Raw genomic sequence first — 144179 nt, 5'->3', positions numbered from 1 at the left:
GACAACTTTTGCGTAGCAAGAGACTAAGATCTTGCAATAGTTTCAATATTAAACGGGTAATACAGATACTTGTATACTTGTTATTCAACAAACTGAAAACACAAATATTTTTATACACTTTAAAAAAAAAAAAATACTACATACTAATACAATAAAGACATACATATACATACATATTATATAATCGTAGATAAAGGATAGTTAAGGCAGCGATAGGTACATAATGTTATTTGAAAATATTTTTAATACTGGGAAGGGATTTAGCACATCTGATGCCTAACGGCAAAGCATTCCACAACCAAACAGCACAAAAAGTACGACTAGTACGAGTAAGTTGTTATAACACTTTAATAAGAAAGATGGCGGAGCAAGGAGATGCTTATCCGCGCATCGGACCGAAGAAAAAGGTTTTACTTCTATAACTTAATATCTCTATCTCTATAATCTTAATTTTTGACATTTGTTCTAAGTACAATGCCCATAAAAATTATTTCTACGCATTCTAATATATAACTTACAGTTAGCATATGTAAATAAAAAAAAATATATATATTATATTATATTATGCCGCACTCGGTACCCGGGTACTTGGATTCAATAGATATTACGAATTACGTACAAGACCGTTCAAGATACTTAAAGTTTGCATATAGTAAACACCCCTATAATGGAACAGGCACCAGTAATGGAATGGTATAGACAAATCCTGTAAAACAAGTATTTACCATCAGTTTTTAACATTGATATTTGTTATTTTGAAAATGAATGGCGCCAAAAAAACACAGTTTTAATTGGTTAATAATACAGGACGAATTGGACATTCAACTTTTAAAGCGAAAAGCGGTAGAAATTTTACAGGCGTCGGTGAAATTAAATGTTCCATGAGTGGTGCTGTTAACATATACTCTTATTTTAACAATATTAGCTATCGATATATCCAATAAGTTACAATCAAAAATATGATCTTATTTTTAAGGTAAAATTGGCATCACATTGGACGCATTTTGGGCTAAGCCGAAAAACAGCAGTAATCCAGATGACATCGAAGCCGCTGAAAGATATCTTCAGATGCACGTAGGTGTAACAACCTCGTATAAGTCATATCTGAGAATAGATCGATTACATTCTACTACACCAATAATAATATACATATACCAAGGCTGTAAACAGGGCGAGCTTAAGCGAAGCCTTTTAATAATCCGAGGAAGGCAAATCCATATATAGCCATTCCCAACTTGCTTATAATATTACAATGTTATCCATAAAATAGCGATATTATCCAAAAAATGTGCGGATATTAAATGTAAGAACCAATAATAACCTAAAAGTTTACCAATAATATACTCCCCCACGCTTTATTAAAAATATGAAAACTATTTTTCATCGCATGAGAAATGTACCTTTTTTTATCGCATGAGAAATGTACATTTATACAATGTATATAGGATACATGAGAATATCATGTATCATTTGAATAACATTTAACGTTTGGATTCGATTTACCAAAATCTTATTCTTTTTAACAGCTAGGTACCTTTGCGCACCCAATCTTCTCTAAGCAGGGTGATTATCCGGAGTTCGTACGCAACAGAGTAGATACATTGAGTCTGCATCAAGGCTACACAAGATCTCGATTGCCGTATTTTACACCTGAAGAGGTATTTTATGAAATTTTTATTTTATATTTGCTAACGTAAATGGTGCATGGAAAAGAAAAATACGACCCTCAAACATGAAATTCCCTCTACATACTAAGTTAAGTGGTAAAGACAGAATCAACAGTAGCTGAAGAAACAACGCGCCAAAAGTATCTCCCTAGAGTATATATTTTTAATAGAAATATATTTAGACAGACCGCGATCAAAAGTAATTGTTACAGTGTAATTAATCTACATGTCTATTTTTGTTAAGTTATTACAGAACTGTAAAGTGAGTAAATAATTTTGACGCGTAGTCTGATCTAGAAATAAATAAATATGCGAAGTGATGAATTCATTGAATTGACGAAATATATTTTTGTATTTATGTAAGTAAATCTGATTTTGCTCGATATCAAAATTAATTACATTCATTGAAAATGAATTTTCATAGAGGCAAGTGGTCCTTTCTAATTTATTTTAACGATCAGTACTTAACAAGGTAAAGTGTCTGGGTTTGACACACATTTCTCAATTTTACAGTCCGTAGGCGTTGTTAAAATGGTAGCGTTTATCGTGCACGACATGACGTACTTATTTATTTTACTTATGTACGCAGTGTCATATGCATGTCTTGGCATATACCTACGCGATTAGCGCGACCATAGTACCCCTCATGTACAGATGTACAAATGTAGTGAATAATCCTTTACCATCGTATTTTCACGCAAACGCACGAGCGTGTTATGCTTCCAGTCAATCTCAGTAAAAGTACTGAGGTTTCACTGAAGTAAGATGACAAATACGAACTTTTCCAAGAAAATACGATGGCAAAGGATTGTTCACTACATCTGTCCAGGATGTGTTGCCAACGTGCCAATCATTAACGCTCCGTAGCGAACGAAACGCAACTGTCACTGTCATATATAGAAGAGTGATAGAGATGAATAACGTGGCGACGTTACAGAGCGTTAACGATTGGCACGTTGACTAAGCACCCTGTATGGTTGTTCTTTTATCAATTAATTATGACATATATTGTGTCGTAAGTCATTTATCGCTGCGTGTATTTTTGCGCGTAAGCAACATGCACAACAGCGCCTACTAAACTTGTGGCGATCGATGGCTCACACTGTTAACATTTCAAAACAGGTTTATGGTCACATAGTATCACGTGTACATAATTAAGATAAATATATTTTGGTAATTTATCGACGCTAAACGTGTTCATTGCTTTTCGTGTTCTTCTCTCACTTTCACTTAGCGTAAGCGTGAGCGAGATGGATATGCGTGCTCGAGACAGCGGATATCATGTTTTTGAATTTGAATTTAACATAATAATCGATGAGTTCCTTCAAAAAAAAAATTGCGCATACTTAAAAGCAATCTCCATATTTTTAAGCTTTTGTGCATAAATTATTACAACCTTTCAAAGTGCGTTTTAGGCCTATGTTTGCCCTTTTTTTCGATCATTCGATTTCGAACTCCGCTCTCTGATACTAGTCTGCTTATTTGTTTCTCACAAAATATACGTCTTGTAAAAAAATAAAATAAAATATATTCACACTGTTTTTAGGTAATTTCATTAAGAGGCAGCTCCGATTTCTTTGGGCTGAATCACTACACGACTTTCCTCATGTCTTCGTCCAATTCAGAGGAGAGCTGGGCAGTTCCTTCAATGGACTATGACACGGGTGTCAAATTAGATCAAGATCCAAAATGGCTGAAACCTGGATCTGATTGGTTCTCGGTAAGTATAAATCGAAACGTAAGCACCTATCACCTGTGTATATAGTATCACCTGTCTATAAAGGAAAACGAAAGCTTACGCTCAATATTTATACTTCCGTTAAACCAGTTCTATAAAGGGCGCTTCTCAAGTGTTGTTGTACTCATAACATATACTTAAACAATTCAATAGAACATTTTTCCTCCCTTCTTTTTTGTCATCTCTTCCACTTAATTGTTGTATTGTTGTGAACATCTGTTATTGGCTATGTTTTCTATTTATGCATTACTTTTATATCGCTGTTGATGCCCCAAATAAATAAAATAAAATACATAAATAACGTAAGATTAAGGCAATATTCATAATTAATAAAGGCTATTTGTATGGCCGACATGGGTCGGTTAGTACAAGTGACGTCATATACTATTTAATACTAAACGAATTTCCTATTTATTCGGATATTTTGGACATTCCGTTTTGGTATAAGTATTGTGTACACCAAATTAAGTTTAATGTATCTAATGTAGTTGTTGGTAATGATAATATATCATAAATATTGGGTAGGTACGCATATAGTACTAGTATTAGGTAGGTATAAATTATGATTTAGCAACGAAAAACTGTAGCTGTTGCTTTTTACAATACAAATCTTAGTTAGCTAGAGTCAGACCAAGCTAAGTTGGCAACTATTTTGATAGCGCAGCCTGTGCAAGTGTTAAGTAAACGTCATAATTTCATAGAAATTTCACGTTTAAAATAACACGCACTGTTTGGGCTTCCAAAATCGCTGCCAACGTAGCTTGGTTTGACTCAATGCGAACAGCAAGATTATACATATCAAAACTATAATCATATTTATTTACAATAACAATATACATAATAGATATATATAGAGGATCACTATAACTAGCTTAAATCTAAAATAGGCCCTTTCAAAATTATATACTTAGTTCGATAGTTGGTAATGTTTATAAAAATAACAATTAAAATAATCTGATAGATAATGCCTCATGGCATAAAGTCTGCCTGTTGAAAATTAAGGTTTTTTAGTGCATTAAAGTTATACCGTATAAGTCATTATGGTACTAATTTCCAAATCAATTAGATAAGCCAGTTAAGTAACAGTCAATTGTCAGTGAATTAGTCTCTGTTTACATTATTAACTAACGAAAAGTGTTCACTATTTTGCCTGCATCTAGAAACATGCAGAAGTTACATTTTTTACTTTTTTGCCTGCATATAGAAACATGCAGATGTTACATTTTTCACTATTTTGCCTGCATCAAGAAACATGCAGAAGTTACATTTTTCACTATTTTGCCTGCATCAAGAAACATGCAGAAGTTACATTTTTCACTATTTTGCCTGCATCAAGAAACATGCAGAAGTTACATTTTTCACTATTTTGCCTGCATCTCGAAACGAAAAGAAGTTTAGTTACATAGATAGTTACCGTGTACAAATATTTGTCTATCATAAAGTCAAACTTAAGTTTAATCTTAGTGTTTACAATCGTTAAGTATGGAAATTTCGTTATTTATGTTGGCAAGTTCTGGCTTCAAGGCGAACAACTTGTGCAAATTTATTATCAAAAATGTTTTCTTCGCTCATTACCATAATTTTGATAAGTAAAGTATTTTCAGAGGATGGACGGAAGGTGGTGAATATTTGAAAGTTAAATACTGTATTATATTATCGCATACGTAAGTAGGTAACATAATTAAGTAACATAAGTAGTAATATATATATTTTTTTACTTGAATAAACATTAATGCTTAAAACGATCGTTTTATCGGTAATACGAGCCCCGATGCATATGTTTTCATCTGCCCCTAGTTAGATCATTTTTTGAGAATCTCCCGTTTGTATTACATAGATAAAGAACATAATGTTTAATGCTAATACTTATGTAGTTAAATTTTAAATGGAAATATTTTACAAAAGCTAAATTAAAATACAAGAAAGTCCATTTATACTGAAAGAAAAAAAAATCGTTTTAATTTTTCATTTTTTCGGGTAGGAATCAACAGATGTAGAAAAGGCTATTACCAAAAAAGAAACATGGCTCTGCTAATGTACTGACAACTTTGCTTCAGAAATGCTGCAGGAGAGGACAAAATAATTTGGACAGCTTTTTTTAAAAGTTCTTTTTCAACAATAGAAGTCTCGTGTAATTTTTGTATACCATCAAAATAAACTAGATTAAACATTACTATTATGGTTCCTATTACCAAGTCGTTTGATCTACATATTGTGTAGAATTTATTAGAATAAACAAAATATTTGTATAACTAGATGAACTCTACTGCGCCGGCCCTCGTAATGTTTATGAATATCATAAAAGTTCACCCGTATGCACATGTATATTGTATAATCGTTAAGCAGACTTCCTCATTCTTGGACGCGTTTTATTAACACGTTATTATCACGATTAACTAATTATCTCCAGTTTATGACTACAACAGGCACTCCTACGGCCTTATCAAACTTTCGTTTTCTGAGTGGGTCGGTGGCGTGTTCGGAACCAGTTTACAAAGCGCAAGCACATGCTGGTCACTTGTACAAACAAAGTAGTTGTACGATGTACGGGTCCGTGCCCGAAGGAACTCTTAAGGAAAACCCTACAACTAAGTTTTCACTCTTGTTCATCAGTTGGTCTGTCCGGCTGAATCTCGAGAAACGTAGAAAATAGGAAAAAAGTTTTAATAAGTATTCTCATTATTATTTTAATTTTTTGCACTCTTAGAAAAAGTACAATGCCTAAGAAAACAAAATGAGAAATGATTGAATGTGAATTCGTAATTAGCCCCATAGTTGGTCAGTTTGACATACACGTTCATCTCTCAGAGTGCCTATTTAAGGTTGGTGTTTAGAAAATGAGTCAGTCTTAATGAAAATAACCAACATCAACACAATACCTACGTAAAAAAATATAGATCGTGTCATTCACGATGACGCGTGCCTTGACTCGTAATGTCATGTTATTAAAGGTTAGATTTGACAAATCTGCGCGTCAGCGTAACAGTAGGTCGGATGATAAAATATATTTTTCTTGGCATTTAATAATGGTTATAACACGATAAATGTAGGGAACATTTATCAGGTAACTTCAAATACAATGTAATATTTTAATGGCATAGCAATTATTACCTACACTAGGATCATAATATAGATTATTAGATTACACCTACTGACTTAATCTGTAAACTGATGTCACTATGATAATGGTTTGCGGTTTGTCGTTTTCCGTACCAATTAAGTCTTTTTCCACTTGGCATCGTAATGCTATCTTTACATTGTACAAGATTTTATTTAAAAAAAAACCTTAAGTGGAGCTCAATAGAAATAGCAAATAATGTACACAAATATGATAGATTTTGTTAGCATTTGACATATAAACCTAAAATTCTCACGAAGGTTGTTTTCATCAAAACTACATGTTACTTTACTTGGATATTGTGAAACACAACCTTATTATATTTAACATATACTTATGTTTATTAAAGGTATATCCTCCTGGTTTTCGGAAACTTATTAACTGGATAACCAATAAGTACGGAAAAGAAATTCCGATCATCATCACCGAAAATGGTTTGAGCGACTTCGGAGGCATCAACGACTACGCGAGAGTCGACTATTATAACGAATACTTAGCCCAAATGTTGCAAGCAATGTACGTTGATGGCTGTAACATACAAGGATATTTCGCGTGGACATTAATGGATGACTTCGAATGGAAAGATGGTTACACGTACGTATTTTTTTTAAATGTATACTATTGTATTGCGATTTAGCTAGAGTTAGACCAATTTAAGTCTGCAACGATTTTGATATCATACGAAGTGCAAGTGTTATGTATACGTCATACATTTACAGAAGTTTGACATTTAAAACAACACTTGCGCTACGGGTGCTATCAAATCGTTGCAGACTTGTCTCACGGCCTGATTCGAAGAATGATTAAGACACGTTTAAGATCTTTAAATGATCGATAGCTAAACGACATGTCAAAATAGACGATTCCGCTGTGAACCCAATAAGACCTATCTACGATGTTTCCAACGTCAAAGTGACATTGGTTGCCCGAATCGAGCTGCTTCTGTCTAAATATCTAAATTATCTTAACCAGAACTTATCGTTATCTGATCTTTCTCGTACCTATCTCATTCTTCGAATGGGGCCGTCAGTCTGAGTCTAATATACACGACTTGAAAAATAGCTCCATGTACTCAAGAAATATCGCTGTTTCTATTATAAGATCAGATGGGTTTTAAAGTGGAAGGGTATGAACGATTACATTACCTTAGTTTATTATGTATCGCTTATCTGATTATATCAGGCATCTGAGATAATAAAACAAAACAATAATGTTAATACATGCGTGCTATGTGTATAATTGGCATCACGATTAAACCTGTTTCTTGTTTCACTTCTCACGTTTGTTTAAAAATATATTTATTTTTTATTTTATTGCTAATAGCGTCGACTTGTGGCTTACATCCGTTTAGTTTTAATTATCTTTAAAGGTAGTGTTCTAATATTTTAAAATAAATAAATAAATAAATAAATATTATACGACATTATTACACAAATCGACTAAGTCCCACAGTAAGCTCAATAAGGCTTGTGTTGAGGGTACTTAGACAACGATATATATAATATATAAATATTTATAAATACTTAAATACATAGAAAACACCCATGACTCAGGAACAAATATCCATGCTCATCACACGAATAAATGCCCTTACCAGGATTTGAACCCGGGACCATCAGCTTCGTAGGCAGGGTCACTACCCACTAGGCCAAACCGGTCGTCAAAAATAATGTCCTACTAATAAAAGAACCCTCCCTTTGCTTTGCTATAGTCGGGTAATAAATGCGCCCAAAACATGGCGAACAGATTTTTGTGATATTTGATGCACATATTGCACATATAGCTTATGATCTGGATTATTAACATATAAGCTAAGGGTTTTAATGCGATTACGACATTTGAAATCACAGACACAGGTTAGTTGTTAATTAGTAAAAATGTATTTAACGTTTATAACCATATTCAATTAAACGTAAGGATTAAAAACTCTACAAACTGTATCAAAAAACTAATGTATTACAATATTTTTTCAGATCAAAATTTGGCTTGTACCACGTAGACTTCAACAGTACAAAGAGAACCCGGACACCAAAATTGTCTGCCATTAACTATCGGGAAATAGTGCGAACCAAAAAAATCAATTTCGATTTCATAGAAAAACCATCATCGTCTGCCCAGTCCAATAGAATAAAGGATTAATATTTACAAAACATGTTGCTTTCATGTTATATTGTACATATTAAATAGTTAATTAATATTACGTTACGGCTTGTATTTTTTAAATATTGAGTTTAGGTATTCATTATTAATTGCAAACATTTGGCCATTCATTTAATAATTATTTTATACTAGGATTGCTATTAGTTTCATATTTAATGTTAGCTCATACCTTATTAGTGAAGCATCACTACCTATAAAGAGATGTCAACCAAAATCACTTAAAGTGGAGTTCAATAGAAAAGACATATAATGTAAAAAAAAATTTAGAGTCAGACCAGGATAAGTCGGAAGCGTTTTTGATAGCCCAGACCGTGCACGTGTTATTATACACGTCAAAGTTCTATGAATTTATGACGTTTACTTAGCCCTTGCACCGTCTGGGCTAACAAAATCGCTGCCAACTTATCTTGGTCTGTCTCTACCTTCATTTTTTCTAGTCCTAGCAGTACGCCCAAAACCGCTGTAAATTATGTTAAAAGCATAATAGCAATCGGTACGATTTATCTTTAGTCCATTTTAATAAATTTGACCCGTAGAACCAAAAAAATGGAGGAATTATGACGTCATCTTTTTTTTCTACGGGATAAAAAAAAAATGTTGTTGAGAAACTTATCGTGTGTGGTATTAAATGGGAAAAAAAAATCAAGCAGATTATAAATAATACGAGTATATCTCATCATTACATTTCAGGCACTTTTTTAATAAGAATAAAATAATTTTCAAAACATACCAAGTGTGGACTCCTCCAGATATAATACCGTAATTTTTTTTGTAATATATTCCTCACATTATACCTAATCATTTCTAACCCTAAGAAAGCAATTAGAAAATATTTACTTCAAGGATTTTTTTATTATTATTACACAGTGTGATCTATCAATCTATTAATTCATCATTATCTCAGGCCTTATTGCAGACGATTTAAGCATTGCTGTTAAGACGACGAGTTTGGTGACTGTTGAGGCCGATGCGTGAGCGGCACGACCTCCCACATTTTTGGCAGATAAATCTCATGCCAGCTCATGCTCATAAGGTTTCAGTCCCGGTTTGCTTTCTGCGACACTTTCTTCTATAGCAGAGTCTATCAATTAAATATTAAATGAAAAAACATAAAATATTTATTTAGCAAAACTGGATGGCTAGCTTCTTCTCCGCCAACGTGGTGCGGTAGTGTCTATGTAAGAATTGAAGTGAGTGGATGAACATGCTATGTTACAAACACATAATTTTGAGTAAATCGCAGCAATCAGCTGTAAAAAATGTTTACCAATTGATAAGACGATGTTTTTTTGTGAAAATGCAAGATATACACTGATAGAAGTTTAGAAGTATACATATTACTTTTTTTTTTATGAAAAAAGGTACATAAAACCGTCATTCACGTTCATAATTCACTCATGAAGTAAATCAATTCAGTGCATGAAGGTGCAATTGCTTAAGTATCCTCTTGTTTTCGCTTAAGAATCCGAAATTCCATTACTTCGAAACTTGTTTTCGAAATAGTTATATAGCTATTTCGAGTTCAATAAACAGATACTCTTTTAATAACAGAATGACTTCACTAGACTTAAACCGATCGGGATATAAACCGTGATTAACTTTTATATTGTTTTTGAAAATATCGGGAGCTCAAAAACAATGGTAATCACGGTTTATATCCCGGTTGATTTAAGTCTAGTGAAACTAACCATTCAAAACTGAGAATGACTTCATCTCATTACTGACACTTTTTACTCTTATATTATGCGAAATTAATATTAATAAATTCAAATCTTCGAGCACACCGGCTTCCAACACATCGGAAGGGAGGAGCCTAAGCGATATCTTACCGTACAAATCTTTCTTTTTTGCGGGGGAAACGTGCACACAGTCGCACTTCTCACACACGTACATACAAAATCCAATCTGTAATGACGACAAAAAAAAATAGAAAATGACACACTACATAGACAAATTTGCACACCTCGATTTGTTTTTGTGTACAGACGAGTCACAACACGCACACTAAAACATTTTAGCCAAAGAATTTTATTGTTTTCTAAATGATGTGCTTATGTCGACACAGCAATATTGAATTACTATCGATAAGTTAGGGTATTTATTACTAGAACTCTCATAAAACATAAAACAGTGAAATGCTAGTTTCACAGAATACTTATAGGATGTTTTGAGGTCGCATTAGCAGGCTGAGACACATGCAGAGTAAAAATTAATATCCCGAATCCAATTTTTAGTCGTTGGTTATTTTATTATTAATTTTAGACTAAGTCCTTGTTTTTTTTTTTCTTAATTCATAGCTATTACTGCTTTCATAGCTAGAATCCCTGTACTGTGTATTTGCTCAAAATAATAATTGTCGATACTAACGTAAGCAAGATGAGTGTAAAAAGAGTGTGGAGAACAACAACCGAGTTTGAACTAGTCACTGATCTGAAACAAGGTCTTTCGCCAATGCTGTTCAACTTGGTACTCGAATACATGTTGTCTGAAATTTGTTTATGTGTGATGGGGGTATAAAATTGAACGGAAAATATAAGATCCGTAGAAAGTATAGGAAATATAGAGATTCATAGGCTCAAAACAAAAGCGACCTGGAGGCCATGGCTAGGATAGAAGAGTAGGAAGGAGAGAAGATTTGTCTCAGAATCAACCACCAGAAAACAATATCACCTAATGAAAAGGTATCAGGACATCAGAGTGAAAAGTAAAGACCTAGTAGTCGGAGCAACAACCTACAAATCGTGTTAGATACCTTGAATCATGTCTGGGTACTTTGGTTGCACAGTGCCATAAAAACCATAATAAGATTTTGTCTAACCCGAATCATTAGGTACAAGTAGACGACCTACATTCAAATTTATCGACACACGTTATTTTGTAGAGGTAACAACACTATCGCGATGGGAAGTCGGATTTGTCGCTCGACCGATCCAAAATTTGTACTGGACTAGCTGGAGGGCGCAAAATTGATAAATACAGCAATTACGTGAGACTAAAATATAATAATTTGGTCTTTCAATGTTAGAAACGTAATAATATGTAACATAACTACTAAAATGTGAAATGTAACACCATCTTTTAGTAAATTTGATGTCGCCTCTTTTTACAACAAAAAACCGAGCAACTAGGCATTTTTTCTGCTGCAGTGTTCACTTGCGCGACTGGACTCGGTCTAGTTTAAAATCCGCGCGCAACTAGTTTTATTCCCCGCGCTAGATCATTTGTTCTTGTGCTTCGGCAGAGGGGAAACAGTGAAAATGGCGACTCCTTTCCCAGTGTTGCTCGAAGATTCAAATACAAAAATGACATGTTCTTTTCCATGTCAACGGATAGATATGAGGTACATTTGAGGAACAAATTACAAAAAAAAAATTACGGTATTATATCTGGTGGAGCCCAAACTTGGTATCTTTTGAAAATTATTTTTATTCTCATTTAAAAAAAGTGACTGAAATGTTGAGCAGCTTCACGTCACCGAGATGAAGATGTTGCGATGGTTGTGTGGCGTTACGCGATTAGATCGCATACGTAACGAACACATCCGTGGCAACCTCGAAATCCGTGACGTAGCGAATAAGCTGCAAGTAAGTCGCCTCCGATGGTATGGCCATATAAGCCGCAGACCAGTAGACTACGTCGGAAATAGATGACTCAACCTTACGTAGTAGGCCTAAGAAGCGCTGCGCTGGCTGCACGTCGTGACAGCGGACATGCAAGAGGATAAGCTCACACCTAAGGATGCCGAAGACATGGCAAAGTGGAGAAGATTAAGTAGGAAAGCGGACCCTGGCGCTAGGCCGGGAAAACGCTAGGTTTAAGAATTTATTATTTAATTTTGATGCTGTTTCTTAAGAACTATTGAATTCAGACCCTAGGGTCCCTAGGGCCCTAGGGCTTTTTCTAATTTTTACGCAGCTTTATGTATCGTGAATTCAATGGATATAATTAGTTATATGTATTGGTAAAATTGTTGTTTTAATGTTTTACTTACGTAGGCAAAGTTGGACAACAACGGAGAAGTTAAGGTTGCCTACAGTACAGTAAATAGTTTTGCCAACCCTAATTGTCAATAAATTGCAACTTTGATAACGGGGTTAGTTGATAAGTATAATTTGACACAAAATCTAGTATTGCCATACTATATGTATATTGTCAAAAATATTGAGACAGACTTAGTAGGTATATCCAGCTAACAAAAACGCAACAATGTTCAATCATACATACAAAACAAACTACTTTAGTAAAAGTTACAATAACAGATGGGCTGGCAAGAACACGAATAACAAGTCATCCGTCATTATTAGTAAACAAAGATTAATTAAGCCAAAGCTTAAATGTATTCTGCAATGCCAGAGTTGATAAATCACTCGTTTCATTTCTGAACCTCTAGAAGTGTTAGATTTTTGCGGTTATTACTAATTTACAGCTCCTTTCCTAAATGATGTAAGGAATTTTTGGCATATATAATGTTTTTTTTTTGGCATATAGCGTAGGAGATTTCTTGAATCGTTTATTTAATAGTTATTTAATTATCGTATTGGATTTACCTATGCCACTTGACATACGGAGACACCGACTACTCGACACTTCGCAAGTAAAATTTTGCGCATTTAAGTACATACAATAATGTACAGTCAGCGTCAAATACTTTGAAATACCATATATTTAGTATGGTGTACCGAACTATTTGGCCACTTTGACTGCTACAAAGTATTTGACGCTGACTGTACTACCGTCATGCAAGGGATCGCTATAGTGTATTTCTTTATGAACTCATTCAACAAAATGTAAACAAACCACAATGAGGTATTTTTTGGACAAAAATATTCAATATGAGGAACAAATCCAGGCAATTTCGTATTTAGTTGGTTAACTAATAAATGTTGTAAGAAACCGAAAAATTAAAAAAATATTGTTTACATTTGTTTAACTATAGTCCGTTTTATAGAATTAGAAAGAAGGTTAGCGATTTTGACGTGTTTTTTTTATTAAAAAGCACTTTTGGAAGTAAACCATTTCATAAGTAAAAGTTACAGATTTTTTAAAATCGGTTGTCAATAAAAAAAACATGTCAAGATTGTTGACCTTTTTCCAATGCTAAAAAAAACGAACTATATCTACAGAAAATACATTTCAGGCATCGCTCAGGCGCGGAGCGCGATTTGCTGCGCTCTGTGTGGTTGGACTTGATATCGCACATGATCAGGCAAATATTATATCCCCCTTCCTAAGTTAGCGAAGCCAAATTGTAACATGAAATTAGTTTATATTCGGGTAACGGTTATCCGTTGCTGATGTATCAAATTAATTTGCCTTGTGTAATATAGGGTGTATTTTCTTAATACCTACTTAGGCGGTATGGATTACCACGTTTTGCTTGTGTCGAAGCTAAGGCCACATTTCCCACAATGGCGTTTGTTTTTTTATATAAAATATATAAGTATATTAAAAATGTTTTTTTTTTTTCGCAATGAATTTGGGGATATCCATCTATCAGTATATTTTATAAGGATGAAAACATCGAACAGGCGTTGAAAAATGAAACAGCGGTTATGGTTACCCTTGAAAGTGCGGAACTAGGAACAACATACTCGTATACGTACGCAGTTACGACTTAGCGCATAACAATAAAAATAAAGTGTTGGAAAACTCTTTCACTTAGCCATTAAGCACTTGATTGACTTGCTCGTACTTATTTTATTTATTTAAAAAACCAGTTAAGTGCGTCATAATATATGAAAAAGTAATAAAATTCATACCAGCAAAAAGGCGTAATTTTGTGTCGTAGAGAAGACGGACATTGTGAACTCCAAAAATAGATGTACGCAATAAAATTAAGTAAATTACCATTGATTGCTAAAAGTGAATGTGATATTTTTTACCCACAGTATGAAGAAAAATAAATAATTAACCTTGTGTTCTTACACACAAAAGTGGTAAGTCTATTATACCTAAATTCTCGAGACTATCGATCGAAAATTCATTAAATTATTTTCATACTCTCTACATAAGGAGACGAGACGGTATAGGTCAGTATGCATTTCGGACGGACGGCCTCTCTACTACTTTGATTGTTGTGTTTGAGTATTTGTGCATCGGTACTTACAAATAAAATGTTTCCAATTATCCTCAAAACGGATCCAACCAATTATATAATTAATTATAGTTGCGGTTTTCTGTAGAATGATTCAGATATACAAGCAATAGTTCTCTGATAGGTCTCAACGTTTATCGGAGTTATGAATTAAGAATTATCTTACTTTCTACTTCAAAACACTGATAAACAGTGAAACCTAGCTCAAAATCAACCTCTCAGAAATCTCTCATTTCTAAATTTCATCACAAAATCTCTTGAGACTGATCTAAGCAACTATACCAACGTATTAATTCACATAAAATAGTTATTCCTAGACTGAATGCAACCTAATTAGACAAAATATTCATCTTCATACGTCCAAATGTAGATAAGTTTCCTGGAAAATGTTATAGCCGTTTAGAGAACTGATTTACAAAGAGTAAAGCCGGGTAAGCATGACCAAACTGCCCTTAGCGAAAAAAAATATTTCCTTTTACTGGATTATTAACTATATGTAACCATTTTACCAAAACTTAAGCCTCAAATGCTTCAGGTTTTAAAAAAATGCAAAAAAGAAAAAATCATGGATGTTACAAATTATACCGTATGTTTACTTACATTTCTGCTAAATAAAATTCGTCGCGGACCGGAAGCAGTAGAAGTAATTTTTCAACTTCTCTCTCATAAAATTCACAGATCAAAATGACTTCATTAAAACCTTGAACCGACCTAATTCCAGGCAGTAATAAAAAGAGATTTAAAATCGTCACACCATTTCCGTTCACATGGGTTCTAATCCGTTCATTATCTAACCACAGCCCCTTGTTACTGCAGCACAAAAAGGCCTCATTTCATAAGCAAGTTGGCATTCCATTTAAGTCCTTACCCTTCCTAACAAAAAGCTCAGTATTGGAGATAAGAAACTTAGGGTAGCCCAGTAATTACTTTACTAGTTAGAAACAGACTGTGTACTCTGAGCTATTGTTGCTTAATTATCACCTTTTAATGAACTTTGGTTCATTTTAACGAACGGTGAATGATTATTACATTATGGTATTAAGTATAATTAACTTAAGCATTTGATTGATGGTTCTAATGATTTAAATCTAACTAAAATGTAATGTTTGATTTTTGGATTTTTAAATGAAACAGAAATTATGAAATTTAATTATAACAATTTATTTATTTATAATATATTATTTTTTTGGATTTAGAAACATTACTTCACTAAGCAGCATATACTTACAGGTTGGGCAAATAAGAGTGATACACTTTGTTTTTAAATTTTAATTATATTAGGTGCAAAATTTATTAAATATTTTTTCATAAATATATTATTCAGGGCAATTGTATACAGAAGATAATTTCTGCCAAATTTCTAACTCTAGCAGCAAACAATTTTTCTCAAATGTTAATGTTGTTTAAAACACGTTGTTTGCTCGATTAATTTCGAGAAACAGTCACAGTGATTGGCACCCAAATTCCCCAAATTTTACAGCTTCTGACTTATTTCTATGGGGCTATCTAAAACCTGATGAAATTTAAACAGTTAAAACCGACCGACATCCGACACAAATTTACTAAGATAACGCAGTAAATGTGCGATAAATTGCTGAAAATTGTGATGATAAGGGCTCATATTTGCCCGCTGTTAGAGGTGGACATTTGTCAGACATTATATTCCGCGTGAATTTTCCGACCTTGAATAATATCTATTTAAAACAATACTTAATAATCTTTGAACTTAATAGTTAAAAAAATGTATACTTCTTATTTGCTCACCCTGTACTATTAATAAATCTCGAGAAAGAAAAAACCCTGATCAAGGCTATTATTGAACGTGATAACGTTTAATTTAATCACTTATCTAATAATCGGGATGTAGGCGTAAGGCGCGAGCGCTTGCCGTTCTTCTGTTTACATTGGTGGTCAAAGGTAAATTTTGTAAATAGGTCACTCGGTAGTGCACACACCGAATTTCCTTAAGTATGTCTTCTTCTTTTTTCAGTCAATTATATTTATTTTGTGCACGCACGGTTAAGTGCAACTACTTTTAGTGTTTCGTACAAAACTTTTTTCATTGAACACTTATGGGATCACTTCGGTCAGCAGCAGCATATGACTAAAAAATATTTCTAAATCAAAACCACCAAAACTTCAGAAGCCAAATTTTATTTATAGCAAATTTTGTGTAAAAATCCAATAAAAATACCTCATGAAGGTAATATATATTAAAGTGGAGAGCGCAATGACTTTTTCTGCCATACCAAATTGAACCTTATCACCGAGCCAGAAAGGTGTTCGTACCAGACTAGAGAAAACGGTCCACTTGAGGATAGCAAAACCGGAGCCCTGTGTCTCACTCGCACATGTTGCCATTGTTAAAAAGATACCATTGTGGTAGTAATAATATCAATATACTATTGAAATTAATAATGTTCTTACTCGTATACTATTTTAGCGCTATATTCAAATTACGAAATGAAAAAACCTGACCAATGACCATTTTTGAGTTCGACAGTAGTCACCAACGGCCGACAAAAACTGTAATGATGGGCGTACCGGTCCACAACCCGGGATATCTGTCTCAATCTTACTTATAGCTGGGATTTTGACGGACGTCCGGCGGACCATCTTCCTCACAATCGACCAGGATCGCGATCCAGTACACCGATCTTTAACAGCTTTTAGAACGACTAAATTAAGTGACGTTGTTGAAAGCGTTTTACAGAAGAGAAAAAAAAAACATATATATATATATATATATATATATATATATATATAGCCCTCCTCATCGTTGTCGATAACGGCGACCCTAAATAAAGTATGATTCTCTCTTACTATGCATGAATGACAAAAGACCCTGGCCTAACTATACATTGCATATTTCCAACTTATCCTAATGTCCCACATAAATATAACTTATGGTCACCCTAATGAGAACGAGATGCAGGGCTCTGGTTTGACTTCTCATGTAAACACACTTTTTGGCCAGTGTACTCTATCCACGTCCGTGAAATACCTATGTTAAGTTCCGCATCCTCTTTTATGCGTTCATAATTATTTCTATTTTTATTTCTACCTACTTAAGTTGAAATGTTAAAATTATTTTATAGTTTCCACGAAGGATCGCATAATAGTTTTCAACTTTCAAACGCTCACTACCTAGTAGGTTGCCAATAAACAATGTAAACTTGTACTACTTAATTATAGAACAGTTGAGGAACCAATTCGACGTTCCCGAAATAAGCATTAAAGTTGGAACACTGGCTATTCTAAACTTCGAGAGTTGGATAGACAGTCTGGAATGGAAACGTGATGTAAATAGAATTGACTTAAGAATTATGAATATGCTACAGAAGCGTATGCATTCGTAATATTTTGTGAGAGCGCCTGAGCACAGTATTTGTACCTATGTGTACGCGAAAGTATTTGCAATTTACACGTATTGAAAAATATCTTTATCGTAAGTAGTATGAGTATTTATCATTATACTGCATTTTTAAAGCTAAAACGACAGCGACAGTAAAAACAATAGCTGTCACTCATGCTACCACTATCGCGTTACGTAAGATGTATATGTCAAAATTTTTGAGCCGTAGCCTGGCAGATGATGATGATTTATAAGGTGATTTATAAGGTCAATAGGTCAGCTTACAAAACTCCCTACTGAAATCAGACAAAAAAAATAGGTATCTAATAAATGGGCTGATGCCGATTAGAGATTTTTTTAAATTATCAAGTGAGTTTTAAAGTGTCGTGTATTGATTAAGATTTTCCATTTCTCATGCTCTGAAATTCGTTGTTGTTATAAACAGTATGCAGATAATTGTTCCTGCACTAGAGCATTTTCCTTTCTCAGTACGTTTTTTTCGTTTATATTACAATAATTAACTTCCCATTCCATGAATCACGATATTTTTGCCTAAATTGTTAATTGAAAGTACCTGCAAGGAACACTATAAAAATTAATACTTAGTCATGTTTTTTTTGAATACACATGAATTTACTTTCCTCGAAACATACTGTTTTACTTGGGTGTAAGGCACCTTTTCAGTCTCGGAATATTGGCGCTCTTACTGCGTTCGAGTGCCAAACTATCTCGACAGAAATGAGTGCCTTTTATACCTTGGTTAGCAATCTACTATAAATTTGACTATTTGGTTTGACATGGCAGTATTGTTTTAGGTTTGAATAAGCGCCATTACATAAATGGGAACAAAACAATATTATAAAAGGTAGCTTGGATCTACCAAATGTTCAAATTGAGTTGAGAAGATGTAATTTTAGACGTGAAATGCGACTTACACATGTTGCTGTTGATGGTCAAATGGACGGAAAAAGGTAAATGGATTATCGTTGTATTGACAATCTTATTGGCATTATCCTACAACATTTAATAATTTAAAATCTATTTGGTTAAGTACCATACAACATATAAAATAATAACACAAACTAGTAATTGACCTATTTTTATACAAGTCGCAGCGGGTAAGTAGGTTGCATATTGTTATGTACCTAAATATTATTGAGTAAACTCGGTTCCTGCTCCACAGAGGTCGACCAGTCACGATTTAATACCAGTTTCTGCGTGTAAGTAGGTACTTTGATAAAAACTTAAAGGGCCTCTCTTCTATAAAACATGGTATAGAATGTCAAAATATGAACACTTTGGGTAAGCAGTACCTATCTACTATAAAATAATTAGTGTGCCTAAAATGCTTTTATTATGATTCATTGCACTTGACGACTGGTCTGGCGTAGTGAGTAGTGACCCTGCCAATGAAACCGATGGTTCCGGGTTCGAATCCCGGTAAGTGCTTTTATTTGTGTGAGTGATTTATGCGTGGGGGTGAAGGAGCCCAACGAAGTGTGGCTGGAAAACTTGAAACGTAAAAGACACAGGCGTCACCAGGCTGGTGGCCTGTTCTCATATCCAGAGGCACAACATACACATATATGCGATTTATGTGACAAGAAGTGCCGTGCAGTGATAGGCTTGTATAGCCATAAGCGGAAATGCATTGGCCGTCACAACTGCTCTTGACACAGCGTTGCAATAATCCTCCGTCAGAGGCCACTGAATAGTGGCCATTGATGAAAAATGACTTTTTTGTAATGATAGATAATCCATTTTTTATTATTCATGCTTATACAATCGCTAAACATTAAATAAATAAATAAATATTATAGGACAATTTTACAAACGGCTAGACATTTTTTGAGGAAGGACAAAATTAAAACCATGTATTTTATTTCATTTATTTCATTAAAAAAATTCATTTTCTCCAATATGCTTGGAAATGTTCACTTTATTGTAGCAAAAATGGTACGGGAAGGTGTTCATAATGGTCAAAATTAAATAAAAAAAATTCAAACCACTACTGTCGTGTTTTATTTAGCCTTCGAGCAACACCGGCTTCCGACACGTCGAAAGGGAGGAGCCCAAGCGAGATCATTCTGCCATTTTTTGCGGGGGGAAACGTGCACACAGTCGCACTTCTCACTCACTACATACAAAATCCAATCTGTAATGACGACACAAATACATAGAAAAGGACACACGTCAAAGACAAATCTTGCACACCTCGATCTCTTTTTGTGTATGGACAACTCACAACATGCACCGCCATAGATACAGTTGTACCTATGCTTCGGCAGAGGGGAAATAGTAGGAATGCCGTCTCCCTTCCCGGTGTTGCTCGAAGGTTTTAGCGGACGGGAAGTTATTACTGTATTGTTTTTTACTTTTTTTCAACACGTATCTACTAAGAAAAACGCAAGCAGACAATTATTATAGCCGCGTCTACACGATCCGGTCAGCATCATTTCAAGCTGTGTCATGCCTCGTTCTTACAAGACCGTCGTGTATGATCGTGCGAATACTGCTTAATAAAATCAAAGACTATCTAACTTTTAATTTTTTTTAAGGATCTCGTGTGAATGGTACTGAACGGTAGAATAAGTTGTGCCTTTATCTTTTTATAAATAATGAAAGAGGGAAATTGTTGTTGATGTAAAGGATCGATTTGAGTGTGGTTGATGATTATTTTACCGTATTTCCTCGCATGTTTGGAGAAAATCACTATATATGCCTCGGCAGAAACAGCAATTCGTGGATTCGTCTTCTTTGTCGACAAAATCGAAAGTCATCTACGAATTGCTCTTTCGCGTCCTCTGCAATAATATACTATCTATTGTTTATAGTACGCTTGTAAAATAAATTCCAGATTCAAATTGGTATCCAATGGCTGTTACGGTGTTGAAATAGGGATGTTCGTATAGTTGACGAAATATAATTTGAACCGATTGGTCATAAAGCTTTACAACACAAATAGTTTTTTAAACGATTTTTTGACTTAATAGAGAGCTTTTCAGTCGAGTATGTACCGTGTTCAGGCAACGAAACTTGCTGAGTTGCCTAAGTAAGATACGAGATTGAAAGCTTGATTATGTCACTTTTTCTATGAGTATAAATACAATACTTTTTCTACGAGTCATCTAAAATAATCCTTTTTTTACTGTAAAACCTAAATATATAAAGGAAATTGTTAAGTATCTCAGTAGACAAAATTGTAGACATAAACGCGCGACTCCCGCCCCGCGCCCGTTTAGTCTTTTCAATAGGAGCCCGGCGGCACGTGATTGGTATTTTTTTTTTCAGTTGACTACAGCGTATCGAAATGAATCTTACAGGTGAGTGGAAGCCCTTACATGAAAAGTACGCAATTATAGTTTGGTATATGAAATCTTAATTCAACCAGTCGACGTGTAGAAAAAAGAAAAAAGATGTGTAATGTGCTTTGCCATACGTCCCATCCATATAGTGGGAATAACTGGTTACGATACTTTGTGTTTCTGGGATATTATACGTAGGTAAATGAACCTACTTTTCGACACAGATCGTTGAGATCGTCTTTGAAATTAATGTTTCTATATAATTTTTTTTTTTTTAAACTAGACCAATAACTGAAAAGTTGGAATACTTACTAAGAAGAGAAACTGTGTACTTTAGGCGAATTAAGGTGCAAATTGTTTTATTATCCTATTGTAAAAGAGCCATTAGTGATAACATTTATCGGTGCAAATAATATTTCTTCAACTATACAGGAAAATGATTGATGTGTTCTACTTCTACGCGAACGAAGAGGCAAGTAAAGGCTTATGTTTATAAGTGAATGGGTAGATAAGTAACAAAAAAAAGAAACCATGTACACTCAATAGTAGACTAAATTGCATCATCCACTGAATAGCTAGTACTTTACCCCTGAGTAACATTGTATCTGATCATTATAATTCAACTAGTTAAGCAAGTAGTTATTTATAGTTAGGTTCATTTTATATCTGTTAGTGTTTGTGTTTAACCTGACTAAATAAATTAAGGCAACATTGATTCAGTAAAAACCGGCCTAGTACGAGTCAGGCTGCCCCCTTAGGGTTCATATTTTATACATCTGTTTTTTACTTTGACAATACTAACTTTATTGTAAAAGAAAACATACTTAATAAAAGTTACTTTTAATTAGGAGAATCCATAACCATAATCTAAATTTACAGCGCAGGCTTCGTCAAAAGCATAGGTACTAAACAGAATCCGCAACAAACTTCGTCCAAACTACATAAGTGATAATCCGCCACAGGCTTCGTCATAAATGTAGGTACAACATAAAATCCGCAACAAGCTTTGTACAAAAACCTAACACTACCTACACCTCCCCGTTAGTCCCCGAGACGACACGTATTATTATTATTATTTATTTATTTATTGAAAAACCAACAGCACATGAAACACAATATTAACAACATATATAATAATCGGAGTCCAATTATACGTTCTCACAGTTAGAAATTTCAAAGACTAATTTCACTAACTAAGTTCTGCGTAGACTAGGCAATTACATACATAAATTAAAAGTAAAAACTATTGAAGACAAAAATCATTATAAACAAAGTAGAAAGGTCAAGCTCACTCAAAGAATTTAAGTGTCAAAAATACTGGCCGCATTACCACGCTGTACTGCCAGTGATATTTGCTGCTCAGGTATGAGCCAGAGCGGGAACCCAAACCTCGCTCTCTTAACCGCCGCCCCAGATTTTTAATAAAGGTTCTCGCCTCAGATGACCAGGGTCCACTAATTTTCACTGCAACCGCGACAAAGTCGTAAACTGGTTCCAAGTTCGAGTATTTGGAATGCTTGAGCTTTGCTGCACCCTCCGCCGCAGCCCCTACCTCCCGGCCCTGTGTGGCTAACAAAAGATGCGACGGAGGGAATGCAATTATTTTTACTGGTTTTTTTACTTGTAAGTTACATTTGCCGAATTTTATTTAGTATCCTTTTTTAATATTACGCTCTGTTTGAGTTGAGGTTTGTATGTTAAACCATGAAAGAGATACTAACCTCCCAAAAATTACATTTTTTAACACGAAATTGTATTTAAAGAGGTAATAGAAAAACACGCTCTGACAAATTTCAACAAACAGTCTACTAGCCCCGATGCAGTGGAGTTCGCCAATGATAAACAAATATTTTATTTATATTTTCCCCACTTTAAACAATAGATTTTTAAAAAACGTCAAAATCATAATTATTGTCCTTTCCTACAGCACTTCGGCATGCTTGTCAGTACGTTGGCCTCTGCCAAAGCACGGCTCTCCGTGTTCATTTCCCTAGTAGCTATTACTACCTTTCTATATTTGTTATATTCCTGCCAGGTATAATTTAAAATAGAAAGTCGTTTTGTGTTTGTATTCGAACAATTGATTCCAAATATGACCTTGACTCTTAAAGTGGGGGGGGGGGGGGGGGGAGGGCTCGTGGCTCCCTATCTCAATTGGCTTATTTTGATATAAGAAATAACTGCGCCAAGGTTCATGTGTTGGTGAAAAAAAGTAAAGTTTTGCAGCAAACACATAAGACTATACTATAATTACCTTACAAGCGTCAAGTACCTAGTTAATTTATGTTTTATCCATTTCTAACAAATATGTAAGTCAAGGTGACTAAGTCAACAAGCTTAATTATGAAACAATGGAGCTTAATAGCTCCAGTTGAATAAGGTGTAATGACCCGAACGACACCAGCTGATCCAACTCCGACGTCATTATCTAAACTTAATTTCGCCGAGTCGTTAACCTATTGTTCCAATTTAAAATATAGACGCCAATTTCCTTAGAAGCCGGGCAAAGATATTCATGTTTATATTTAAAGTGTGACATTTAAGACCTCTTTTACGGTCGGTACGGAACCCTAAGAACTGGTCCTTAATAATCCTATCAGTAGGCAATATAAAGGCATTCTGACTCTTAATAAAAAAAGTAGATGACAAACATGGGAAAATTACTGACCTGGGTTTATTGAATAGGAAAATAGTAAGATTCATTCCTGCATGGTGCACCAGGTTTATGTTAATGCGAATATTGCATAACGACATACTCCGCATCCCGCATTGTTGATTATATTAATATTTATTATATCAACAGTTAGCTAATAAACAACATACAATCATTACTTAATATTACATGAATTATTTAGTTGAAAAGGATTCCCTAATGCCAGTGCAAATTCTAGATCTTCTCTTTTTTAGGGTTCCGCAGCTAAAATGGCAAAAACGGATGATAAACGAAACGGACCCGTATAGTTTCGTCATGTTCGTCTGTCCGTGTAACACAGCCATTTGAGTCGGAAACTATAGGATATATTTTAACGTTTGGATCGTGGGTATGTGACAAGTTAAAAGTGCTTTTTCAGTAAAACCTACACGTGGCAAATCATTCGATAGGTTTTTAAAAATAACATTAAGGTTGCTGAAACAGTTTTTTGATTAAGTAATGTACTTTTGGAAATAATCGCTACGAAAGCAAAACTATGTTCTGTTGTTCTAAAGCACTCATTTTAATTTGAAAAATGAGGTGCCTTTTGAATTTTCTGGATTTTTAGCGTTAGCTCTCAGATTTGCTTGCACGCATCCGATAAAACATTAATTTCTCGGGTAAAACGGATTTTGAATCCGCAAATGCTCAGGATACTATAGACGCGTTACCCAACTATGGCGATGAAAAGGAGGGTTAAACCTCACAGAGTATAATACATATACAGAAACAAAAATAAAGATAAAGGATACAACAGGCGGGTAGGCAGGCAGGATGTTGACAACAGGCGTTCTTATCGCATAAGAGAGATCACTTTAAGGCGCACAGCGATGCCCATGCTCAAACTTCGGAGCGACATGCGAATCAGATGCAGTGCGCCATGCGACTTAGACAACTCTAAAATTATTCTGCATTTCCGTCCCTGCATTTCTAAAATTAGAAATGCAGAGGCGGTGGTGGTAGGACGTGTGGCAAACAAAGGCTACTGGGTAAGGGTACTGGTGTATTGAGAGAAACGGCCCGATTCGAACTTTGAGATACGTCATTCTTTTAAAATTATGGCTTAAGTTCAGTGGATGGGACTATTTCGCCAGTATGAAGGTATTAAAAGCTTTAAATACGACTAAAATTGTACAGTTACTACGAGACAGTGTACGGTGCGGTTATTTAGTCCGTTTTTTTAGCATTAGAAAGAAGGTAAGCGATTTTGACTGTATTTTTATTGTAAAACACTTTTGAATAAAAAAATAAAATAAAAAAGATAATAAAAAAAATTAAAAAAGCAAAACCAAAATAACTTAATTTCATATCATTAAAAAAAAGGGAACCGGCTTCAAAAAACCAACCTACTGAAAAGTACAAAATATTTTTTATATACCCCACCCGTATCCTTGTCCACTTGTCCAGTCTCTATCCCATCGTAAAGCAATTTTCTGCCAAAAAGTAATTAATACCTAATAATAAGAAAATTAATAACCATCCTGGTAATTACTTAGTTTTTGAAATCAGTACCAAACCAAAACTTTAGAGAACAACATTTTACACAATGAAGGTACTCTGCGCTTACTTGCATAAAAAAAGACAGTTTACTCGTATTATTTTTTTCTGTTTGGCAGCAAATAATGTTTACAGTACATATGGGGCTACTTTATAGCACTAGTGCGAGAAGTAGCATATTATGTTACTGTGTCGAACATTTAAAGGGCCATATGTACTGTAAAACGTTGTACGATACATGTGCGAATAGGTAATTCGCAACTCGTGTCGATTTAAAACACTCCCTTCGGTCGTGTTTTAATTTATCGCCACTCGTTTCGAATTTCCTATTTTTCGCACTTGTATCGTAATGTACTATTTTGTTCGTTTGGCATTCGGACTCAGCATAGCCAATAAGGGTATTGAATAGACCTATTGACGATGATTTAGTTTTGGAGATAGTACGCTTGAAAATGTATAATAATATATGCCCCGATAAAGCACAAACACGACAAAGCACATGACACTTGGCATGATTTTAGTTTCAAAAAGTACAGAGAAATAATATCGTTCGTAAAAATGTTACCTACGAAATTAAAAAAAAAAAACCTACTAACAATAGTATATTCGTATATTCAAAAAGCCGGAATGTTTGTGGCACTTTTAAACCGGCGTAGTGAATTCTCTTTTTCGTTTTCAAATTTGCTTATAAATATATTAAACTACAATAGTTATTCGATACAAGTGCAGAAAATAGGAAATACGCAACGAGTGGCGATAAATTAAAACACGACGGGAGTGTTTTAAACCGACACGAGTTGTGAATTACCATTCGCACGTGTACCTATGGTATGTACAACGTTATGCAGTAAATATGGCCCTTTAAACTTTCAAAATAGGTACGGAAAGTGCTCATTGCCGCACTAGTGTATGTACTATAATAGTACATTACGATACAAGTGCGAAAAATAGGAAATTAAATCGACACGAGTTGTGAATTACCTATTCGCACATGTGTCGTACAACGTTTTACAGTACATATGGCCCTTTAAATGTTCGACACAGTAACGTAATATGCTAATTTTCGCACCAGTGCGGTAAAGTAGCACCATATGTACTGTAATAGTATTTTATGCAATAGTTGTATAAGAAGGGTCAAAAAAGGCGAGTGGCGTGAGTTACAATGTGAGCCGGAGCCGAAGGCGTAGGCGAACATTGAAAAGGAATACGCCACGAGCATTTTTTGACCTACTTGTACAACGTTGCATACAAAAATTTTCCTACGAGTCAACTAAAATAAATCTTAATTTAGGTAAACAAAGCAAAAGTATATAGCCAAGACGCGCGAGCATACCTTGTTACGCGCCCAGCCCGCCCCGGGCCGCGGCCGGCCGGTCGGCGACACCTCCTCGTAACTCATGAGGCCCTGGTACTTGCTACTTGCTAAATTAAATTTTTGGACAGTTTTTTCTCAATTTTGGCCACCGTAGCCTACGGAGACTAACAAGCAACGCTAAGCGATCTTCGTAGTCTATGGGTGTTGCTATATTACGGGTGTCACATGCGTGTTTCTGACTTATGAAGTAATTATTTTCACTATGCAACCAAATGAATATTTTGTAAGTTGGCAGCAATGCACTTAGTTTAAAACTGTATTCGTTTTGGTTTTGTTAGGTTGGTAGCCATTAATCGCAGTAACGTTATAGCGATTAAAAGCACAAGAGCTTTTATGAGGAATAGACAATATAGACTTTTCTTGAAACCTTTTATGTATGTTCTTATATTCGTGTTAATGAATGCATAAATGACAGATAACAGTAGAGGAGTAGGAAAAATACATTAACTCATACTGATCCGACAATAAATATTTTGGACTTTATTTTCAGGTATTATTATTGTCCAATCTTGTTTTCTACTGAGTTTTCACTTTCCTTTGCGTAAATTGCCTCAAAACAACAAAATTATTATTTCAGTAAGCATTAATCGATATACCTACATGAAATGATATGTGCATATGCATGTATATCGGCAGTCGACAAATACGACTATTTTGATGCAACCTTAACCGTTTATAATAAGATAATGACTAAAAAAACTATAATTCTTGCAAAGATTGAAATGGCGGATGAAGGGAAAAAACACTTGACATCTTGTTTGTGTCCACGACATAGAGCGACAGGCTTAAGGCATTACGTAGGTGGCAAGTTTTAGGGCAAGTTCATTACGCCGTCTCGTCTGTCTCCGATTAAATCATTAATCTTATTAAATCGTCGACAAACTCGTTAGACCTTTTCTTGCCTATTGATGTGGGGAAACGTGATATTGACAATGTAAAAAATCCTCTGGTTAATTAACGAACGATTTAAGCCACGATCGAGTTCACAATCAGTTCACGTTTAGGAATAAGCAAGTAGATACAGAAATATATAATTCGATCTAGCAATGGTGGGTATTACGAAGCGACTCGTAGTTCCAGATTAATAAGTATTAAGTACCGAATATTTTTTTTAAATGTAAGAGTAGGTATCTAAGTAGATAAACTCTGCGCTTTATAGTGTATTAGAAGGAAAGGAGATGATCGCTTCTCTACACAAACGTAGTCCCCATTATCCTCTCTGGATATTGACATTATGGATAATATGTTTACATAATTTGATGTATAATAATGCCCCTACGTTTGACTTTTTTTAGATTTTTTGATTATTGTAAAAATTAGAAGCGAAAAACAGATTACATACAATTTTTTAAATGCTCCTAACTCTTATAATAAAAAATAATAAAAAATCTAACGTAGCTATGATTAATATACAATTCAATTTAATAACAAGAGAGGTAAATGAGGACTAGGTTTGTATGAAAAGCTGTTTCGCACGGGTACTCCACTTTCGTCTTAAGACATTTAGTCCGCCATTTAAGAGTAATAAAGTCCACCAATATAGAGTAGGTAAATAAACAAATATTAATTATAGTAGATTATAGAGTCAGACCTAACTAACTCTGCAGTGACTTGATGTGGTACCAGGACACAAGTCGAATTCCTATGAAAATATGTCATTTATAGTAGGAAAACTCTTTATTTTACAAAAATAAAAACAAAACGCTCATCCTTAATTCAAAGGCGAACTTATTACTTTAAGGGATCTCTTCCAGTTAACCTTTGAGCAATTGAGGGAGAACTGGAGACGGTTGACATCCGTACTGTAAAAAGTGGCGCAAAAAAAAAGCAACAAATAGAAAAGTATTTATTTTACTTATAACCTAAGGTATATGACCTACAACAAATAAAACAAAACAAACCCGAAACTGAACATATGTTCTGCGATTTCGGCGGTCTCTCCGGTTTCGCTGCCATAGACCTCGATGGCGTTACATTGCCGGTCTGCTCCGATTTCAAGTAATAAGTAAGGTGATATAGTAAGTAAGGATGGATGAAATGGCGACAGGTCACGGGAACAATTTGTGACCCCCGGATGCCCCTCCGACTGAAGGGTAAAATTCATAAAACCATCATAAGACCTGTCGTCATGTATGGATCAGAGTGTTGGGCCCTAAAGGTGACGGATGAAAAGAGATTGCATGTAGCGGAAATGAGAATATTAAGATGGATGTGTGGTGTGACAAGAATGGATAGGATAAGGAATGAGTATATAAGAGAAAGTCTGAAAGTTGCACCCATAATAGAAAAAGTAAGAGCAAATCGCCTAGCGTGGTATGGGCATGTAATACGGAGGGATGAAAGTCATGTGACGAGAAAGGTATTACAAATGAATGTGGAGGGATGGAACGGCAGAGGAAAACCTAGGAAACGGTGGATGGATTGTGTGAGAGATGACATGAAACGAACACGAGTGAACGATGAGATTACGGGTGACAGAAAGATATGGAAGGAAAAGACATGCTGCGCCGACCGCAAATGAATGGGATAAAGGCAAGCGAATGATGATGATGACCTACAACAAATATATATACACATATATACAACTAAATATATATATATATATATATATATATATATATATTTAGTTGTATATATGTTATATATATTCTATAATATATATTACATATATACAAAAACTACAATACAGCACACATCCTTTAAATTAAGTTTCGTCCGAAAGCCATAACTTTTTTAAATTCGCCTTTAGCGATGCGACAGATTGACACAGTCGAAAAGAAGATGGTAAAGAATTCCATAATTTGACATAGTAAACCGTGAAGGACTTGCCATAGTGTCGATGGTTGTGAGGTGGGATACATAGCGAGAGATTCGCGCTGGAGCGGAGTCGGTGCCCGCTGCCGTCTGCTAAGAATTTAAATCTCTCCGAGAGATAAGTAGGGGAAGAAGAAGAAAACAGGACATTAAAGAGAAGGGGAAGTATATAAATGTCTATACGGCAACGGATGGGCAGCCACTTGAGGTGGGAGCGGAAAGGTAAAATGTGGTCAAATTTTCGTAACCCAAAAATATCAAAAAAAAAAAAACACACACATTTTGCAGACGTTCAAGCTTATCAAGCAGTTCCTCAGTGAGATCGAGCACGACGATATCTGCATAATCCAGAAGTGGAATCAAAAGAGAACGTGCTAGCATTACTTTTATGTGAATAAGGAGTTAGCTTTGGAGACGACGAAGCGAGTGTAGGGAAGCAAAGAATCTCCTACTGGTTTCAGTCACATGGGGAGCCCACGACAGGGTCTGATCAATGACAATGCCTTAATTCCGGACGGAAGGCGAGAAAGCAATGTGAGTTCCATCGAAGATAGGTAGTAGTTATAGGAAGTAAAAGCTAGACGAAGATAAGGAAAAAAACTCGCTGTCAAAACTTATATCCAAAACTTCAGACATCTACGATAAGTAAAACAAAATAACATAATATATACAAAATATTCCTAAGCTAACGATATATATCTTTACTAAAAAATTAACTACTAAATTGCATACGCAAATACAAAAAAACTAAACTTCGTAATTCACCTCAAATACTCGCCAGCAGCTGGTGCAACATAACAACTAAACTGTAAAACCTAATATAATATGCATTCTAAGTAATAGTTTCAGGCACACAAACAAATGATAAAAAGTAATAACTGTAATAAGTAGTTAAGAACAGTCGCACTAACACAATTGAACGGAAACGTAATAGAAAAATACATACAAAAACAAAGCAGGAAAGGGTGAAACGGAACGTAACTTGTCAAAACACAATGTCATTAGTGACAGTGACACTTACAAATTCCCTGTCCCTGCAAACAAAATTTATCGTCTAATCTTCAAAATTACAATAAAATCTAAAATAAATGTGACGCATTATCCGGTACTGCGAGAGGCTGACCCTCTAAAGTACCCGGAAGTTTTTGGACCCGGGTATGTCCTTAAACTACGTCCACAAGAGAGGTATGGGCATTGTGAATGTCATCTCGCTTTGTGTGGTAGCGCACAGCACAGCGGATATCATTCCAGATCTAGAGCAGAGCCCAACTGGGGAAGTACCTCCACCTTACAGAAAATCGCAGTCAAATAACACTAGACCCTACTCATAGTGTTGTGTTCCTGCCGGTGAGTAAGGTTGCCAGAGCTCAACGAGGGTGGGAGGGGGTTAGGGTCGGCAACGCGCATGTAACTCTTCTGGAGTTGCAGGCGTACATAGGCTACGGATACGGCTTACCATCAGGCAGGCCGTATGCTTGTTTGCCACCGACGTAGTATAAAAAGTACTTTTTTTTTAAGACTGCGGAAAAGTACTGGCAGGGCAGAGTGTAACCTATTGTAGAACATAACTATAATGAAAAAACAACAAATTTCACTATGCCGGATTTTTAGTGGCACTTCCAAAATTTGACGCTGCAATGTTTGTGCATTCGTTAGAGAGATAACGGACTATTAAATGTAGATGTTAATTTTTATAATTGCCCAATTTCACAGTAGATGTCGCTATTCTATCGGCTACTTCACGCTATTATGATTTTTCTACAGCCCCTTATAAGGTAAATTTTATTTCTGAATAAATTACTTTCTCAGGATAAAAAGATATAGGTCGGTCGACTCTGTCTGACTGAAAAAAATAAATGATTATTAATTTGTCAAGTGAAGTGCTTCATTACAAAAGGCAGTGTAGTAAGTGAACACAGACTATAGAAACTATAGATGTAGTACGTAGATCATCGATTAAATGCACAATTGTTATAATAGGTAATACGAGTATATAAGTATATGTATACATCAACATAGGTATATAGAAGAGCTACGTACTAAGTAGTTTGCACATTTTGAAAAGAGGGGTCGCTGAATCTCAACACTCGCCTGCCAAATTAGGATAAACCTTAATCTGTTCCCGAATCCAATTTATTTCTCAAATCAGCAGCATTCTAAACGACGAGAAATCGTAAATAACAGACCGACACCGCGGCCGGATGCGTGCGACACTCCCTCACGAATATGAATAAATCAGAGGAAGGCGTTGAAGTAATGATTTATATTCAACTCTTTCTGCCCGACGGAAATCGAGTCCGATCCCTACCTACCCTCACCTTGATTTACTGCTGGGGAAAATAATCGTGTGGAGCTTTTTAATAAAGCCGTGGAATAAATAAAATACGTCTATAAAAGCCTTTTTATAGACTTATTGCTGTTTTGCCCGTATTTTATTCCTTGCAAGGCAGACGGTATCTAAATTCTTACTCTATATGTATACTACCATCAACACATGAACTCTCATTAAAAGCTTAGAAAGCTTATAATATGGATAGGTTACTTTGTATATTAATTTTATAAACAATATTATACATAAAAATAGATGCCTGTAAATACTACAATTCGAATCACGGACCTTCAGCATCGTATACAGGTTCACTCATCTCTCATCTTTGTTTGCGTAGAATTCTGACAACTGTCAAAATTTGACGTTTCAGGATAGTAAACATTTTTTGCTGTACATAATACTATCAATTAAATTTATATGAAGTTAATATTTCTTGCATGAACACTTAATTTAACTGAAAAATTTCAAAGTAGGCAGTTCCCGTGAACGAAATTTCAGTGTAAATTAGCGAGCAATTGCCTTTCGCAAGGAAAAGTTAATGGAAAAATAAATAGATAAAAATTGCTATCTTCACAAAAGAGAATCATGACTCTAATAACATGGACAAAGGAGAGCATATACATTCGCAGGCTCAAACTGTTGAAAGCCGAATGACACGAGTCATGACGTAAAATTTTTTGCAATTCGTTGAAATGGAGGGTAGATGTAAGCTCGATGTACGAACGGCGGGTTACATTGAAACGCTTGATAAAACTTTCAATCAATTATATTTTTCGCTTTTAGGAAATATAAATAATACCAATAATTTTAAGTACGTGACATTGACACTTATCATAATAAGGTATATCGCTGTGGTCAGATTTAAAAAGAGGTTACGTATGGAGGATAGTTGGAACCGTCACACTGTATAAACAAATTCACTTTAAAATATTTGTTTTGTTTAAAACGAGACGAGATAGTACCAAGTATACAAAATATAATTATAAACCAAAGGTTTATGGTATATGAAAGTCATTAGAATGATACTAGTAACAATTATTTTTTAACCCAAAAAATACCTGAGTTTTGATTTTGACGTGATAACGTCTTATAAATCGATGAATACCGGTAGCATGCACGAAAAAGACAGATCTCCATGGTAACGTTACGGCCACGTTGTGGACAGATCTCCATGGTAACTTGAGAAAATCCTATCTATATATAAAATAAATGTAAAAAGTACAAAGATCAATAACTAGTATCAAGCAGTGACAAAATCAAAAAGGTTCAAAATGTACAAAAGGTTCAAAGGCTTAAAACGGATAAAACGTGAAAAAGGTTCAAAAGCTTAAAAAGGATAAAACATAAAAAAGGTTCAAAAGTTTAAAAGGTTAAAACAGAATAACACACATTGGAGGATTTTAAATATCACACATGTATATAAGTTGTTAATAGCACATTGTTACTTATAAATAATTTAAGTAAAAAAGCAAAAAAATGTTAATTTTACGAAAAAAAAATATTTTTCAATTAACTCCTTCTTTGTATTATACAAAATAATGATAATTTTGTGATAATAATTCAATTCAAGTCATAAATAAAAGTATGCAATTTTTCATCAATGTTTTCGAATGACGTTATCGCGCAAAACTATCGTCCGTAAACTGACTTTACAGACAACCAATTTTTTTTCATGTCCAAATAGTTTAAATTTCCATTAATAGTTAAAAATTCCAGTTTAAATTAAACTATCTTTATTTTCATGAATAAAGTTTTATGATGGTTATAAGTAAAAATAATCATGTCAAAATATATTTCCAATATTTTATTTTGGCTTGTAATTATCACCACAAATTTAAAAAGTATTTTTTTGCCTAGTATCACCAGGAAAACGGCAGCTGCTTTGATATTGCGACATTATATACTGTATACTTATCTGTAAATTTCATTGGTAAAATGAGTGACAGATTGAATACGGCGGCGAACGTCACTCATTTTATCAAATTATACATACATGACATAATTATACAGCGCCGACATCAACGTCGCCGCAGTAATGTCGCAACGGTAATGTTACTGATACAATGTCACTGTCAAAATCCTACCTAAATTGCATTGATGTCATTGCCGCATTATGTCACGATTAGAACATTAAATTCCTCACTCATCACCAAGCTGCAGCAGGAAAATAAATAGTAAATTTGCTGCAGTCGTTGTCCGAATGTTACTTTAAGGCTAAACAAAAACTATTACATTCTTAATTACTCCAAAAGAACATTTCCTTGGATATAGTATAGGAGTGGATGATTTTCTCGAATATTTACCGTTACTTCAGAGAAGTTGCCTGCCGAGATGTACTACAATCGAAAATGCTCTATTAGCTCATTCTTTTCTTTTCATCGTATCCTCATGATTCAGGGTCGGGATCACACAAATAGTGTAGCGGTCAGCGGCCATTATGAAGGTACTTGGAGAGGCTTTTTCTAACAGATAATGATCAAGGCTTGGAAAAAAATACTAAATTGAGAGTTTGATTTCATTGCGAGTGTTAAGTAAATGTCAAAATGTGATCTTTCTGATCTTCACCTGGCCGATCGTCAATGTACTAGATTAGGGGGCTTAGCCAAGATGCCAATCATTTGCGCTATGACAACGAAACGCTTTCTGCAGAGATATATGTATTAGTACATATTAGTGCGATAAAGAGTCAGCCTTACATTGTCGTAGCGCAAACGATTGACTAGGCTACCTTAACATACAACTAAAAACCTGGACTAATCACTGCTTTGGTACATGTAAAGACTTTATAGCCAATTTTTTTATCAGATCCTTATCTGACAATTATCACTCTTGTCTTTGAGCTACCTACCTACCTATACTTATTTTTTGTAGGGATTAGAAAGTAATTCACAGATGCTATTACGAAACCCTTTATCGGGTACTTCATCCGCATGAATTCAATATTAAATTGCTATAATAATGATGTTATCTCAGCTATCACGAAAGATTTCTTTTTTTATTTCAGTAACGTATTTCTTTAAATACACAAGAAGGGGCGGAGTCAAAGTACTGTTAAATATTGATATAGCTATATTCAAGTCTTCTGTTGATTGCACTAGTCTCGGAGTTCGTTAACGCTAGTGGGTGCAAAGTGTCTAACGTTAAAGATAATTTGAACATAATACATCTTTGAGAATCGACGTGTGATTGCATCTGATCGTTCATAAGCGGAAACTTGAAGGAATGATGTGTTGAAAAAAAAACCGGCCAAGTGCGAGTCGGACTCGCGCACGAAGGGTTCCGTACCATTATTTATAAAAACGGCAAAAAAAATATATTTGTTGTATGGGAGCCCCCCTTAAATATTTATTTTATTCTGTTTTTAGTATTTGTTATTATAGCGGCAACATAAATACATCATCTGTGAAAATTTCAACTGTCTAGCTATCACAGTTCATGAGATACAGCCTGGTGACAGACGGACGGACGGACAGCGAAGTCTCAGTAATAGGGTCCCGTTTGACCCTTTGGGTACGGAACCCTAATAAGTTTTTGTTCCTAATCTGTCATCACCAGAAGAAATCCTGTTAGCAACATAAACAGATAAACAAAAAAGTTTTACCATTTTTAGGGTTCGTAGTCAACTATGTAACATTAATAGTATCGCCAGACTAGTCACACAATTTCTTGGCCATGATTAATGAAGTTAGAGCTTGGAAAAGTTAGTCTCATAGATGAAAGAGCTTGATAGGTACATGCACAAGATCTGATATTTTTTTCTAATATTATAACTTTATCAATATAGTCTCTTTCAAGGAAAAACTGTGATTACAGATCATACGCCATGCGCGTATGAACTAAAATTGTTGTTTTATGTGACAACGCACCCGCCTAAAAGCCTTATTGGATTAGACAATTCTCTTACAGTAACCCACGATCGACTTGGAACACATCCAAGCCTATTTATGGACTTTTCGGTGACTTGGTAACAGAAGTCTTGTGGCATTCCAAATAGTTCCAAACTCAGTGACAATAAGAAACGCTTCAGACAGAGAGGGTTTGAGTGTGCCTATCACTTAACTTGAGTTCCTATGAAGTAGGACTTTTTCTATTCATATTTATGAGGGATGACATTGACTTATTTGCAAAGTCAAGGTTATAAGAACTTTTTTCTTTGCTGAGGATGACATAAACTGCTTTTATTTGCTCATAAAAATGAAGAAAAAATAAATATGCGAAATAATACAATCCTACAAGCGAAGATTCGACAACTGTTTAAAGAATGAGTTTGGGAAAAAGTTTCTGTAGGTACTCACCAGACGCTCCTTAAAAATATTTTTCTTTATCTAACATGACATTGATATAGAAGTAAATAGACAAACAGTCTCCGATATCAGATTCTATATATTGTGCATACCTAATCGTCATAAATACCATACCTAATTGTCTGACTTATCTGAGGATCCTCCGATATAGCCTTTGAGACAAATCCAATAGCTAATAGGTGATGTTAGGTGAATATGTAGGTCATGCTGAACTATTTTAACTACGGAATTAACTCTAACATTGCAGAAACTGGCTGTCCAATAGAAGATTTTTCAGCCGAATATGGCTAAACAATTGAAAGGGTGGTATTCAGTTTTAATTGTTAAATTTATAAATATGTTACAGTTGTGATACGCATCTAAGATATGATAGGATATCCTGCGCTTGTTATTGTTGGTGCGCACACATATATACATATTGTGAGTCGTGATATAAGGCATCCTATATAACGTGACCCATAAATTATATTCCGTCTACGCTTATTTTGCACCGTGTTTGATGGTGTGCTATCAAAATGTGTGTGTGTGTGTGTGTGTGTGTGTGTGTGTGTGTGTGTGTGTGTGTGTGCGTGTGCGTGCGTGCGTGCGTGCGTGCGTGCGTGCGTGCGTGCGTGCGTGTGTGTGTGTGTGTGTGTGATAGCATGTGGAAGTGTTATCATAAGTCTTTCTATGAAAGTATGATGTTTAAAATAACACTTCCATATGGCGAAGAGTTACCTAACTATTGTGTAATTCGGCTACCATTAGTGACACCTGAATTCGAATTAAATAAAACTAATTCAAAGGGAAATGGTATTAAAAAGGTGAATTAATTCAATTTTCCCTTGGCGCGAAGGCTCGAAGTATCCTTAGATCTTCCAATAAAATTGAAAGGCTTACCCGCTCAAGCCTGAAACTTATAGGCATATTACCATAACTTAGTTTTGCAACTGATGCAAATCGCTGCAAAATTTCCTACTCGTAGTTCAGCTGCCGGAAGTGATGTTTAATCTTTTAAAGGACAATAAAATATATGGATGAATTATGTATGCTTCTTCCTTCTTATATCATGTGATCTAGTACAAAAAAGTCAGTGGACTGGCAAAAACGAGATTAGGTTTTTAGCATGAATAGCGTTAACGAACCGCGATGCAACGATAAGTCATATTTAGACTAGGCCATGAATTCACGTTAGCTTTGCATTCTAAAGGAAAGCGCTTAATCATAGTTGCACATATATAGGTATATCTCAATTCTCCAATGTGGGGGATATGATCCACGCTCCGGTTCATGTCTGGTGCAAAGGATTTCATTGGCGATACACCGTGGAAACGCTGTTAGTGTGATGGGAACTTTTGGACCGGATGCTGAGGCTGTCTTTTTTAAATGACTTTGTATTAGAATAACTAGTACGTAGTCCATTTATATGTACACTCAGTCGCGAAATTGCATGGCTACTTTATGAATGAATTCATGTATAAAGTTATCTCTTCAGGAATATAGGTGTTTGGTGTGATTTCCGATTTTATAGTAGAAATGGCCCACGGACCGCTCTAGGCCATAACTTTATTATTGTGGCAGGTCTCAGCCTGGCGACACTCGCCACCCACAACCTGACAGCCGCGTCCAATCTGTCAAGAATATAAACGTTCGTATATTACGCTCGTAAAACGACAAAACAAGACGAAAATATTTTGTTAATTAGGTACTGACTTGCTTTGGAGTTACGAATATTATGATGATATATGATGAATTCGCGATTTTATGCCAATGTTCTTCTAGTTGTTTTCAGATAACATTCGGAAGTTGACTGCAGCAGCGTACTGTTGCGGCGTTACTACTTCGGGGTTAACGTGAAAGTGGGTGACGGATTGAACGTTCTAATCGCGACAACACAATTTGTCAAAGAATTTTTCGGAGATTAGAAAATTGATAACAAATCTCCTTTTCATGTAATAGATCAGTATCAGATTCGTGTTTGTTTTACCGTATCGACTTGTGTAAATTGAAAAGGAATCGGTTCTGTTTGTTGTTGTGTATCAGTACATTTGCTCCGGAAATAACTTGCTCGGGGTTGCTGTGTTAGCAGATTCAATATCAAAGGTTTTCGCTATGATGAATGCGTTTGTAGTACATGTTGTCGTTTTTATTTGCACGTGCTGGCTGAGGCAATACATTGTAAATCTGGAATCTATAGACCTGTGATTGAAATCACTTGTTTTATACTTAACCAAAGTAAATACATAACGCAAAGGTAAATAACGTTTATTTTAATGATTAGTAGAAAGTTTATTGCATTACAGAAATGGATTCCTTTTATTCAATCTTTTAAAGACTGAATTTTTAGCCGCCATTAGAGGAAACACGAGTAACATTCCAGAATTTTATTTCGAAACGAAATTTTGTAATAAAACTGTGCGGTATCGGTTTCTCGAAGCATTTTATGATTTATTGCTTTCGTTTCAAACTTCTCACAGTGACGGATACCATCATCACGCACACATTCCCAAAAGATCGTATCCGTCATTAAAAAATATTAAATTTACGAAATTCTAATCTATCATCCGAGCGCCTAATGACTTATGGTAAATGTCGAATAATTTTTAGCAGGCCTGCGTGTTACGACGTTACACGTGAATGACATATTCTATGTCCTTACCACCTGGAATACTTTGTTGCTTCCACGCCGAGAAATTTATTACCTACTCTCTGCATATTGTAGATACAGAGGCATTTTGACAGCAGGTGAGACTTTCATTCTCATTTATAAGCTTTATACAGAGATTAGAATATTGCAAAAATGCAAAGGGAAGACTTGACCCAGGTTAGAAATATTTAATGCTTTGACTGTTTCACTTGTAGGAAGACAATAATATATTTTATTACGGTTGGTATAGTTGCTTTCATCAAATGAACACACAGCCTTCAATATCATTCATATATATATATATATACCGTAAAACCGGGTTTCTTTAGCCCTAAGGGTAAAGATTGTCCCAAAAAATTAAAAAGATTTAACATCCCGCCACAAAGCCAATAGACGTCTGATCGTAGCAGTTACCCTCTAAAATCATAAATGGCACTACCTACCCGCGACGTGGTACCGTTTCCAAGTTGCTTGCGCAGGTTTCAACTTGTCAGTATCGATCAAGCGTGAGGTGAGATGTACGTACATAAATGGTGTCTGCAAACTTTTGGTTAAAACAGCGAAATAAGGTAAGTTAGCTTACTAATACCTATATCTTGATACAAAGCATGTCTTTGAGAATGCTGCAAGTACAATAAAAACTTATTTAGTCTTTTATTAGAAACATAAAGTTCGTTAGTATAATCATAGTAAACATTGTCCCCCATTTCGGGGAACTTTAGCCCGCGGGTAGCTAGCCTACAAGTAATACCCATTGATTGTACCCATCGTATAAAAATGACATAATCATACGATTATGTCATTTTAGACGAAGATCAGTTGATAGTTTTCGTTGAAAGACTGAATTCATTAAGTGCTGGTATCTAAATTTTAAGTTTTTTTATGATTGTTGTGAGTTTTTGCTCTCCATAGGTTTAAAATAAGTGTAAGTGAGTCTTAAGTTACAAAAACGAATTGTTAGCCTACTATTTCCAACAATTATTCTCGTTAAAATGCTGTGATTTAAGAATTTGTTACGTTTTCAATATTAAGTTTTACTTGACTGAGATTTTGTACTTTTATTTTACTTAGAGGTAAAATATTACCATATTCTTGTTACTAATAAAGGTGATTATTATCGTATATGTTGACTAATTCTAATGATGATTCTCATTAACAGGCTGTTAATTAAGGTTAAAATTTGAACAACTTTTATTCTATCTCAGAACTGAAAAAGTTATTTTTGTTTGAATTTTGCTCAAATAAATGTCATATATTGTATCAAAAATTAATTCGTTTCATTTACTAGCCTACCTTAAAGAGGTTTCTTGGGTTTCTTTGTTGTTTAGATTAATAGTGGGACTTTCTGTATGAAAATAAGTATAAAGTTCAAACTTACCCGCATCTAAGATCAACTTTGGCCCAAAAATGAAAAAATAAAAAAAAATACGCAGAAGGTTATTTTTTACTTTTTTTTTACGTTTACTTATCCGACATATCCTTAAGATGCACCTAACCGTAACTAAAAATTCGGATCAAGGATAGAAACGTAATGATCTAGAAGTATATAAAAAACTACAAGAAAAAAGGGTCATGTAACCCGACTTTACGGTATATATATATATACTTATCTTTACAGACACCTGTATGCAACTAATTCATATTATAAATTATAAACACTTAACTCCCAAGAGCTCGAAAAAACCCGGGGAAGCATTCTCTTTTACGACCTTGATACCAAGCTAGATCAGGTTTTCGGCCATACACCGCTAACTTGCAAATTTCTTCGAAATCCGGTAACTGATTTACAAATCTTAAAAAAAAACTGAATATATATGATATATATTGTTGCAGCTACTGCATATTCTACCTTTGCTTACTTCATAAACTTATTTCTACCACTAATAGTTATTTAACTCTTATAATAGGGCCTGTACTTTTCATGTTGACGCAAAAATTACGTAATTTAACATACAGGGAGTTTTTTTACAACACTACAAATTTAGATACCTTATTGACGCTTCGAAAAAAATCTTGTTGCGTAAAGTACACTGTTAAAAATCTAAAATATTAATATTTAATAAACTAATAATCTAGTATTTAGTTGAGTGACAATAAGATGAAAGTCAATTAGATGTTTATGTTCTGATTAACAAGTATCTATATAGGTTACCTAAAGGTTGACAATTGATTAATTATTACGAAAATACTAATTAAAATCATTCTCTATGTAGCGTGATGTCATTTTTCCGTCATCGGCATGAAATGTAGGAGCCCTGCCTTATAAGTATTGTTTCTTTTCTCTCAAATGAAACAAATGAAGTATAGTTTCATTGATCTGACTTATTTACTTAAAAGTCTCGCAACTAAACGTTACATTTAAGCTATTGGGAGCGACCGGGTACGACTTAAGAGTATAATGTCCTGCATCTAGCCTTCTTTTTATTGCATTACCTCTACGTTTATTTATACAGGTGTATTTTAAAATTTTATCGATTAATACAATATTACAGCAAAATAAATTAGAACAAGTTAAATTGGTATAAAATAAACGTAAAAACATGATTTTACTATACAAGATGACTTCATTATGCAACGGTACTTAAAGAAATACATAACATTGGAATCTAAGCAAAACTCAAGTTTATTTTAAATAATATGAAACTACATTAAAATTATATACCTTCTTTATAATACGAGTAACACGAATTATATAGATCTCTTTTTCTACTCCTCTACTGTTATCTGTTATTTATATATTTATGAACACTAATATAAGAACATACATAATAGGTTTGAAGAAAAGTCTTAATTGTCTAATACCTCATAACGGAACTTGTGCCTTAAAATCGCTAAAACGATACTGCGATTAATGGCTACCAACCGAACAAAAGCAAAATTAATACAGTTTTAAAACTCAGTGCAGTGCTACCAACTTACAAAAACATTCTTTTAAATGTTATTACATAAACAAAGTTCACCACATGCAATGTTTTTCATTTTGACTATTCCGTCCTTAAAAAGCTTTTTTTAAATAATTTTGCATTTTATTTATAAGTCAGTAGTGTTATAAAAAGTATTGTATGCAACGTTGTATAAGTAATGTTCGCTTACAACTGCGGCTCGCCATTTTTGACGCTTCTTATACAACGGTTGGATAAAATACTAGTATAGGTATCAAAGTATTAAATATACTCGTACTAGAAAAAGTGACCAAGTCCACCGAGGCCGGGATCTAACCGGCGTCCTCGTTTTCTTTAGTATATGACACCTATTTAAATTTATATACATATATGACTACTTAAAATTACAAATCAAAACATATTTAATAAAATAATTTGATTTGTCCTCTAGTTGTTGTTGTATTTCATTTTATCCATATATTTGTGCAATAAAAAAGTTTCATAAAAATCATCTTTAATCATCTGTAAGATACATTGTCAGAAATAGAGTAATTTACTCTGAACTATCTATGTTTTTGCGAGCACACACAGTGCAACAAAGAACAAACGATGCAAGTTTACGACGACTCTTAAACCGTTTAAGAGCTGATCTTCATTATCAAACACTCAACTCACTCGTCAGGGTTAAAGGCATCCAGCACACCATCATTCGCATGCGTAAACCATCCTACCCTATCAGTAACATTCAGTACCCTACCAGAGACCGGGGAGGGAAGACGTCCCGTCGACGTCAGAATCCCACTTACGTTCGCGAATTATATATTTCACTGAAAATAATCTAATAAGTTTTGAAAATGTTAAATGAGTGCTTGTTGTAAAAAGTGACAAATAGAATTGTGACGTTGTTTTTACTGTGTTTGTGATCCTTGATTCGGTATTCAAATGAAGAAAGTAAAGTAAACCATAAAAAGTCAGTGTCTTAGATAAACAGTCCGCCCAGCATGAATAAATGAAACGATGAAGGTTTAAGAGCAAGATTATAGATAATATTCGACTTATAAGGAAAACTAATTTGCAATTTATAAAATTATAAAAATATTCATAGGCGCTGTGGATTCTGATTTAATTTCTGATCTTAACGTAAGACCAAAAAAACCTTAATGATTTCAAAGGAAAAATTCCTTCATAAAAACGGACAGAAAAAATCCTGCTTCTTTTTATCGGTTTAAAAATCAATTGAGTATAATGCGACGTAAACTGACGCAGACAAATTGAGTTAACTTGGCTAATATTCGCAATTTGCCCTTTGTGGGTGAGTGAGTGTTTGCGCAAATGCAGCACACGGAAACGACTTTCAGCGAGCATTTTATACGATACTGTACTTTGTTATATAATAAGAAAATTACACGTTAAACACGGAAATTTCGGTTCGAGGAATAAAAGGCTTAGTTGTAAATCAAATTGTATCATTTCGGGAATTTAGCAATAAATCGGAGACTGTTAAAATAACACTCATCGTGACAGTTAATGACAGAGCATTAGACCGGAAACCGTAAACATTTCACCTTACATTTAGGATATTTGAGCTTAATTCTTGTTACTAGGTTTTCTTGTAAAGGTACTATCCCTAATTCCTAATTTACCTTTTCATACTTGAACAGTAGAGCTCTAATTAAAACATAACGAGAAGCACGATTTAACAATACTGAAGAATATTCAATTTAGCGTCCTAACCCTTACTATGCCAAACAACCACACATGCTTAAGCAAATACGGGGTTAACTAATAGGGTGTTATTTTGCGGTGTCATTGCTCTGTGCCGCATCAAAGATTTTTACAAGGATTATGTGTTTAGGTAGTGATTGAATTAGGATCAATTTTTGGAGATGTTATAACAAAATTAGATTGTCAGTTTACAGTTTGTCAGTCGTCGTCAACAATATGCAAACTTTGCAAACCTTTCTATTTTACATTTAATTTTTTTAATTCTATCGTGGAATTATTGTTTTAAAATACCTAATTCTCATATTAGAGGTATTGTTTTCATTGTTGTGTGTTTGTTTAAATTATTATCGCTGATTATTAGCTATTAGACTGAGGCAATTAATTTTGACGTTTTTCTGGTGTATTCAAATCCAGTAAAGCTTTAAGTTATTTTTGAAGGTCTTCACAGGCAAAATGATTTTATTATAAATTAGTATGATGCATTGGGCTAACATCGAACGTGGGGTAATTTTGAAAATGGCTAATAGGTAACTCCTAGACTTCATATTTCAGCAACACTTGCGTTTTACTGCAACGCTTATCATGGTAGTATCTTGTTTACTGTTGCTACAAAAGAAAATACTTCTACTACAGTTATCATACATTTTGAAAATTATCCCGCTATCGAAGTAATATAATCGTAGTTTTCCAATATATGGATTTTATAAAGCGCATTCATGCTTTAATGTTGTTTTTCCTACAGTTATTTTCCAAAAAATTACAAATTCAAATCCCGTCTGCTTTTAACTTGTGTGAAACCTTTGCGTTGCCGGCAACTAATGTCTATTCGGGTCTGCTTTAAAATTACCTAAGATTGTTTTCACGTAACATTATTATAATTTTTTGGGGGTACCTCAAAAGGAAAAACCATTATAGAATCACTTGTTTGTCCGTCCGTCTGACTGTCTGTCCGTCCGTCCGTTCGTCCATCCGTCTGTCTGTCAAGACCCTTTTTCTCGGGAACGCGTGGAGGTATCGAGTTGAAATTAAAACCATATACTCAGGTTCACAGTCCCTTGAAGCTGTGAAAAAACAGCTTCTAATTAGATAACGTAATAAAAGATACCTACGGCCGTTGTAATGCCGCAAAAAATGTAAATTTCAACACTCGCGGAATCTAATTTTACAGGGAACTTCCCGTTGACCTAGAACTATGAAATTTGGCAAGTAATATCGTCTTTCACTACAGATACAGGGAAAATTGTGAATCCTATTAATTTGTAAAAATAAATTTAAAATAAGTAAATTTTTTACGGAACCCTCGGTGGACTAGTCCGACTCGCACTTGTCCGGTTTTTTATTCACGATTAAATTTGACGATACACAAATTCAGTAAAGTGATCAACGTCATACCCGTCTGCAACCAGAACTTTATATTACAGTACCCGTAGTGTAAATATTTTCGACAGCGAAACGTGATGTACGCGTTTGCGTTAAGTGTCATTTTGTATGAGATTTTTGACTTTCCAAAACGTCCCGCTTGGCGCGCTGTTCAAAAACCCATACAAAATGAGACTTAACGCAAACGCGTACGTCACGTTTCGAAATCGAAATTATTTACACTAGGGGTACTGTTACCTATTAGTAGCATACTCTCTCATACTAGTATGTATACTCATGTTGTCAAAATGGTTACATAGGCTGCCTTGTCAAAGCTGTTAATTAAGTCAGGTCGGATTTAGTTTCCGAGGTTTACACAGCAGTTTATTCTCGAAAACCGTGTGTATCGCTCGAAAAGGCGTGGCACATGGTTTTAATATTTCACTCGTAATTTCAAAATTAACCTCTCGCGCAGCGTCCATTGAATATGCATAAACGTGAAAGAACCAAATTATTCCGAAATGTGAGAAAAATTGACACGACAATACATTTTAAGACAAAAGTGGAGGACCCACGCGGAGTAGCCTTTTCATACAAACGTCCTCATTTTCCTCTCTGGATTAATATCCACATTATTGAAAATATTTTGACACAATTTGGTGTATATCAACCACCGCTATGCCCCTACGTTTACGTCGAATTTTCAATTATTATGAAATCTGTTTTTCGAAATTAATTTTTTAAAAATAATTAATAAATCTAAAAAAGTCAAAAGTAGGGGCATAGTACAGGGTTAATGTACGAGTAGATCAAATTAATTATGTAAAAACATTTTACATAATGTCATTATCCAGAGAGGAGAATGGGGACTACGTTTGTATGAAGAAGCGGCCTTCCTCTTAACACCTTTCGATAGTTGGCATATATATAAAGTTAGATTCATTGAACAAATGTATAAAGGCTTATTCTATTCGTCGCAGTCGAAGTAAAATTGATTACTTTCATTTCAATACGATCAGTCGCGTTTTCGTAAACAGTGTATCATAATTCGAACGCAATTATGTATTATGTCCCTAATTTGTTTTCGAATGTCACTTACATTGCGATACGGTAGTATTCTATTACTTATAATCTTTCAGGTGCTTTCGCGTAGTAGGGTTAGTTTGGCAAAGCAACCCGGTTTTAATATATTTCGATACTCATTTTAGTGGCATCAACCTATCGCGTTATGTTGTAGCTATTTATAGTCGACGTAAGAACAAGATGTGATCCAGGTGAACTCGAGTTACACTTCTTAAAAGCGAAACGGAAAACTTTATTAAACCATTTATTAAATACTTATACGAATCGCCTTTTAGGTATTTAAAAACTAAGACTTGTTTAATGAAAACTCGTGTATAGGCTATACACAATGCTTCTACAAATCTATTGCTACTTTGTACTCGTACCTCCTATTTGCCATGATTACTAAGTGAATATGGGGTAGGTTCGGCAACCTAGCCCTGAGAATTGTCGCAGTGACTAGTTTTATCAAAAGCAATCGCCATGTGGTCATATTTTCAACCAGGAAGGGAAACTGGGCCTTATTAGTATTAGTCCGGTATTCTGACGATGTAATCTAAGTAAGCGTAGCGCAAATAAACATTTTTCACTTGTTTATGTTTTCAACCGTATGGTCGAATTAATATATTATTTTACTGTAGCGAACTTCATGGCATAAAATTGTCCCTCGTAAATAGGGATTAAATTACGTCTAAGGTTCATCCAGGATAAAATCACGGGAATACTCGAGGTATTTCATACGCTCGACCTGATTCATAAGCTTGTTACATAGAAATTTCATCAAATGTTACTCGATTAGATTAATCCCCAAAATAACAGTTTACATTCAGGTATTGCCCAAAATACTGATTAGTAGCTTATTCTACTGGGTCGTATTGTTATAATTATTAAAATGTTTTAAATATATTTTATGATTTACAAGATGTACCGTAGGTAGGATCTGTTTTCGTTTCATCTGTAATTTAGCGTGTTAGAAGTACTTATGTAGATAAAAATGTAATGGAATTCCGTAATAAAAAAACAACGTAATCGTAAAAACATTATGTTTCTAGATGAGCAGTAATAACTGTCTGTATTAGAAATACAGCAAATGACATAAGGGTGTAGGTCTTAAAAATATGTATTTTATAATGACTTGTTTTATTAATTGATTTGTTCTGAGTAGGTATAGGCAGCAAAATTATTCGCTTAACACCTTTGCATACAAACTTCTATGCAGGGGGGTCACTTTCTCTGCAGAAAACTGTACATAAAACAAACACTGCAATAAAGCTGTTACATGGTATTATCTCAATTCATTATTAAATTTTCCTCTAACATAAAGCGTATACGTGTCGTTACACAATTTAGTAGGGAATATAATTAATTCCCAGTAAGGAAGCGTTACTTAACGACAGATTACGAACACGCGTCAACAATAATTACCAAGGCTCAGCCATAAACGACGTATGAAACTGCTCGTATATTAGATTGAAGATCCTATTTATTATCTCTGATCTTTATAACAAGATTTTGCTGTAAATTCTTTACTTTTGAAATGTTTTTATATTTTAATAAAATATAAATAAAAACCATGAGTAAATCTGCTTATTTTAACAAATTAATACGTCAGACCCTGAGTGAAAACACAGGAAAACCATTATCGTATTTTTTAGATATATCTATAACTTGGAATGGTTAAAAGATAATATTGTGCTATAGTATCTTTGTACAGAACTACAGCAAATTAAACTTGAAAAATTAAGCAAACCTCTTCTTAAAAAGCACTCTTAATGAAAATTAATTTTATTGTCTTTGAAAGATATAAATAAAGACGGTTATATTAGTTTCTCCGCTCTTTCTCTGTGTGCTTCGTAAAGCGATAAATAGTTTACTGTTGCTATTGTTGGACGACTCGTAACATGGACAGGGCCATATTTTAATTATGTAAACATCCATTGCGATACGAAAATTGCACTGACTATGTCACTAAAACTGTGTCTACTTTTTACAAGCTTTTATTTAGTTTTACCTGTCCCGTTGTCTGTCTGTAATCAAATGTTGCAAGTTGAATTTGATCCACTTCCCGATTTCCGATTGAGCTGAAATTTTGCATGCATATGTAAGTCGGGTGACAATGCAGTATTATGGTACCATCGAGCTGATCTGATGATGGAAACAGGAACCATAAGAACTCTGTGATAATACCACGCAACCTAATTGTGTTTGGGGTTTTTAGAATTAGCTTGATGAGTATTAGTCGCCTGTCTAAAAAAAAACAGCGATGAAAGCTTGTAAAAAAATGAAATTATTGCCAAATCTTATTTTTAATTATAGTAGTTTATGTGACTGCTACATAATAAAAGGCATTAACATACACGAGTGTTTTAATGCCTAATTATGTACAGTTACATACACTATTTTATCGACACACATAAACTTTTTATGATATATTCACTAACCCAAAGTACAGCCAACGTTGGGGCATCGTTGCTCTCTTGGCGGAACTCGCGGATATGTGGTGGCTTCACCGAAATATTTTTATCGCTCATTTTACACGAAACTTTTGCTATAATTACTTTAAAAACAACAAAGCATATTCATTTTATACTTAAAACTAATTAAAAGATAAATTGTACGTCAAAAGGCGGTAGATGAAAACTTTTTTCACGCATGTCACGCATTCGTCGTTTTTAATTCCGAGACGAACTAGAGTCGGGGGCCTATTTCCGTATCATTCGATACAAACTAACATGCGAGATATGTCAAAATCGTATGCAATTGACATTTCATTTCGAACAATCGAATTGCTTTTTTTTTCAGAGATGTTCCAAAATTTTATGTCATAACCAAATCGATTTTGATGTAGTTATGAAGCAATTACAACATCATCACAGATAAGAAATTTGATGTAACAAAACAGTGTATCGTAATGTTGGCCATTATTTACGGATTTTGAAGGCATCATAGAGGGTTTATTATATGTGTGTAGATAAAATAACTAAAAGAATAAACCATCGAGTTGTTAAGTCTAGAGTCAACAGTAAATTCTCAACGCATAGGGAGAATTTTCTTCTTTCTATTAACTACGCAATTTAAAATTCCTCTCTCTTTTGTTACGTTTTCTCGGGCTATTAAAGGAAACCGCTGTCTACTGCAATTTAAAAAATACGAGACTTGAATCGGAAGCGCTCACAATTTTAAAAATTGATAACACCACGATTTATCCTTAGCACTTTTTAGGGTTCTCTCTCAGGTTTATTGTTGTCATGTTCTGTTCCATTATCTAACGGCCCGATTAAAATTTTGTATCCAATGCATATCGTATCAAAATTTTTGACGTGTTCAAGTTCAAATTGGGCCGTAAGTATTTCAATAGTAATTTAACCCCTTGTATGCGGCCTGTCAAATTTGACGATTCAACCTTGTGATCTTGACATTTAAAACGATGGAATAGATTTAAATTCTCACGCACGAAAGTGGAGGACCCGTGCGAAATCGCCTTTTCATACAAACGTAGTCCTCATTTTCCTCTCTAGATAGTAACGTAATTGAAAGTATTTTGACACAATTTTTTGTACATCAAGCACAGATATGCCCCTAGGTTTGATTTTTTTCGAATATTTAATTCTTATAAGAGTTAGGAGCATTAAACATTTGTATGAAATCTGTTTCTCGCTCCTAATTTTTATAATAATCAAAAAATCTAAAATTGTCAAACGCATTACTATAGTTAATATACCTACATCAAATTATGTAAAAATATTTTCCATAATGTCAATATCCAGAGAGACAAATGAGGACTACGTTTGTATGGAGAAGCGGCCGCCCCCTTAACCTCTTATGAAAAAAAAAAAACAAGAATCCCATTTCTAGTTATTACTAGTTTCTTGTAAAAATACTACGGGATCTTTTATATTAGCTCAAATATCACACTTGACCTCTTTTCTCAACGTTAATTTTATTCTCGTGGGGAGGAATTCTGGCTCGTTTGTGACGAATTGATATCTTTCATAGTCTCTTACCGTAAGGATAGTCATTTATAACCTTGGGGCGGCAATTTATTCTCCACATTTATCATTTTATAGGTTCTTCGAATATTCTTCCATGACATTGGAAATGGGTGTACTTAATGTTAACTGAATTACTTAATTATGATGAGTAACCGTTGCTAAATGTTACGGACGTGATATTTGCTATTGAGTGGCATAAAAACTAAAAAAAAATGTTCAGTTAAGATGAAAGGGAGGACCCGTGCGAAATCACTTGTTGTATATGAACCACAGCTATGCCCCTATGTTTCTTTTTTTGATTATTTAATTATTATAAGAAGTACGAGCATTTAAAAATTTGTATGAAATCTGTTTTAACTCCTAATTTTTACAATAATAAAAAATATCGAAAAAAAAAAACAAACGTACCCCATGATATATTAAAATAATATATAACTTGCCCTAGTTGATAAGAGCAGGAAGAAATATAGCATAAATTGGACCTTGGATCCTTTCCCTCCTCTTTTTCGGGGGTAGGCACGGTAAGATCTCGTGGCTACCGGGGCTAATCAGCTATGTTTGACCTTAGGAACAATCGTGCCAAGCGGCATCGCCTGAGACTTACTCTACTAATTCAAGCTCGAAAGAATTACAAACTTTGAAAGGCCTCGGAAACTATTAAGTCTACTGAGACAATTCTAGTCTCCTATTGCAGAAAATTTTGGGTACTTTAAAAACGCCCTAAGAAGGTACTATCAAAAACTAGTTCTTTAGGGTTATAATCGACCAAATATATAAAAAAACACGAAATTTTCGCGGTTTTCTCGATTTTTGACAAAGTTACGTTCGGCGCTCGAGGTCACAAACTTGGATTATTCATTGGGCATTTCTTTTATCATATCATCATAAACAATTCTGCACAAAATTAGTACTACCGGATTTGAGGCAAACACTAATGTATAAAGTAACTGTATTATGTGTATTAATAGTGAATCTATGAACTGTAAGCCTAACGAATCCCCACGTTGCAGCCATTTTGAAAAAAAAAATATAACATTTAAGTATTATAATCAGTTATGCTTGTCCGATTTCTAAGATCAAGTTCATCATACATTTCCGTTCCGAACAACTGACAGGCCGATGCCATCCAGCGGACTGTTAATCAGTGGGCTCCTTTTGAAAAACGGACAGACTATGCATGTTTTTTTTTGCGAAGATGTCAATCGATTCTAGTTCTCGTGAGATTCAAATATTACTAATAAACCTTCTGTCTATTGTGCCTCAAAAAATTCCGAATGAAAACGCACCACACAAAAAGGTCGGAGGCCTTTGACGTCACAGGCCGCACGGGCCGTACGGCTAAGCCAAAATGTATGAAAATTATGATGCGAAATAAGTTTTTCGTAATTTACGCCGATAGAAATAACTTTATATTATGAATGTAATACCTAAAAGTATTTTTAAGGTTTTTTTTTGTATGAATTTAACATTATTGCATTAATTTTGTGTTTTGTTGAACGTTGAAAAAAACATTACAAATAAAATATTTTTCAAGCATGTAGCCCATTATCAAACGTGCTCACAAAATTTCTCGCTAATCAATTGAGAAATGCCACTTTGAAAAATTTGTAAAAAACTGAATCCACAAAAAGCCCTATATAATTATCGAACCTGCTCACGAAACTTCACGAGAAACGGTTGAGAAATGCGATCTGTAGAGAAGAACTTAGGTACGTACAGTCACGTCTGAAAATATCGATACGGACAAAGTGTCAAAAATATGTATACACGACCTTATTGCCCGTATATAAGGTAGTGTATACATATTTTTGGCACTTGGGCAGTAACGATAATTTCAGACGTGACCGTACAACCGGTACAACTGGACATATGTAGGAAAGATTTTACATCGGGGGAAGTCCCCCAGTCACGGACACTTAAGGTTTTTTGGAGAAAATAAAACAGTAATAAAAAAATATAATATATCGTTATTTATGAATTACTTTAGTCAAGAAACGTTCGAATCGGAATAAAATAGCACAAATGTAACTTCTACATAACCTAATTCAAAAACGAAAAGTAAACTTTAGTGAAAAAAAAAAACAGTTTTTGCAAGTGTTACGTAGGTAGGTAGTACCGGATGGTTACATTTCTAACCTGGCACCGGGCAGTTTAAAAACAGTTCACACCAATAATAAATATAAGCTTCTGAACATACTGAAATGTCAAGCACAGGCTTCGTGCGTCCAACCATGGCAACTGGAGCAGTATCCAGTCTTTGTCCTACCTAGTCTAAACATACAAACAGCAGTCATTCGTTGAAGCATCTCGTAGTAACCTACGAGATACTTCAACCAATGACTGCTGTTTTCCCTCCTTTTTTAACTTTGCTCTTCACTTGTTTATTTATTTCCCCTTAGCTGCACCTTTTTCTGTACTTTTTGTATCGTTAGCTTGCTTTCCTTTATTATATCAAATTTTCACTTCTATCACACCTTCTTTATCGATTTTTTTTCTTCTCTTCCATTTTTACTTCCCCGTTCTTCTATCTGAAACATCGTAGGTACAAAATACAACCGACAAAAACATAATAACTGTCCGGCGTTACGGGACTACTTCGTATCCGGTACTGAGGGTCAGGAAATAATAACAATTATTTATTGTGTACCTAAACTATATCAATTATTTGAAAAAAACTTTTATAGACGAAAAAAATGAAGTGAATAATGAGTATATTAAAAATAACAATATCCAGCTTAACAAATTAAAAGGCCGAAACACTTACTCGAACCTTATGCGACGCAGTGCGTTCCCTACAAAAACACGAAATAAACGCTCCCGCACTCGCTGCGCGCGTCATACATAACATAAGCAATGCGCGTCCCGTTTATTGACATTGTTACGTCCCCCGCGCTCCTTTCACTTAGCCCTCAATTTCTCGCGTTGTTAGTTGTCGTGATATACGTGTGTCCGGCACTAGATGCAGTCCGGCGTTACGGGACTTCCCCCTAAGCTGAATGAAACGAAGGGGCACAGAAGGGGCTTTAGTTAAGTTTTTTACCTATACAGTCCCAATTCTCAGGTAATAAGTAGGTATCAACCATATAAGACGAATTAAAAAAAAAAAACATTTAATGGTTTTCCATAACGTGAGAATAGAATAGAAATAGAATAGAAATATTTATTTGCTTAAACATGGTAATTGCATACAGTACCCCTAGTGTAACTAAATTCGATTTCCAAACGTGACGTACGCGTTTGCGTTTAGTCTCATTTTGTATTGGATTTCGAAAGAGCGCGCCAAGCGGGACGTTTTGGAACCTCAAAATCCTATACAAAATGAGACTAAACGCAAACGCGTACGTCACGTTTGGAAATCGAATTTAGTTACACTAGGGGTACAGATGTCAAAAGTAAATTAATTTAGTATCACATGTTTAGCCAAAAATATGGCATGTAAACTTAAAGCTAGAGAAAGAATAAACCCTTCATTACAATGTCAAAACTAAATAATACCAAATCATTAAAATGACATGCAAGTCGCGTAGTTAAATATTACGAACATTATAAATTTATATACGAACATTACAGAAAAGAGTTTAACTATGAATTTAATGTCACTTTACTTGATTCAGAATTATATAATACATCTAGTTAACAGAATAATCCCGAAACTCGTTTAAGGAATAAAAGCATTTATCCTTTAAGTTCTAAAAGCATTAATCGAATATAAGAGATGCAACATCTCACCAATCTTTTAAAAGAAATTTGGAATCGTGGCTACTCACAAAAAACTTTTATACTTTTAATGAAATGATGGAATTGCCACTGACTATATAATATTGTTATTTTATTTTATTAAGGATAACTGACATTACTAATATTTCGTACGAAATAAGTATCCTGTAATGTGGAATTTGTATGTTTGTTGTACAAAATTGTTTTTTTGACTTGTACCAGTACGCTACCAATAAAGATTATCTTATCTTATCTTATCTTATCTTTAACCATTTGTGTAATCCGGTAGTAAATAATTTGTCAGGTAATTGTCTTATCTCATATGGCAACTTATTATACACAAGAATACTCATTATATAGCAGTTTTTCTTAAACAAAGAGGTCGTACATAGTGGTATCTGCAGCTTAAATTCATCCCTTGCTCTTAATTTACTATTAGTAGACGTTAGTTTGAAATACAGTGGAAGTTTGCGTACAAGGCATCCTAATTCTAGTATATACATATTATATAAGGTTAGCAGTCTAAGTCTCCTAAACAAAGGCCGCGATGAGTCTCTCGGCTTAGCTCCGCAGAACGCTCTAACACACTTTTTTTGGACTATGAATGCTTTGTTTACATCTGTGCAATTGCCCCATATTGTTATACCATACTTAATATGAATTCGTTTCGTTTGAAATATACGATCAAGATTTGTTGAACATAATATTTTATTTCTCTCAGCTATTTACCAGGAAGTCAAACGGTAAGGGCTCGGAAAGTGTTCGCCGCCCACTCGTTCCGGACTCGCGGAATGTGGAACGCCTTGCACTGCTTGATACTAATTTAAATACTACTCACGATCACAACTTATGTCCATTTCTCACTATTACTGTATTAAAATGTTGAAACCTTCTTTGGCCTATGTAAGCAGTTTATGGCTATGGTCATAGGAATACAAAAGTAAGCTTGCAGTCGAATTTATTTGATAATCGAAAGTAACTTACAAAATACCTAAACTGTACGAGTATAATTTCGATTGCAAAAACATGTAGATAACCGACATTGAATATTTAGACATTTTCAGGGTTCCGTACCTCCATACGATTCGAAAAAGCCATACAAGCAAAAGGGCGTACTTCCGCAGCACTTACGTCCTTTTAATAAAAAGAGAATTTAATAAGAAAACTCCTTAATGGCTCAACCGCTGGGTGCACTGCTATAGTGTAAACAGGGATAATCGTCGGTTGGTGTCACGTTACATTTAGAGTAAATTGTCTTATTACAAGGGGACTCTACGCGTTGGCTTTGGCCCCACGCACGCCTTCCAAATGTCCGGGACCCCATAGTCCCGAGAATTTGTGAAATACAGATAATAATAATAATAATAAGCTATAGCTACCAATAAGCCTGACATCGTGATAATAGATCGATCGCAACGCCGGGCCGTGCTCGTCGACATCACCATCCCCCATGATGAGAATCTCGTGAAAGCCGAGAAGGACAAGTCCAGTAAGTACCTAGACTTGGCTCACAAGATAACCGCCATTTGGGATGTTGATTCGACGATCATTGTCCCGATAGTCGTTTCAACGAATGGTCTCATAGCGAAGTATCTTGACCAACACTTTGAGAGACTCTCGCTAGGTGGTTGGATCAAGGGTCAGATGCAGAAGGCGGTGATCTTGGACACGGCGCGGATAGTCCGCCGGTTCCTCTCTCTGCGGCCCTGACCACCGGCAGCTTGGGCCCTGCCCCGCTGCTGGCGGCACCCTAGGTTAGGTTTTTTATAATGTGTTTATATGTATTTTGTATTGTTTTGTAAGTGTTTTTATATTTTACTTTTATATTCATATTATAAATGACCTAGCCTAAGACCAAAAATAAATAAAGGGAAAATAATAATAAATATTTGCATCTTAATTTTTCGACAACTAATTTTTGACTGAAACACTTTCATAATATAATATATAGGTTAATTTACGTCTGGATAAGGTGAAAACCGATGGCCGATGAATTTTTAACCTTGACTACTTCTTAATTCTTATTCTACGTTAGTTATTCTTCAGATATATGACAAATGGGTATTGACCTCGATGGGCTAATAGGCTTTATTATAAAAAGTGCAAGTGACGTATAAAATGCCTGTGCAAAAACACAAAAACTAAAGCTTATAGACGGCTGGCAATGGCGTGTGACAGTGCAACCTAGCGTGATGGTGCTAAAGTCAGTATGACAACGTGGATGGCGCTGTTCGGGCTAGTATGGCTGCTACGCGTGCGGGGTTCGCTGTGCGGCTGCGCGGCGTGCAAGCGCGCGCGGCACGAGCACGACACGCAGCCCGGCCCGCGCACGCCCAGTCCCGACGAACGCGCGCCCTTTGACGTCATCACCCTGCAGCATTACACGCGCGACGTCACCGTGCAGACCGACTTCGATGACGAAGACGATTTAGATAAGATCGAGCTTCAGATCACGGAAGAATGTAAGTATCTTCTATTACTTGCGATGATTTTAGGCCACTGTCATTGTGACGTGAATATTCGCGGAGGACGGTAAAATATGAAAGGACTATACACTGCGTTCAACCCAACATAACGCTCACGGCAACATGGATAGCTTCATACGAGCTATGTATTGCTTTTAACAAATAAATAGCCTGTATAACCTATTGTCCTAACTGGCGCAATTAAGTAACACCGCAACACCACGCTCACATGTCCATTACAAATATGATACATTTGTCAAAGATACATATGTAGGTACATAGTAGATAGGTATCTACTGTATACAATAATAACACTTCACCTCACAATAAGAGAAGTCCCATGCAAGTTTAGTTTATCCTCTTTGCACATAAAAATAATATGTCTTAGCGAGAACATGTAGGTATGTTATAGACGTGTAGGCGTTGTCGCGTACACATATTACCTGTATAACGTCCATATTGCCTGTAGAACAATGTCTAAATTTTATATATGTCGGCGGCCGATCGAAAAATCTGCCAGATCATGACATTCCTAGGCCGGTAGCGCCGTTACATGATTTGACTAAGTTTTGCCCAGGAATATCATGATGTGCCTTATAAATTGTTTTATTCGACTGAAGCTTTCGACACCCCACTTGTTCGATATGCCTAAATGTATGCTATATATGCTAATTGTCTAACGATGAGGCATGAACGATATGGCGGATAGTCGCTAGTTAAATCATGAAATGACAGCGTTTGTCGGCGTTTTGTGGCCTAGGACTTTCATGATTTGGCGAATATAGCGATCGACAGCCCGCTGACGTATATAACCTAGGGCTATCGTCCGTTTTAGCAGCAGCGTTTGATACTAGTTAGTTAATCTCTCTATGCATATAATTTTTCGGTATTTGTCTTAACATTGACAGGCCAGTATACAAATGGAAATTCTCTAGCAAATCAGAACCATAAATATGTATATATATATTTATAGTAATTTTGTTTCCTAAAAATATTAATTATACATGTATATCAGAAATTAAGTCTGAGAATTACGGGGTCAATTGATTTTTTTTTAAGGAAAGGGTGCAGTCGTCGAGACGACGGTCTTGGCAGGTTGACATGACAAATCCATTAAGAGACCGCTTATTGCAAATTTCGTACAGAAATGTCTAATTATTATAAGCCCAGCAAATTTTGGTGCGCTCAATTTACTTTCATAATATCACCAGTCGGGAAGGGATTCCTAAAACGGGTAACCTAAAGGGGAAGGCCTGAAATTTTTAGTTTCTATTTGATTTTACAGAGAATTATCGAACTTTAATATAAGATCAAAAGAATGTGTCATTTTCTACCAAATTTTTGTTTTGTTAGCCTAATTTAGTGTCCCACTGCTGGGCAAAGCCCTCTCGTTTTCTTCACTCGACCCTGTCGTTTGTATTTTCGGGCCGTTCTGGATAAAATGCCTCCAAGTGCATCGCGAAATACTGGTTCCAGTTCAATCCTACAAACAAATTGTATGTGCTGCACTGACCAAAACTCTATATGGGTGTCAAAGTAAAATCATATTAAAATTAACGCTTCTTCACTCTCCCCCAAGTTTAGATGTGAGCGAAAACATTAGTGGGACGTTTAAATTTATTTCTTTTGGCTTTAATTTCAATGTTTTTTCACAGCTCCTGTCAGAGAATATACGCTTATTATACACGAAAATAGTCAATCAACTACCTTGTGTAGTAGTAGACGTATGTGAATATTATGGTTTAGCTGGACTGGACCTAGTAATTAATGTAACTAATTTGGGTGAAAGGGTGCAGCATTTCTACAGTAAAGATACTTTTTAAGTTTTCATTGCTCTTGATTGCATATCAAATTAGGAATGTAAACAAACAATATCTTTGCTAATCTGCGAAATAAATATTCATAAATACGCATATATTTATTAATATGAATTCCCGCAAAGTACGCATGAGTCTATTAATTATCAAATTAGGACTTTACATTTTAAACCGTTGATCACATTTTTTTTCTGACTCGGTTTACCTCTTGAACAAAGTATTTTCATAAACTTTAAAGTCCAAAACTCAACTTCTGTCAAATGTAAAGCAGCCTTCATAATTACTAACGCGTGACTTGACTTACGCCCTAGACTAGATAAAGTCATTGGCCTGTCCAGAGTGTCCAGCCAGACATTCACTTTGTGCCCTAAAGTACCAGCAATTTACAGTTATATGAAATTGCTCGACGTTGCTGCCCGGAATTATGACATATCCTACAGCATTGCAGTCGGCAGCAATGTCGCGATTCAATACTGCAGCAGTAATGCTGGTGCAGTTTAAAACTGAATATCACCCTAAAGGTGTAAACTTGCAGTTTGGCTGCCCTGCAAAATCTGTTTGTGGCATTGGATTCCTGGCCTTAAACCAGTATTTTTCGAAAATGTTACTTTGTGTGACTTATTTATTTATAAAATGATCTACAATTTGAATTTATCAATTTATACCAATTTAGTTTATATGCGTATTGAAACTAATCCTCCCTGAAAATGGCACAATTTATGATTTAATCTTTAAACATTCAAATTGGCAATCGAATTGATGAACAAGATTCATTAATACTCGTATGATAAATACTGCACTATGAAAGGAAATTTTATAATTCCCACTGCTGCATTGCTTTCTCTACTGCGTAATTACTTTGGGTTTGCTCACTTAATGATTTTCGTCTACAGACCAAAGCTTATTCACTAGATTCCAGTAACTCCCAAGCGTCGAGTCGTGAACGCTAATTAAAGGATTTAAGCCATTGCAAAAGTAACCTTTATTAATATTGAAAAAAAAAAACGATTGGCAGTTGATTGCTTTGTAATCATTTTTGTATGCTAAGGCATACGAGTTAAAACTCGGAGCAATTTTTTCAAGAATACCTATATCTTTTTTTTATGATACAGGATACACTAAGTTAGCGTGCAGATAAGTAAGAATTCGGATAGTCAAGGTTCTACAGTATTGATGTTGACTCACTAAAAATATTTTTTCCACTGCTTTTGCATTCCTAAGCGTGATGTTATGCTATTAAACTGATTTTATTCGCTTATGTCACTTTAATCGATTAATTATCATTTCGTATGCAGTCGTTTGTACCCGTAATGCTTACAACCTCACCCAGTGGACTGGATTGATCACAATTCCTGAAAGCACACTCGTGTGAATTTCGTATAGGAACGTATCAGTATGTTTTATTATTCTTATAATAACATGTCGGTGGCAAATAAGTATACGGCCCGCCTGATGGTAAGCGATAATCGTAGGCTATAAACGCATACTCCGGGGGAGTTACATACGCGTTGCCAACCATTTAAAAATCCTTATTAACGGCACCAATCATGGGACTTTAAAAGTTGAATATCCAATTGGAGTATTTACCTCTAGGTACATATGTAAATAGTTAGACACCTTTTTAACCTTTTAAGGCTTTTAGACATAACTTAAGCATCAAAATTAAATACTAAACTTACTCTAGCTTTTTCTTTCCGTTCATTTTACCTTTTGAACGTTTTTTATTGCCAAATATAGGTTATTCAATGTTACTAAACAATAAAGAAACGAAACGCATTTCGAATACATTATTTAATTCATATTTCAAGAAATGTAGGGATATCCTATAAGTTCAATTTGCATTGCCACCACGGAATAAATGAAAGCAAAGCAAAATATTGTTCAGCTTCCCTCGCTGGAAAAGAACTTTTCAGTTATTTTTTACTGCAATTGAAAAATTATATTGGCTCCATGTTGCCAGTATAACCTATTATAGGTTATATTGACGTCCTCTACGATTCTGATATTTGTTTTGCTTTGAATAAATAAGCAGTATTGAAGATTTATAATTTGATAAATTGGAAACACTGTCTAGACAGATCGGGCAGAGATATAGGCGCTAAGTAAACATATCTAAACATTTTGCTAAACCTTTGGTTTTAAAGCGTGAAGTAGTGGGACTTTTTTGTTAGGTACAGTCAGCATCAAAAGTAGCGGATCAAACAACGCTTCAAAAGTATCTACCATTCTGTAACAGCTTAAAAAAAGTGATAGTTCTATATGTAGAACAATTTAGACTGTAAAAGATATACTTTTGAACGTGAATTTTAAAGATTTATTTACATTTAGATTTTTTTTTCCGGAATATCAGATACTTTTCACACGTTGTTTCATCCGCTACATTTTATGCTGACTGTACAAGGAAAAGTTGATGAATAACAAAGACATGTAATTAGGTATCTGTTAAAATAAACGGGCCCGAGCATGTCGCTTGACTGTGAAGCCACATTCAGTCATTCAATCCGGACTTTAATTATTGAGCCATTTAGAGCTCAAACTAATTTGGTTGTTAATACTAACTGTATGAAATGTCCAATGTAAAGTAAACCCTAAATCCACCATTCACACCATTTGTACTTAATAATTTATGTGCAATAAAGTATAAATAAATAAATTGCTCAACAATTGCTTAAAGTCCGAGACGGTACCAAACCGGGAATAATCGTGTTAATAAATGTCCAGCTAATTTCACAAAAATAAGCTCTAATTAATGGAAATCTTTAGGTAAATATGGAGTCTTTTTTTAAGCTTCGTTTTTTTTATCTGTGTATTATAAATACACTATATACGTGCATAATTGCATATGCGGCCTTTCAACCTCGATGTTCCAACTAAATATAGCAGACTAAAATATCGAATAACGATTTTACTCGCCGATCGAGGTCAATGAATTGAAATTTTTTAACATTAAATTTGCCATGGTTATAAAATATAAGCAGGTTCCAAAATATAAATGAGTTCAACCAAAGTAAAACATATTATAATAATAACGCCAGTATGCCAAGTGGGTTATTAACAATTTGAAATATTTTTAAATGTTATGAGGGTCTTAAGCTAAGCGATCTTACGCCTTATAATCTCCCTAGTACTCCGTGGTCATCTTATTATCAAGTATATCTAGACGCACATCAGGACCAATACTATCATGCATCAAACATTTAATTCACAAAATCTCGTTATTTGTTTTATCTTCACTCATCATAAACCCTCCCCTGTATTAATATATGTATGTTTATTTGTATTAAGTATATGTGTAAGTTTATCAATATATAGTTTATATTCATATATAGTCTCGGTTACAAATTCATTTAATTTAAAAGACACTGCACCTACTTAATCTTTATTTCTGTATATGTGTAAGTATAAATATATATATATATATATATATATATATATATATATATATATATATATATATATATATATATATATTGTATTATATTATATTGTATATTTATTAGTATATTAGGTATTGTTTTAATACTTATATAAGTAGTATGTGTGTTTGTATTTAATAGTCTCCATATTTAGCTCCTTGCACTACCTGTTGACTTTTGTATGAGTTCGAAATTTCCTGCTACCTAAAGGTTGTCTGGAAGAGATCGCTTTTTAGCGATAAGACCGCCTGTTGTTACCTGGTTCTGTTTTCCTTTAAAATTCATTTGTAGTTTTACATGTATGTAAAATGTATAATTGTTGGTGCAATAAAGAATATTTACTTACTTACTTAATCTTTCTGGTTTGACCCATTGGTTGACTGGTAGAGAATGCCTTAAGGCATTAAGTCCGCCATTTGTACCTTCATGTATTGTGCAATAAAGATTAAATAAATAAATAAACCCTCACTGATACATTCAAAAACCGCAAATTACGACAACATAAAAATAGTCAATTTTTTTTTATCTGTGAAAATGTTTTTATTGCATACCTATTATAACAAAATCATTTCGTAATTACTTTCAAATCTCTGAAAACAAAGCAATCTATAATAGAGGTCAACTCTATTCTTGACGACCGGTCTGGTCTAGTGGGTAGTGACCCTGCCTATGAAGCCGATGGTCCTGGGTTCAAATACTGGTAAGGGCATTTATTCGTGTGATGATCATGTTTTCTATGTATTTAAGTATTTATAAATATTTATATATTATATATATCGTTGTCTAAGTACCCTCAACACAAGCCTTATTGAGCTTACTGTAGGACTAAGTCAATTTGTGTAACAATGTCCTATAATATTTATTTAGTTATTATTTATTTATTTATTCTAATATCAGTTGAGGTGACGTTTTATTCCAAATGAAGTGTCTATTGCAAAAAAATGACAGATCCCGCATTTTACTTGATATCGAACGATATGGCAGTTGGAGCCGACTCCATAAAGGAATCTCGTTTGTCTCGGAATAAAAAAGAAAACTCCGGTTGCGTGATACGCGTAAAAGTAATTGTAATTTTAAATTTAAATTTTAGTATGAATAAAATTAGTTCGTTTTGTTGTTTATTAAATAACTGTATCAAAACATTTGTGTAAAATCAGCGATAAAGATATTTCGGAGGCGTCACGTCATATCTGCGAATTCCGGAACAGGGAAACGATGTTGCAATGCCGGTCGTAGCATGCGGTTCCTGAACATATTATAGAGGGCTTATAATATATAGGTAGATAAAACAGTGTATATCATTTAAAGAAATAGAATATAACCAAAAGTAATAGGCTATTGTAGGTACCTATACAAAAAATGGAGTGAATTTTGCACACAAATATATGTATAATATAAGTTGTGTTTATGATCAAACAAAAATATATGATTATTATTTACTAAACTAAAATTTTAACCACTAATATCTATGACTGGATTCAAAAGGTCCCTGCTTATCAATATTCATTTTTCAAATCAATAACAAGAAATTACTATCTGAATAGACCTCCAGGATGTGCATTAATGTGCAAGCCAGTGCAAAACCCACATACTTTATGCAGACGACACAAAAATATATGAGACTAATTATGATGATTGTGTTGCGTTACGATCCGATTTCTCACAATTTGAGGACTATTGTCAGCGAAATCACTTAATTGTAAACGCTGAGAAATGCTACACTATCACATTTTTCCGTAAACATAATCCTATAATTTTCGATTATAAATTAGCTGGTAGCAGTGTCTCACGGGTGTCGTCGATCCGATATTTAGGGATTACTCTGGATGCTAAACTCTCCTTTGTTGAACATATAGTTAATATATTGGCGAGAGCATATTAAAAATTAGGAATGATTTTTCGTTTAAGTAAACCATTCAAAAGTACATTCACGTTCAAAGTTTTGTATTACTCTTTCGTCCGTAGTATTTTGGAGTTTGGCAGTGTTGTTTGGAGCCTACATTTTGGCATTCATAAGTCTCGACTTGAAAGGATTCAGAAATTTGTTTGTAAGTCCTTTGATTATAGAACCGGCCGCTATTTACATTTGTATGTCATAGTTTTCTTAGTAAGGTAGGAAGTTTTAGGCCTATTTTTAGTTCATTTATTTTATATATGTTTCAAAATTTTTATATGTTTTATAAAAAAATAAAAAAACATTTATATTTACTTATATTATTCAGCTTACACAGACTTGAAACCGAACACCCGAAGGGCTGAAACAATCATTTGGAAAGACGTGAATAAAAGGTTAATAGGGTTCCTAATGTTGCTAATGGGTACTTTAAATTTAATTGGGAACCGAAACTGTACACCCGTATCCCATGGCTGAGTAAATACCTGCCCTCGTTATAGAGGTCTCGCGTGAACTCGCGGAACCATTTGACCCATTATCCTACGTGAGCAACGAAAGCGACGCAATGAAACATGATGATGTCGTAGGACTCGAATGTTTATTGCTGATTCTATTCCAGAACATAGGTCATAGACAAATCCCGCCAAAGCCTCGCTGTATCACCACATGTATTTAAAAAAAAGTTCTAATCATTCCGTAAGACCGACTCGAGCTTAACCTGTTTTTACCTATCATTTGGTGTTGTGTAGTTTTGTTTCTGAATTTGAGGTTTTTGTGTTTCACATTTTAGAAAACAGAAAAGAACACATTTCAAAATCTTTTTGTTTCGAATATTTCAACTGGCTGAAGCTAGCTAGGCCACCAGCGCTTAATACCTACATAAGTTATATAAACATGAAAAACAAGAAGGTTTTGGCAAACATTTTATTTTTGGTACAAGCTTTTATCGCTGACTGTACTTTTCTTCTCACAAGCATCTAATACTAATCGAGAAAATTATAAAAACCCCAAGCACAATTAGATTGCGTTGATCTATCAGAGTTCCTAAGGACACCTCCTGTCCCCACTGATCAGATCAGCTCGATGGTACCATAATATTGCATTGTCACCCGACTTACATATACTGTATAAAAATTTCAGCTCAATCGGAAACCGAGAAGGGAGTCAAATCTAGTTTCCAAGATTTAACCCACACAAATATGCATACATGTTACGTACATACTAACAGGGTAAGTTAAATAAAAGCTTGCAATAAAAACAGAAGATACGTGATGAAAATTAAGTTTGCAGTGTTTGTTACTTAACTATTTCAAACTATTTTTATTTCATAGCTCAAAGCGCAATTTAACTCAATATTTGTCTGATATACCCAAGAATTCATTAGAACGAACACACGAGACTCAATTTGAAACCCGCCCAAAGCAAAATAATATTTAAGTTCCTAGTCGAATTGAATCGAGAGATTGCCTTAACTACTTGGAAACTTAATATTCCTTGCAGACTTCCTGTTCCTCAAATTAAAGCTGTTATAACCTTTATCTTAAATTAAATACAATATAATAAGCTTAACACAAGTGAACTCCTTAATAAATAATTTGAAATTGTGATAGGTACAAGTTGTTCCCGTCGTTTATTCCTGATTAAATGACAGGCCAATTCGAACATGATTCAGTTATCGTACTTGTCCGTACATATATTGGCGCAAGCGAGACGAACGACACGCAACTGTCTCCGTCGCACTATTATGGAAGAGTGACAGAGAGAGATGACTACGCTACATTACGGAGCGTTAATGATTGGCTTGTTGGCTACGCGAGCAGATGTCAATGTACGTTCGAGTTGGCTTGTACGTTAAGAAAGATACTGTATTATGAAGCTTCGTAAAAATAAACTGTCACTCCGTTTGTGAACGAGAAACACGTAATCTGAATTCACTGAATTTAATGTTACAGATACAATACAATACAAATACATTTATTTCACTACTTTTTACAGCAGTTCTTAGGTATAAAGGTTAGGTAGGTAAGTAGTCCATCTACGATAATAGTAAATTATCTACGTCAGAACGGTTTACTTTGTTGTTCTAGCAGATATGCTTATAACTAACGTATGCGGAGTGAAATCTGCACAAAATTCAATGTCGTATTAAATAAAAACAACATGGTTATTTTTTATAAATATTCATGTTTTTTGTGACGTATTTAACAATGTTTAATGTAAGATAAACTATACTCCAATGCGAGATTTTTAACGGCAGTTATGGTACTTTAAAACCATCTGTGTCGAAAACACAAATGTTGTCATTTTTTTAGTTACAATTTTATCTTCCTTAGGAAAACTTTTTTTGGGAAACTTTGTGTGCTCGACATACTTCATATTCTCACCCGTTGATCCATTGGTGCTCTCAAAATAATAGTTACGTTACCTTGCCATGAGTTTCTATTTTAAGTGACAGATGATTAGTCCCCCATAAATCCCATAATGCAAAAACAGCATTTTTTTTACATTTTTGACCAAATGACGTTACCGCATTTGCAGAGGCTTTTCTTTGGTTTTCGGAGACGGTGGGCTTAACTTTTCTTAAATGTTTGTCGATGCCCACATTATTCAGATATTTTTAAACAGTTTTACTGTAACATTTGAATGTTCTCGTGACCTCTCTGTAAGATTTTGTAACTCACCGGGTCTTCCTTTTTAGGGTTCCGTAGCCAAATGGCAAAAAACGGAACCCTTATAGATTCGTCATGTCCGTCTGTCTGTCCGATTCTGTCACAGCCACTTTTTTCCGAAACTATAAGAGCTTTACTGTTCAAACTTAGTAAGTGGATGTATTCTATGAACCGCATTAAGATTTTCACACAAAAATAGAAAAAAAAAACAATAAATTTTGGGGGTTCCCCATACTTAGAACTGAAACTCAAAAAATCTTTTTTCATCAAACCCATACGTGTGGGGTATCTATGGATAGGTCTTCAAAAATGATATTGAGGTTTCTAATATCATTTTTTTCTAAAATGAATAGTTTGCGCGAGAGACACTTCCAAAGTGGTAAAATGTGTGTCCAAAGTGGTAAAATGTTGAACGAGATCTAGTAGTTTAAGTAGTTTTTTTTAATACGTCATAAAGGAACCCTTCTTGGGCGAGTCCCACTCGCACTTGGCCGCTTTTATTAATCGATCTCTCCCAGAAAACTAGCTAATGCTGGAATGTTTCCCTGAACCAGACTTTCTAGCTGTAGTTGTTGTAAAGAAAAAGGACGCACAAATATTAAAAACAGACCATCAGCTCTAACCCGTTTCCACAAAATGTCCCGCTATCTACGCTTTCGGCTGTAGGGAAATAGTGCTGGAAAAATTACATACAGTTTCGCGACAGTGTTCTTCTAAATTGACCATAATTTCAAGAGAAAGAGTGCAATGCTCATAAAACGTGCCGGATTAATTGGCATTTAAATAGACTTTAAATTGGCAGTTAGATAATTATAATTTCAGATTATTTTATCTTTTACTTTCTACATGTTCCAAACTTTGTGCAGATTTCACTCCGCATACGTTACTCGTATATTTTAAAAGTTATGATTCACTTGAATTTCATTATAGAGTTTTACTTTTTAAATCTGTTTTAAAACAATTAAAACTATACATAAAAAGTTCCCGTAAAATGAGTACCAACCTTATTTTTCTGTTTGTTTTCAGCAAACGTTGGCAACTTCGAAGGCGGGCGGGAGCAGCCAGCGCAAAGCCCGGAAAGCGCCCGTCGCGGGCCAGGAAGCTACCAGGTTTCACTTTACAATATTATCAACACTTTTGTTCCTTGCGCTACAACATTTTATTTGTAACTTAAGGGAAAAATTGTTACAATTTTATGTCGCTTCGCAAAAAGCGCGATTGAGTTGTTATCTCGACGGGAAGTTGCAGGTTTTCACTGTACAATATCCCTGTTGCCGGAAAAAGGAGTGATAACAAAAAATATTTTGTCTATATTTGATCTAAAAGTTGTAAATAAACATATCGGGATTTACAAAAACCATTTAGTTTGCTTATGTACGCCGTACGCCAAGTTAACAGATTAAAAGCAAATAAATTTTAAATCGTGTAAATATATAATTATTTTATTTAAATATATTGGCCTAGCTTTTTCCCGTGACTTCGTCTGCGTGGAATCATGTTGATAATTGATAAAAACTGCCATATTTCCTCCTTCCCCGGGCCTCAACTCGTCTCCATGTCGAATTTTATCTAAATCGGTTCAGCGATTTAAGCGTGAAGAGGGAACAGATAGACGGACAAAGAGACAGGCACAGTTATTTCCGCATTAATTATATTATATTATGGGAATTGTTACTTGAACACGTGCAATTTCTGTCTCAATTGTTGAGCTGTTTCGCTTTGTCAAGCAATTTATTAAAAAGAAAAACTTCAAATTTGCATTTACAAAGCTGAAATTATCTCTTTGAGGAACCTTTGAAGTTTACTTTGGATACTTTTGATGAAAAGAAGCGAAGAAGAGGTAGGCAGACAAATGCAGCATATACAGTTAAGGCCTAAAATATCGCTACAGATAAAGGACCAAAATATTTATTCACTACCTTATTATCTAGGCAATATGGTCGTGTTGACGTATTTTTGGCGCTTTGTCCATGTCTATATTTTAGACCTTGTCTGTACAACAAGGTATAACAAAGGTATAATAACAAGGTACACCAAACTGATAATAAATTAAATATATTTTTTGCAAAAAAAAAAACATGATCGCTCGCGGTTAAGCATCCGTTGGCTCTTTAGAGTAATTATTTTAGTCTGACAACCATCCTCTGGTATTTTTCTCTCCTTTTTTTCGTTTTGGTCACTCTTCAGCATCCCCGAGGGTATTTTTGTGCAACAAATATTCTCTAAAATGAAATCTACCAGACAGATGACTGTACCCGGAGCGTATGTTTTAAGTATTTTATTAGTAAGAAACCTGAAAACAGAAATAGTTAGCTTATACGGATAAAATAAAAAAATTAAACTTTGTATTTATTACCATTAGGCATCAAAAACAAAAACAAAAAATGGGAATAAAATTCTGCATTATCAACCTACATATAAACGTCCAATTGCTTTGCTACGCCAAAATCGATTTTTAGTAAATAAATCTTAGGTTTCGATTTATCTTCATTTTTATGCGTCAAATGTGAATGTTCAATTTAAATACAAAACTCGAATATTATAAAATAAGGTGCAGAAGGTTAAGACAGCGGAGTTTTTGAAAAGTCGTAGCGCTTTTTTTAGATCACAATATGGCTGCCAAAAATTTAATTAGCAATCTTGAGGCCTTTCTCAAGGGAGTCTATCGATTCGAATCTTGAGTTTTTGACTTTAGCTCGACAGACAAAACATGCATATGCATCAAAAATGCACTTTAAAAATTTGAAACCAATTTTGCTCAAAAGCTAAACATATGAAAATTGCTTCTAAAAGACGATATCACGTTTGAGGGAACATATCGATAACTTTTTTTTAACGTACAAAAAAATCTAAAACATATCGGCGCACCCGGGCGCACATCCATCTCGCTCACGCTTAAGCTCAGTGAGAGTGAGAGAAGAACACCAACTTATTGGGCCTGAACATAGATCATTCATTTCGCGCAGACCTTTGGTTTCGTTGTACTCAGCTATATACAATATACATTTCAGTAAGTACCAATAATATTATTTTAGGTAGACTATTGACAGTGATTGGATTGAAATGAAATTATAATATGAAAATTGATTGGAGCAAAAGGAATGATAATAGAATATGAAAATAATGTCATTCTAACTGATAGTGCTCGTTCGCAGAAAACAAAACGAAGTTATACCATGTTAAGCCATATTATTGAACTACAGTTAACTTAATTATTCAATTGTCATGACAGCTCATGAATTTCACAAGTACAATAACAGAGTAGGTAGACCAAGACTCAACGCTTAGTCACTGCGGATGACTTTCATTAATTTGACGTTTCCAGTGAGACGCATGAGAAACATTTCCTATTCGAATAGGGTTGTCAACCGAGCGTGCGAGTGTACGTGACGTCCCGCCTTGTGGGTGACTTGTTATCCGTTATCATTTCACCGGCTTTAATGTAACGCTTGATCTTGTACTAATAGAAAAAGTTATGTGTTCATTTAAATTAAATGAAAAACTATTAGCGCTAAAAAAGAAAGAAATTTTTATTAGGATTTGATATCTTAATAAACACTGTACGCAAAGAAATAAACGTATCCGTTAAAACTGGCAGCAAAACTGTGTCGTCGTACGTAATAGAATACCGATATACGTTTGATTCATTGCGTTCAGGTTTTTATTTTTTAAGATATCAATGGAGTCCATAGGGAAGACCGTTCATAAATAATAAGACCGTTCATAAATAGGTATAACACTTTCCCTAATAAACATCTTCTCCGCAGCCATCTGATTCCGATAACGAATCCGTTTGGGAGACTTCGGACGTGACATTGGAGCGAGGCGCCGGCGGGCTCGGGCTGAGCATCGCGGGCGGGGAGACCGGTGGGGACGTCAGCATCACACGGATAGCCGAGCACGGCGCAGCCAGGAAGGATGGCCGGTTGCAAATTGGAGATGTGTTATTACAGGTTTGTTTGTTTATTCGAGCGATAGAATTAGTAGTTAGGCAGTTAATCAACTTTTGATTTTCGCGGTAGGCCCTGAGGGCCGACTCTAATTTGTCACTGAATTAAAAACAATCTGCGGTTGCATGACATGCGTCAGTTTCCTGTTTAAACAAAACTCGACTACATCTCGGTTTGAAACTCTTGAATTTTATGAATCCTTCTTGCAAACAATACTATTGCAAAAAATACATACTATTAAATGTGTGTTTCTTTGAACATACTAGTCCATGTTAGTACGTATTTAACGGTTGATTAAAATATGACAAAATTACACCATTAGTAGGTACAAAGGTAAAAGCGAAACGAAAAATTAAACAACGTTGATAAAGCATCGGCCCAAAAATATTGGAAAACAAAGCTTATATTGAAGCTTATGTGAAATTTTAAAAGGTATTACCTAAGGTGTAGCGCGCTAACATAATATACTTTTAATACATGCCAGCGGACTTCATATATTATGTGATAATAACCTGAGTTGAATTACGAGATTTTGTATAGGTTTTTCTTAATATTAACATTCTATTTTATTTATAACCATGCGATAGATTCCATATTATACGTTTTGAATCGACATGCGATATTTTATTGATTTTTTTATTTATTAAGAAAAAGTGGTATTCTTAAATATAGTCGTAGCCCTACAAATTTCAACAATGAGTTTGACTGTGGGGTCGTCAGTCATAGTTACTTATCAAGATTAAAAACATTGATGTGATTCTAATTCCTTTTTTTATGTTATTTGCACTAGTTATGTAAGTTGACATGTGAGAGATCAGTGAAACCCCATCAAAAATATTTTCATATAAAATGTTGTCAGGGCGAAACCATAAGGCTCGCACTGTCAAAAAGTTATCAGATCTCTTGAAGAGCCAAGCTTCTAATACAGTAATACTACAAACCCTAACTTGACAAACTCTTCACTTAGTCAAAATATGTGACATGACCATGCCGTTACTACAAGAAGTATTGTATCATAAAAATAATGATTAGTGAATATATTTTTCACCTTACGCCCATGTGACGGTAGTGAAACGACTAAGCCATATATTTTGACAAGGTAAAGAGTTTGTGAAGTTAGGGCTTGTAGAGTTAGAAACTTGGCTCTACAAGGAATCTGATAACTATTTGACAGTGCGAACCTTATGGTTTCGTCTCGGCAACATTTTACATGAAAATGTTTTTAATGAGATATGTCATTCAGGAGAGACAATGCGCGGTGCAGCGGTGAATGAGATAATGCCAGAGTCCGCGCCGCCGGGAATGCGAACATGCGAACGGGAATATTTCCTTTTTTACTAAGACGTAATTAGTGACTGAAAAATGCCCGCAATTGACGAATTTCGATTTTCGCGGTTATAGCCCTGCTGTGGGCTATAAAAATATCTTACGAGTACCACATACATAATTGAAAACTTCCTTCGAGATCTCAATGATCCCCGTCATCAGATACTATTGTAAAAAGATGATAATGGTAAAGAAGTATTTTTGTTCCTAATATGTATTTTCAATTGGGCTAAAACAAACAAGTTTAACATAAAAAAGCGGCCAAGTGCGAGTCGGACTCGCGCATGAAGGGTTCCGTACCATTTATGACCTATTAAAAAAAATCTACTTACTAGATCTTGTTCAACATTTTACCACTTTGGACACACATTTTAGCACCTTGGAAGTGTCTCTCGCGCAAACTATTCAGTTTAGAAAAAAATGATATTAGAAACCTCAATATCATTTTTGAAGACCTATCCATAGATACCCGGCTGGGTTGGCTGTGTATGGGTTTGATGAAAAAAAAAAAAAAATTTATATTATGACTTATTAAAAAAACTACTTACTAGATCTCGTTCAAACCAATTTTCGGTGGAAGTTTGCATAGTAATGTATATCATATATTTTTTTAGATTTTTCATTCTGTTATTTTAGAAGTTACAGGGGGGGGGGGGGGGACACACATTTTTCACTTTGGAAGTGTCTCTCGCGCAAACTATTCAGTTTAGAAAAAAATGATATTAGGCACCTAAATATCATTTTTGAAGACCTATCCATAGATACCCCACACTTATGGGTATGATGAAAAAAAAAACTTTTTTTTTAATTTTATGACGTTTTAAAAAAAAACTACTCACTAGATCTCGTTCAAACCAATTTTCGGTGGCAGTTTGCATGGCAATGTATATTATATTTTTTTTTACATTTTTCATTCTGTTATTTTAGAAGTTACGGGGGGGGGGGGCACATTTTACCACTTTGGAAGTGTCTCTCGCGCAAACTATTCATTTTAGAAAAAAATTATATTAGAAACCTCAATATCATTTTTAAAGACCTATCCATAGATACCCCACACGTATGGGTTTGATGAAAAAAGATTTTTTGAGTTTCAGTTCTAAGTATGGAGAACCCCCAAAATTTATTGTTTTTTTTTTCTATTTTTGTGTGAACATCTTAATGCGGTTCATAGAATACATCCACTTACTAAGTTTGAACAGTATAGCTCTTATAGTTTCGGAAAAAAGTGGCTGTGACATAATCGGACAGACAGACGGACATGACGAATCTATAAGGTTTCCGTTTTTTGCCATTTGGCTACGAAACCCTAAAAACAGTAAACAAGACAGTTATGTATTAGGTCTGCGTTGATTAATAATGGAATTATAAGTTGGCTAGAACTGTCACGTCGTCGAAGCTAAGGAAATGTTTTATCGATCTGAATCCGTACCGTGTCCCACGGATACAAATGCTTGTGGCTCGAATTGTAGACACTGTGCCCATTCAACATTTAAGGTCTATCCAGACAGTCGGCGATAGTTTCACCGAGATGTTTGATGAAAGCCTGCATTTGTGGAGCGAAGAGTCCGTTGACGTATCTCATGACAGGGGTGAATGTTGCGTGATGTTTCTCACAGGCGTTAGTGTATTTTGCATTTTTCTCCTTTTCTGCGGATTTTACCGGGCGTGAATTGTATGAGGGTGCGTCCGTGTCTACCGGACCGTATTAATCGAAAAATAATATAATATACCCATTTTTATAAACCCTAAGAAATCATTCGATCTTGATGTGAGTGAAAAGCTACCGCTAAAATCAAAATCTGCAAATTGCGGGGATGTTTCTCTTTTACTCTTAGTAAGACGTCATTAGGTGACAGAGAAAAATGCCCGCAATTGACGAACTTCGATTTTCGCGGTTATATCCTTTGTAGCGAATAGTATTATTAGGTACGTCGATTTGTGAAGTTGCAGTTGCATTTTGCATTAGTCACATTATTCTAAACGTCATGTTCGCTATTAAAGTTATTTAAAAAATATATATTCTACGCCTGATATAGGTAAGTAATTAATTAACTGGATAAAGCTGTGGTTAAAATTATTCTGTTAATTTTCTTTATAAGTAATATTAATGAAATGAGGCTTTGTTTCATGTAATTGCGAACGTAATATAATATATTTTCATCACACTTGCTCAAAACGAAGTTTTTATTCCACCGAGTTTTGGCTCATAATCCTAGGTATTGAACACTCGTTTTCAGTATATTATAACACTCGTGCTTTTTCATTATATTATCCGACTGAGACTTAAGAAGGCAACTGATTGCTAATAATATGCATGGAAAGGGAGCCTTCTTAATTTGGTCGAGTAATACACTTTTTTTACCAACTTTTTTATTAGGTTTCAAATGTTAGTTCAAAGAGGTTTTATCACACCAAACATAATTAATAAATTAAATTATCTCGTAAATTACATTAATGAATAAATATAACATTTTATCGATTAGATCTCCATCCGTCGATTAGAAATACGAAAATATTAGCTTTTTTAATTTTTTTTAATGGGCAGTATGTCGATTTCGTTCGCGCCTTTGCCTTACGCGCATTGTAATCGTACGTAAAAAAAAGCGGCCAAGTGCGAGTCGGACTCGCGCCTGAAGGGTTCCGTACAATTTAAGACGTATTAAAAAAAAAATCTTCTTATTAGATCTTGTTCAACATTTTACCACTTTGGAAGTGTCTCTCGCGCAAACTATTCAGTTTAGAAAAAAATGATATTAGGAACCTAAATATCATTTTTGAAGACCTATCCATAGATACCCCACACGTATATGTTTGATGAAAAATTTTTTTTTTAAATTTTATGACGTATTAAAAAAAAACTACTCACTAGATCTCGTTCAAACTAATTTTCGGTGGAAGTTTGCATGGTAATGTATATCATATATTTTTTTTAGATTTTTCATTCTGTTATTTTAGAAGATACAGGGGGGGGGACACACTTTTTTTCACTTTGGAAGGTTCTCTCGCGCAAACTATTCAGTTTAGAAAAAAATGATATTAGAAACCTTAATATCATTTTTAAAGACCTATCCATAGATACCCCACACGTATGGGTATGATGAAAAAATTTTTTTTTTTTTTAATTTCATGACGTTTTAAAAAAAAACTACTTACTAGATCTCATTCAAACCAATTTTCGGTGGAAGTTTACATGGCAATGTATATCATATATTTTTTTTTGATTTTTCATTCTGTTATTTTAGAAGTTACGGGGGGGGGGGACACACTTTTTACCACTTTGGAAGTGTCTCTCGCGCAAACTATTCAGTTTAGAAAAAAATGATATTAGAAACCTCAATATCATTTTTGAAGACCTATCCATAGATACCCCACACGTATGGGTTTGATGAAAAAAGATTTTTTGAGTTTCAGTTCTAAGTATGGGGAACCCCCAAAATTTATTGTTTTTTTTTCTATTTTTGTGTGAAAATCTTAATGCGGTTCATAGAATACATCCACTTACTAAGTTTGAACAGTACAGCTCTTATAGTTTCGGAAAAAAGTGGCTGTGACAGAATCGGACAGACAGACGGACATGACGAATCTATAAGGGTTCCGTTTTTTGCCATTTGGCTACGGAACCCTAAAAACGCACCAGCCATTTTCCGTAGTCATAAAATTGGAATAGTTTTTCATGTTTTTAGTTTATATATTGACGAAAATGTCATTTTCAAGCATTGAAAATGACGAACACATAAAGTTGACGCTGTCAGATATACTAATGGAGGCAAGAGCCGAGAACGATAGCCTTTTACCATCAAAATCGGGTGAAAAATAATTGGCGGCATGGCATATGAAACTTTTATTCAATGGAAAATCAGCAAAAACGTCCAGTCTTTCTTGGAAAACGTGTCGGTTACTTACTTGAATGATCTGGCGAATAAGTGCCTAAAAGCCCAGCATGATTGGTGCAATTATTCGATGTTAAAACTGTAAGCCACCATTTTTGAAATTGTAGGTACGTTCACTGTTTTGACAAAAAAATCTAATTTAGAAGTTTTGTTTTTTCCCTCGCAAGTGTGTTGAAAAACGTCGTATGAAACGCGTGTGCATTGGTCATTACCCACATCGGCTTTGTGTACTATTATGTATAGCGTTATTAGAATTGTAAAAAACCTGTATATAATAATAATAAACAAGTAAATAAAGCTTTGGCTTTGACTTTCCTGCTCCTGATAGTTGGAAATGGAAGTAAATGTATAAAATTCTCATTCAAGCAAAAAATGGAACACAATACAAATGACTTGTGATGTCTTTCCTTTCTAGGCTGCGGTGTCTGTTTACCAATAGGCGGGCCGTAGGTAGGTATGTTACAAGCGTTGGTACTAAAGCGTATCAATTTATAAAATGTAGTTTTTTGAAGTTCATCGTAATAAAATGTAGGTATAAGAATAGGTATCGCGTTCTTGGTTATGTGAAATACCTAAAACATGTTTATATTTTGCCAATTTTAAAAGAACCGGCAGTGTTGCTGATCCACTTTGTTTCTCTCATACCAAAGTCTAGTCACGTATGTTGCGACCGCAATGCTGTGAGGCTTAGACCCAATTTGAATGAAATTCTTAAATCGCTACTCATACAAATACCTACTCTTAACTTGATTAAACTTAGTATGGTGCAATCTTCAATAACTATCAATATTGCCTAAGTGCATGTTTGTGCTACACAGCCTTGAAAGTCATTGGATATGTGAAATAATAATAAACGCCATCCATGAGGAACTTATTACTTTCAAATAATATGTAATATAAGAATTTAATTTAGAGTAGGTATAGTTTAAGTTTGAAAACTATAAAACAACAAACTATAAGTTTCTAATGCAAAAAAGAAAAACAAAGAGGAGAGACGTTAAAGAAACCCGAAAGAGTAGTAATATCTATCTCAGTCTGCATCGAAAGTAGTGTATCGGACTTTGCGTTAAAGTATCTGCCATTCTATGATAGCTTGACAAAAATAGATATAAATAAATAAATATTATAGGACATTATTACACAAATTCACTAAGTCCCACAGTAAGCTCAATAAGGCTTGTGTTGAGGGTACTTAGACGTTATATATAATATATAAATATTTATAAATACTTAAATACATAGAAAACACCCATGACTCAGGAACAAATACTCATGCTCATAACACGAATAAATTCCCTTACCAGGATTTGAACCCGGGACCATCAGCTTCGTAGGCGGGATCACTACGTACTAGGCCAAACCGGTCGTCAAGATATATCTGTTATATATACAGAACAATATAAAATATATACAGTTTACTGCTGCATGCCAACTGTCGCCAAATATCTCTACTTGCTAACTACTTACTTACTCTCTGTATTTATAAAAGTATTAGAGGGTGGCAGATACTTTTGGCGCGTTGTTTCATTCGATACTATTAATGTTGACTGAACTTAAAGGATGATTCAAGCTAGACCGGGCCGGGGCCAGGCCGATTCCATGGAAAAAACCACGGGATCACCGATCTGCCGTCATAGAAAATGACGTGTCGTATGCCTCGGCACGGGCCTGGCGCGGTGTAGCTCTCTGGACTCTCACTCTTGTGAGTCATCCTTTATACGATAATATAGAGCTTTTGACTCTTTTGAGTCGAGTTTCATGTTAAGATCAAGAAACTGGGAGCACCGATTCACGACCGATAGGTTTAACTTATAAATAAAAGAAGTCGTGACCCAAACTAGTTACAACTATATTGTTAGTTAGTTAGTTAAAATGTATATTTTGTTGATTTTAAGTGCAAAACATTTTCTGAAAGGCGCGTAGATTTCGTCTATACTATACAGAGAGTATGTGTTGGATAATTTATATTATGAGTTATGTACGCGTACACTTTTCTTAATTTTTGTAAAGTATTAAAAATACGCAATCATAATTTGATCGTGACCCAAACTAGTTACAACTATATTGTTAGTTAGTTAGTTAAAATGTATATTTTGTTGATTTTAAGTGCAAAACATTTTCTGAAAGGCGCGTAGATTTCGTCTATACTATACAGAGAGTATGTGTTGGATAATTTATATTATGAGTTAGGTACGCGTACACTTTTCTTAATTTTTGTAAAGTATTAAAAATACGCAATCATAATTTGATCTGTAAAGCATGTTACGAAGCACCCATGACTCAGGCACAAATATCTGTGCAGATCACACAAATAAATGCCCTTACCGGGATTCGAATCCGGGACCAGCGGCTTTATAGGCAGTTGTCAAATACATAAATAATACATATTGAAATGAATATTATTCGTAGGTACTTTTAGCGTGGTTAAATTCAATATTTTATTTTGTCAATACAGATAACCTCTGTCTCCTAAAGTATTGAACCTACAGTAAAAATGTATATAATATAATTTACAGAATATTTAATGTAGATAACGTAGAAATAACAATTATTGTTATCTGTATTGTATTATTGTTTGCGAGGGTAGTTTGTAGCCTCACTCAACAGGGTGCTGTAATAAAAACGCGTTGTAAAAAGTTGATAGTGTAACATTCCGTTCTTATGTATACGTTAGTACTGTATTTTATTACTGTTTTTCGTTTAGGTAAGTAACAGGCTTCATAGATCAAATTATGATAACGTATTTTTAATACGTATGTATATCGGCGCCTGGTACCCATAGCTTTGCTTAGTTTGAGGCTAGGTCGATTTGTGTGAGATGTCTCCAAATACTTATTTATTTATACCTCAGAAACATACAGAAAAAGTTTAAACCTAAATAAGCACAAATTGGAATTGCCTTTCTCCTCATTAAAGCTTGTTACATCTAGCCCTCATTTTATGTGCATAAAAATTTATAATCACCTTCCGAATTCGCTAAAAAACTTAGAAAAGCCTAAATTATTTCAAAATAAATTAAAAAACTTCCTTATTAGTAAGTGCTTTTACAGTGTGAAAGATTACTTTAACGAAAATTATGATTTTTTTTATTATTTATTCATTAAATATGTACAGCAAACTTTTCACTATATCTAATTTAATCTAAACATTTTAATTGAAACCAGCATTTAAAGACATAGTGTGCAGTAACAGCCCAAAAAGACCGAGGCCTGTGCTAGGGCTAGTTACAATATATGTGACCCAAGTTTAGAGAGCGATCGGATTTTGGAAAAGTAATTTTCCTATACCTAATATAAAATTTATTCAGTCTACGAAAGAAGCTTGATTATTTAATTAAACATGCATTACTGGCTATATAGTTTTCTTATTATTTTATTACATACATATATAACATACTGTATACGTATATTGGGTATTAAAATACTTTTATAATATCTATTTATGTAGATTGCTTAAAGCTGTTAAGTTGTTTAGTTTTAAGTTATTTGTAGTATTAATGTTGCTGTGTCCTTACAGGGCGTCACTTGAGCTTACCACATAATATGTACCACTTTTACAACTGGTTTGTGACATGCAATAAATGATTCTATTCTATTCTAAGCTCTTTGAGCCTTATTTACCAGGTACTTAACTGTAGCAAGGCAAAAGGATGTATCTTATTTACTTAATATTAAAATAGTCTGTTTGTCAGATAATAAGCGCATTTATTTCGTGGGTTTTGCAGTTTAAAACACAGGAATATAAATTTTGACAAATAAAATCAATTTGTAAGAGAGAGCTTTATACATTGGTGCCACGGTTAACGCAATCATTTACCCTACCATGAGACTTGCACCCAACCAATAAAAATATATAGGTACTCACGTCTAGATACATTTACAAAAGGACATCCTGCAGGCAAAGGCGAAATAATAAACACAATATCAAGTAGAGTGGCAATATAAGACAATGCCTTCCTCCCGAGTAACCATATAAGAGGTTAATAACTTTGTTGTTGGGACGAAGGACAAACATGGTCGTTAGAAGGCGAATCGGAGTAGCCTACCTATATCAATTGGTCGAGTAAGGCAAATAATGGTCTAAGAGCAGGCCACGGAAAAAGGAACATTCTATCAAAAACACTTTCATGTCAAATGTTGCCAAGACGAAACCATAAGGCTCGCGCTGTCAAAAAGTTATTAGATGTTTTGTAGAGCCTAGCTGCTAACTCTACAAGTCCTTCACAAACTTTACACCTTAGTCAAAATATATTGCTTGGCCGTTTCGCTACCGTCATGTCACATGGGCGTAAGGTGAACAATTTATTCAATATTCGTTATTTTTTACTATACAATACTTCTTGTACTAGCGAAACGGCCAAGTCACATATTTAGTAGAGTTTGTGAAGTTAGGGCTTGTAGAGTTAGAAGCTTGGCTCTACATGAGATCGATCCTTATGGTTTCGTCTTGGCAACATTTTACATGAAAATGTTGTTGATGGGATTTCACTTCTTTTTGTAAGTCGCTTATGACAATCTTCCAAACCCTAATTTAAAGAGTTGGGGGTGATTTACTATTAAAAATCCTGCAATATGTATCTGGGGGTATTTTTTATACAATCTGCTTTTTTTACTGACTCCCTATCAACTTCAACCCCTTTTCTCCCTAACGCCCTTTTCCTCCCGCTTTTCACTCTTACGGGGTTATTTTGGGGTTGAAAACTATTCTTTATCCTTTCCCATAACAAAAACTATCTACATACTAGATTTCAACTAAATGTCACCGTACTTTTTTTAGTTGCCTGTAAAATTACTCACTATTGGGCAAACGCACAACCCTTCTCCCCTAGACTTCCAGTAGGTACAGCCAATTTAATATAATTTCTGGCCAATTGTTGAGATGTGCGTCCAGATCGTCCCGCGATCTCCTCTGTCGACCACTCCTGCATTTCCGTAGTAAATGGGACCAAGAAGACCTCGTCATAAAATGTCAAATAAATGCATAAATGTTGCTGAAAGAAAAAAGACAATAATAACAAACAACATACCCGCGGGCAGCTTGTAGCGAGCTGACGGTGAGTGGTGACACCGCGGACCCCTTTTCCAGAGGGCCCTTTTATCCGGCCCTCACCTCTGAACTTGAGTGGCGTCGCAAAATCGGAACCAAAGAGTAAAGTAAGTACATAGAAAAAGAGAGCCCTCTTCAAGTATTTTAAGGAAACCATAGACATATATATTACTTCGTAAAGACTGGCTTTACGAGCACTACGAATGGGGTTGATACATGGGTGTCAAAATCGCATTTAGTTACACCGCTGCGCTCAGTCGTCTGGCGAACTGCGCAGTGGAAACACGTCACGTAATGTCATTCCCAATTTTTTTTAAAGCCTAATTGTGTTATGAAATTGTGTAAAAACTATTACAGAAAAATCAATTACACTTATGAGATTTCATATCATCGGTAAATCATTTCAAATTAAATACATTAATTTCTTGCTAAAAACAAATTTTAAACGATCATTTTGTTTCATATTGACCTTGCGCCTGAATCCCGATGCGGTGGTACACAGACACATATTAAAGTAGACTGCACTCTCGCCTCCAAGAAACGTGCCGAGCGAGATAATTCGAGGGAGATCACTGCTATTAGGTACCATATTGTTATTTTAATTGGTTAGGCTAGTTTATTGACTCACTTAAAAATAGTCCTTGTAAATGTTGACATTCAGTGAAAATCAAGCTTCTTTGGTTGGTCACCACTTCAACCCAGTAGCGAGTGAGAATCGAGGCGCTCCGCCAACGCCCTCAGAAGATCGTAATAAACTAGCACGGCAAAATTTATAATAATGTAATTTATGTATATTAATAAAAATAGTAGCATGGTTTGTTTAGCTGTGGCAACAATGATAACATATATTCAATTGTCACTTCATCGTCGCCCTAAAGAAAAAGGGACCAAAACGCCAATTACATCCACACTTCCCGATAACGGGCCCGAAATCGGGACTGATAATCGTTTTCTGTTTCACGGAATATCAGCACATCGTTAACGATATTGGAAATGTAAACAATACTTTGTCTCTAATTACCAGAAATGTTCAATGTTTGATATTTTTGCATACGAACCATTTTTTTGTTTTTACAATTCAAATATTGTAAACGATGCGCTGATATTTGGTGAAACGGAAAAATATTCTTTCTCGGCCCCGAAATTGGGTCTAGTATCAGTGACACTTAAGGTCTCCCTCGAGCAATTTTTCTAGACACGTTTTTTGGAGGCGAGAGTGCAGTCTATTTTCGCGTATGTCTCTGGGGAAAGAGACTTGATTGTATCTTTGCTCTGCCCATCGGCCACGTAGTTTACGCTGTATACAACTTGTGTGTAGATGGCGCTGTGTTTTGCTTAATGAGGCTTTACGGTCGGAATTGTTTGCATGGCCTTATCCTTACTTTTTTAGATCTATGAAGGAAACTAATTTCGAAACGCTATCTCTATTTTGTATCGGAAACTAGCTATGTATGTGTGCGTGTACATCTAGGGGAAGGTGGGGAGGGTCGATCCCTAGGGGACACTTGGTAATCTTCATTTCAAGTTTAACCAGACGTCATACAGTTGTTTACGCTAGCAACACTCATTAATTCGTTCCTAACTTCACGTTCTGTCATGGCGCCGTTTGGAACAAGTCAGTGGTTTGCAAGTGGCGGACTATGAAAAATTTGCTGCGTGCTGTATTTAATTTTCGGTAAGTTTTAACTGGATTTATTAAGTAAAATGTGATAGAAAAGCTCTTAGTGAGTATGGTTATTCTATTTGTTGTTTATTGAAGTGTTAATTAACTTTGATTTCATTGAAATACGCGAACGTAAGTTTCGATCACGCCATGTTTTATAACCTGAGTATGTATGGGGAGACTTCGACTTTTTCTTTGGGGGAGACATGATCCCGGGATCATGTCACCCCTAAAGGGATCAACTCTACTTAGTAATGAACAAAACGTTTCATAATGCTGTAATTTTTTATTGTTTTAGGAAATCATGCGTCGAAAATATACGACCAGAGAAGGTTGAAAACAAAGAATACTGATAGACAAGGAAAGATTAAAAAATGCTGTATCAGAAGTATTAGCTGGTATTACCATTAAAGTGTTTAAAGCCAAATAGTAACTTATTTTTGATGAAGACTGATTAATATAATATAGCTAAGTATTAGCTATTGTTGTTGATTATTACTTAGATGTTTAATTCCGCAAATTAGGTATTTCTAGACTGTTAAAACTTCTGAGATTATAGTTAGCTTGTTACTTGAGTCTCCAAATGATGATGAATAAGAGCAATTTACAGTAATCATTATGATTGTTTGGAAGTTTGTTTATAAACAATTAAACTTTTTTTAATTATTATTCTACAGACAAGTGTACTTGTTAGAAGAAATTTTATGTTTGCTACTTCTTTTTGATTTTTTGATGGCGCAATAGTTATTTACGATACAAGTGCGAAAAATAGGAAATTTTACACGAGTTACGAATTACCTATTCGCACATGTATCCTACAACGTTTTACAGTACATATAACCCTTTAAATTTTCGACATAGTTACATAATGTGCTAATTTACGCACTATGGGGGAAAAGTAGCACCATATGTACTGTAAAATTGATTACCAGTTTGGTGTTCTTTTTTCGAAAATATAACTAGTTTCTTCTTAAAAATTGAAAGATACGGATCATTATGTGTTTGATTTCTTAATAGATTAAATTCCTGTTGATCAACTCAATAAATTAACGTGAAATCAACCCTCAAAGTATGGCATTGTCACTTAAAATCTATTTACCTTGTGTCCCCAAGCATGGGAGACTTGATCCCTTTCGCATCAAGACATCTTATTGGCGGAAATATAACTGCTAAGTATGGAAGATACAGTATATATATGTTCTTTGTGTGTTTACCTAATTCTAGATGCATTGCTAGTTCCGATTCGGGCTATATAATCTGTGAGAATCTGGTATGGGGAGACACGGTAAAAATCTGTTTACCATGTGTCCCCAGAACCTGGGAGACTTGATCCCCCAGGATCAAGGCTCCCAACCAGGGGTAAACATGTCTCCCTTATACAGGGGACACATGGTAAAAGTCTACATTATGGCATTTCTTTAAATAATGGTCTAAATTGTTGCACAATTCTGTTCTAATTCAAAGTATTCATAAATAGATAAATTCTGAATCGTATGGTCTATAAAGCTTTTCAATACTGCTAATAGTTTAAAAAATTTAGTCTAAAATCAAAAGGGGTGATCAACCCTCCCCAGTTTCCCCTACATATGCATCAGTATGTGTAGGTACTTCATAATATTAGGTCTACTTGGGCGGTTCACAAGTTAATTTTTTGTTTGATTTCTTGTAACTTTGATAGTTTTGTTTTTAAAAGATATCGAACAAAATACTAACTCGTAAGCCGCCCAAGTAGATCTAATAGTATGTAGAAAAGTGTTAAAAGAATGAAATCCAAAAAAGACATACTTTATAGTAATGCAAGTAAAATTATGTTTATTTGCTTTCAATTTGGTATACAAGATAGTAATAGACTAGGTGTTGTTAGTACTTGCAGCTTCCGATTCTGTTTGGAATTGTTCTTTTTACCTTTGTTCATCTTTGTGTATAAAGCTGCATTAGCTTCGTATTCTGTGACTTGTGTCTCAGTCTGACCTAGAACTCTTTCATAACTGCCTTGCCTAGTTCTCAACTGAGCGTCTCTTCTTTGACTTTAACATCCAACTGACTTGAGTTCAAGATATTCCGGAGGTAAAGTGTATATTAGGAGAATTTCTGGTAATTTCGTCTCGCTCTCTGGCTCCGTAAACAATTCGCTCCAGATATTCTTTAAAATAAACACATGAGTAATGATGTCGTGGATCGGGTCCTTCTTGTACTAATGAATTTCAGGCATAGGACGGAGGTCTTGTCTACGCACATACCTCCATAGATGCCATTGATGTACGTAATAGGGGTAGATGAGGTACCAGGCGCTCGATCGTGAGCCACAAAATATAGGTTCCGGGACCTATATTGAATTAGTCGTACGGGTGACGCTGAAGTGTCAACATTGTCATCAAATTCGATAAAATATTGCCAAAGAATGCCGTGTTGCGCCTTTTTCCAGTGCCTCAATAGCTCCAAGCACAAAAACAAAGCTCACGGTATCACTTTTCATTCGTAAGTACTGTTATAACATTTGAAAACATATTTTTTTCTAAATAATATTTAAAATTTCCTTGTTATTGAGTGAGCGCGACAGCTAAATAATGCATTACCCATGTGAGAAACACGTTTTTCCGACTGTCAAGTAAGCATGCATTGTAGAGTCAGCAAATTTTTTATAAATATGCAACTTTTTAAATCATGTGCTCCTATTCCTTGAAACTATAGAATGTAACCGGTTTTTATTTTAATATACGAATAACCGGTTGTTAACCAAAAATCCAGTTTTTCTGATAGTATTTTTAAAACAATATCTTGCATTATCTTGAAACCCAAATATCGGGAATAGTCCATCAAAAATTACTAAATAGTACTTGTACAACAATAGGAAAACTATGGACAACATTTTTAACCAGAGCTTGGATTTACAATTTTAATATGCGAGTTATAGTGTAGTTTTAAGATGTATTTATGTATGTTGAAAACTATGTAAAAAATATTTAGAACAGATATTAAATCAATCAAATTTAACCTATTTATTTACTTCCTTTTATCATAAACAAAAGAAATAAATAATAATCATCTCTATTTGTCAAGTAAAATGTATGACGACTTGTCTGGCCTAGTGGGCAGTGACCCTGCCTATGAAGCCGATGGTCCCGTCCCGGGTTCAAAGTTCTGATGATGGAATCCATGAAGAATTGAGGGAACACCTAAAATCTTATAGGTACACATATAGTGATTTTTGTAGTTTTTATCTACAAATTAAGCATTTTCATCCAAAAACTGGCAATTAGTGTAGTGGAACTGCTGATGATGAACAGAACGAAACTCCCTAACTACGTATTTACCATTTGACTATTTGTTTTAATTTGTCCTCTTTGTAGAGCAACTAAGGTGATGAAAATGAAAACGATGAAAATCAGAACGAATACTTTAAATTGAACATTCTAATGTAAGGGCACGCTGCCGTCTCAAATCGATAAAAGTGGGACATTAAAGTGGCTAATTTCGCCTTCGATAGGGAATGATTTAAAAAAATATAACTTTTTGCAATTTTTTTAACTAAAAATGAGTATGAACGTTAAAAAAATGAAAACAATTATGTTTAGAGAAAAAACTTTAACTTATTTCTATTTTAAAACGAGCTGCAGCAGTGGAAATGCCTAGCGATTGAATTGTGAAAATTAAAAATGATGTTCGGTTTCGTTTTTGATACAATTTTTTTCTCTCCATACATTATAATTTTTCTTTTTATACCGCCCTCTACGCATATTTTTTTTAATTGTATAGATAAACTATCGGTTTTACATATTTTATTTAGTGTGTTAGCGAAAAAAAATTGTTTTCCATAAAATAAATTAAGTGCCTATTTATTTTAATTTCGTATATATTTTATAAATATTTGTTTCCTGACGCTACCTAATAAAGACCGACGTTGAAGGCGCTTATTCCCATGACTTACAACTTGTCCAATATAAGTGAATCCGTATACGTATCGTAACTATGAATAAACAAGGTTCACACTTTTATATTGGTTCTCTTGAGTCGTGCGCTCGGCGAACGAGAGGAATCTATAAATACCAGGAGTAACTACGAATTACCAGTGATTACAATATTGTCTCTTGTCAAGCGTACCTGTCTTTTCCGAAAAACCATCAGAAGTGAAACCTTGAGATCCCTATCAACTGAGATCATATCGTTATACTGGTTTTCTCGAGGCGACACGTTAGTTGAACATAGTGAATAGTCGACCAGGGTTTCAGAAGTAAAAAACGAGGGTCAATTTCATGCTTTAAAAATATGATAGTCAATAATTTGATATTAACCTCAGTGTAACTCGCTCCCTCAGATATTTGCTTGAGAGAGACGGTCTAAGATTAGGTAATATCAAATCATTGATATTTTTTAAAAATCGAAATGACTTAATATCACTTTAAGACGACAATGTAAGAAGTATGTACGTCTCGCCTACACATTTGTATAATGTTATTAGTTTTTCTCTGTTGCACCTCGAGGAATACGCAAAATATAGGGGTCTCGCTTGCGCAGCACTGTTAACTATATTTGATTATCCTTGTTGCTCGTTGTGCACATGTACATTATAATGGTGTGCAGTATTTGCAAATGAATGGGTGCTGGACAAGATTTTAGTTTTGTCAACTATTAACGTCACATATCTACCCCTTTTACTTACATCAATGATAGATGCACTCTGTTTCGTCTTACTTAGCGGAATCAAATTGCACAAATCTTGGCATAGTGTCATCGGACATGTTTGACGTAAATAAAATTAAAATAATCATCGCTTGTTTTCATCTGATGATGATGATGAAATTTTCTTCTTAACTTCGAAAATGTGTAAACCTCCCGGCATTGCCTTGAACACTGTTGTATTTGAAACATCCAGGTTTCGTGACATTGGACTATTGGGATTCTAATTTCCCTATTTGAATTTGACTCGTGTTTAATTGCTTGCTTTGATTTTATTCTGCTCTGCTCCGCACTTTAAAATTAATAGAAAAATAATAAGTTGATATCAATCAGATCTCTGTTTACATTTTTTTTTGACAGTAAACAACAGTTGCTAGGTAACAAAATTATGAATAAAGATAAGTCTTGACATACGAGGTATATGCAACCTTCTTCATGTTGTGTTCATAGTGATGTTATATTTTTATAATCGGAAGTCAACTTTATGCAAAAGTATGTTATTGGATCCCATTAATAGAAATCGCCGCTATCTTTACTAATGTTAACTACATTTTTAAGTGTCGCCCCCCTGATCCTATATCCTGCTCGGAACCTATGCTCCTGGTTGTAAGTGTAAAATGTCATAACGCCGGCGGCCTGCTAAACGACTTACTGGGATCTTGGCTACCGCAGACTCACTTCTCGACAGCCTCACAGCCGCTCTAAAGTCACTCTGTGCTAGCCTTCGACCCCTCGCATGCCTTCCAAAGGTCTGGGACCCCATGGTTCCGAGATATGGAAGACATAATACATCACAAACAATATACAAATGTTGTTTGTTATTATTGTGTATAATTCATGTTATCGCTACATGTTATGTACGAGTATAAGTATATGGGCTTCTGAACCAAAACAATATTATAGAGTCGTCCGCAATATTGAACTTAACGGTGGCAGGAAAATGAAATCAGAAACTTTCGACATGTCTAACTTTTTTATCGCCTAGTTAAAAACTCGTAGTTGGGAAACATGCTCTGCAAACTTTTCTTTTAGTAGGTGAATTATGATAGTTATTAAATCTGGTATCCATTGAAATATTAGAAATACTTTTCTTTTTTATGTGATTTTGAACTATGAAACTTATCGCAAACTGCATGTTTCAAAGTTCTCAGCTACAAGTGCCACAACGGATTTACTTTTGGAAAGCTTACAAAGTTTCTCTATAGATAAATGTGACACATTTTAGAATTTAACATTGTATTTCTAAAGAAGTATTACAGCTAGACACAATTGTAATGCTTTTAAACAAAATACAGAATACATTTTATCTTTAATTCAAAGTTATTATTATGCATTGTGAACAATAAGAGAAAAGCCCTTTAAGTACATAATTTCTGCAGATTTATTATTAAGAGACAGTCGAATTAGATTTATTCTAAATGAGTCTTTTTATATTCATTTTAAGTAAACCGTAATTTTTGCTAGCGGAACGAGAAAGCTGGACAGAAACCCTCATTTAGTTGCAAATTGTGTGCACAAAATCTTCATTTTTAAAGTTTTGTTATGAATTCGCTTCATTTTTCGCTTATGTTGCAGGTTAATGATGTTTCGGTGGAGAATGCCCCTCATTCTGTAGCCGTTGATGCTCTACAGAAGGCTGGAAATGTTGTAAGATTAGTAAGTGGACTCTTTCATCTTTTATTTTCAGTTTCTTATTTCAATTCTTTATAATTTGGGACATATTGCTTGTATATTACAGTTTATTTCTATCAATGTTTTAAATTGAGTTACGGGTCGTAGTTTACAATGGCACTATAAATTATTTTTGTAATTAGTCTAAAGGTTGCATTCGGATTGCGATTATAGTAGCGTTAGTTACTACTGCAGCAGCATATATACTAATGTCAATTTCCTTGATAAATTGAGCTGATGTTGTTGCCGCCACATATAAAAATGCAACACTCAAATACTCGTTTATTTATGCAACAACTGCAGGAGTAATCGCTAATGTGCTAGGGCACTCTATCCTTGCCGTGGCACCAAGTGGCGAGTCGGGCCATAAAAGTCGGGTACCGGACCTTTTATGCTTAATACTATATGCACTACCATTGTGAGTCTCGCTCCATAATGCCGTGCAAAAAAGCATGATTCCGATGATTTACTAACTGACTCGCCACTTCGTTTTGCGGCACATATAGTTAACTACTCGTGGCCCAGAATTCGAACATGGCTGACCGCGTGTCCTGACTGTTGCATATTGCGTAATGCCTGAGTGTTTCGACAATTTTGGCTTCTTTAATTACAGCATTTCAGTTTATCCCGGTCTACGTTATTAAAATAAGCGTAATGATGTCCCATCCTAACTAAACCTACCTACATAATAATCCAAACCTACACCCGTAAACGGAACCTCCTGCTTTTTGGAGTCAGTAAAATATAGGCCAAATTCTCATTTGTTGCTTAATGTTAACATCCAAAGTAATTGGATGTTTGTTTAAGTTACCACATAAGAGCATCTTGTCTAATATTGTTTACAGTAGGTACATATGGTGCTACTTTACCGCACTAGTGCGGTAATTAGCACTTTACGTGCCTATGTCGAAAATTCACATTAATTAAATTGTGACATGCGAATAATAATTCGCAAATCGCGTCAATTTAAAACACTCCCTTCGGTCGTGTTTTAATTAATCGCCATTCGTTGCATTTTTTTTTTTTTTCACACAAGTGTCTGTCCCATATATTTATTTATTTACGATACAAGATCGTTATGTACTATTACGTATCCTACCATTCGCAGATATCTTTACATCGCACTATTTTGTACCAATATGTCTTAGATTTCATAACTGTAACAGGTCACTGGGTATCCTAAACCCTGCAAGTCATGCATAATTTATCGCTCCCAATAGTGTGCAAGCATGTACAAGCAACCAGGTTCCGATACCGAATAATGTATGAATTAGTAACTTAATCAGAACGGGGAGGTTTAAATACGATGCCACATTTTACAAATTCTACAAAAAACATCTGTTATCTAGTAGGTATATTCGATTTTTTATTCTATAAATAGTTAATAGCCTCCATACTAGTCGGCTAAGATCGTGCCTACGAAGCTGGAAGTCCTGTGTTCAAATCTTGATGTTCAAATTTTTGTGTTCATCACAAATATTTGTTCCCGAGTTAAATGTTATATATATATCGTCGTCTAAGTACCCACAACACAAGCTTTATTGAGCTTACTGTGGGGCAAGGTTGATTAATAATCAAACGAACTTACCTGTGAAGTTTGATTACAATTATGCGAGTATCCAAATCCAAGACAACAAATATAATTTACTAGCAGCAGTACACGTTATCGTGCAGTCCAAGTCACACATTTTAGAGATTATAGTATTTAAAAAACAAGTTCGCGCTGTCCCTCTCACTCGCTACGCTGCGTTCCTGCTTCGACATCGCTTCTCCAGTACTCATTATTTCAGAGTTATTTTTGTGTTATTAACAGAGACTATTTTATTTTCATTTTTGGGGATGGGGGGCGGGTCTTTGTTGTCTTGGATTTGGATACTCGCATAATTGTAATCAAACTTCACAGGTAAGTTCGTTTGATTATTAATTATACTTCGTATCCAAATCCAAGACAACAAATATAATTTACTAGCAGATGTTCAGAGCTTTGTATTTAAATTCAAATCCTGAATGCGAAAATAAAATAAAATATCGATATCAAATCAGTATGTTACGAACATACTGATATTATTGATTTTGACTAAAGAGAACAACGTACCACCTAGAAGTTATTAATTTATATCCAATTTAAATAATTATTTATGTATCCACATAGTATAAATGTAAAATGTATGTATAGCATAATAAAATTAAGGAGTGAAATTGCTCTTGGTATTTCATTTCGTTAATATTAAAAAAGTATAAAACTTTCTTTGATTTCACTGTAGTATATTGATAAAGTTGTATATATCTTAATATTCACAAGCTACAACTATTTTTATGTCATTTACAAGCCAGGACGCCATTAAGTGTAAATGTGTTTTCAAGCTTTAGTTGGCTCTAAATAAGTTTTAGATGGGCATTTTCTGTCTGTAACCATATAAACAAGCCATTTTGTATAATTTAGAATTTACCAACCATTCTCTGGATGTAATTACAACGGAGACAAACAAGCATACGGCCTGCCTGATGGTAAACAATCACCGTAGCCTATGAATGCCCGCTACTGCAGAGGTATATTACATGCGCGTTACTGACCCTAAAATATAATCTAATTTTATGTTACGACACTTTAAAGTTAATTTTGAATACAGCAATCAATACTTTCCTCGGTAAATAGCCTTTGAGTGAGGTAGATAAAGGAGAATTTTCTTCATTGTAAAGCTACCATAAATATCAAGGCTATATGTAAGTACTTTAAAACTAAGTCTGGACATGGACAATTACTAGTAGAGTATCCTGTAGGTATTAAGTATTTGAAACTTATCACTTTGAAAATATAGATGGACTAATTTTAGTTATTACCACAGATCAAGAAATAGTAATATGATATTATTTATAACTAAATAGCTAATCTCATCTGCTTATGCGTATCTGAACGATGATGGCTACTACGCTAACAAGTGGCAAGGAACTTAGGTAGATTATGTGTTGAGTTATGATATATTTGTGAACAAAATATCTGGCATGACTTGTAACTTGTACTTCATTTTAAGGAGTAACATTTTTTAACGTTACCTACAATAAAACTGTACAGTGTGCATTTTGCGACGAAAAATGAAAACTATTTAAGCTTTCTTTTACAGCAAGACAATATGACAACCCGAGCATTTACATTTCAGACAATAATAATGTTATTTTTAAAGGATTTCAACCCTTTATTGCGATTATTAATCTAGCTACTTAGCGCAAGCGACTGCAACACGTGGCAGCATAACTCTAGTTGCATGGTTGCACAATTTACAGCACTTATTTCGCGTCGCGGGATAGTGCATCAACGGCGGTTCACCTCTTGTTTGATGCGGCGATGTTCCCCTGAAGTTTGGAGCTGAGAATCCGTAAGTAAATTGTACCGGATTTATTACATTAGGCTCGTTGATATGGTATATTCTTGACAGCATATCAAAGCTGACGTTTGAAGTTATTAGGAGTATATAACAGCGTGATATGAGTACGAATCATAAATTTGGGTTAAAGGGTTTACAGATATATATTTTCCTATATGTTGTTTACATACAGCATTTCTTTGTCTGTAAGGGCAATGACATTGCGTACATTTTGTTTAAGGTATTTTAGGCCGCATTAACACCTATTAAATTACCTCAGCGTAACAAGAACCTCCTTTATATTTCATTATTTTTACAAGTCCTGTAAACTTTAGCTCAACCTTAAATATTTTTGCTCTTTAGTCCCTTATATTTACATGCGTAAAGCTACTTCCAATACTATTAAAGTCTTCAATCATTACATTGGCATCAACACTGTTATAGTAGAGCAACGTTATATATCTTTGACGATATCATTTTGAGATATGTATAATGACCGACTGTAGACCGAAGAGCGAAGTGACCGAAGAGCGTAGCGACCGAAGTGCGAAGCGACCGAAGAGCGAAGCGACCAAAAGGAGCAAAGCAACCGAAGAACCAAATGACCGAAGCATTATAACCTCGACACTTAAAATGAAGCACATATAGCCTCGACGCTGCGGAAATGGAGGCCTCGATACGATTATTGTGGAATTGTATAGTACATATAACTTAAAGTGCGGCATATATCTTCGTCACTGCGACAGCTGCGACAGCGGACCCCTTGACACAATTATTGTGGAGTAATGATAGCATCCTCACTATGACGTGGGGCAAACTTAGCCTCAACACTACGACAGCAGAGCCCTCGACACAATGATTGTGGAGTAATGATAGCCTCCTCACTATTAAAGTGGGGTACATATAGCCTCGACGCTGTGAAAGCGGAGCCCTCGACACAATATTGTGGAGTAATGATAGCCTCTTCACTATTAAAGTGGGGCAAATATGGCTTCAACGCTGTGAAAGCGGAGCCCTCGACACAATGACTGTGGAGTAATGATAGCCTCTTCACTATTAAAGTGGGGCAAATATAGCTTCGACGCTGTGAAAGCGGAGCACTCGACACAATGGTTGTGGAGTAATGATAGCCTCATCACTATTAAAGTGGGGCATGCTTCAACGCTGTTAAAGCGGAGCCCTCGACACAGTGATTGTGGAGTAATGATAGCCTCATCACTATTAAAGTGGGGCAAATATAGCTTCGACGCTGTTAAAGCGGAGCCCTCGACACAATGGTTGTGGAGTAATGATAGCCTCATCACTATTAAAGTGGGGCAAATATGGCTTCAACGCTGTTAAAGCGGAGCCCTCGACACAATGATTGTGGAGAAATGATAGCCTCTTCACTATTAAAGTGGGGCAAATATAGCTTCGACGCTGTTAAAGCGGAGCCCTCGACACAATGGTTGTGGAGTAATGATAGCCTCTTCACTATTAAAGTGGGGCAAATATAGCTTCGACGCTGTTAAAGCGGAGCCCTCGACACAATGATTGTGGAGTAATGATAGCCTCATCACTATTAAAGTGGGGCAAATATAGCTTCAACGCTGTTAAAGCGGAGCCCTCGACACAATGATTGTGGAGTAATGATAGCCTCATCACTATTAAAGTGGGGCAAATATAGCTTCGACGCTGTGAAAGCGGAGCCCTCGACACAATGGTTGTGGAGTAATGATAGCCTCTTCACTATTAAAGTGGGGCAAATATAACCTCGACGCTGTGAAAGCGGAGCCCTCGACACAATGATTGTGGAGTAATGATAGCCTCTTCACTATTAAAGTGGGGCAAATATAGTACCATGTCGACATCTCATTTATAAGAAAATATTTATTTAATATGTGTTTTAATTTTGAACTATTATAATGTGCATTATAAAATTACATTAAAACTTTAATCAACACAGTTAATATCGATTTTCTGTTTGATGAATATCTTGTTGCACAGTAAACCTAAGCTTCTAAGTACTCACGGAAAGGAGAATTATTATTAGACGGAGTCCACAATATTACACAAATCAAGTATATCTTTCCATAATATATTTCATTTTAAAATTATATTATATTATGTTAATCAAAGCTGTCTAATAATAACAAAGCGGGTAACTAACTGATGATCAAATTTAGGAGGCGACCACATCGATTGGACCCAAGACTCGACGATACCGCGATGTCCGATTAAAGCCTACTACCTAATCCGTCATGATCCATACGATAGATACACTGTGGCCCTCATATGGGGCATGGGGCGCACGGTATCGGAGCACGCATAGCACGTCCCGTTTGTATACGTCGATTAATGGCATTAAACACTTTAAACTGTCAGTCAGACTAAATAGTCTTCCAATGTCTTATAGATTGTGTATTGATTGACATTACTCCTGTGTATTTATACCTATAGGTATCTTCATAAGACGCTCATTAAACTTGTTGGTACTGTGTATGTACATTTGCATAAAGACGCGTTTTGTTATCATTCATAGGCACTTATTACCAATCGGCAAGGATTACCATTGTTATCTGTTTTATTGTATGGTAGGGTAGATCGGACATGGTAAAAGCCGCTTTCGTGAAACGATTACCTAGTATATATTAACTTTATTCAGATATGGTTTGTATATTTAAATCTGTACGCGAAAGCATCTCGTAAAAAAAAAATTGTGAGTGAACATTGCATTTTATGCAATCATAAAATGAAATCTAAATAATATTATATTAGTAAATAATACTATAATAGTACGTATTACAATTATTTAAAGTTCAAATTGTAATCTATTTGTAGCCCCATACTTATTTTTTCCGTAATTTATTTATTCAAAAAAGAAGGTAGTTGTAGTAAGTGATTTCGTATGAACGTAAAAATTACTTACTTGATTTCTTAGGTAATAAGTTTATTACGCTAAACGAATATACCTACAATTTCAAATTGAAAGTTTAACTGCCATGTAAGTATGGCAAACGAGACTAGACTTGCCGAGCTGAATAAACATCAATTTTTCGTTCGAGGGTACGGCGGTCGGCAGTTCAAATAATGTTTTGATTCTATACTTCTTATTCAGCGCACAATAAACATTAATCGAAACACAATTAGGTACACATATTTAGAGGAACACTATTTTGGCGAAAATACGTGTGACTCGGACTAACACAAAAACATGTAATGAGTACTGGAGAAGCGATGTCGAAGCAGGAACGCAGCGTAGCGAGTGAGAGGGACAGCGCGAACTTGTTTTTTAAATACTATAATCTCTAAAATGTGTGACTTGGACTGCACGATAACGTGTACTGCTGCTAGTAAATTATATTTGTTGTCTTGGATTTGGATACGAAGTATAATTTGTGTAAGATTGATTGACTTTATATTTATTTACATACTTATTCAAATAAATTTACTCGACTTCTACATTATGTCACCTTCCAAAAGCAAAGTGTAAAGCTAGGATCTGCTTAAAACGCCACCCAAGACGGACAGTGTCCGCGTCAGGAACGGACCAGAGGGCTTATCGCGAACCACGTTCGACGTGTTGCCACCCTGTCACACTTACGTACGAATTTACAAGTGCGACAGAGAGATAACACGTCGAACGTGGTTCGCGGTAGGCCCTCAGACCATGCACATACATTTACGAACGTAGCATTCGGACGTCGTCTGTAGCGGGCGGTTGGCAGTCGACCCAAGAACGAAGTCATTATAAACGTTAAGTTTTTAGCACCTCTTCCATTTTCTCGCTAGGATTACAGTACACTAATTAATCCGATCCGATTGAGAGATTTTTTGTTGGATAGACCGTTGTATTCTGTTAATGAATTTATGAACTATGTATAGATTTTAACGATCCTCTACAGGAGATACTATCTTGACATTATGTTAAAATACTAGTATCTTGTAATTATTTAATTTTTGAATTGATATTTTATTTATTATATTTTTGTATATTTGTTTTGACGATCATAATATGAATTCTTGTAGATTGACATGCCTGCAATTTATAATGTAATCTGTATTATGAAATAAATAAATCTATCTATCTATCTAATCTCTAATGTGGTCGATCTCCGATGTGGTAATTATATAAGTGTGTATACTACACACATACATATATACTTATGCTAATTATCACATCGGGGTACCTACGTACATGATCGATTTTCGTCCTCATTCTTCTCTATTTGGATGGCCGTTGTAGCAATTTGTCTCCACTTCATCCGATGGCAACATTCCAAATACACACTTAGATGCTGTTATCTATCAGCGGTTTATGTAGATAGGTAGCTTACTTTATTCTGACATTAAATTATCACCAACAGCGAGTTCGTCGAGCCCGGCGCCCGCGAGTGGTTACACTGTGGCGAGGGGCGCGGGGCCTGGGTCTCGGCATCGCTGGCGGAGCGGACGACGCGGCGGGCGGCGGGGGCGTTTTTGTGTCGCACATCGCGGTCGGCGGCGCGGCGCACCACGACGGCAGACTGAGGCTAGGTGATAAGATATTGGCTGTTAGGGATGAAGATGTAAGTATTTATACGTCTTCCGCTAAATTCTGATGAGCCAGCCAGAGATATATGTTGTCTAAGTATCCACAACATAACACAAGCCTTGTTGAGCTTACTAGGTGGCTTTTATTTTTATCATATTACAGAATACATGCATTATAAATATTATAATATAAAACTTAGTGAAGAGCATCTGTGAAAAATTAAGAATCTATGAAAATTATTAATATTATTAGACTTACAAGTCAGTGGGCATAATATATTAAAATACCTAAGTAAATTTTAAAAAATACAGATATTTTATTACATAGGTATTTTCAAGGAGTTTTTAAACACAAAGAATATGTGCCTACTGTCAAAAGACTCAATAAATAAAATGTATGTACTATGTTTATATTAAATTAAAGTTTAATTTCGCTTGTTAATGAGGAAGGAGGAAATAGTGCCGAGAGAGGCACGGATCCGAAATGTATGAAATTATCGGAATCTGGATCCTTAACCATGGATCTTCCCATACATTTCAGATACGTCATGCAGTCACGTAGGCACGAGGAAAACCTCTGTACCTTTCTAAACCTTGACATTAAGGAGAAATAAAGCTTCTTTGGTAGTTAAGTATTTTGCATTAAATTTAAAATTAATTATATTATTAATATTCAACATAATTTAACATATTTATAACTCCGACTTATTGCTACTTAATATTCTTAAGTGAGTAAATTTTATAATAATCTAATTAGCATTGTCACTTCATTAGTTGCCCTAAAGAAAGAAAGCGATAGAGGTCTCTCTCGAGCTTTCGCGCTCGGCACATTTTTTGGAGGCGAGTATTTGTTTTTGTCTAGTGTGTCTTGTAACAAAATGTATAACTGAGTATAATGAATTTGTCCAGGGTATAGAAACGTCACTAATAGGAGCGACCCATGCGCAAGCCGTAACAGCCCTGCGAAGCACAGGAGAACAGGTGACTCTGGTCGTGCTGCCCGCTGGCTCCTTTCCGCCCGTTGCCAGAACAGCTCCGCTTTATTCTAGTAAGCGCACCCTTTTTTTAAGAATCAAATTTTGTAAGTACGTAGCCTTGAAGCATATGCTAAATTTATAATACACATAAGAGCAATAGAAATAAATGTTCTTTTATTAACATTCTGTACACGCAGCGCAGCAGTGGGGATGAATGTAACACGGCATACCTAAGTAGAATGAAATCGTTGTTATAAAAATAATTCGCAAGCTTTTGCTTCTATAGAATTGAATATATCTTTTCACATACGACAGCGTATTGAAATATTGCCGCTTGTTCTTTTCCGTGGTAAAGTATAAAAAGCAAGTCAACATATTTTGTTAGGAGTGTTTTTATGGGCTAGTTTAGCAATTGACTGATTATTTGACATGTTAGGTTACTTGCGTCCCCTAAACCAAGTAAGTAGGTACTAATAACATACAAAAGAGATAACTAACCAATATTTATATTCGTTTCCAAAAACTTGTAATCATGATTAAGGGTTCTATTCTATATCTCACTGAGCATAATAAGCATGAGCGAGATTGCTATGCGTGCCCGGGATCGTGAATAGCATGTTTTGGATTTTTTTTTTTTTTTTTGTAACAAAGAAAGTAATCGATGAGTTCGATCAAAAATAAAACTGCGCATTTCTAAAATCAATTATCATATTTTAGCTTTTGTGCAAAAATTGTTAAAAAAATTTAATGTGTGTTTGTGATTTTTTCTATCGAGCGAAAGCCAAGAAAACAGGTTTCAAATCGATGAAGTTACTAGCGAAAGGCCTCAAGATTGCTAATAAAATTTTTGGAAATCGTATTGTGATCTAAAACAGGGCAACGCTTTTCAAAACTCTGCCATCGGAGACAAAATAGTTTTGCATAATCGCAATAGCACCGAAAATAGCACGTCATTATTATAACATTAATGAAGCAACAAGTACCTATGTATAGCAAATCAATACATACAGAATATACGCAGCGTAGATAAACTAGATTCGCTGCTTGAAGTTCCGGTATGACCTTGATTAAATGTAGCGAGGTGATAAAAGTGACTGTGTTGTATATCATAAATGATCATTACACTTGTTTGTATTGATCTTATGTCACAGCATAATTTACATTTAAACAAATGTAACATCAAGCAAGTTGAACCTTCATTTTAAAATAATGAGCATGCAGACACTAACGGAATAAGGAATTTAATCTTCATTTGTCCGCACAGCTAAAACTCAAGCCACGTCGTGTTCTACGCTTCATGAACTTTTGGAAGAGGAGCCGAGTGAAATCCCGAGGTACTGGCCCGCTTTTGTTTCTGCGCACGTTTCATTTCGCCAGAATAGAAATCATTTGAAGTACCTTGACTTGAGGCGTGTAATTGGCATAAATTATCGTCAGTAATGTTTAAACCGTTATGATGCTTAAAATGATCAAAGTATTTAATGTCAGAGTATAAAACTATTCGTTATTTATGTTGCAATCGACGGATGCTGTCAGAACTTTACACAGTACAGTTAGAACTTCTAAGATTCTAGAATAAGATGCTAGCTGAATGCTTGATATACCTCAAGATACGTATTATACTATACAGATAAATGTCCTAAATGCAAACAAGAAATATGTTTGTTCTATTTTACTTAACAGATTTTTCCACTTAATTCTATTCTCATTCATGAAAGGGGTCTCCAAACTGTTTGACCCGAGGGTCATGACCAGGCTTCTGCTTCATTTTCGCGGGCCGTAGTTTAGATAGACCCCTGTTGATCGATCACATCAATATGAAAACACCGTTTGTTTAAGAACTGCAGCACATTCACAAGTCAAGGTACTGGTCATACTATATCCACTGTTGTTTCACTACTATACACGCTAACGTGTTGCCAGTGTTACCGCCGTCGCTTGGCACTAAGTCAAAAACTATAAAACGTTAACTCGCAACCCTTTTTTGGCAAGAACGTATCGTGTATGCCTGGTGTTACAACAAATGCGATTAAAAGAAAAAACGCTTAAGTAGATATATAAAGATGATTTGTTGTAGTAGGAGGCACTTAAATTATGACTTGTTTCTATGTTTTATAAAATAAAAGTTGTTCCAAATCCGATACTGTTAAATTATGTAAATAAAATCAAGGCCTGACTTCGAAATTGATCTAGTTTTACAACTGAAAATAATCAGCGGAAGTCTATCGGCCCGATTCGAAGAATGAAATACGAGAACGATAAGTTCGGGTTTAGATAAGTTCTCATTTAAATATCGTTTGTATGTGGTATAATTGACAGAAGCAGCTTGATTCGGGCAACCAATGTCACTTTGGCATTAGAAATATCGTAGATAGATCTAATTGGGATCAAAGCGGAATTGAAATAAACAACAATTTTGACAAGTCGTTTAGTTATCTATCTTTTAAAGTATTTCTACTAAAATGGGTTCAAAGAAAGCTTTATTAGGAATAATGTATTCTAAAATATTATGTGAAATATTTTCACTCGATTTCCATAAAATGCCAATGCAAACAACAAAGCCGTTTACGATCCCTTTTTTCAATCGTAAGAACGTTTTATAATACAAAAATCGGACTGAAAAGTGAGTTATGGTCACATGTCATTTAAGGGTATTTTTTCTGCAGACAAAGAGCGTCGCTCGCTGGTTACATGCAAAGCGTTTTATCCTGATTAAAGGAACTTTTGTGCGGGCCAAGAAAAAAATATCTTAACGCAATAAAGTTCAGTGCAGCTTCAAGCTCGTGTCTATAGTGTCAATGTGCAAGAAAGAGATGCCTGTAGAGATTCTTAAACTAAGCAGTTAATCAGACATATTATGAAAGTTTGATTAAGAACAAAAGGACCCGACTACTTACATATATTTTTGAAATGGTCTTTTCTCAAGCTTTAATTTGATACCCATATTGCTACTACTATTTATACTTTGCTTTCCCCGTTAAATAGTGGCTTCGAAATTATTGGCATACATACCTACAAATTTCATTTCAAATTTTGCTTTATTTCATGAAAGTGTTTTTTTTATGAAATGTATTTATTTTATTTTTATGAAAAATTATGTGGAATATATTTTCTTGTAGATTTCGCGCTTCGAATCATGACAGGCATAAAATAGTAGATTGTTAACCAAGGGATTAAATGATGCCTTTTACCTAAGTTAAACGCTCTAGTTTTCATTTCGAATACGAGGAAAGTAAAATACATGCATGCATTGAAAAAAAAACTCGGCTAAGTAGAAATTTCAGTATTATTTCTTGACTACTACTTATTACTTATGGTACTTACTTTTAATTAACAATGTAGGTAAAAATATCATTATTTATAGAATGGGGAGTTAATTATGAATGGATATTGTACAACAAATCCATGTAAAACCAAAATTGCTTATAGTACAATTAGAGAAAAAAACGTACTTAGAAAGTCCTGTGGCCTAGAGCAGAAACGTATCATTTTCTGCACAGTTTTTAAAACAATAACTACCTATTTTCAGAGCACGAGAAATGAAAAAAAAAATACATGGACTAGTCTTGGCGCCGTAGTAAATAATAAAGACAAGATGATCTTTATGAAAGATATTTCTTAAAATAAGTTATATCTAAGCTCTGCGATTACATTCTACCCAATGTAACTTCTATCAGCAATCAAATATAAATAGTTATGAATTCAATGTTTTCGGGCGCTATCAAATTATGAAAATATATACAGGACATAGGGATCGGGGTGCTAAAATTAAAGTTTTAATGGCATACATTAGTTTGGGCAAAATGTCTAAATTTGAAAGGACGTCTATCGTGCTTTAATCACAAGTTAATTTACCTAGTCTTTGAATTACGTGATGTGAATGCTCATTTTATACCGTGATAAACTGACCATTCTATGTAATTAATGTACGTTACCGCAATTATACATATATAAACATATACGTTAAATATAAACAACGTCATTAAAATCTTGCAGAAGTTTCATGTTTATGACATATTCAATGCAACAGCTCATTTCGGTCGTTCAATGCCCATTGACGAAACAATTGGCTGTTTGCTTTTTTTTATTCGATACATGTCTTTAAAGGTGAATAAAATAAAAACAATATAGTGATGGATTTTCGTACAACTTCCCGTCTCTTGCTTTTAATAAGGTGAAAATTTCCCAGCATAATGCAGTTAGTTCTGATATTGAAGCAGCTTGTGTTGCTACATATGCTATTGATTTTAGAATATAGGTAGCTTGATTTTGGAAATATGAAGTCAAGTAATTGAAGTAAGATTTCTGCCAGTTTGTTTAATTCAAACTAAGTGTATTTAAATACAAGAAAAGAGACACCCACATCAACCACAAGAAAATCTAGTTCTGTTTTTAATAAATTATTGCTTTTTACTCAAACCAGATGCGTCCGAATGGTCCGACTAGTCCGTTCCGGGTCCCGACTCGGTATGGACATAGTTGGCGGCCTAGGCGGGGAAGCGGACACGGCGAGCGGTGTAGAAGATGATGCTTGCGGGGTTTTCGTTTCCGGAGTTTCGGTGGGCGGGGCAGCGTACGGCATGCTCCATCGAGGCGATAGGATACTGAGTGTTGACGGACGGGACTTGACGCGGGCCACGCATGAACAGGCTGCGGCGGCATTGAAGGTTGGTGGCATTGGAATTGTAAAAATATAACAAATGACTAACATCATTTAGTGTGTCCGTCTCGGCATAGTTTTGTGTGTTCTTGCCGAAAAAAATGTCCGAGTAATTGATGAATAACGACCAACGAACGGTAAGTTAAACAATCGCCATCAGGGTGTAAGGACTATTTATGAGTTGATGGAATCTAGACTGAACTAGACTTGGGTGGAAGCGAGGGACTGAATACTAAGTTCTGGGATAAAAACCGAAAGCCTGCCTGATAAAAAAGCCACATATAAATTACAAAAGATGTGGAAACTAAACATTAAATATAAACAAAAGAGGCGCGCTCCCAGCCACATCCGTAATCCGTACCGACCAGGCTGCCAGCACGCGCGCAGCACTAAGGTTGATAGGTTCCATCGCAGTAGCAAGGCGACATGAGTACTTAGCTGGCTCACTTAGTGTACTTAAGTTATTTTGTATAAATCTAACGATCACAAATCTAATAAAATAATTAAGTGTACCTAACTTTAGCATGAATCCCGTAAGTATGAAGATCTAAATAAGTCTATATAGGCTGGCAACATTGTATTGGCGTCATTGAATACCTGGAATTTTTGAAAGAAAATTGTTATCTACTTTTAGAAATGCGAATCTAATATAGGATACGTCCCGACGTATTCTATATTATTTAATATATTAGTGATATTTTTCTTTTACGTATTTATCTTTGACTTTGAGATGCTTATCAATAACTGGCTTATCGATATTTTTCTCAAACACTCGTTTTTGCCAGGAAATGATCTAGGTACCTAATTATAAATTGATCAATTTTCTCGATAATCGGCCATATGTAAACACAGAATACGACAAAGAAGTAGAGTTCTGATGGTAATAATTTCACAGCAGTACTCTGGTGCAGCGGTGTCGATAGCAGCGCAGTACCAACCGGAGCAGTACGAGCGGCTGCGCGCGCGCATACGCGCGATCAACGCTGCCGCCGCCGCGTCGCCGCACTCACACCGCCACGCTACCCACGTGCCCGTGCATCCTGATCTACACGCTGTATACCCAAGGTAGGCATAGTTTTGTTTACAAGCAAACATTTACAGAAGATATATCTGCAACCGTACACGGCGTATGCCACAAAATGTATTGTAAACAGCAGAGATAATTTAACATAAACACAGACACAACACAGTATATTTGTAAATCAAAACAAGCTTATATCGGTTATAATATATCTTTCCCTTTAAGATACATTGCCCCTGTATAAAAGTTATCATTCCGTAGTAAGTTATTTTAATATACTTGTTACAGTTGTTACACAATAAACTAACCTAACACAAAACGCATGTACCTAACTATCTCTTACTTCTGTCTATCATTACATCTCTCAAAAAAATTGAGTAAAAAATGATTCTGAAAGCTCTAACAAGTACCGGATACACAAGCATAGGAGCTTGAAAAAATGATAAAAACGGCATCAATAATTTCATATCTACCAGACAGAAAACTTTTCTCATTTACTAACGAAACACATTAGGGAAAATCACATTTTCCATTTCGAAATCACTACCTGCTACCTGGCAATGCCACACTCAATATAAAAGCCAAATTATGTGATTACATCCTAATGCGAAGTCGCTAAATAGCGACCTCATTCACAGCACTTGGTATCGATTGGGTACAGCGATTAGAACCCGCTGTATAATATCAGAATATAATTAGCATAGATATTAAGCTCTCGACACGAGCAGTATGAGCGCAAAGTGCGTGCGTGTGACCTCATCCAATATTAAGTGATATACAGAAGTTTCTAATATTAATATAATAAAAGATAAGCTTATATGGTTTTAAATAAAGTAGATATGGAATTGCAAAAGTTTTAAAAGCTTTACGGAAATTCAACTAATTCTAATCACAAATACCATTCAAAAAAAGTATTTTTTATTTATTTATAAAGAGCCCGATAACGATTTTAGCAGAAATTTAAAATTGATAGATTTAGTTGTTGAAATTGTACACCTTTTGTTACATAATAACTAAATAACAAGTATTTATCCCTATTACCACGTCTTCTCATCTTGCCTTTTAATAATGAGGTTGCGTGCGTCCCCGGTAATATGTGACTAGAAGGGGCAGTTTTTGAAAATTCATCGTTTTTCAAAATTAAGTCGATTTTCAGAGAAATTGTCATTTGTTTTCAACTAATTCCTGGAGAAAATTGATTTAGTCTAACTTTCATTTTACACTACTTCAAATATATAATAACAAAAATGTAGTTCAGTAAAGTTGAAGAAATGGATACTCGTATGTGTAATACAAAATTACCATTTTTAGCAGTCTAAACTGTACGAAATTTACAAATAAGATCGTCAAAATCAGTGCTTTACGTGCGTTTACCTAAACGTCCATCAGAAAAAAAAATCATTACTGTTAAGTGAGTCTGTTTTCATAAATTTTTTTTATTAAAATGAAAGATAACAAGACGTGCTACTATAAATCAGTACCCCTAGTGTAAATTTATTCGATAGCGAAACGTGACGTACGCGTTTACGTTAAGTCTCATTTTATATGGGATTTTGAGTTTCCAAAACGTCCCGCTTGCCGCGCTGTTTCTAAATCCCATACAAAATTAGACTTAACGCAAACGCGTACGCCACGTCACGCTATCGAATAAATTTACACTGGGGTTCTGTATTTATTATTTCTAGTAGTTCATAAAAGGTGTACAATTTCAACGACTAAATCTATCAATTTGACAGTTTTGCGACTAAAATCGGTAACTACTGCTTAAATATCACTTTCAATCAAACTACTTAAGAAGAATTCCTGATCCTGAATAGGTACCTAATTTATAGTTTACCGACCAAATAATTACTCTGTGAATTTCGTGGGGCGTGTACAAACAATAAAACATGTTTTCGGCATCATAAATATTAGTCCTGGAACCATCCCGTACCAAATTGTATAGGTAATTTATTAATACAGTGGTAACCGTTTATTATGACTCCGCTTATACTGACCAACCGCTTACTATGACGTAATTACTGTGCGAAGTTTGGTTTCCATACAAAATTATTTGTAACAAAGGCAAAGTCAGATAAGATGACTTCGCTTATAGTGACCTATTAATCCTATATTCATGAAATTGTGACCAGTTATATTGACACATTCGCTGGTTTTCGTGGACGTCCTCACGTCTTTCGTTTTGAGGACGTTTGTTGTGTGCGTGGCGTGAAAGTTGATTTAAATACAAACAATAAGAAAATATGTAGAATATAGCACTAATAACTACTTTGGCCAAAGAACTCGTAAATACATTATACCGAAGATTTCTAACAAACTAAGCCTAACAATAGAGCAGCCCAGTAGTAAACAGATTTTTAAAGAAAGATTAAAAATAATACTCTTAGATAATATTATCGATACATAGTACTTATATTTCTTACATATATAGATATCTAAATAGTTTAAGTTTTGATACCCACAAGTAAGCATTGTAAATTAATCATTAACTCAGTACTCACCTACTAAAATAACTTTGTATAATGTATGAGTAGGTATGACACAACATTGCTTTATTTTGGAGCGCACTATTCGCCAACAAACTGTCCACAGTTTGGCGAAAAAATATGTATACCTACCACTTAAGTTTTCTCTTGAAAAAAAAAAAACACATTTCTCTCAAAGGAATTTGAGATTACATTGAAAATTTTACATAAATAAGAACTAGATCAACTATATTTTATATTAAATTCGCTTAATATGACATATGACGTATTTGTCACTTTGAGGTCATTATTATGCAGAATCTTCTGTACACAAATATGAAGAGGCTGATGGTAACACCCGGTTTCGAGAAAATTGATTTACAATTTATTTAAAAAATCCGTCTTATAATTTCAACAATAAAAACTTGCCATCTTTTTATGTTTAATGGCAATATGCGCTCAATTTTTAAAGATAAGTATATAAAAATATCTAAACCTATTTTACTAACGAGTATGACATGTTAGTACTTATTCTACATATGCTAAGGTAGTTACTACTCGAAAAGTATAAGTATTGAATTTTGCGTTTTGACTCTCACCTTTTAACTCTTGTTTGTTGTTGTATTGTTGACCTGATTCCTAAACTATGCGAGACCTATCCCGTAGGAAAGCAACTTACATCCGAATTTCAAATATTGGTCATATTGGAAATCGGGTTTTTTTAGATATGAATAATAAAATCGAAAGTATGAGAGCTATGCAATTGAAATTTTTTGTGCTTGTAATAAATCCACTATTGACATTATATCCCGAGAATTTTGTTTATCTAGTATAATCCAAACCCAAGTTATGAACTGTCAATAGGCGTAAAATAAAACAAAAATAATATGGTTGTTTTATTTTACGCCTATTGAATTGATTTTATTGGACAAAAACGTGAAATTCATTGTTATTTACCGTATTTATAACAATATCATTGACTTAGTATGTTTCAAGGACTTTCATCCCGGAAAAAAATAATATCGCAAGACAGTCTACACTTTATGACTTTATTCTACCAAGTTTAGGTATTTACACTCTTCCTATTCCGATCACTGGTTATAAGTGATGTATTTTACTTATCTAAGTTGATCTAGGCTAAAATTAAATTCTAACTAGTCAAAGTTAAGGAAAAGACATAAATTGAAACAAAATACCCAGTATATCTAATTTCAAATTATCCAGTAACAGTTTCTTATTATTAAATATTATAAATAACTAGATTTACCGCGAAGCAAAGCATTAAATGAACTACTTAACTATTCAGGCTATTCGCGAGCATTCAACTTATTGTCAATACACTATTAGAACTAAATGAGCACAACCAGCATGTCCTATTTCCATGGAAAACAGAGTAAAATGACGTTCAAATACATGCGAAAGGGCAGTTGGAAATAGTGATGTCCCGTAGCGTAAGTATGATCCTATATGAGTATATTCCCACAATTATTCCCCTGATAAAGGAATATTAAAAAACGCTTACGCTTTGATTGTGATTTACTGGGTGGAGAATTATTTATGTATATATGATACTCACATGAGCACTTGATTTTTAATCGATACATTATTTAAAGCTAGTCCCCTTAGATGGAAAATAATTTGGGTACTACGCCGTCGGTAAATATTATTCGAATACATTTGGTATGTAGAATTTAATTACGGATATGACATATATTGAGATATATCATTGTAAAAATACAGAGGCTACATATTAGAGGACAAGACAATGCTCTGAAAAATGTATACATAGCTCATCCGTTGATTTAATACTAAAGAGCCATAAAACATAAAGATAAGCTAATTAGTTATCTTTCGTTAAAAGAGCGTAAATGAAGTCTTATACATATATTAACAGCTAACGTAATAATACGTAGTAAGATTCAAGGTCAAATGACAACACTTAAAATTCCAAATGCAATAAAATGGGGAAGGGTAGGGTTGCAACAATCGGAAATCTCCAACTAGTATTCCGCTGGAACTGGGTAATAAGTACTATCCGCCAAGCAAATTGAGGACCGAGGTCATATCACTATCTCTCTCACTCTTGCCATGACCACGTAAGCGTGAAAGAGAAGTTTTATGACTCCGGTCGACGGTCGTCAGTTTGGTTTGGGAATAGTGTAGTGATAATATTTTATTATTTTAATAACTTGTCACAGTCTTCACAACTCTATGCAGGTGTGAAAATATCTTTTGTTTAAGAAACATAAAATAGTACATTGTGCAACGAGGGGGATAAGTGAAATTTTGGATACGAGGGAATTAAAGACCCGTGCTTGTAATATTCTTACCCTCGGAGTTACACACTGTTTTTCATCACACTTGCGAAGAAAAAACTAAATTTTAAACGAAATCATTCTTAAATACGATGACATAACAAACATTCGTTCGCCATTTTGTAATTTTGTGACAGACATCGAAGGCACAGACTTATTCGGCATTCAGTCACGATTGAAAATTATGTAAAAATATTTTAAACGGCTATTATATTAACCAAATTAAATATTATTAAACATAAACAAAAATATTATACATGGTTTGTATGAATGAGTGTCATAAAAAAAGATATAGGTTAGGGAGTTATAGGTTTAGTTATAGTAATAGGTTTTTTTTTTTCACAATCCATAACTCACGCGGGAATAATTTTGGCCTTTGTCCTTAAGTGCACCTGCATGAAATTGCTCCTTGCTCAATCACCAGCTTAACCAGGAAACCTGCAGATTGGAAACAAGTTGCCTGTAGTCAAGACTATTAATACTTACCACAATGTTTTTGCTCCTTCCGCAATGGAATCGACACCATTCCCCACACACCATCCTTATAATAGTTATTTTATTTAAGCTGATTATGCTACTATTAGTTTTTCTTTTGTTTACGTATTTTAGTCAACTTTGTTTTATGGTTTTCATGATCGAAAACGGATTGAGATTATGAGTTTCATCTTATTATTATGTTTGTCAAATCTGTCACTGGATTTAATTCGTGTAGCTACCGCTGACCTGGCGCTAGTTACGCACGCTTAATGCCGCACCACGATACGATCCGACCGGACCGGTACAGACTGGACGTTCGTTTCGTCCGTGCAATTTTATTTAAACTTAGTGTTAAGTATGTTCGTCATGTTTATTTTATGTTTCTTAACTTTTTTCTGTTACCTTCCGTGATTATTTCGCACTCGATGGTCTCATCGGAAGATCAGCGCTGGAAGTCGCCAGCAACATGCTGAGATGAGGCCATTTCGTGACACTTTACTCTCACTATGTTCTCTTTTATGTCTGTCTATTACTGTTTGTGTGTTTATGAATAAAACAAATTCTATATCTATTCTATTCTATTCTAAATAAGATGTTTTTTGAGCAAGTATGATGAAAATCATTTTAAGCATTTATAAAAACTGTTTAGGTATCACCTTTCGAAATTAAAATGCATTTGTCACAATTTTTGTTGCTTTTTACTATGAAAAAGGCGGATAAACTATACAACAACGTAATGGAAATCTAAACCTCGCTGTATATAGGTAAGTGTACCGCACATCACTAGTTGGACGCGCTCCACCCGGATATTATTCAACGCAGTGCTGCTGTTACATGTATTATTTTGTATCTCAATATTCAGTCCATGCATAATAACACCTGTGGCCACGGAATGTTTGTTCTGATAGTCTCTTTTGTTTACGGATTTGTAACCAGAATGCAAACCTGATTGAATTCATACATAATTTTTAACTCTTTACCAACAAACGTCACTAGAAATGTACTTATGTATTATTTATAAATATATGCAAAATGACCAATATATTTTTTGTATAATTTTATATGTTATATAAAATCTTGGAATTTACAGGTAGCTGGTGACGTAAATGGCTGTGAAATCGACCATTCGAAAGTGGAAATCGAGGGACGTTAAAGGTATTCAGGTATTTTCCAAACAATTTATTTATATTTACCAATATAGAAATTCGGTCTTGTAAATATTGTTATGTTACCTATATATGTCGCAAACGGGGAAAAAAGGACCTTAGCTACCTGTTGTCTTATGTGATGTCTCGATTTGTCTCACGTCTGATATATGCCAATTCTCTGACATGTGTATTTGAGACCTACGCAATGCGACAGTGACAGCTATCTATTCATAATACGGTCACTATTTTAGTCAGCCACGTTACCACGTTTTGGTTCCGCTTCAATGTTATATCAATTATTCAAATATCGTTAATAATACGCCTGAAGTTTGCTAATATTAGATCCCTTTTTCCACGTGACCAGATAATTTATATTAAGATATCTGAGTTCATTAATTATTTGTTTAATAAAATACCGTTAACCGGGGTGAATAGGGACAGCTGGGGTAAATAGGGACAAATCTTAAAATTAGATTTACCTCACAATTTCTTAATATTTACCCACGCAAATTGTATCATACGATTGAAAACAATATTAGATCTCATTTTAAATTTTGTCCCTATTCACCCCAGCCGTCTTTATTCACACCGGTTGACGGTATGCATTGTATCTGCATATTAAAACAATTTCACTATAAGGTATGTTAAAAAGTATAAATAATATTTTTAAGACAAAAAATGATATGTGTACAGATTTTATATATCATTAAAAATGTTTTATACAGTCATTCAATGAAATTGTATAATAACTAGTATCATATAAGTAAATGTATTACGGATATTTTATAAGAAAATTTAGGTAGGGTCTATTAATATCATTATCAAGTCAAGCTGTGCACAAGACTTGCGAAAAACTTTCACTGATATTATTATTAACATTTATTTATATTGCGCTTAGCCACCAATAATAATACTCTCTGACGTCTAAAACGTCTCGAATTTAAACTGTGTGACGTAAATAAAATGTGTGACATAAATAAAATACTAAAATGTATTTCTAGTGTTTTAATAATTTCTGGGTTACCTACCTACCTACCTAAAAGAAAATTTGTCACAAAAATAGTTTTGGAAAAAACATGAGGATTTGCAGTTAGATATATCACTTAGGTCACAATGTATTAAGGTATTGACCTACTTCTTACTACTAATGGGAATGGCAACTGTGAAAGATTTGCATAGACTGATGGCGCCATCATCACACGTATCTCTAGTTTTTTTTTTCTATGAAATTTGGCTTAAAGAGCTGGATATACAATAAAAAAAAATACACAATATGTTGGCGCCATCTGTAAAAAATTTCGACCGGCCGTACCCATTGAATTAAATTGATCAATTTTACAGTATTATTCATTTTCAGTCAGTCAAATTGTAAGAATATATTATTTTTGGATGATATCTTTCTATCGAATATATTTTTCACGAGGATTTTTGGTTGATTAATGGGTAGCTGGGGATGGAAAACTCAAGTAATGCTCTCCACGTGGACCACTAATATGATTTTATTATTCCGTCAACATTTTTTTTCACGGACTGAGAGCAATTCTTTGATTTATCACCCTTCAAATTGTTGTTGTTGAAAAAACAAATGATACCCTACAATTGTAATTAGGAACGTGGAGAATTTGGTAACTTGTAAATTAATTGTCTGTGTTGTAAAGCGTAGATAAGTGAACTACAATACTTTGTAAGTAATTTTGTAAATAAAATAAAATTTTAAAAATGATTATAAAGTAATTTTGAAACTGTGATATTAAATTTAATGTAGTACCTATGTTATGGTAAAAACTGAAGTTGAATACATGACACTGATAATGTAAAGTTGTAGTTACTATTTCTTTTATGACCTTGTAGCACCCTGTAACCGATCCTATACGATTTAATCGTTACCTTAAATCCTCCTCATAGACTTACAAATATCGAATTGAAATGAAGAAAGAAGCAGGCCTCTAGGAGAAATAAATGTGATATTATCTTATACACAATTTATAAAACAACAGAAGATGAATAGGTATACCTGTTCTGAAATTAAGAGGATATAATTTATTAGTGGTAATTTTTCCATACAAACGTGCTCGACATTTTCCTCCCCGGATTTTGGCCCTGTAAATATTTTTGTCAATGCTTAATCTGAATATGTTTTTATTCGACGACCGGTCTGGCCTAGTCGGTAGTGACTCTGCCTATGAAGCCGATGGTCCCGGGTTCAAATCTTGGTAAGGGCATTTATTCGTGTGATGATCATGGATATTTGTTCCTGAGTCATGGGTGTTTTTTTTTTTTTTTTTTTTTTAAACTGATCGGCGATTGGCTCTAGTCACACCTGATGGAAAGTGAAGACAGGGCCTAAGATGGAGCTCACCGATTCAGTAGTAGCCTATTCACTCTTGCTTTAAAGAGACCGAGGTCATATTTATCAGGGAATACAGAGGGCGGGAGCGCATTCCATTCTTTAGCCGTCCGTAACAAAAAAGAGGAGGCAAACCGTTTAGTGCGAACAGATGGAATGTGTACCACGAACGGGTGCATTCGCTCCCCACGCCTGGAAGTCCGATGATGGAAAGGGGAAGGTGGGATCAGATCGTGCAGTTCCTGTGCACACTCCCCGAAATGTATCCAATAGAACACCGATAGGCTAGCGACTCGACGGCGATGCTCAAGGCTCTGTAATTTTGACTTGATAGATGGGTCATCGCCAAAAAGTCTATGAGCCCGGCACTCTATCGAGTCCAGGGCCGCCAGCTGATATTTGGCGGAACCGTCCCATAGGTGGCAGCAGTATTCCATGCTCGAGCGGACCTGTGCTTGGTATAGGGAGAGAAGCTGTTTCGGCGTGAAATACCGCCTCACCTTAAATAGGACACCAAGTTTTTTGGCAGCAGTTTTAGCCCTGGACTCAATAGTCAACCTGAAGTTTAAGTTCGATTTTAAACTTAGACCAAGAAGCTCTAAAGTGTTAGTCACGGGAAGGGACACATTTCGGAAAGTGGGAGCCATGGTGAACTGGCTCCGTTTTGCGGTGAAAAGACACGCCTGTGTTTTGGTGGCGTTGAAGTATACATCCTTCGTTTTCTATGTATTTACAAATATTTATATATATCGTTGTCTAAGTACCCTCAACACAAGCCTTTTTAAGCTTACTGTGGGGCTTAGTCAATTTGTGTAATAATTAATGTCCTATAATATTTATTTATTTAATATACAATCAACATACACAATACAGTGCACAGTAAATTTTCTTAAAAAAACAAAAAGCAACTAACACTGACTGTGAAAGCCAAGCGAACGATTTTCTACAGACCTTTGTGGTTTTCACAATACGCTGAAGTTGCAAATGGGTCCACCGCTATCGTATTCCGTTGTCGGTGTTTGTAACTAATAACAAGGTGACATACAACACATATACAGTCAGCATCAAATAGTAGCGTAGCGGCGAAAGTTTTATCAGGAGTAGAGCTGTGGTAGGATATAAAATTTTTCAATTTAGTTGCTACATTCTACAAAATCATACAACAATTATTTTATTATCCATTAAGAATGGTACATTGATTTTATAAGTATATTGAAGTCAAGTCATGTTGACTGAACTATACACAGGATGTAAATCTGTTATATCTACTTTTTTTTACCCAAGCAAAAGGATCTTTTAGAAAAAAGTACCTCTGTACTTTAGCGATCCCATTATATAGGAATTAATCTTTACAGCATTTTGAAGAAATAGTTAGTATGACAAAGAAAATTATATAAAATTGACTAGTCATCTCGATTACTAAATTCTATAAAATTTTACTAAATACAAGTATGCATACATAACACTAAAGTTAGTTTTTTCATATATACTATGAGGTACTTACTGTTTTATTAAGCACATTCCACGTCAAGCTACATGGTAGGTAAGTCAGAATCAGTTATGAGTACAATCAATTATTCGCACTGGTGCTCATTAGGCCGCCCAGTCACAGTCAACGCATTTCATCAGCATATTTATAGACCAGCTAAGAAAATAACGAAATGAAAAAAAAACTGATACAAGTGTTAGAATTTATGCGATTGGTACTTACATCAAACCTATATCAAAGTACTAAAAAGGTGAGATACAAGAGTTTAGTGATAATTACGCAAGTAACTGGAGATTACTCAAATAAGTACCATTCTTGTTGTGTGTTGTTAGTCTTGTTGCATGCACTGCAATTTTTGCAACAAATTACACTCGGTTGCAGCATCTTAGATATTCTATTTTTGATAACCCTTTTTCCTTTTTTCGCATAAAATAAATACATTAATAATTATTACAATATTGTTTTGTAATAATAGTTGAACCATTAATAGGAATTCGTTGGTAAAAACACATTTATTGTAATCTTTGAAAAGCTGGTAAAGCAGTGGTAAGTGCCGTTTTTTTCATACAATGAGCTAAGGCATCATCGAACGCTATTACCAATTTATCGATTTATGAATATTGGCAGTGACTTATAATATATATATATATATATATATATACCTTTTTTAAGTGATATAGCCTAATTAAACCCTTTTTCTATCAATATAACAAGTTAAATATCTATATAAATTTAATAAACTTTGCATTTTAATCAGACCTTTTTTTCAGCATATTTGAGTGCCCCACCGCTTGACAAAGGTCTTTCCTATGATTTTCCACAGCAGGAGAAACCAAAAAGTACAATACCCTGTCTGCTAATATTAGCTTATGTGACTGCTACAATACTGCTACATATTGAAAGGCAAAGGCACAAACGTGTGATCCTATTATGAAACTCACTTCGTTCGTTTCACAAACCCACGCTCATATTGTACTGACGAGGTAATTACATACCTACATGAATTATTCGGAAGATGTCAATCGGTTCTATCCCGTGAGATTAAATAATTTTAATATATATAATAATTTTCGCGTGAATGATTCTAATAAACCTGCTATTTATTGTACTTCAGAAACTTCCAATTTACAAAAATAAATGTGGCGCGCGCACCGCGAGTAAAAATGCCCCATACAAAAAGCGCGCGCCATTATGTGACGTCACTACACACACGGCTGCGTCAAAATGTATGAAAAAGAATTATGATCTAGTTTTGCGTTATTAAGAACTGTCCATACCAAAACAATACTCCTTAAAAAAACGTGTTTAAAAAGTGTATGCCTAGTTGCGTTTAAGTATACATTTTTTTTCTTTATAACATAAGGAATCTAATAAAAGAGTTAAATACTTATACATTAGGGTCATAAAAGCGCTGGGGACCTAGCGGTAAGAGCGTGCGACTTGCTATCCGGAGGTCGCCGGTTCAAACCCCAGCTCGTACCAATATGTTTTTAGGAACTTATGTAAGAAATATCATTTGATACCAGTCGCTTTTCGGTGAAGATAAACATCGTGAGGAAACCGGACTAATCCCAACGATGCCTAGTTTACCCTCTGGATTGGAAGGTCAGATGGCAGTCACTTTCGTAAAAACTAGTGCCTACGCCAAATCTTGGGATTAGGTGTCAAGCGGACCCCAGGCTCCATGAGCCGTGGCAAAATGCCGGGACAACGCGAGGAAGCAGAATACATTAGGGCCATAAAAAACATGTTGAAATTACGTTTCTAAACTCAAATATGTCGTGTTGTTAAACGTGTTTGGGTCAAAATTATTTTCGATGCCTTGTTTCTTGTCCCTAAAAAATGTGACGGAGTGTAGCTTTTTGTATGAGATGATTTATTTCTTATTTTTCTCATGTAAATTATAATCTACAGCTAGAAAGACATGCAATAGTATTCGACTTATTTATTTATTTGATAGAAGGCACAAATACAATATGGTCAGAAAGTAGACAATAAAAAGAATTTTGACCCGTTTCTTGAACAAGCATTATAAAACATTTTTTCACCTATGTAGCCATTGTACATAATTGTACAGTTACATACTCTGTTGGCCCGATTCGTACTTTAAGAGTGTTTCTTTAAATAAAAACGTCAGTTTTGACACTGACATATCCGATTCATATCGTATCTAGATCTAATATTTGACATAGCTCAAAGTTGGAATCAGGCCGTTAATCTACAACCATATTATAGTTCTCTATGATGTGTTCAGGAATCGCAAGTCACGGTCGGCATTGCAGCATCGTTGCTCTGTTACGAAAGCATATAAACAACATAAAAATCAAACTAATTTTATACAACAACAAACAAATTAGAAGATAAACAAAACGTAAAACGGCGGCAAATGAAAACATTTTTCACGCATGTCAGCTTTTTTTCATTCCGAGACATACTAGAGTCGGCCCCAAATGTCTTACGACTAAACCCAGTGCAAACACTTTCTGCCTCGTACAGCTACTGTGGAATGAACTGTCGCCTGCGGTATTTCCGGACCGATACGACCTTCAAACCTTCAAGAAAATAGTGTACTCCCAACTTAAAGGGCGGCAACGCACTTGCAATCCATCTGGTGTTGCAGGTGTCCATGGGTGGTGGTAATCGCTTACCAACAGGTGGTCCGTCTGCTCATTTGCCTCCTCTATCATAAGAAAACCCTGATTTTTACATCGACAATTATACCAATGCGTAATAATACTGCTTTTGCACAGTTTTACTGTGACCGGTTCCATCAACGTCCACGATTACCTCTCACACCGTCCTTAATTAAGTGCGCTGAATTAAATAAGCCTCAGTCGTTGGCGTAGATATTAACAGTGTTATGCGCAATATTACTCGGACTTAGTCTAATACTGGATGCAATTTGTGACTCAAAGTTGGCTAGTAAAAGGTGAAGTTTCACCTTCAGCAACTAGTTAGTCGCTGAACATTAGACTGTGCAAATGTAAAAGTTTAAAGCAGTATTTTTTACGCCACTGTTCGGAAATGTGGCAATAGATGGTCTAAAACCAAGCTGGAAAGTAGGCAATAGCTGTAACACCTGAACCACCACTACTACAATGTTTCATTTTTGTCATCATCTGTCATTGGTGATCATTGTTATCATCATCTGTCATTGGTGATGGTAAAAGGTATGTTTTTGGCGCATTTTTTTTTCTTCAAAAATTAAATAAGGTTATTTATAGGATCAATTACTTGTTTTAAAAAAAACCATTCAGTTCACGCTTAAGGCATTTTTACTTTTGTTTGTGGTTTTTTAGCAAAAACGCTTCGAAGTTTAGAGTCGGTTTGAAGCAAACAGCACAAAAACGCCTCTTAAAAGTGATAAAAAAAGTAAAAAGAAATAGTGTTGTGTTTGACTAAAAATACAAGAAACACGTATCTACGCTATAAAAATGAGTTCTTGTAGTGAAGAAAATATAAATGTTCCTGGCAAAAATACATCGCGTTCTTTCAACAACTGTCCTTACGCCAATCTAAATATTAATTTCTATTAAAGTACTTATAGTTATGCAAATGTTTTCCTATTTCCTCGCAGTAGTCGTGAAAAGCACTATGTAATGACTCGACCGGAAACGCTAAAGATGGACTCGTATCATTTGAGGACTCAAACTCAATCGTCCATCTTTGAGCGGTTTTCCTTCCTCTCCTACAATTAGTACATTGTTGCAGAAATAATGTATAGGTTCTACACAAATCAAATAACAGTATATACAAACAATGGTCAAATTTACGAAGTAATTTTTAATGTTTAATTTTTGCGACTTTTGAAAATCGCCTGTCTACCTAAAGTGGTTGCTATTAGTGTTGGTAGGAACTCGAGTCTTTTGAGTCTAAATTTGAAGAACTCTGGTCGTTTTTACGAGACTCGGCGCTTAAAAACTTCTGAGTATTTTAAGACCCGAGGTGAGTCCTTTATTGAGTCTTTATTAAGAGAGCAACTCAAAACGAGCCTCCGGATAGACTCCGTCAACTATTTTATAGCTTTTACGTAAATACGTAAACAGTAAATGAATTATGCGTTATAATCCACGAATATTATTTAAAGATGTTTTGTGTTTATTCTGTGCTAGACTTCTTTTATTGCATCTGGAACACCTACTGACATGACATAAATTTATTTCATTCCGCTACCTAAAGGTTGTCTGTAAGAGATCGCTTTTTAGCGCTAAGACCGCCTGTTGTTTACCTCTTCTTAATGTGTTGTATTATTTGTATTGTTTCTGTATTGAGGTGTGCAATAAAAAGTATTTGTATTGTATTGTAAAGACTCTACAAGTCTCTACAAGAGTCGGGTCCTAACAAGTTGAAAAGGACTCAGTTTAGACTTAATTATAGGAGTCTAAAACTCTGAGTCGAGTTATACTATGCTTTAAAACTCGACTCAGAATTTCAGTCTCAAAGGACTCGAGTCTTAACCAACACTAATTGCTATCGGTAGTTGATAATCAGATAAACGGACGGACAGCGGCGCAGGTTTAGTAACAGGGTTCCGCTTGTCATCCTTCAATGTGTAACTGTGTGATACTAACGGTGCAGATTATAGAAGAAACTAAAAAGACATAAGAGGAGGAGATAACCTACAGCAGCTATAACAGTGACAAATGATCCACACAGACTTACTGTCCAGACGAAAAATGTTTCATGATTTCATAAGAATTAAATATTTGCAAGGACGATGGTTATTAACATAAACATGTTTTATGATCATGTTGCAAATATTTTATTTACAGTACCTAGTAAATGATCGATAAAGCTGTAATATACGTTTCATGTGTAATATTCAAGCGCTTTACACGTGCTTTAAGCCGTGGACTTAAAGGAGGAGGACCCTCGCTCTGAATCCTGCCTGAGGGCCTACCGCTAAAACAGAAATTGAAATTTTGTTATCTGCCTCTCTATTGCTCTTGCGTATTCAAACGATAGTGAGTGTTAAAGTACTTGCTAACTCTAAAATTTACTTGATAGATATCTTGATAGTAATGTGGCAAATGATCAATGTGCAATTTACTTGTACAGTGAGCCAGATAAAAAAAATGCTTTTCGTTGTCGCAAAGGCGGTTTTTTTGTATAAATTTTAAATGTAATTTTGATTTGTAATTTCTGTAAAATCCTATAAAAGGAAATTAGATGGAAACAATATATGGCGCGTCCCACGAAACTTGCGATGGAAAATATTACCATCGCGTGGATTGTTACTTTTTATCACAATTACTCTGAAAATATAATGTAGTCTTGTTTTCGTGTAACTTTTCTTATGGCATTTGCCATTGATATAATATAAACGTAACTCTTAATATCAAATATAGCTAAACGTTTTAATCATGTGTGGAATAATGGCAGTAAATGTACTGTGGCTACAAATTTTTCTTAAACAATCCACCTCTATTTCAAATTCTCTTTGCTACTACTACTAGTATGAAGTAAAAATCATCAATATTAACTGTCAACGAAAACTTTAATGACTAACTTGCAAATAGGTAGTATATTATAGTATACTATGTATCAATTTGACTGTACATTTAAATTTTGCGGTTGTGCTACTGCCGCATACGGCATACATTTATGCAACGTGTTCTACAAAAGAAACGTCAATGAAGGGTTTATCAGTACCCCTAGTGTAACTAAATTCGATTTCCAAACGTGACGTACGCGTTTGCGTTTAGTCTCATTTTGTATTGGATTTCGAAAGAGCGCGCCAAGCGGGACGTTTTGGAACCTCAAAATCCTATACAAAATGAGACTAAACGCAAACGCGTACGTCACGTTTGGAAATCGAATTTAGTTACACTAGGGGTACTGAAAAGAAACACTCGAAATATTTAAATACTATCACGCCAGCAAAAAAGGGTAACGGAATCGTTTGGGTTTATCTATTTATCCGCAGCGAGACATAAATAAATTGCTTCAAACGAAGAATCGTTCGGGGTCCCTAAATTTATTACTAGTCGAAAGTGCTTTATTGTAAGATAATGCGATGCTTGAGTTCAGTTTTTTTTTTTTCAAAAGGGATTTTCATATTTGATTTGATGATAAAATTGGCCTATTCTGGGTACAAAAAAAATATATAAGACAATCAATTTATACGGAATGTTGATTACATAATAAAATCTGGTTATAAATATCTTAAGAGCTGATAAACAAAAAAACAACAGGCCGTGGTATAGAATCCTACTCAAGGTTTTAATTTCGTAACCAAGAATATCACGGTTGCCAAAAATAACCGCTCATAAAAAATTGCATATAATAATTTATTAACCTAAAATGGTAACAATAAATTTCATTTATAATAAATAATCTGTACCAACGAAAATTTGAAGGTGAATGGGATGTGGGTAAAATCATTCCTCACAAACCTAATTGATTCTGTCCGAAGCTGCACTGTGTATGAACGAAACGTCAGTGTGTGGCATTTGGTTTTTCATGCTAATTCTCTGGTTGAATAGTGGTGGGTTGCGAATTTTTCAGGTTCTATTTCTCGAGTCCGACTCGCGCTTGTCCGTTTTTATTTTTTATTTTATTTACTGAAGCTTTATACACCCTACTTATCCGATAAGCCTAAACGTCACTAGGCAAACCGACAAACGATGAAGTTTGAACGATATGGCTGGTATTCGCTAGTCAGATCATGAATGGCAGTGTTTCATGATTAGCCTAGGAATTTCATGATCTAGCGGATTATATGGATAATATTAGCTGCCGAAATATATTGTTTTATAACTCTAGGTATAGTTTAATCCTTTAAAATGATTTTTAGTGTAAGTTATAATATGTATGTCTGTATGATGTGGATGTATGTACTTTAATAAATTGGAAAACAACTTATAAACTAGATTCTGTCCGTGGCTCTGCTTGCGTGGAATGATAATTTCGGGACTCTAAAATATGTCAAAATATAATCTAAATAGGTTTAGCAGACAAAGTTGGTTTTGCATTTATAATATCATAGAGATACAGAATATTAAGATACCTACATCAGATGGGGATATAAATACATATTGTAAATTAAGTAAAAATCACGACATGGTCGTGTGTTATACATAGTTTTTCGTAAACTTTTCAAATCATGAAGAACGCGAGGGACCCATTATGATACACACAACACATACCATCATCATCATTAAAAACGATCCAGCCGTTTAAGAGAAATGCAGTGTCAATGAACTCAAAATAAAAGCACTCATAGCATTTCTGTTGTCATACAGTTTTAGATTGAATCCCAATTTTTTAAGTCTTCTTGTCTTCATCAAATGAGACACGCGACCACCACACGCTTTCTGGTAAAGTAGCCCTAACTTGGTCCCCAAATAAAAGCTTTTCGCCTAATCACATACCTGGTAATTTGCCTAACAAATAAGGCTCGTAGGTCGGTACTTAATTATTAATGAGCATCCCTTTTGGTGCTGCGGTTAGGGCCGCATATGCTTAGGGATACTGGGATTGCAAAACTGGTGAAAGTTGTAAAAAGTTGACTAGCAAACTTGAATCTCAGGAGTATCACATGGACCAGATCTCGGTAAATCTCTAGTAAACAGTTCTAGTGGATCCTTTAAGAAGAAGTAAATTTCTTCAATAAATCATGAAAACAATATTAGTGCCATATCTCCACTAATATTGTTGAACCAGAGTCCGAAATAAATATTTTTAAGTTAATTAATTTAATTTAATATAATCACACCTATTTCCCGGAGGGGTAGATAGAGACCACGGATTTTTTTTTCTCTTTATGGTAGAGGAGGCAAACGAGCAGACGGATCACCTGATGGTAAGCGATTACCGCCGCCCATGGATACCTGCAACACCAGAGGGGTTGCAAGTGCGTTGCTGGCCTTTAAGATGGGAGTACGCTCTTTACTTGAAGGTTTGAAGATCGTATCGGTCCGGAAATACCGCAGGCGACAGTTCATTCCACAGTTTAGCAGTGCGATTCAGAAAGTTCCTGGAAAAACGCACAGTTGAGAACTTCCAACCATCTAAGTGGTGAGGACGGAAATGTTGTCGCGTAGGGCGATGGCAAAAAGAAGCGGCAGGGATTAATCCGAACAATTCCTCGGAGCACTCCCCGTTGAACATGCGATAGAAAATGCAGAGCGAGGCCACATCTCTACGCAGCGCCAAGGAATCAAGCCGATCCAAAATACACTGGCAGTCGACAATTCGAGTCGCTCTTCGTTGTATGGGGTCCAGAGGAAGAAGCTGGTACTGGGTGCCCCTGCCCATAGATGAGAACAGTATTCCATGTGCGGGGGCACCTGCGCCTTATAAAGCTGTAGGCGTTGGGCCGGTGTGAAATACTGTCTCGATCTGTTGAGCACACTGAGCTTTTTTGAGGCTAATTTAGCCTTACCCTCTAGATGGCCGCGGAACTGGACTTCACTCGAGATGTCGACGCCAAGGATTCCGATACCGGGTGTGGCAGTCAGGGGAGTGCTCTCAAAACGAGGTGATACGACAAACTCAAACTTTTTTGCGGTAAACGCGCAAACTTGTGTCTTGGTAGGGTTGAAACGGACTAAGTTAAGTCGACCCCATTCAGAGACTTATTTTAGGGAAGTCTCAATTTCAGGCACAAGTTTGTTCCGGCTCTCTATGAAGTTTTCCCGAGAGATATTGGTGCGGCCGGTGTAAGACGCATTACCCGTACTATCATCAGCATAACAATGAATGCCGCTGATTTGCAGCATGTCATTGATATGAAGAAGGAATAGGGTGGGTGATAGCACACAGCCTTGGGGGACACCAACATTCACAGACATGGAGTCTGAGCATTTACCGTCAACTACGACCTTTATGCTTCTGTCTGCTAGAAAGCTCCTGACCCATACACATAATCTCTCGGGAATCCCATAAGATGGTAGCTTCGAAAGAAGTGGTTTATGCCGAACGCCATCGAAGGCCTTCGCTATATCCAAACTAAAAGCCAATGCTTCACCCTTTATCTCGATCGCCTGTGCCCAACGATGTGTCAGGTAAACTAGAAGATCACCAGCCGAGCGGCCTCTACGGAATCCGTATTGTCGGTCACTAAGCAACTGGTGGTCCTCTAGGTACCGAAGAAGCTGGCAGTTGATAATGGACTCCATTATCTTCGAGAAAGAAAATTTCCACTTGCTACGATCCTGGCATACCTCTTACGCTTCCATCACATTCATAACATTCCTCATACACGCTCGCCGGTTTAGGGTGCTCTTTACCTGGCCTTTCTTCAGGATTTCCCTGATTTACTCAGAGAAAATCCGCCGAGGTCTACCTCTTCCAGTTACCTCTTCTACTTCTCTCATATACACCCTCTTTGTTAGCCTTCTTTCACTCAGTCTTTCCATGTGTCCAAACCATCTCAACATACCTTTCTCGATTTTTGTCACTACATCTTCGTTCAGGCCACACTTTTTCCTTATCACACCCATAAGCCCACAGCATAGGTCCACATAATTTAGATAGATACAAAGTCTTTGAATGTCATAGTAGTAAAGTGACATTAAAACCAATTATCGCTCAATTCAATTTGCATCCTGATTCCAATTAGAGGACTATTGATTAGCCACAATGCTTTTTCATTTGCGGCCACATTAGCTCCACAATTGCACATTGATTTCATGCTGGTATGCCTATATTTCTCGCGTCGAATGATAACACACATGATAGTTCATTTTATATGGAGTAGCCGTCATGTACATATAATGTTTGTAGACATTTTCTGGAAGTTTAGCACAATAAATTATGTAAAATTGTAGCTTTTAATTAATAAAAATACGTTCAAAACATTCCTTTAATTTTTTTTATTAAGTCCAACCAAAAGAGACATGAACGAACTATCATAGGAGTCATTATTCGACGCGATAAGTTTAGAACTAATAAAATAAAAATTAGAAACATAACAGATGTGGATACCTAAATACCGCTGTAACTTGTAGATTAACAGTTAAGAACGTATTTATTGGACGTTTTCACTGTGGTTTTTATGAAAACAGGTTAATCCGGTTTCTCATAATAAAACTGCTGTGAAATACTGTCGAATATAATATTTAAATAACACAATTTCACACTAAAAATACATATTACACAGGCCGTGCCAACATCCCTCGTTCCGTGGTGCTGGAGAGTCGTGAAAAGCTTGTGTCGGACATTGAGAGCACTCTATCCAGAGTTTCGGTGTGGGGTCAGGACAATCTAGTCTGATTCAACCCCACCAAGACACAAGTTTTCGCGTTTGCCGCTAAGAAAACCCCATTTACTGTGGCCCCGCAGTTCCAAGGCACACCCCTTACCATGTCAGGGAGTATAGGGATCCACGGTGTCGACATCACCAGTGACGTCCAATTCCGTAGCCACCTGGAAGTGAAGGCTGCGCTGGCATCAAAAAAACTCGGTGTCTACAGTATGGGGTTCTTCAAAAAAGGAGTGTACAGGTTTTTAAAGGGTCGGCAACACGCATGTAACACCTCTGGAGTTGCAGACGGTCATAGGCTGCGGTGACTGCTTAACATCAGGCAGGCTGTATGCTTGTTTGCCACCGTCGTGGTATTAAAAAAAACTACTCGTATTGGTGTATTTTTTCCATTAGAGACATACTTTTGATCCTTTGTAGAATTAGGATCCTTGATTAAGTTTGGAAAACAAATCCATGAATCTTTGTTACACCTATAATCAATTTTTTGACACCTATTTTTCTATCAGGGCCCTGGAGGCGTATTCTGATTGTAATAAAAGGTTTAATAATGAATTTGATCTGAATATGATCTGTCAGTATCGAAAATGACGTTTCAGGTTGAAGAAATGACACTTTTGACACTGACAGATCATAACTAGTATAACTAAAAACCAGATCAAAAAGAAAAGAGTGGGGAGAGCACTACATCTGAGCAGTCATGTTATCGTTCGCTCCGTGTAAATAAATAAGAAAAGAGTGTTTTAAGTGCATATACGTTACGGATAAAGACAGATATTAGTGAAATGTATTGTGTGAACCAAATTCTGTGCAAAAACCATCTCAAAAAGTGTGTAATTTAGCTAAAAACAGTGTAAACAAAAAGACAAGCGTCGTTAAGCCATTCAAAATTCACGCACACATACAAACATCCCGGAGTACGTGTAAAGTGTATTCACCAATCAACGCATAGAGTAGCAGTAACCACTCCTACATCTCATTTGTACTAATATTACTTTATATTCATCAGTTACGTCACAAGCTTCTATGGCCCAGTGTAAATGGCAGCCACTTAAAGTTTCATAGAACGCTGAAGACGTGAGTTCAAACCCTGCGGCAGAGACACTTAATATTTTTTAATTTTGTATTTTTATTTTTATTCTACTATCTCTACTGCTATAATTGACTTTACTATTCAATCAATTTATTTTTTATTAATTTTGTGTGGAAAAATGTCGGCAAACAAAGACAAGTCATCAAAAAATACAAAATCATATGTACTAAAGTGTTTTCAATGTAAGCATGCATATGACATCAACGACACAATTGTCACTGTTAAACGTTTCTTACTGATGACAAAAGAGAACAAGCAAAAGTGGATTTGTAGTATTTGCAAACGCTCAAAAAGTAAGGATCCATCAAAACTCGTCAAAACCGATAAAATTACTTGTAAAAGACCGAGTTCGGCGTTAAGTCCAACCCCAGGCTCCTCGTCTGAACATGACGAAATACCCGACGAGGTCACGCACAGTACTCCAGAACCTATTACGGGCACGGACAATGTCACAATTCGTAAGCGAACAAATGTTCAACATTTATCACAAGGAGACTTAAGTATCTCCCATGCCGAAAGCCCCGCCGAAATAAACGTGAAATGCGACAGTTTGCCAAATATTTCGGTTCTAGACAATACAGAAATACTTAATCTCAGAGGTGAAATTGACCAACTCAAAATAGAATTATTAACCGCTCATGACGAAATAGCGCGATTAAATACTGAGGTTTCTGAGTTAACAAAAACAATCGAAAGTTGTCACCAGAAGATGGACATATATAAAAAGCTACTTAGCACAAACACACCGAGCAAGTCTACACCGTCTAAAGAAAAACGACGATCTTTCATAACGAGGAAAATAGGAGACCACGAATCACCACTTAACTCGTTGCCAACCCCCTCAAAAAAAATGGTGGACGCAAATTTACAAAACAAAGATAAGTCGCCATCGCAAATCAAAAGCTACGAAACACTACTTAAACAAAATAACGAAGAATCCCCTGTGAAAAACAACGGCAAATCACCTGTAGCCCCCTCTAAGTGCTCAGAAAAAAACAAAAAGCCTCAGATTACTATTTTAGGTGATGAACAACTACTGGGATTAGCTCTTAAGAAGACAAGATATGGACGTTGGAACGATAAATATAATATATTCGGACTATTAAAACCAAACGCATGTATGACTCAATTATTAGAATATTGCAATGTTATTCAGAGATCGGCTACTGAAAACGATATTGTTGTAATATGTGTTGGTGCACACAATAAAAATCCCTCCAAAGTCTACTCTGAATTGTCAATTGCTCTCCACATGCTACGGAATAATACCGTATTTATATTACCCGTTGCCAGTAGCTTATATCTGAATACCAACAAACTCAACTACAAAATAAAGATGTTGTGTAAAAACTTTCCGGCCTGTACATATATTGATATTAATTATTATAGCAATTCTAATTCTAACTATCTAAATAGACTCTGCACAATGATAAATTGTAAAATAGATACGTTAGCGTACAATGAACAATATATTGTCAATACTGTTAGCTCGAATTGTAATAAATCCTGGATGAAAGCTCTACGGGAGAAGAAAGTCAAATCCGAGATACCTAAAACAAATTACCGTCCAGTTGGAAATTGTTTAAATATGATTAATAATCAAAACGGTCTAAACAGTCGAGTACCTTTCTATTTCTTCCCATATTACGAATGTAAAAGTGTAGCACAAGTACGAAATAGTGATAGAATCCGAAGCCAAGAAAGAAAAAATAGAGCAAGTATTCAAAATAACGTTGGTGCCTCAGCTAATACAAAAATTACAGACTATTTCCCTATTATTGGCAAGGATAATCCCACTAGCACACTCACTCAAAAAGTTTCGGAAAATACTACTTCCAACTCAGCGTCAACCTTTTTTCGTGACTAACACTCTCACATTGCTTCACCAAAATATTTCAGGACTTATTAACAAGAGTGATGAGTTAATAATTAATCTAGATGAATTAGGAAAGCGAGATCAGGTTGATGTGCTTTGTATAACTGAGCACAACATGACGACTGACACTGAAATGTTTTTCACGATACCAAACTTCTACCTAGCAACTAGTTTCTGTAGAGATCAAACCAGGGGCGGATCTTGTATTCTAGTGAAAACTGGCCTGCAATATAAAGTACTAGATAACATAAAAAAAATGTCTATAAAATGTATGATCGAATGCTGTGCCGTAGAGCTGTGCGAACACAATGTGTCAGTAATTTGTATATATAGAGTTCCTGGTACTTGTTTAGATACTTTTCACGAAAAACTTGAATGTATTCTTAACTATGCATGTGACTTAAGAAACAAACGAATAATCATTTGTGGCGATTTTAATATTAATACATTGGAAAATACGCCTAAAAGCAGGGATTTCATAAACCACTTGATGAGTCATAATTTAACGCTTGAAATTAAAGAAGTAACTAGACCAAGTAGTGGAACATGTCTTGACAACTTTGCGCACAATATAAAAGGCTCAATGGGCGAAGTCATTGAAATGGGTCTCTCAGACCATGCGGCGCAAATTCTTAAATGCCCTACAAAAAAGACATGTAACATATCCTCATGGCGCATTAGACGTAGAGACTATAGTAAAGCCAATATGGATTTATTTGAAAAACATATACAAAGTTTATCATTTAATGATGTATTAATTTCCACCGACCCTAGTGAAGCTTATAATAATTTTTTCGACATATTTAATTGTCTATATGAGCAATGTTTTCCCTACATGACTTTAAAGAAAACCCTTAAAACGAAATCGCGATGGATGAGTAAGGGAATAAAAACATGCTGTCGAAAAAAGAGAGAAATGTTATGGCTATACAGATCTAGCAAAAACAGTAATAAAGAGTTCAAGTATAAAAATAAAGTAGCATTTAAAATGTATAGCGCTAGACTACGGAAAGTTATCAAACTTACCCAACGCTCACAAAATGATCATTATATAAAAACTGCGGACAACAAAACAAGAGCGACATGGCAGGTTATAAATAAGTCTAAAACTTTCCTTCCCCGCGAACCAATTCATAGAATAAAAGTTGATAATATGTTTATAACAGACCCGACCAGTATAGCGACGGCTTTTAATGAGTATTTTATAACAGCGATAAAAAAAACTAATGAAAATAAACAGCCAAAATACCACCCCTTAAATATAGAACGGAACGCAAACACAATATTTTTATCCCCAACTACGGCTGATGATGTACTTAAAGTGATAAAATCCTTGAAGAACACAAAAAGTGTAGGACTTGACGACATCAGCACAAAAGTCATAAAATATGTAGGCTGTTCTATTGCAACGCCCCTGAGCCATATAATAAACTTATGTTTTGACACAGGTATATACCCAAACAAATTAAAATCCGCCATTGTTATACCTGTCTACAAAAAGGGAGATAAGGAATGTCCAGAAAATTACAGACCCATTGCATTATTGTCAGTGTTTTCAAAAATAATAGAAAAAATAATATATAATATTATGTATAGCTTTTTAAATAAATATAACATATTAATCAATGAACAGAAAGGATTCCGTAAAGACACTTCCATTAACGTTGCTATTTATGAATTAGTTAAATTAATCATTAGTAGTTTAGATAAAAGGAATCCGACATGTGCCATATACATGGACATGTCTAAAGCTTTTGATCATGTAGATCACAAACTTTTAATTGAAAAATTAAGTAGATATGGCATCCGTGGTAACGCCTTAAATCTTTTAAAATCTTACCTTAGTAATCGAGACCAGCGTACTGCACTAACTCAGATCTGTACTATTACTAGGGAAGAAAAAAGATATCTATCAAAAAGCATGACAATGGAATATGCTGTACCACAAGGAAGCGTTTTAGGGCCCTTGTTGTTTTTAATTTATATTAATGACATCATCAGTAGCACCCAACATCCAATGATACTTTTCGCAGACGACAGCACGGTATTTATAAAACATGATCAAGACTGTGACTTTGAACTTGATATTAACACAACTATTTATAATATTATACAATGGCTTGTTGATAATAATTTAAAAATTAATTTGGAGAAAACGAAATTCATGCAATTTACTCAAAGGAAAACAGTTCCAGACATAAGAATTAAATACGAGGGACACACTATTAACAAAACCCTAACACAAAAGTTTTTAGGAATCCACATAAATCATAATATGTCGTGGGAGTCACACTGCACAGAAGTATGCAAAAAAATATTTAAGTTTTCCTATGCTTTATATAGATTAAGGAAGACAGCCGATCGTAGTACTGTACTAACAGCCTATCATGGTTTTTTTGCATCCACCTTAAGATATGGTATAATATTTTGGGGCAACTCAACATATAAGAATGTATTATTCCTAGCGCAAAAGAGATGTATAAGAGCAATATGCGGATTACAACGCGTGGAAAGTCACCAGACTCTTTTTAAAACGTTAAACATATTAACAATGCCATCTCTCTACATATATGAGTGCTGCGTATTTGTTAACTCTAACCCTGATCTGTTCCAAAGGAGAGAGCCACCACAAGATTTCAATCTGCGTCCTAGAAACCCTGGTGTGCACCTAGAAACGTGTCAAACTAGCCTTATGCTCAACAGTATTGTGACAATGGGCCCAAGGCTATATAATAAACTGCCTTCTGACTTCAAAAGTACTGGCCCGAAGAAATTTAAATGGTTGTTGCGCAAATTTCTTTTGGAAAAATGTTACTATAATGTTCAAGATTTTCTATGTGATAGTAGTATATAAATATATTGACATCGAATTTGTTATATTATTCCTAAATGTAATTTAATATTAAAATGGCTGTACATTCTTATTAGTAATTGTAGGTGTAGTATGTAAGCTTTATTGACATTTTTTATTTATTTGCTTTTTTTCTGTTTGTAACATGTATTTTAATTGTAAATTAATTTATTTAGGTAGTTATGTTTTAAAATGTCGTACGCCGGAAAGGTACATCATAGTTGCTACATGAAAAACACCCTATCACCTGTACTAAATGTATTTTATACCTATGATGACGAAGTAATAAATGATTGATTGATTGATTGAAATTCATAACCTGTTACCTATTATAATCAGAATACGCCACCTGCCAAATATGCCCAGAAGAATTTTGCACAATACTAAGTAGTCATAATCTTAGCTCTGAGTATAATCAGTTCAGTTAAAAAAAAGGTTCAAAACGTTTCTGTCAAAGGATTTTGTAAAATTTGTGCGAGTACAACGATTTCTCATTCTATAAAACGATAGAAAGCAACATCACTGATTACTTACGTGGCAATACCCTATTGGGTCATGAAAACCGCAACGTGTCTTATTCGTTTTCCACACTATTTTATTTTGATGGCCCCTCATTTGTTGGCAGTAAATCGGACAGAAAAAGATTGATATCGGTACGTGGATGACTACAGCCGCAACATTGTAAAGGTACTTTGCCAAAGGATATCGTGATAAGATAAAATACTGGTCAGATAAAGAAAGGTCGTTTAAATAAAGTTTTTGGTAAAATATGCATTGTATAGACTGTAGGTATTTTTATATTGTGTGGAACATTGAATTTAACCCACATACACGTCACTGGTTTCTTCCCGTCGCAAGATTGCTTTAGCTTCCATAAAGCGCCGTCCTTCAAACACACTCGTTAACATAACTTACATAACTCGTTGCAAATTGCAATACCTACCCGAATTAATAAATGTTTTGTTTGAATACTTTCCAGAATCACTTTAAGTAGTTCAGTGAATCATTTATTGCTTGCTTGTCTATTTTTAACAGAGGTATGATTATTAACAATCAGATAAATGTTACACATTTCATTCATATTCTTATTATATTCGGTCAGTAGTGAATACTTAGTCAAGGTTCGATTTTCAAGTGGATAAATAAGCAACTCGTCCATCCTTCTATTTTAGCTCAGCTGCTTGCAAGGTGGTTCACGGTGAAATATCTGCACGGCTAGCACATGATTACACGCGGGATAACTCGCGCTGCGAGAAACAACAGTCGCGTGTCACAAATTTCTATCTCGACCTGTCAGTTTCTCGATTTTGGTAGCACAAGTTGGCATATCGAGAAAAGAATTCCACGCGAGAGAGCCATCCCGCGCGCGACTTAGCCAGTGTGGCCATTTATACTTGGAACAAACTTTTCTTTCGTGGCAACACTGAATCGGTACTAACATAATCGGGAAAATAATGAATAGTCAGCTTTAGAAACGGAACGTTCCTAGTCACGATAACTTTGTCTCCTTCTCGCAGTATTAAGATTAAAGAAATAGCAAATATTATTTTGAAGTTGGAAATGTCAATGTGTCAATCATAATTTGATTCGCTTTGTCGTTACAAGTTGGAGTACATTATTATATCTAAAGATAATTACCTACCTAATAATTAAATACCACTCCTTACGAATGATTGGTGTTTTTTTAAGATAATTGAGATTACCCGAAAGTGTTGGCAAATAAGCTACCATCTTTACAAAGAAGACTGAATATCTCATGATAATCCCCAACATATCTTCCTTGTGGCTGGCTAGTTGCTGCACCGCTGGCTTTGAAGATAGATTGATGACATGCACAAGTCTGTCATCAAACACGGCGCCTATACCTAAGCATGCTGCTGCTGGGCGCAGCCATCCTGCCACGGAGGACATAGAAGGGCTCAAGTTGGGAACCTACTCCATACAACGACACTCGAATGTTTAAAACAATGAGTTATTTATGCGTGTTTTGTATTTTAGCGATCTATGGATGCAGCGTTAGTTTTTTAAGTTTTCTCATATTGCAAATACACAAAAACATTAAGTTATTTTATTTACTCTGACCTCTTTTAGATATTTAGATTTAAGTACGACTACTACGACTCCCACCGAACGGGCGGAGTCGGATCGCATTTCACATTTATGTGGCCGCAAGCCGGTCGGCTGCTCGCGGACGCGGAGACGCCTCCGGACGGATTCTATCGCTTCTGCGATATATAATATATAGGCACATTAAAAATGCGCTCCGGTGCGGCCTGACTCCAGCCAGTCTGTGGGAATCGTACATTAGGGTGGTAACTACAGAATATTCGTATTACGGCCGTGGCCTTTTGTAAGGTGGAGGTTGAGTTGCGCTGCCAGATTCATTATTTTGCATTATTTTATTATCTGCGTATAATAAAATAATGCATATAGTAACAAAAGTGTACTTAGACACCTACTTAGGGTAAGTAATAGGTACCTAAGTACAGGTGTAGGTTACCTTACCCAATCTGAAGGCTTTCTCCAAAGTTTTAAAATACATTGCGTTTTTGTACTACTACTACTACTACTTCACTCGCTCAGTGACCCAAACAAGATCTTGGCCTCTGACGCAAGAGAGCGCCACTCTGCCTTATCCTGCGCCACTTCACGCCAGTTGGTATTCCGAGGGCGAACAGGTCTTTTAGGACTTCGTCACTCCAGCGGTATCTGGGACGCCCAGACGGACGTTTTCCACCCGGGTGCACCACATACACTCTTCTCACAGCACGATCCTCTCCCATCCACTCTAGGTAGTGTGTTTTTTTACACATATTATAAATCATTAGTACCCGGATATACCTATAATTAAACCCCAAGACCGCGGTTTATATCCCACAATCAATTGAAGCACGTGACGAGTTTTTGTACTTAGGTGGTGGTTTATTTAACTATTTGCGTATATATTTTTTAGGTGGTAGGTTGCATGCATTGACTGTAAAAACACGCGTGTAAGTGTAACGGGTTAGCACACTTAGCACTGATTGACTAGCACTTAATTATTTCGTGGATTAGCGAAGTAGTATTTTTGTATCAATTAATACGGATTTCCACAAAGCAATTTCTATTAATCACCCTCCAGTCAATTCGCCATCAAACTGTTTGCTTTGTTGATATAGTGGCACAATCTTAGGCTTTTAATTTTTCTGTCGGGTTTTCATTTAACTTAAGAGAATAAACAAGTAAATGTGAAAAATACAATCATTTTGTTATTACCGGCATGATATAGATATAGGTATCTTAATAGGTATCTTATAAAGCAATACCACGTACCTACACCTTACCTACCTAGCTAACGGACAAATCATAAAACTCAGGATTCATATTAAAATTACACAGAAAATTGCTGTAGTATGAAATAAATACAAAATATAGAAAATTAACTTTCTTTTAGGACCAAAGTCAACAAAACTTCGACAAAATATGCTTCTCGCGACCCTCTAGCCTCGAAGACAGTTTCTCTCCTTTTGACGTTGAAACGCGGGATATTTTCTCTCCCATAGTGCACTTGTGCTACGAGTTTCGAGAGTATCCCGCGTGGAACTGTCAAACGACAAAATAATGTCGCTTTGACATTTGTCCGCGAGACAGCGGGTTGTCGCGCGCGTCTTATGCTACCGATTCGCGAGAAAGCTCTATGTCGCGGCATTTTCTCGCCTGTCGACTGTCGCGCCCGTCATGTGCTAGCCGTGCTGGTGTGAAACCATCGACAAAACTGGATCAGAAATCACCGTGCAGCAATACCAACGAACAAAATTCCCGGAAGAAAAAACTGGAGAAACAAGTGATTAGTAAAATTATGTACCTATTTACTGATGTACTTACCTATTTATATTATATTGCTGAAGGGGCTATAAAGTGACTGAAGTAGATGGACGAGTATAGTTTGAAAGCCGACGGATTGGAGGAGGCCCTCGAATTTCGAGTCTACGGATACCCGGATCTTCCTTTACATTTCAGATCTGTCGTGCTAACCCTTGTTGGATTCTGATGTATGAGGTATCGTTAGATTTGTCTTGATCACGAGAGTGACATAGGATGTTTTTTTGGGGGTAAGTAACTAAAAAGTTATAAATAAAATAAAATAAATATCTTCTGTATCTAAATAAAAAAATAAAATAAGTAATAAAAAAAATATTATAAAAAAACAAAAAAACCCGACTGCACACTAAAAAAGAGGAAACCAAGCCCCACAAGAATATTGTTGTTGATAGTAAGTATGGCAGGCGGGGACCAACAACCAAAATGACTATAAGTAACCCTCTCTTGGTCCTCTTTTTTAGTGTGCAGTCGGGTTTTTTGTTTTTTTTTTTATTTATTTTTTTATTACTAGATACCGCAGAACTATTTACAACTTAATGCTGATTATTTTCTATGAATATAATAACATTACAACAACCTTACCAAGACCTGTTACAAGTTTTCCTACCCTTTTGGGTGAACCTTTATATAATATTTTACAATTATGTGCTTGTATGTAGGAAAGCTTGCTATAGTTTCAGAACAACTACCGTACGGGGGGGGGGGGGAGGTTACTTTGATAAATTTTAGTGAGTGGCACCATTTTTTGTACGCGCAATCCTCCCTATAAATGTACGCAAAAATATGAAAGCGGTAAGAGCGTGCGACTTTCAATCCGGAGGTAGCGGGTTTAATTAAACCCCCGCTCGTACCAATTTTTTTGGAACTTACAAACGATATACTCGTATCATTTGATATTTACCAGTCGCTTTTCGATGCAGGAAAACATCGCGACGAAACCGGACTAATCCCAATAAGGCTTAGTTTACACTCAGGGTTGGAAGGTCAGATGGCAGTACGCTTTCGTAAAAATTAGTGCCTGCATCATTTCTCGGGATTAGTTGCCAAGCGGACCCCAGGCTCCCATTGACCGTACCAAAAAGCCGGGACAACGCGAGGAAGATGATAATAAAATTAACATATAAAACGAATGCTTTCTTCTTTCTGCCTGCTAAATAAAATTTAAAAATGGACTAATATTTTTTTTTCTAAAAAAGAAACAACGCGGCAAAGCTAAATTAAGAATGGGATTACTTAAAAACCACTCCTTTTTTAGGGTAATGATAAAATGTTAAAACTCCACATAACATTTTTAAAAGAAAAAAAATATTGTTTGTACCGCCGACTTTATAACGTCATAGTTACTACCCTCGCCAGTTTTGTCTTGTGATCTCATGATACGGAGATAAGTAATAGACTTTGTGCAGCCTAAGCAGCGTTTGGCAAATCAATACCCAAAATATTTCGTACTCATCATATCAGCCTGGCAACGAAAGTTTCCGTGTATATGGCAAGTGCTTTCCAATTTGATATATTCCTCGGAGACGTAGGTATTAACCTATAACTACGTAGATGGAGTCTTGTCATGCCCTTGGTGTGGCCGAGTACTGCAGGCGAAGATTGGCTACTGCTGTCACATGAGGGCGAACGAGCGGGCGGCAAGGATGAGGGAGATATATTTGTGTTCAGAACGTCATACTGAATGCACTCATACTACATATACCCCACATGGTATGTTTAAAAGAAAAAATGTTTGCTTTGTACCGTCGATATTATGACGTCATACTACCCCCACCATTTTCGCGCTTGTCATCTCATATATTTGTGCTTAGGACATCATACTGAATGCACTAATACCAAATATACCCACAAGATGACATGTACCAAAATCGATTTCCAGAAGATTTTTGGACCAATTACCGACTTACTAAATATTCATGACATATATTTATATAGGCATATTTTTAATATAATCATAATCATTTATTTATTGCATTCATGTACAACATAATAAGTGACTACAAAGTAACATATATGTGAAAAAAGAAAACCTGACAGGGTGTAGAAAATTAGTTATACATATTTTAATATTTACTAGTTTTAAATAAATATTTCATAATAACAATGACAAAGACTGAAATTAAATGAACACTACACGAAAGCGAGAATCTACTACTAAAATAATATAAAAATTATGAAAGATGAGGCTCGGTGTTGATACACACAGGAAGCATTTTGAGCTAAGATTTTTTCTACAAAAAATTCAACTATTGTTTTATTTATTAGTAGTTGTTTAAATTTATTTACAATATGGTGTATTTTACTTCTGATTTGTGTTATTAGGAATGCTATTATAAATGTCAATAGACCTGTAGTATGTTTTTTTTAAAGATCTCTATTTCTACTATTACTATTTCAATTCTGGCATATAAAATAGGGTTGTTGACGCGTGCTGAATTTTATAACTAAATTCAGTTAAATAGATAAAAAATGAACAATTTATTACAATCAATTGGAACCTTATAATTTTAGGTATAAAGGAATAATAATAAAAAAACCTCATATTTTAAATCTATCAAAAAAATTTTTTTTTAAACATCCAAAAATGAAAAAAAAGGTACAATTCGATTCCATACATTCTATAAAAAATTATAAATTATATCGTATAACTTTATACATATTATATAGCAACTATGTAACTATAAATAAACGCAATAGGTAATTCACCTACAAAAACTCAATTTCCTTTTTTTTCCGTACATCGAAACTGTTTGTAATTAATAGTGACGTTACGATGTATTGCCATTTTGTTAGGAGCGTTATGTTCTTAAAGTACGATTGTTGGACTAACTATCATTTGTGACTTTTCACTTGCTTTAGCACAATGAGTTCCATATAGACATTTTGATCCTCAAATATTTGTCAACTAGCCTATTGTAATGTTTGCATCCGGTGTGTGAACAGCTGAATAAGGAAAACAAGAACAAACATGAAAGTCTGTAATTGTACCCTCTTAAAGTAAATAAATGATTTATGATCGAAAATTATTTGAAGTCGGTCAGTTGAACGGGTCGGTTTTCATACTAATTTTTCAGTATTGCTCTTTCCAGCTTCATCATAAATTATTATTTATAACCATGTTTTCCTAATGTTTAAACCCGCAACAACTTAATAGTTATTTGTTTTACAAGGGGGCAAAGTTGCTGTTTAACCGCTCGTGCTAATATTGATACCCGAGCAAGTGAAAGATTCCAAAATTGAACCACGAGCATAGCGAGTGGTTCGAGAAGTGGAATCTTGAGCGTTGCGAGGGTTTCAAGGCAAGAGACTTAAACAAACTTTGCCTCCGAGAGAAACACACCAACGCGAGGAAAATACTAACTATGAAATACCAAAAAAATCAAACCTAATCAAATCCAACTGAACGTAATAAAAAATGTATCATTCAAAATCATCATTTAAAAGTTAATTCTACCAGCTGAAATAAGGAAACAACTCAAAATTTGCATCTGATTACTTTGCCCCACATGTGGATAAAATGCAACTTTCTCATTAGTGTTTGAACAATCAAGAGGGCCTTTATCAGTTGGTGTGGTGAAAATAAAATTTACCTGCTGAACTTCGATTAAGTACGTGCGGATTCATAATAAAGCCGTTGGTACGGTATTAAAAGAGCGCGCAGTTTTGACACCAGCCTAATTAATAAGTTTGTTAGATGTTTGTTTGCTCTGTCGTTTCGTTGTTAAATTTCCCTAATTGCCAACAAGGATGGTCGTTAAACAAGGTCTTTTATACAAACAATTTTCATTTGTGAGAATTTCTATAGGTTAAGAGATTTGAAAGTGGGTTGGTGATTGGTGGTTCTATATTGGGCGAACAGGAGATATTTTTTTTTACACGCGAAGATTTCCATAACATTTTTACGCACGAGATACCCAATCAACAGAGTTAATAAAAAAAACATGGAGGTATGTATGGAGGGTCGCTTGTTATCGAGGTCAGTGTAAACCACTTCTGTTGCAGAGAGTGGGTCATTTCATTTCCCATGTTTTCATAACAGCTTTTCTGCAATTTATATATATATTGGGTATTTGTTTCTCCTTCACGGTAACACGTCTGAACGGTTATCAATGAAATTTGGTGTGCCAAATTTCACATATTATAATTTTATAATATCATACATTAAACTACACAACTTATACTCAGAGACGGTGGCAGGCAGAGGCTAATTATTTATAATTTTGGTATCGAAGTAAATCAACGATTCTAGAATGAATTACTTGTCATGATAGTTAATATTTCTCGACATACTTATATAGGTAGGCACTAAAACATGGAGCGATCCTAGTATCAACTGTCTCACTCCATCTTTTTGATTTTTATGCGTATTCTGCCCTACGAAAGATTTAATAGGCAAACCACGCCTTGCAAATTACAATTATTTATTGCTGTGTAAATTCTCAAACCAACAAATAGGCTAAACTCAATAAAACCGCTGATCATTTGTTCTCAAGCCGTACAATTTGTCTTCAAGATTGGGTCTAAAGATTTGTTCATGTCATTAGATCAGTTTGACTTTTTGAGCAAAGCATTGAATAATGACGATGTTATTATAATATTCTTATTTAACAAAAAACTAAGATAAGTACATGTCTAGTTACTACTAAGTACTCAAGAATACTACTGTACAATACACATATCTAATTTAACTAATTTTAAACAAAAACAAAAAACGAAATACTTTACAGTCATAATGTATAGGTACTTATTATTAGAATGAACTGAAAACACGCAAACCTCTTTGTAATATATCTTGATATTCGGGAGATTAATACACGATACCTTTCTACGCATTGTTCAGTGCCCTTTATGAGTACACCGCAATACCGATAGATACTCGGTCTTAATTATAAGCCACGGTCCCGTTTTAAATTGAGGAGTGGGATGCAATAACAATCCCTTGGTTATTGTAAGGATTATTCAAATCGACTCGGTCCGAGTTTATTGTTCTGTGCTAACAGAAGATTTGTTTTTATACCACGATACCGTTACCGTGCGCACGTGCAGCTAAATCAATACCTTGCTAGTCTCATAGGTACTTGATTCGTTATTCGATCTGACGGCTTTTTTCCCATCAAAATGTTATAGCATAATGTAAACCTGAAATCAAAAATAATATATGCTTATTAGGGTATAAGAAAAAAATATTATATATTAGTTTTATCATTCAAGATGAATAACGAATTTTATATTATAAATCGGGAATTCTTTAAAAAATGTAAACGAAATATTATCACACCTACATGTATACGTACCTACGTTAGTGTAAAACTACCATAATTTGTATACTGTTGGAACAATAGTATTACTACGTATGATTTATAAGAAACTTACCAACAACAACTGCTTAGCCTCGAAACAACAGTAGGTAATGTCACGTCTATTATGGAAACAATATGTCAGAAGTTAAGAAATTTTTCCACAAAAATATTATAATGCAATTATATTTATAAATCCTTCCGTGCAATATATCAAGAAATTTACAGTAATCGTACAGCGATTAGTATTTATCCGCGAAGGCCGCAGATCGCAGGCCTGGCCCAAAAGGAGCGCCGATGCACGGCTCGGTTGACATGACAAGAATGTCAATGTAAAAAAAATATCAACAACCGCGATACAATTTCTTGTATACAAGTGATAGTGATAGGTGATAGTGTTATTTAAGTATTACTACTGACACCCGTGGCGCCGAGTGGTGATCTCTAAGTGCTTTAAGTGTATAGCATTTCTGCAAGGTAACGGCTGTTCCTTTGGACGAATCTACTTCGCTGTTGGGAAACATTCCACACAATTAAAGGTGACAGTCCATTTCCAACTGCAGCTGCACTACCGTTGCGACATTACTGGTGCGACATTACTGCAGCGGCCGACTGCTGCTGTTTGCGGCGTGCAGTCGCGGCAGCGTTCGTCAGTTGATTGTCAAAGTCAATGAATAATGTCACTGTCAGACGTATAAATAAAATTACTAATTTACTTATTTGTATTTTTTACGAGAAGAAGTAAGTGACGATAATGCTACATGGTACACGAAAACGAAAAACAGTTTGCCTTTCTACAAAAGTCACATTCAGTCGAAGGCAGCTACGCAATATTATTAAAAAACCAGATATTGTTGGTGATCGTTTGTTTGCCGATTAAATGAATAACAATTTAACTTCAAATTGAAGAAATACAAGCAAATTACTCGAATTAAATGAATGCAGAGGAGAAATATTTCTTCACTTAAGGTAAGTTAACATTTTGAAATTATCTTCCCCATCCTCTTGACTAAATGCGTGACCACCGCACACAGCAACCCGACGAGAGCGGGACTCATGTTGCTCGTGATGGATACGGTATGCGCACTTGATCCACTTGCATCACGTGATCCAGCCAAATCCAGCCGGTGGTGTCTGCACGTTTTTGGTGGCCTAGTACCGCCTGGATGTAGAAGTCTGCGATAAACGTCCCCTCAAAAAGCTAGATAGGCTCTTTTATCCCGGGTTTACTTTATTTTTGCAAAGGGATTTGTGGGTTTTGGAGATGGCGATGCGACAAAATAAATTCTCCAATGCAGTCGTTCAGTGTTAGCAAAATATTACAGATTTATCTTTCTGAGTTTTCATATTAAACCAATCTTTCATTAGTTACCTAAAAGTAAAGAATAAACGAATAAATTGATTTGTAAGAGCTATAATTACGCAATTTACACTTAATATTGTCCAGTTTCCTATTTCAAACTAAAGCACAAATTTAAATCTTATAATCGCTCTTGTGTTGCAGGTATCCATGGGCGACGGCACTCGTGGTCGTGGCAGATAGAGTTTATGACTAGACCATATAAAACTTGATGGGCGAGACAAGAAATCCTTTATGAAGAATGCTATTTACGTTAGCCAAGGGGCTGATAGAAAGAATATTTAATAAATTAATTGGAATAATAAATATTTTCCTCGTGATGGTGTGATAAAATAAATTCGTGTTGCGCTCTGTAGCAAAGTTTGTTTAACCCTCATGCCTTGAAGTCCCCGCAACTGTCAATACAATTTTATTTTAAAACCGCTGTCGCTTCTCTTGTGGTTCAATTTTGTTATTTTTCTTACGTTTGAGTATCCATATGCTACCATGAGGTGTTAAACAACAACTTTGCCTTTTGTATTTCTAGGTAATACAACTGAATTATTGCTTCTTTTATCTCAGAAATGGCTTTGAAATGACAAAGTGAGAAAGTGTCACGATATTATACACCGTGGGCTGGTAAAACCTGATAGATTTAAAGTTGTATTCTTAATCGCATTTAGAGGCTAAAATATCATACAAATTTTCTGCAATCGGTCTTCTTTCAGAGATAATGGCAATTCTTGCGAAAATTTGTTTCTGCTATAACTTTGTGAAAAACGCCTTTTTCGCTGCGGCGCTGCCTCTATGTGACTTGGTTTAGTCATACCTTCTGACAAACATTACTCAACTAAAAAGAACACTCGCAATTTTGATCTATAGATGAATTAAGAAAACTTTACTTCTTCGTTGTAATGTTTTTTTTTCCGCCAAGATGTAGAAAGAAATAACGTGCTGTGTGCAGAAAATGGCTTTTAAATCGGCTAAAAAAAACAGAACTTTTTTTTCCGAATTTTACTAAACATTTTTTGATCCTCAGGAATGCGTGGTAAGGATCCGTCGGATTTTACCAACCCACGGTGTATATAATATGATATTACGACACTTTCACATTTTATCACGCCAAATTCACTGTGCCACAGTACTGTCAGCGAGAATTCAGTAATTAATCCTGTTAAATATAAGCATCACTGAAACTCCTAAGCACGCCTCCAACTCCAGAAGTGATACATGCACGTTGCCGACCCTTTAAAAACCTGTACACTTCTTTTTTCAAGAACCCCTACTGTAGACCTTCAGAAAAACCTCGGCAGGGAGCTCATACTAAAGCCGGAGCGCCCGCGGGAGGAAATTTCTCTTAAGCCGCACAGTGCGCGACCATTGTTGCCACTAAAAAATGTAATCTACTGTGGTTTCGTAGTATCCTAACACAAATATAGAGGATACAGAGTAAGCTATTCCATTCGAAACATTTTCTCAGTCAAAATTTGGAAAAAGAGAAAGAGGAAAGAGAGAGGAAATTGCATACGATCACTCCGTTCAGTATTAGAATCATCATAGAAATATTATGTTGTCACATTTTTATGCTATGTGTACATGATTGTACGATAATGGTTAGCATACCTACATCGATCTTATTCTAACACATAAGTGCGTCCTGTAATTTAGTAGTAGTAGTAGTAAAACTTTTTATTGTACAAAAATGAACACAAAATAGGAAAAAAACACTCATCATTAATACAAAGGCGAACTAGTTTTCCAGTTTTTTCACTATTATTAGTTTGTAAATAATTTATATATACATACATACATAGCTACTATCAACTTATTGCCTACCATGAAATTCTTAATTTGAAAATCGTATATTTGCCTCTCTATCGTTCTTGCCCTTTCGAGCTTATAGATGTTCTCGGAAAACTACGAAAAAAGGAAAGAACTGTTTATTTAATGAATTTATCAGGAAACATTTAAAAAAAACAATAAGAGCAACGCCAAGATACAGAGGAACTACCGCGAAACACAGAAACTATCGGGGTTGTTTATCCGCGGGTGTAATAAACTCCTTATATTGTAGTGGTTATATCCTCTTTGCTTAGAGCTACTAATATCTGTGACCAAAGACATTTCTGTAAAGATTTGACGTGCGGTTCGCAGTTGCGGTCGTATGTACACCAAACACTAAAAATCACCATGCTACGTGCAGTCGGTCTTGTCATCATTTTACTATGGAATTTGACAATAACACTGACGTATTCAGGCCGCTGCAGTAATGTCGGAGCAGTAGTGCAGCTGCGGTCGGAAATACGTTAAAATTACCATATTACGTGCAGTCGGTACCGTCATTGATTTTACTATGGAAATTGACAATAACACCGACACGTTCAGGCCGCTGCAGTAATGTCGGAGCAGTAGTGCAGCTGCGGTCAGAAATGGACTGTCACCTTAAGACTTTAAAACTGTGTAGTAAATAATTCCTTTTCTTTTACTATTTAGTGTTTATCTTTATACTCTTAGTTATTTGTATTTTTACCTAAAATTTTCAATGTCAACTCAAAATGCCCCACCTCAGATCCCGCTCCTGGAATGTCCCATTTGCTGCGACCATAAACGCTACAAAGGCCAACGTGGCCTCAATATTCACTGCGTTCGCGCTCACAGCCCCAGAATCGACCCGCAACCACCCCCAACAACGACTAACAATGTGGCATCCAATAGTAACGTTAATATTAACCTGGTAACTGAATTGAGCTAGGGATGTGCTCAATTACTAGCCACCCTTAAGAACGAAGCAAAATTGACTAAACGTATTCCTAAAGGCGCTTGTGCCCCGGTAGCACGAAGCATAGCGGAGTGCATAGCTAGAGTGGTAGCAGAAAAACAGCAATGCTTCTTGGGAACGTCTTTTAACATTTGCTTATCAAAATTTAGATATTCCATACATTAAATCAAACCGGAGTTTAACATCAATTATCAAAAGTAACGTAACTCACCCCTCTTTTCCCATTCCTCATCCCGCTAAAAACCCAACAGACCAAACCCCCCATGTAGGTAATTAAAAAACTGTGATTATCAATAAATGGCGGGTGATGTCTTTTATCGATCACGGATACAGGAAAGTATTTTTACAGCGCTTTGGCATTTAGAGTAAATACACGAGCGCAAAACATATTCAATAATTTCCTGGTAAACCCTAAAAGGTCCTAACAATTCATTTCAAAATTCGTAAAGTTCGATAAAAAAATACGTTCGTGTCATGGCGCTGCGTGTACAGGGTGTGATAAACGACATCATTTTTATTCCGAACTGTGCCTACAGCGAACCGATGTTTGTATTGTTAGTCTGTACAATGACTGGCGTATGTCGACACTCCAATGACTAATCGATCCGTGTTCACAAAGGTAGCGAGGTTAATGAAAAACAGAGTGCGGGATGCTGGCATATATTTGAAATGATTACATTCTAATTAGTAAGGTGTTAAGACAAAATAAAAAGCAGGTACTTTTATTTTACTAAAACGCATTGTTATGTGAATAAACAGTTAAATAGGAAAATCTGTAGGACTAAGGCAGGCATCTTAACTTTTTCAAGGAAATCGAATCTTTACTTACCCTATTGTATTGCAAGGTTTCATTTACAGGTATATTTTTATTATTCGATAACATCGGTAAACCTGTAGCAAATTAATTTTTAAAACTTGGTAGTACTTTGATCCCATAGTTAAACTATTTAAATATACTATAATATAGAATAATTTTAAATTTAATTTAAAAATTTAATTTGTTAAGCAAATGCTTAGTCATTTCAGACCGAATTTTATGAATGAGAATGAGGATGACTATAACTTAATTTTTTAGGTCCAATTTTTATGTTTTTGTGGTTTCTATTCAATTTTTTTTACGATGCTGATAAAATCTGGTAGATTTGAAGAGCTCCTCATTCCAAATCCAAATTAGAGACACAAAAATGTTGGTAAATATCCATTGAATCACAAAATCACGTTTACCAAAATCTGACAAATATTAAAAACAAATAACAGAAAAAATAATAATCGGCCCTGTAATGATAATATCGAATCCATAGCTCACTTTAGTCTTACCGTGCTATGAAAATTACGCCTGTATAATATGTGTTTCTTCAAAATATCACTAAAACTAGCGTGTACGTGTTCTTACTCTGCACACTCATTTATACCCTTAAATCAAAGGAATTAAAAACGGAGTTATGGTATTATATTTAAAATAGCTGCTTGAACACACTCGTTCCTCATGAACAACTTTATCCTAACTAAAATATTATATTAACAATTAAATTCCTTACCTTATTTACACGCCTACTCGACTTAAGAGGCCTATAATTTTGTATCGCTTATATTAACTTGGTAACGTTTTTGTTCCTTAGGTATGCTACTGCCAACAAACTATAATTTATAAAATTTATCGTAAACCACTTCAGCCGTAGGACTATCCCATTTAATCGAAAAAGATTTCTCTAGGCAAGCCCCTACGCGACATTGATAAATTGCTAAGAATAGCATTGATTACACGATGTTATATCTCTATTTTAAACAAACTACGTGCATGAAGCCAA

General features: G+C 35.1%; 2 protein-coding genes across 11 annotated transcripts in view; both read left to right on the top strand.

Moving 5' to 3' along the window:
• The window catches only part of LOC133520605 (myrosinase 1-like), a 22312-nt gene extending 13589 nt beyond the window's left edge, over positions 1 to 8723 (top strand). The window contains exons 6-10 of the mRNA XM_061855111.1: positions 977 to 1074; positions 1527 to 1658; positions 3214 to 3387; positions 6873 to 7117; positions 8497 to 8723. Of these exons, the coding sequence (XP_061711095.1) occupies positions 977 to 1074; positions 1527 to 1658; positions 3214 to 3387; positions 6873 to 7117; positions 8497 to 8662 (815 nt within the window). The 3' untranslated portion in view covers positions 8663 to 8723. The remainder of the gene's footprint in view (positions 1 to 976; positions 1075 to 1526; positions 1659 to 3213; positions 3388 to 6872; positions 7118 to 8496) is intronic.
• A 33660-nt stretch (positions 8724 to 42383) lies between these two features.
• On the top strand, positions 42384 to 111050 carry LOC133520606 (disks large homolog 2-like). 10 transcript variants are annotated; one of them, XM_061855120.1, is made up of 11 exons: positions 42394 to 42890; positions 55858 to 56273; positions 67099 to 67181; positions 69840 to 70025; positions 88200 to 88280; positions 96004 to 96204; positions 97079 to 97217; positions 98411 to 98480; positions 101570 to 101813; positions 102702 to 102871; positions 109175 to 111050. In XM_061855120.1, exons 2-11 carry the CDS (start codon positions 56021 to 56023, stop codon positions 109176 to 109178), a joined length of 1431 nt encoding a protein of 476 aa, XP_061711104.1. In that variant the 5' UTR covers positions 42394 to 42890; positions 55858 to 56020; the 3' UTR covers positions 109179 to 111050. The 10 variants fall into 10 exon arrangements, with proteins under 10 accessions (XP_061711105.1, XP_061711106.1, XP_061711104.1 ...); XM_061855118.1 differs by having other exon boundaries at positions 42394 to 42907; XM_061855117.1 differs by having other exon boundaries at positions 42394 to 42907; positions 55847 to 56273.
• Positions 111051 to 144179: the final 33129 nt, after the last annotated feature.

The sequence above is a fragment of the Cydia pomonella genome, chromosome 8 (assembly GCF_033807575.1).
Source record: "Cydia pomonella isolate Wapato2018A chromosome 8, ilCydPomo1, whole genome shotgun sequence".
NCBI lineage: Eukaryota > Metazoa > Arthropoda > Insecta > Lepidoptera > Tortricidae > Cydia > Cydia pomonella.
This window is presented reverse-complemented; position numbering and strand designations above follow the sequence as displayed.

What these genes read in the sequence shown, in the direction of transcription:
- LOC133520606 (XM_061855120.1), top strand. Translation starts at nt 56,021, where the DNA reads ATGACAACGTGGATGGCGCTGTTCGGGCTAGTATGGCTGCTACGCGTG. An exon ending in GCGGGCCAGGAAGCTACCAG is followed by an intron (nt 67,182 to 69,839) that starts GTTTCACTTTAC and finishes TCTTCTCCGCAG; the next exon opens with CCATCTGATTCCGATAACGA. An exon ending in AACAGCTCCGCTTTATTCTA is followed by an intron (nt 97,218 to 98,410) that starts GTAAGCGCACCC and finishes TTGTCCGCACAG; the next exon opens with CTAAAACTCAAGCCACGTCG.